Here is a 144,179-nt window from a genome sequence, read left to right on the forward strand (position 1 = left end):
GTAGTCATACTATAACGTCGCGTGTTGGAGTACTATCGGACCGATTATGTCGAATCGATCAATAATAAGTATACCTATAGGTAATAAGTAGGTACTAGGATAGTGCAATAAACGCACAAGTTCACGAAGTACGTCCATTATAATGTATTAGTTTATTACCACCATAAAACTTTCTATGGTAAAATCGAAATGCCCAGTATTATTCTATTGTCATATTGTATAATACATATTTATATCACACGTTAATTATTATAACACTAATGTTCGGATTTTAATGCAAATTAATTTTTTTTCTAGAAGCTCTGAAACAATGCTTTCCAAGCACAAAATTCGTGTCGTGATAATAGTTATCACTGTCGTTCAAGATCTATCGTGATAATGCGATAAATGATAATATTCATTTTTATTCCAAGGCGTGTATTTCTAATTTAACTTTTAAAGCAGGGCTTTGCACCGGAATGATTTAGTCGGGTTTTGGGTGCTACATTAATTCGGGTGTTCAAACACTATAGAATAAAAAAATTTAACAATCGTTTGGGTGTTAATAACCGTTATTATTCGGGTTTATATTGGTTAATACGGGTGTTTAGTAGTTTGGAAAAAATATAATTTTTATTTGATAGTTATTTTAGTTTTGTAATTTCCTTTTTTGGAATACACATAAGGCGTGCACAAGAATTTGGTATGTGGTGTGCCATGAAGAAAATTGGACGCTTTCCCTGAAATGGTCCTTAACAAACCTAGCCTAAGCCCCCCGAAAAAAAATTAAAAATAGTGTTTGGTCGGAGACAATACATAGTTTAGTGGTTAGGTTAGACACCAGACCAGACCCGGCCATCGGATAATATATGTCAACACTTAAATATTTTATATTGCTATTGGCTGTATTTAGATCTATTATGTACTAATGTCTAATAGTAATTAATTATAATTTAAATAATTCATTATCTGGAAATTTGGTTTAATCAGAACCAAACGATAGAATCGGATTTAATTTTCTAATTATTTAAAAAAAACTTACTGTTAAACAAATAATTAACTACAAAATCTAACTAACCACATAACATAAAATATATACGAAATTAGATATCACACGAATGAAGATTGTAAAATAAAATTTATAATAGTTTCGGGTTTTGGTTAATTCTGGTTATATGGGTTTCGGGGGTTTGATTTTTTAAGGGTTTTAATGGTGTTGCGTGTTCTGGTTAATTCGGGTGCAAGGCCCTGTTTTGAAATAATAAAACCTATGGTCATGAAATAATTATCGACGATAAAGCATTAAAGTATAAAGCGATAAAGTATTTGGCATGTATTTATTTAATATAAAATTGTAGAATTACTATATTTGAATAACAATTATGTTACAGCTATGTTCCTTATGGCTTAATTGCTTACGTACCTGGGCATTATGTAGCATATGTAAGACGAGTAGGAGGATACTGGGAAATACACAATGAATTACAGAAAAAAAGTACAAACTGTCGTAATCCAAAAAAATGTTACATAAAACATATGTTAATGTATGACATAAAATAAAATGTTTAAACTTAATGTAATTACACACTACACTTGGTATAATTACGTAGGTATATCAGAAAGATATAAAAAGTTTGAATTTTTTTTTTAATTTAAAAATTATCTACTTGTTATTAACACTGTTTTATAAATTTTTTAAATTTTTTAATTAATTTAATAAATGATTGTTACTAATTTTCCTCTTTTTTTTAATATTTCAAATTTTCAAATTTCAAATTTCAAAACTCTAATTGCAATTATTTACAATTGATTTGCTAAATATTGGCGGTAGTTTGGAACGGATCGGACAAAGATTTGATTTGATAAAAAGTGTTTAATAAAAAAAATCTATAGTTGATAAAACAATTTATAATAAAAAAAATCTTTTTCTTGAATTTTTTTATTAAAATTTGATGTATATAAAAATACATATTATGTATTAAAATCTGTGAAGAATAAAAAAATCTTGATGGAATAAATACGCCAAAATTACAATTTTGATTTGTAAATTCTAAAAACCAATTGCAATTATTTGCAAAATATTGACGTTGGTTTGGAACGGATTTGACAAAGTGGGGGGCTGCAAAAAGTTAGCCCCCCTAAATCTATTTTTAAATTTGTGACTTTTCACTTGATTTGCAAATTCTAAAAACCAATTTGCAATCATTTGCAATTAATTTTCTAAATATTGGCGGTGGTTTTAAGTGAATCGGCCAATGTGGGGGGGGGGGACGGACTAACTTCATGACCATCTAAAACCTTTAACATTCAACTATTCAAACATTTGATTTTAAGTTGAGTGATGTAATGATTTGATTTAATATTATAATATAGTATAGGTATATTAATATACTCTATTATACAAAGATATTTATAATTGTTTTTTTAATAACTATCTATTTTGTGAAACATGTAAAAACGTTTTCTTCTTTTTTTTGTTTGAGGAGATCGGGGACTAGGTTAGGTTTATTATTGCCCATTTCAGGGAAAGCGTCCAATTTTCTTCATGGCACACCATACATACCAAATTCCTGCGCACGGCGCACGCCTATATATGTGTCAACAACTTTGTGTAGTTCTTACATTGGTTTTTGGATGGAGAAAGTAGTGGGCATATCACACGTATATATATGCCATGCGTAGATGGAATATAGATGGTAAGTATAAAGGTAGTACGCAAAAGAAAAAAAATGAAGAGTTTAATTTCTAAGTAATTACTTGTCGATTGGGGTTTGTCATTTCTAAGAACTGTAAGCCCCGTTTCAAAAATCAATATTACTCATAGACCTAACAGGTTGATAATTAATGTGACGTATACATTAATTATTTTCCTATGTACACTAAAGTAGGTACTACGTCTTATTAACCTATCCGGTTAATCGAGTTTTCATATAAGTGGAGAATCTTTTTATTTGACATGCATCATAACTGCCGGGGCAACGGAGGCGGCGTTAAATATTTTATACCCAACAATTATAGGTTACAAAAAAAAAAAATTAAAAACATAAAACACTTAATATATAACATAATATGTCTGCTGAAGGTACTTATAATTCTATATCTGTAATATGTTATTGTGAACGGACCTTAATACGTGACGAGTGGACCCGTGAAAACGGTTTTATCGAAATTGAATTCGAAAAACAAACAAGCGGGCGTCGTTCTAATATGATACGCACCTCACTATAATCACTATATAATATTATATAATAATCGTCTGACAAGGTCGATCGATTATTATTATTATTATTATTATTATACGATTGTCGGAATACCTGCTGGGATTTCGGTCGTCGAGACGATTATTCACGGACCACGGGTGTCCGACCTTAAGACAACGCAGCGTCAGATTCATCTTTGGGTAAAGACACGTCGAGACGGCGCGGCGGTGGCGGCGATAAACATCCGACGGACTTGTCAACTTCCTAGGAGGTCGGACGTGTGAAACCTTGCGTCACTTGGCGGAGACGCGGATCGAAACGCGTAGGTGTCTACTAAATTTTAAAATATTTTGGTACCTACTGTAAAAATATTCGTATACAATTTTGTACAACTCACAAAAATTTTCATTCGTAACCCTCAAAATCAATATAACAGGTTTTTGCGAAAAAGGGCCATTCTCTCTGCGAACGGAGAAATAGTAGGTGATATAAATAAATGATAAAATATATCCATAGAAATAGAGACTGTAACACACCGACCAAAATACATAGAATGCGTGTACTAATCAAAATATGATCCTGAGAGGATCGACATAATTATGCATTCAGAGTCATGGAAAAAAATATGAAATGTTATGTTATCTAAGTAAATTATTGTAATCATCATAATATTATATGAAAATATTATTCATAGGTAGTACGCACTCCATGTATTTAGACATTTAGTTCAGTACTGTGAAATGGCATCTCCGATCAGAATCATTTTACGTAAGTATAATTGTATATTTGTTTTGCCGTACCTTAATCTTAAGCTTATGAAATCACGTCCTTAAACTTGTTTACTCGTCCGAGTACCTAATTAAAATTAATTAATCTATATAATAGCCATTAAAATAATAAATTAAAAATCGGTCAGCATGTATCTAATCCGTTTACAGTGCGATTTTTAATTTTGTAAAAAAGATATTAAAGTGTTTAATAAAAATTATTATAGACAATATGGGTATAGCATAATATTATGTTTACTGTATATTTTTTTTCTTTAAAATTGATCGATTTCATCGTCGAGTTGGAGTCCCCAGATCGCATGCATCACGCGCGAATCGATAAATGCTCTACAATTTTACATACCCGCTAATATCAAATTATGGGTTATGCGCGTTTATTATTTCCGTTATACACACGTTTATTATCAATTTACTACTTTTTTATTACTCGAAGTCCGTGAAATTTCTTAGTGTGGCTATTTATTTAACTATTATTGTACCGCACGCATGTAGACAGGTACTTATTATAGCCATTATAACATTCATACAATATTTTCTAGATGGATAGATATTTCCACTACGATATAAAATGAAGTCGTTTTTTTGTTCCGGATTTACTCCAAAACGACTTATTCTGCAATCGTCTTGCAGTTTTTTTAAAATTAAAGTTGACATAAATTTAGTCCGATAAAGTTATTAATTAATAAATAATTAAAACAAAATATGTGTTAATTATACATTTATATATTAGTATACATATTGTGCGGCACGGAAGCCCGCGGGTAACCTGACCTTTTTTCTTTTGTGTGTGTTTTATCGGTGTGTAGATATGAATTGTTCCGAGAAGTAAAATTCAACAATCTATCCTATCCTAGAGTCCATCCTTGATTTCTTGAACTTGTACTTATAAGTTATAATATTGCCAATGTATTTCACCCGACGTAACTTTTGCCACCTTGGGACAGCTAGTACATTATATTTATTAGTACGACTGTTGGGAAAATAAAAAATGTCATATTAATAATAACTTATTTATACCTAATTGCATACTGAAATATAATATAAAAATAGGTTTATCTATTTAATTTAAAAAAAATGTACAAGGAAGATAATTCAACAAAAAACATTATATTTTATTACAAAATTCTACAAGATATGTAATTAATTGATAAATTCAATTTAAATTTAAATTCAACAGGCATAACTAAACTTTAATGTTTAGACTGATGTATAACTATATATGAAACTAAGTTGACGAATTTGGATACTCTTTCTTAGTGCCCGAAATCCGAATCGTTCAATACTTTGTTGACTCTGAAAGAATTAACGAACATATAAAAAATTATTTTAATTACTTCTTACACTATTTACCCTGATTGAACTGAACATATTGATAACTTTATTTTCATTAAGATTATCTAAAAGTTTTCCATCCTGATTCCTTACATTTTGAATTTCTCCTAGAGCTACAACAATGCAAGAACTGACCAGTTATATCTGAAACTAAGTTGGATAAATTTGGATAGTCTTTCTTAGTGCCCAAATCGTTCAATACTTTGTTGACTCTGAAACAATTAACGAGCATAAAAAAAATTATTTTAATTACTTTCTTATACTATTTACCCGGATTGAATTGAACACGCTGATAACTTTGTTTTTCTATTAAGACTATCTAAAAGTTTTCCAGCGTGATTTCTTACATCTTTATTTTCTTCAAGAGCTACAAGAATTGTTGAGACAACGAACAATACTGGATCGTAGAAATTCCAAATATTACTAATTTTTAATAACTGTATAACTTCCTGTTAGTATAAAAATTATATATACATAACACCAGAAAATATTATACAGTAGGTGATATTGGAAGTTGGAACATACATCAATATTATTCTTGTTGATAAAATCGAAAAGAACATCATAACATACCCATTCGGCCATTATCATATCTGACTTTAATGTATACACACTTTTCATGTGTGTTGGTAAAGCAGAAAATTCAGTATGATTGTTTGCTACAAACTTGACAGGCTCTGTAAATACAATAAAAAAATTAAACGATAATATAGAAAAAACTTGTGTTGATAGTTGTTGTCGTGCTTTTTTTGCTTCTATGAAGTAAAAGCACTTAAAAGCACTTAAATTTAAGTGCTTTTTGATGATTGTATGTGCTCTAAATCCCGAACCCTGGTTATGACTGTTATGAGTGTACAAAATGTTACAATTTAAAATTGCACATATTTGGCATGTTTTTATAATAGGTCAAGTCAATTCACCCTAAAACTAAAGATAACAACACAAGATCGGTTCTGTTGAACTCATCATAGGCGCAAATAGCGTTTGGGATTTGGGGGAGGAGGGCTAAAGCCTTACTTTGGTAATATTGAATCAGGATAAAAAAAATTAAGGAAATGTTTGGGGGGGGCTTTGGATATTTTTGGGGGGTCTTATGCATTAACCCCACCCCCTATTTTCAATTAGTTCAACTAACATTTTCTATGTTGTCAGAGAGAGAAAAAAAATTAAAAAAAAAAAAAAAAAACTAACTTAGAATTAACTCTTAATAAAAACTGGAAAAATTACATGAAATAATAATATAATATTATTATATACAATTTGTTTTAACAACAAACTTATCGTATGACTAACAGAAAAAAAAATTACTAATAACAATATAAATATATTAAAAGATCCATACAAATTACTAAAAAAACATGTCCATCTCTTCTCAAAATTGTTTTTCATATGCAATGATTTATCATATAATTATTATATAAAAAAAAAAAATGATAATATATCCATTACAGTGACTCAATGATGAGGTACACTCAACACTTATACGGCAGTAGTTTTTTAAAATTATTATAAAACTAAAAACAATTACCCTCATTCTTCCAACCCTTGGAATGCATTCTTTTTACTTGATGTATTAAACATTTTAGTGTCGATGACATGCCATGGTCATTTATAGAGGATACAAGCTTATTAACTGGTTTGTTCAAATCATTTGTCTAGAAAAAAAATTGTATTTATATTAAACAATATTTCTTCATAGCAATTTTTTATTGTTACTTTTGATAATATTGGTCCTACTAATTGCAGTATTGTACATAAACAATGCATTTTTAGTTCATTGTTGTCATTATTTTCTTTACTTAAGTCTGTAATGCATGACAAAATAACTTTTTCTGGAAAAGCACCATTTCTAAAGAGTTCGCCAATGAATCTATCAAAAATAATAATTTATATAAAAAAAAAAATTAAGTAATAGTTAATTGAATAGTATTAATTCAAAACACACCTGCAATTGCACATGGATTTTTTATTAAAATCGAATTGAAAATTATTTAAAGTTGATATACACCTATTTGGTACCTGGTAAACTAATACTAGTATGTATATTGTTTAAGTATTATTAAACCAAACCTTTAAAAATAAGTAAGCTTATTTTGAATAATAATAATAATATATAATAATCATAAATCATAACAAAATATAATGACAACATAACTATTTACCATCTTATCATTTTTCATCTTTTCTTTTAATTTGTTTAATTCTTGTTGATACTTTGTTAAAGTATAAAATACATCTGAACATTTTTTTAATAGAACTTTTTGAAATGTAGTTTTACTATGTGTAGCAAGTTTATTAAACTTGGAGTCATTTACCATACATGCACACATCTGGGCGTATATATGTGTATAATTTTGTCTTTTTAAAGCCTAGATGGATATATAAACGATAATGCAATAAACAAAATAAAAAGTAATGATAATCTACAAGTTCAATTAGAAGTTAGAAACTATAATCATTATTAATATATACATACTCGATCAAATATTATATCTGTTATTTCTTTAAGTAGTTTAACATTGTTTATTGGCAAAGCAATAATTTTTTGCAGGCCTTATTCTAAAGCGCAGTTGGGCTTATTTTGCGTATTTGGAAAAGCTAGATGCGAACTTGATAATCAATTTTTGCGTAATTGATTTAAGTAAATTTATTGTTATATTAATAAGATAAGACAAGCAAAATAGTAGTTCTGTAGTAAGAAAGTAGAAACTTTGGCTATATTGATGAATATTTTGTTAGTACTATTAAACTTGTTGCTAACCGTGTTTGCAATGCTAACATCAGAAATATATTTGACGGTTTGGGTAAGGATTTAGATTTAGCTGATCTAAATATGGAGTATACAGATTTAATGGAACATAATAGATTAGAAGAGTTACGACAAATGCCATTGCCTAAATTATTGCAATATTTATCTGGGTCCAACGAGTTTAAAATATTAGTATTTTACTTGCTCGTGTTATAGCTGTGAAACCTCACAGCGCTGACGTTGAACGATTAATAAGTTAAAGACAATATTCTTAAATCAATAAATCGTCAATGTTTGCATGTTGAAAAAGAAAATGAATATCTTTTTGTTCATTTTATCATGCCTGCTCTTCAAAATTGGGACCCAAGATCAGCAATACAAATATGAAATATGGTTAAACTAAAATGAACGCCGCATTAAAGACACACCCAAAGCCAAAGAACAAGAATGGTTTAGTGGGATAATTATGGAAGCAACAAAGAGAAAATCTGAAGAGCAAACTGGACAAAAATTAAAAAAAGAAAGTTTTAATATTGTGTTATGTATATAAATATTATGAAAAAAGTAAAGAGTTAATTAAAATAAAATATTTTAAACGTGAATGTTTATTTTGTTTCTTTGTAATAGGTTAAGTCTTAAATTATTCCACCTTAAAGCTAAAAATGTTATCATTTTTAACTATAATTTGATATTATATTTAGAGATTATTATAGTTTTATTTTTATAGGCTTATTTAAAAAAAAATGCGCAGTTGATAAAAATCCTTAGAATAAGCCCTGATTTTTTGTGTCATCTTAGCCAAGTTGACATCATTTAAATGATAAACAATTGATCTTACAGTATTTAACACTTCCTAAAATAATACAAATTTTAAAAATTAATGGTTAAAATGTATACATATATAGAGACTAAATAACACTTATTATTGCATGGTTAATAAATAAAAACTATTCCATCTCTAATTTTTTACACAAGTGCAAGTGCAAGAAAAATGAAGAATAACTATTTTATCTCTATGTATTGTATAGTAATACACGATGCTCATGTTCATCCAGGCAGAATATAGTAGAAAATAGCAATCTCGAGACATTTAATTGTGGTGTTGATATTATTGTTTAGAATGTTGGATTAAATATGTAATTACAACAATGAACAATTTAACTTATTTAACATATTTTGATGATTATATATCAAAGAAGCGTTAAAATGTTATAAATAGGTGACATTGTGTGTAACATTGAATACTTACATCAGAGTTATTTTTTTGTTCCATAATGATTTTTTTTCAATTTTATCAACTGCAGTACAAACAATCAACTGTAAATAAAATAAAATAAATTATAAGAAAGAAACATATTTAAATTTAATAATAATAATAAATTAATACAACATTTCATTTAGAGACTGATTAGAATAAAACTCAAATAATTTGTTAAATCAAAAATTTACTTATTTACTACTTTGCATACGTATTATTATAGTTATAGTTATTATTATTATTATTATTATTATTATAGTTAACTTTACTTTTCATAATAGCTCGGATTTGTATTATTATTATAATAACCATTACAATATTACCGTTGAAAAAATTAGATTTTTTAAACATTGAATTGGATATCCGTTTTACTTAGTTAAAAACATAAAACAAAACTAATAAAATACATTTTGAACAGTACAGAACTGTTGAAGAATAGATATTTGTGTTAAACCATATTATGAATAATATTTTAACAAGGTTTTTAAACAAAATCAAAATTTTGTTTCATTCTTCAAAGTGTTAGGTATTTTCAAGTGCAATTTATCTAATTGTTCTTTTAGTAAACCAGGTACAAAAAAATCAAGAATGCTTATCTAACAATATAGTCAGACATACCTAGTTCTAACTCGAGATTTTTTTTTTTTCGGTAATATTATATTATAAATTGTAATCATAAGGTAAAATAAAAATACCTATTATTTACTACTAATTATTATCATAAAATATAAAATACGTCTAATATAAAACATAGTTATTAAGTATATTTTAATTGTATGGAAATATATGTTATACCTGCATTACTGCAAAGTTCTTTAATAATTAATATAAACAATATTATTATGCTAAACAGGACTAATTTTATATTATCTATACAGTTACAATTACCGTCACATAACATAAAAAAAATATACCTTACTTGTGGTTATTTGTGTATAGAGTATTAACTAGTTCTGCAAAATCTAGTCTTATAATCTTCAGTTGACACAAATAAATCAATGAAAACGGACTTCACAGACCTGAGATCAATGATGACAATTGGGAAATTATTATTTATGCAGGTATAATATATTTATACTATTATGTTGCCAAGTATTTGTTATTATACATACCCAACACACCAAGTAACCATTAAAATTACCTAGGTACTACTCAATAACAATATTATGCTAATGCAGGCCAAGTATTAAATTTTAAGTTATAACAATATCAACAATGGCCAAAATCACACTGGATAGGTGCACAACTTAAGTCACCTAAGCATCTACTATAGTTACTACTTACTATAGTTGGAACTAGGTACCTACCACAGAACAGTTTACTATAATATTATTTTCTCAATCAATATAGAACACTCGTGTCTCGATGCAGTGTAGTATTTACAGAAAACTACAAGTAGACCGATCTGATCAATGACAGTGTCTGATCAGCATTGTATGTCTGTATCAACTATCAAATTGTAATAAGTGCAATGCAGAAAATTCAATATAATAATATAATATAAATATTATAATTATAATATGTATTAGGTATTAGGTAAGTATATTAGGTCTATTATGTATGAAATGTTAACAGTTGTCAATTAAGTGATAGTTTAAAATTTGAATATGTAATACCGTGATGCAATTAATAATAAATAGTATTCAAATACAATATTATAGTACACAGATTTAAACATAATAGTATAGAAGTCTGTGTTATAATAGTATGGAATAATTATATTGTAGTATCAGTCTCACAGAAAAGAATATTTATGATTTAACTTGTGGTAGATAGTGTGATAAACTGATAAACTGATTAATTAAAGACCGTGCGTGTGATGCTATACAGTATACACCCCTTAATAGAATATCAATTATTATTATATTTATATTTTATAATATATTTATCAGCTGGCCGTGCGGGTAAACGCCGAAAACGGTATAACAAGTCTTATAAAAATCTGATAAAATAACCATAGACCTAGTATAACTGTATAAGGTCTATGAAAATAACATAATATCCATAGACTTATAGAAATCTATAATAATGTTCCTATGTCTATGGTAGTCTAGAAATTAGCTGGACTAAACCGGTGTGAAAAATAATGCACCGGGATGTTTGGACCATATCATTCACATGATTCACTACCCCGGTGCTGGATAATGTGGGATCATTTTAAACCCGTCAAGTTTAGCGTTTTTTTTTAGAATATCACAGAGTTCTATATACATATAGTACATAAGTAGTATCACAGAACAATAGTATAGACGTATAGTCTGTGCGTAATATTAATATATTTATATACTATATTATTATAGACACACAAGTAATAATTATAACTTATAAGTTTATAAGAAATGTATGGTTTAGCAGCTCAAGAATAGATATAAGATGCGTATAGATACCACGCGTCCACATCTACCAGCTATCACTTTCGTTGGCGTAGATGAGGCTATGCCCTTACAAAATATAACGTTTGTTGATTTGAATTACACATTTGTTGATGTAATAAATATATTTTTAAAAAATTTTTTATATTTTTTAACTTTTTTCAAATTCATAGTATAATATACAAATTTGGAATGACACCGAGTAAAATATACTTGGTGTACTGATGATGCATATCGTGTGACCAGTCAACGTGTTTTAAAAAGTAACTTTAAAAAAAAAATGCAACTTTTTTATTCTAGGCTCACGAGATTACCTACTGCTTAGTGCTTTTTGATAAAGTATTTGGTCATACTGCTTATTTGCTTCTGATCTTATTGAATTTATGTGCATAACGCCTTCTTTATATGAATTTCTAATGAGAAAACACTTAATTTGTATAATTATTGGAATCGACGCAGATAATTAAAATAGGTGTCCAAGATTTTCACAAAAATGGAGTTAGTGGCTTAATATGACGGCAGTAATGGGTTCGACCACCATTATTATTGTTCGACATTGTACAATAATATTATACGTAGCCACGTAGGTACCTATCTCGTGCGGCCACGTATATAATGCTATTCACTATATACATTCTAGACTCTGGGTCGAGTAGACTGGTGAGTGCTGCGAGGTAAAAATATAATATATTATTATTATTTATATACGCGTATTATAACGAACGGGCGGACGAACGGAGAGACTTGGCGCCAGGCGCCAAACGATGTCGTCGTCGGCGGTGGCGGCACTGGATCAAAGGGACCGGTGAGCCGTAACGGTTGGAAACGGTCCGTCCGCTGCACCGGTACGGTGGTATGGCGCATCGTAAACGGTCCGAAAAGGCGACGCGGCCGATTTACTCTCCGAACAGGATATGTGACGACAAATGCGATGTGCTCACTTCGGTGCAACAATAATAATATTATATCATATTATTATGTGATATTATTATAATATAATGACGATGCTGCTCTCCCCATCCGACTTATCTCTCCCCGCCATCACTTCCACAGAACGGCGTCGTCGACTGTATATAATAATAACATCGTACCTACTCCGCGGAAGACCTCCCCAGATGCGGTGAATATGAATATTTAATATAAAAATATTTTCTGTTTATAATAATATAACGATTGTATTATATTATTAATAAACCGGGATTACCTGGTACCCAATACCAACGTAATATTATGGTATAATGTACCGTGAAACCAATGTACCACGAACCATGATTTTGTTTGTTTTTTTTGGGCTGGGAGTTGTGGTTGACGAATTGGCGAGAGCTATAATATATTATATAGGAAGGACTCGAAATAGTGTTTATTTTATAATATTGCGCGTGATAAATCGATAGCACTCATCGACTAAATCTATATCAGCTGATTTTTTTTCTAAGGAAACTGGAATCTGATTTTAGACACGAATATTTCCGTCGATTGTTGAACCAATGTAAGTGCATTTCATCATAGTATATAAAATAATACTTATTCCATAACTGCGGAGGCATATAACTGAAAGTGTATACGTGTACACTCCTAACATTTATTTAAGTCACTCATTGTCAATATTTTAATGATAGTGGTTTTCCACGCATTACAATATTTTTGTCACTCGAACCCGAAGCCATATTTTGTCACATTAGATGGTACAATTATATAACGTAGTATTATTCGACGCGCTTAACAGCAGATATGTAATATTATTTCGATTAATATTATTTCCATCGCGTTTGATCGATATTATTATCAAATGTACCAAGTATTTAGTATACATTATATTCGATTAAACGCACATTTACGATATATGATGTATGTATGTACATAAATGTTTGCGAAAAAATATTTTTGTTATTCTACGTGAATGGCGTCAAAACACAATTTTCTTTTTAGATGGTAGTTTTTTTTGTTTGAATTACGCGATTGCCATTTGATGCGACATTGATTCAAGAACTCATATAATAATAATATGATGTATGGCGACTCTGATAATTAATATACTACATTTTTTTTTTTTTTATTCGTGCCGTTTGCGTAAATTGTTTTCATATAATATTTATTTCTTAGTAAATGAAAAAATTGTTGTTTTTTTTTATACATTTCGCTCTAAATCGTATTATGCAATATATAATTTTCAACTTGAAGTCTTGAACATTTAATTGAGTACCTAATTTAGCCTCTATGGATCTACATCTACGTCAGTAACTTTTTTTTTTTACGATTTATGATTTATGTCGCAAGCGATATTGATTGAATAGTTTATGAGTTAGAGATAGATTATAATACCATTATATACCCATAAGAAAAAATAGAACTGATTGTTAATACCTACTTGCTTGTATAAAAATATGTCGTAAAAAAATGAAATGAACGTCTATAATATTTAATAGAAATGTATATTATGTACAAACATAATACAATTTCTTTACTTATTATAATTGGCTAGTAAATATATAAGCAAGGGTTTTCGTTTTTTGTTTAGTTGTTTGGTATTTCATTGTAACCGAGCGCCAACCAGTTTATACCTCAACCACGTGTATCGATAACTTTTTTGTACATGACATTCAGATGCAATAATAATGATAATTAAATGAATTATAAAAATCGGCAAAAATGAATTTCCTAAATTCAAAGACGACAATTAATGACCGTGTAGCGTCTTCTTAAGTTATAACTTATATGTTATGCGCATTCAAATCATTCAAATCTATTCAAATAGGCACACGTAATTCAATTTTTACATCTTCTTTATACTTGATGAATAGGTACGTCATTATTGTCAACTTTTATTATTATTATACTACTTATTTAACATTTATCAAAATATATAATACGTATATATGTAGGCCACGTGGCACATACTAACACACACTCATATATAAGGAGATTTTTTAAGCATCCTCTCCCATATTTTTCCTTTTAATAGTACATTTTTTTTTTGATTTTAAGAATTTTTAAGTAAGTATATACCTAAAGACCATATTTTCAAGTTCTTAATACTTATAAGAGTGACCTGTGGGGGTATAAGCTTCTATTTTTAAATTGAGGACCCCTCCTGTTTTTACTACAAATTATTTAGCGGATGATTGTCTTGAAAATGTTGATGTACCTAAATCAACTTTTTAATGAATAGTTTCTGAGTTAGGTATTCAAATGTTTATACCGAGGATATTAATCCTTATAAAAATGAGTTTATTAGTCCATATATTATGTAACCTATTAAATGTAGTATATTTTATTATACTTAAAACATTTTTAAAAACTAATTTATATTGATAGATAAATATTAATTACTAACATTTTCAAATCATCAAAGCCACCATATATCTAATTAACCCTATGGCCATTACCACTTAGACATATTATCCTTAGTAGCTTAGTACCTACAAAAAAATGTATAACTCTCATGAGGATGCTTAAAAATATCTTGTGTACACACACACACACACACACACACACACACACACACACACACACATATATATATATAAGCGCACAAGATACAAAGATAATATAATTTAAGTTCACTGTGTACATCATGTTGACAAGAGTAATAACGATTTAAAGGAAAAATGTGTAAGTTGTATCAATATACATTATACATTTATATATATGTATCATATCATATATTATAATGATTGTAGTTCTTAAAAGGCCTAAATGCTGTTAGTCCGTATGCAATAAGCCTGAAAAACAGCAGGCCGTTTGGAAAAATAATAAGTACCTAGTTCTCAAACGAACTACCCCATTGCAAAGAGCCTAGTCTTTGTGCAAAAAGACTAATTTTCCATACGGCCTACGACATATAATACGTTATTATTATTTTTTTTTTTATGTTAGTAACGATATTATGTATTTATGTGTATTGTCTATATTATAATAGTGAACTTGCCGTGATCATTTCTTCATACAAGTTCAATACAAAATATATACAGACATACAGTATGAGAACCTAATATTATTTGTTTTCAACATCATCATCATCCACTTGATGTTGTCTACTTTTTCCATTTATATCACGTTAAGTAATAATATTAAATTTACCTATTCTAAACTCTAAAGTTCAAACTAAAAATAGGACATCGTTTTGGTACCAAGCCTATACGTTTTTTAATCAATATTTATAGAAAATAAAATTTTAAAATAAAAATTTCTTATGACAACATTTAGCGCAAAAAACAGCTATTATTTTAAAAATTAAATTAAATCCGTTTTTCAAATTTTTTTTTGGTTTTTCTAAATAATCCTGAAATTCAATGAGCATTTTTACTTTTGACCCCCCAAAGTACTAACCAAATCCAATTCTCAACCAAAAACTTTCCTCAACGTTGGATATTGATGCATTTTGTCTACTCCTAAAGTTGAAGTCAGACAAAAAATAAAAACACACACAAATCTTTGTATAACAACGAACATTAACTTTAAGAATAATTTACAACCGAGTAAAAATGATAGCATATAGGGGAGACCCGGGTAAGTTGACGAGCTGGGTAAGATGACGAATTTATAATAACTGATAGTAGATTATATTAACAGCTGATGTTTTACAACAAATGTAAGGAATAATGTTAGGAACAACTATTTTACCGATAAGAAATAATCACGATAAAGACCATGTGTTTTTATTTACGATTTTCTGTTATCACCGTACACATTTTAATTTTTTGTGTTTTGAAATAACGTTTTTCCGAAAAAAGGAAAGTGAAATCCATTATATATTATTTTTAATCAATAAAGTATAGTTTAAGCTTTATTTTTATGTATAATTAATGTTTATTACGTATGTTAAAATGACAAAAATATTATCATGATTAAAATATTATCGATCGGGGCAAGTTGACGTGGGTAAGATGACTATCGTCAACTTATCCCATTTGATTATATTTTATATTAAATATTTTTGTTAATTCGTGTTTATTCACGAACTTTGTGCAGGAGTTGAATGTTGGAAAACATTCACCTGCGAGTTTTGCAGAAAACATATTTTATAAGTTGATTTTCATATTACTTTCATATTTTATAGGTATGAAGACTGAATGTTTATTTTTAGACTGAAGGAATTTTATTGTTTTAGATATTTGATATTAAGGCTCTTAGAAGGTTACAATTTTATTTCATTGTTTTATATATTTTAATATATTTTATATTAAGACTGAAAACGTTACAATTTTATTTTATTGTTTTAAATAGGTATTTGATATTAAGACTGAACAAGGTTACAATTTAATTTTATGTTATTTTATTTGATTTTCAGACTGAAAGAAAAATGTTATTTTATTGTTATTTGTCTTTAAGTTTTTAAGACTCTTCGAATTTTTTAATTTTTAAATATATGCACTGAATTTTATAAAAAGTATATTTACTCATTAAAACATAATATAAATTATGCTTTGTCAACTTAACCCGGCAAAATGTCAACTTACCCCAGCACATGGGTAAGATGACGAATTCCAAATTATTTTTTATTTAATTTTTTTAACCCGTTAAAAAAAAAATTAAGTCTAACTTTTAATTTTAGAACATTTTTCAAAAGTACCTCTATCTATGTGTGTACAATTTACAAATATATATAAAGGTAGTATATTTTAAAAATACACCCAACCTTAGATTCGTCAACTTACCCAGGTCTCCTATTGTAGTGGTGAATAATAAAAAAACTTCAATAGCAGAACTTTCATAAGCAATAATTGCCGAGTTAAAAATAAAATAAATATATTTAAAGAGTATTTGTACAGTCTACACTCTTCCGACTGAAGTTGAAACAATGTAAAGACTGTGATCTAAACCAGTAAGGGCCAGTGTACCACTCCGATTGAAGTTAACCGAAGTTTAATTGGTCGAATTTGCCCGAATCTGTTATCAGCTGATTAAGCGTAATCGAAGTGTAACCGTAGACGGTACAATTGACCCTGAGAATGTCTACTGAACGATCATTTTTCAGATAAATCTCTATTATGTTAACCTTTTATCTATCAATATTTAATATGTATTCTGTATATAAAAAAAATAAACAATAAAATGAAAAACAATTTAAAAAATCACTCTTCTCATCAATAATGATAATATTATGTTAGCCATCATAAGATCGAATTCATTACTCGGTAAAAAAAGTATACAGTGATTTATAATATATAATTCAATATTCATATTACCAAAAATATAATTTTCGAAAGTTTATTCAGTTATCAGTTAGGTATAAAACAGTATGCGCTACTCGGAACATGTAAAAACCTTAAATTATCTATAACTTTTAAATTTTATTTTAATAAACTTTTATTTCAGACACAGATATTGTATTTTAGTTGACAGTAAAATATATTTATACGTTTAGACATCTTCATTTAGTGAACTTACATTTTGTAGATTTTTCAATGATAAATTATAATATTTTAGAAGATCACTAGGCCATAAACCAATTTAATATTTTTCTCGTTATAAATGTATTTTATCATCACTAAAAAGGGAGTGATCGCAGTCCTCACAACCAACCAGTCAAAATTTCTCCTGTGACTTTTGATTTACCGCCTGGTTTCTTTGGACTCGCTGACCGTTTCGGAGATTCTGGTTTCAAGAGTTTGCCACCTTTATCTTTTTCTTCTGATTTATCAGTGTCTTTTGATTTTCCAGTATCTTTTGATGTACCTGCGTCTTTCGATTGATCCGAGTCTTTTGATTTATCCGAGTCTTTTGATGTATCCATGTCCGTTGCTTTATCCGCATCCTTTGCTTTATCGGAGTCTTTTGAACTACCAGTGTTTTGTTTCTTAGATCCTTCGTGCTCCTTTTCTGCCTCTTTTTGACTTTTCCCTCCCGAACCAGAAGTAGATGGTTGAGATTGACCGTCAGTGTCCTTTACCGGTTCTCGAGATGTACCAGGTTCCGGTTTCGTTTGTACCGGTCCTTTTTTTAGAACTCCAGGGGGAACAACCTTGGTGGTGTCACCCGCGACGGACGCCGATGCACTGTCTTTGAGTTCTGTGGTCTTTGTTCGTTGGATCGTTTTGGTTTGCTGTTGACTAGCATCGGCCGACTTGGTCGACCCAGTATCGGAGGGCTGTTTGTCAGTACCGGTCGACGGATAGGGCAATGCACCGGCCACAGGCGAATGCCTAGCACTCTTCGGTCTCGGCCGGGCGATCGAACTTTTTTTCGTTTCGTCCACAATGTCCACGGTGGGAACGTTATCAAACACCTCGTCCTGTCCCATCGTGTTCTCCTCGTACTCCTGCTTGATCTTTGGTATCTTGAATTTGGCATACGCCACACGTGCCGCCGGCGCTATTTCGGCCAGCAGCGGATTGTACTCGACCAGCCGCTCGGCGTCCATCGACATTAGGCTGTCCTTCTGGTGGTCCAGGATATACCGGCGTACGCTCTGCCGGTGTCGCCGTTCCGTTCCCTCGGCCGTGCTACCGATCGGGTCCCTGGCCAGACTCTTCTGCCTCACCACCGCGTTCCAGTCCTTCTTCTTGCTGCCCTGGCTGGTCCGCCGGCCGATGGCCTTTGCGATCTTGCTGAATACGTCCTTTGGTCCCTTTTCGTTAGACGCCATAGCATCCTGTATCAATCCCTCGACCAAACCGATCTGGAAGTCTTTGAGCAATCGACGTTCCATCACCCGGCCTTTCTTTCCTTGGGCTGTACAACAAACAAATCACACTCGCATTAAATTTACGAACACAATTAATATATAGGTAAAGTTAATATTATAATAACACACTAATATACTTATACTTAAAACGTACACAGTAAGACCTAGTCTGTATGCATATTTTACCGGGTCAGGCCAAAAAATGTGTACTGCCCTTTTTTCGAACATAGCCTGGCTTTCAGAAAAAAGGAGAAACAAAATTTCTAACGCGTGAAAGTTTAAAAAAGTAACTAATAAAATCATCAATATAATATTATACCAGTTAATCTAATGATTAAAGTATGAATATGTTGTAAATGCATTTGTTATTTTTCTATTGGTTTAAGATAAAGCTATATCAGCTACGTATACATTTGATGCGTACTACGTAAGATAGTATAGCCGTACCCTAAATTTTATTTTTTTGTTTTTTAACCTTAACATTTATTTATATTATTTATGATTTTTTTTTTTAATTTGTCTATTTACATTGAATATACCTATACTATTGTTTATATTTTAATATTAATGTTTCTCATAATAATATTTTTATTTTTCTAGTTTAAATGATAAATATATAAGTTTTAAATAGACACCTAGGTATTTTAAATTAGAATTTTACTAGTCATTAAAGTTTCTGCTGTATTTTGGAAATATACGTCAAATAATGGATTCGAAAATAATTGTTAGAGCTATTTTTAGGATTTTTTTGATTTGCAATATCAGAACCTATCTTTTAATAATAAATTATAATATTTTATGTTTAATCATGACTCATACAAAATGAATATCTATATATATTATTCAACATTAAATTGTTCCCGTGTGTTATTAATAATTCCACAAATTTATTTAATGAAATAAATACATATAGTTGATTATACTACTATTTTTTTTAAATAACAACTATAGACTTCACCCGTTTGCAGTTTTTTAGTGTTATTTCTTTTTTTTATCAGTTTTTATTTTACATGTAAAAATTGCCTTTTGATCATTACCATTAATAATATTATAATTATTATTATTGTTATTTAGTGGCCTAGTGTGACGTGGTGTGGCCTCAGTCACTAACATGTTCTGAGATCAAGCATCGGCCGGTGTCGCTAGATTCTGGATGGGTGACCACTCGGGTTTTTAATGACAAAACCTGTCCACATATACACGTGTTCTAAACCATACCCTCCCCCACTGCAGTAAACCTGACTAAAAATAACCTTCAGACTAAAATGACCTTAGTTGTCAGAATAATTGTACCGATAAAATTACCAAGTAGATTTTTGTAATAGTACCTTCACCCTAACCTGTATGTTAAACCTTTCTGGCCTAGAATTAAATATTTCTAAGTTAGAATAAACGATTTATTCTTACCGACATTAGAATCGTGTTCTTTTTTGGGTGTTTTATACCCGTTTTGCTTGAATATATCGATCATCTCGAACTTCATGGACGATATGTCTTGTCGTATTTCCATCACGTCATCTTCAGTAATGCCAAATTCTTCGCTCTTGCGTTGTTCTGCAGTCACATAGCGTCTCACCAAAAGCCGCATAACAATATCATGCCGGGCTGACGCTTTTTCCCTGGACTTGAACTGCAATCGATCACAATCAAATCATTAAATTAATAATGTAACAACATTTTATTTGAGTATCATTACAATCATTGACCCGGATGTTCGCTTTGTCTTCTCGAGGCCTATCATACGTTTGACATTTTTAAGTGAAGGAAACAGATTGAAAGGAGCCGGTACGGTGTCTCCGTCCTCAAAATACGAAATCCACAACGAACTACGAGCAAACTTCCATTCCATGTCAGACCGTTCCTTCAAGATAAAAAAATAATATTATTTATATGAGTGCTAGTCAATTTAATTCCGAGACTTACCGAAATTATCTGATACGAATTGGACATCATAGCGATAAGCATGTTTAGCAAAACGATTATGTTGATTACCGAGTACGATCCGAACAGCAGTAGACCCCAAAATCTAGTGAAGCTCTTAATTCCGGTTAGATCAAACGCTGTCAAATCAACAAGTCCAAAACCAGCCCAAAATAGGGACTGAGATGTTTCGAATATACTGTAAAAAGCGACAGAGTTTCAAAATTGTGTGACGTTATAAAGATATTTTCACCATACAAAAAAATCGCAGAAAACAATATCTACCTATATAAAATTTGTATATAGGTACATAATTTGTATATACATACGTGCTGTTTGAATTTCATTTACGCATTTATAATAGATACAAAAAAAAGGGGGGGACGGAGTAGCCGAGCGGACTAAGGCGTCGGCTGCGACGCAGTCGACCCGAGTTCGATTCCTCTGCTATGGGTGGCATTTTTCTACGGACAAGTCACGGTGTCCGGAGAACAAATGTCGCCATCCCCCACCCGGGAATGGCAGATACCTACGGGTGCCCAATCAAAAATTCTGCCAAACTAAACACACATGAGTTCCTCCCCCTACCGACTTAATAACCTACAGTAAAAACTAAAAATAGCTAATGGCCTCTGCTTCCGGGCTCAAGATCAATAAAAAAAAAAAAAAAAGGACAGTAGAAAGGAACCTAATTTAATGTCCCCGTTAGACGCAATGATAAATAGTATGTTGGGATATCATTATAACATTTATAATCGTTAATCGATTCAAGTATAGGTATATTCAAATGTATCTATTTAAATATATATATTTTTAAGTATAGGTATTCAAGTGTAACTATGTATAGAGCCATAGAGATACATCACCTATCTAGGTGTGTATATAATATTATATAGGTACCTACATAACATACTAGGTGCAGTAGGTACCATCAGGTTTGTAACATACTACGTCATATTATCATATATGGTATAGATTTCTTTATCAATTCGATTGAAGTTGCATAGAATTATATATATATAATAAAATTATCACACAAATTCGTTAATATGAAATTTAACATCACTCGTTTTTATAAAATTCCAAGAAACATAACAGAGTACCCTAAACAATTTTTTTTTATCACTATTTTTATATTTTAGATTATGACCAGAACGATGAATGTATTATATGTATTTTACAATAATGATTTATTTTTGTATGTGTTTGTAGGACCTGCGTGCTTATATATATACTTATACACGATAATATATAGTAAAACAATTATTCGGTCTTCAACATTGGAAGAGATTACTGGTTGAAAATTGGATCAAATTGGATCAAGATGGTACTTTAGAGAGGTATTTTTTCGATTTCCTCAATAGTTAGTTAATGCCACGGGAAAAACCACCGACAAATTACGAAAAACCGCTTAAAACGGGATTTTAATTTCTAACGCTTCGTTTATCCATCATCAGATAACATTAGTTATACGTTATTCGGCATTAAAATAATTAACTTTGATAAGAAAAACCATTTTTTTCATCATTTTTGGTGACCCCTAAATCATCATTCGCAACCCTCAGGTTGAAAACCACTGATTTAAACAGCTACTATATTTAGTACCGTCCTATAAAATCAAACATTATAAAACTCATCAATAAAATCGTCTATTCGATTATACATAATACACAGTATCTATACCCACTGTCCACAGACTACATCATTATACTCATTTTAGTAGTAAAAAAGTTTCCAGACAACTTGAGAAATATTACAGATTTAAATTGGTTGATATCATTAGACCATTAGGGGATAGGTATAGTATATATTATACTATGGTATATGGGATATGGTATATATACCCTAATGATATCAACCAATTTAAATCTTATATAATATACCTACATTAATTTACGAGCGCTTGCCAAACAAAATAAAGTGTATACAAACTTGGCAAATCGCCTCCACGTCGAACAGGCCTTTTCTTCTTTTTCGAAATCAGCAATGTCACTGTTGTCGTGGTAACATTTTTTCGACTCCAAGTCCGCGTAATACCAAAGCAATTGATTTAAACCTATACACAAAAGAAGAAAAAAAAACAGAGTATTAGTTCTCTACGTGGGAAATCGATAAGACTAAAATATCATTACAGTCTGTATAAAATAATTCAATTATATTTTATAAAATATGTCGTCAATCAATAAATCACAATAATAAGGTAAATACTAAGAATAATATAATATAATATTACCGCATCCGAAAGCACAAAGCACCAGCGTGTAGATGAAAAAGAATTTTATGATGTCGATGATCATACGACCCAACGATATCTGAAGTGGTCCCAGGTGAGGGTTTACGCTGAATATATGCACGAGCTTTAAGAAACTATAAAACGTCAACGAAATATTAGTGTAATCTCAGAAGCCATATGGATTATGGCTAACCCATCTTTGGGGTACCTACATAATATAATATTGGCTTATTCATATTATTATTATTGTATACATAATATATAGGTACCTACCTAGATACGATTTTATGAGGGCTCACGCATCACGCGAACGCTTTTCGGTCTCTTCGGAACCTCTAACAATATCTACTAACTTTCGCTGTATTTTTAAAAACTATCTTAAAACTTTGAATTCCTACCCAATTATTGAATTGATTTTTATCCGAGAAAGGTAATTTAAATTTTTAAATTTTTTTGTCTGTTAAAATTGCCCAATAAGTTATTATTTTATCGAATCTTACCATACAAAAATATGTGATTAATTTAATTTTTGTTATGATTTCATAGTTCATTCAAACCTATGTATCGTTTTGACGTGTCGATCATCGATGTACGCACAAGTTGCTTTAGCATGTCCGCTGTCCTTATCCGTAAACTATATATTATATTACTATCGTCAATGATGTTCTTCGAATTTAGTGGCACACGTCATGAATAACCAGGGTCTTGCACCCGAATGACCAAAACCCCTAACACCCCTATAAAAACCCTTAGCGAGTATACTTATATATTAGAACTTGTAAGTTTTCAACATATACACCAACACAATACGCAATATACGTGACTGCGTAATTAGTTAACTTAAATATTATTATTGTGTATAAGTATCCTGCAAAAGATGTGAAAATAAACTATCAAATATTTTAAATTTTTACCTGAATATCATGGCAGCTGCGAACGCTCCCTCGGACACCAAATGGGGGTCGAATTTATCCCAGTCTTCTCGCGGCAACCAAGGATCATACCCTTCACTGTATTCTCTCTATACGACCAAACAACACGTTTAATAGGTAGGTATAAAATATATACAATTTACTGTTAAGAAACCCAAGTAAACAGGTAGTATAGGTACATGATATTAATTTGCTCGAAAAGGGAAGAGTGTGATTTTGGTCGAATCTGTGAGCAGTTTATATTTTACTTATATTTGGATTGTATATGTACTAGGTAATGGCCGATTTAGGGGGGGGGGTGCTTTGGGAGCTGAAGCTACCACACCGCTTAGCATATTGAACTTTTATTTTTATCATAAATTATTTAGGTATTAGGTATCACTTATAGCTAAACATATTAATATTGTAGACTGTACTACCACAGAATAGGTTAAATATGTTTTTGACCAAGATCGTGTATCATAAGTACCTCCATAAGGAGTGATACTATCAAAATAGCACCCACCGTAAAATAATTCTATAGATTCACCACTGGACTACATACTAGGCAATTTTTCTAGGTAATTCATAATCATCGTAGGTACCTACAACAAAAGAGTTACAAAAACTAATAAGTATCTCCAAAGTATGATATGAAGTACCTATAATTATTATAATACAGTATTATATTGTATTGTATATTTCTATATAATGACGTGATTAAGTCAAAAATTGTTCATCCGTAAAACTATAATAATATAATGTGTAGCTGAGTCGTGCCTATGCCTACCTATACTGCGTATTAGCAGTTAGCACTATTGTCTTGCGCAGTATATTTTTCATTTTATCTAGGTGTACTGTATTATGCGAAACGAGACGGACCTGCAAAAGTCACTCGAACGAGTTTTTGAACACTAACATACTGGACACAAATACACAAACCAATAGACAATGACGGCAGAAGCACGAGGGGGAGAGACTACATCACAGCAGTGGATGAAGAGGAGACGGGAAACGCGCAAAAACGGATGTATAAAAATATGTTATAAATCGCAGTTTTGCCTCGTCCGAAACGCCCCGAAGATAAGAAGTAGGGCATCAAAAAAAGCCCGACGAAGAATAATTCATACGCCGACGTTTCAGTCTAGGTATTTCGGAGGAATAATTTAAACTACCTATTACAATATTATAAAGGTGCGCAGTTATCATCGTTATGACATCTTCGTTATATAAACGAATGGCATATATTTGGATTTCTAATAAGTTGAGCGGGCTAAGCATGTCCCTCTCCGCTTTGAAATTCAGATAACTTAGAAAGGCGTTGAGCCCAAACGACGGGATTAAAATGTAAAAGCACAAACGAATGGAGTCAATACAGTTTTGAAAATCTAATGTGTAGAGGAGGGCAGCCGGGCAGGGTCATACTCATACACTCATATAATACTCATATGGAGCTAACCTATATAATATACGTCTGAAAACATATCGACGATACCTATATCTATATTATAAGTAATAGTTAAGTGTGTTTACTATATAATAATTATACATATTTTATACAATAGGTGCCTAGGTATAGTTTATTATGTATTATTTCACGTGAGTGGCGCTGGCAGTGTTTTGGGTGCGTAGGTATATATAGAAAGTAGAAACCCTGCACAGATTCCAGCGCGTCGTATTACGAAATTGTCATTCTTCTTTTTGGGATATTTCGAAATGCAACTGCGAATAAAAAAATGTTGATACCGCCGTTTTAGCGCGTTTTTGGTCCCCCGCGGAAATATCCCTTTTTTACCAGTGCTTCTGAAATCGTATATTGGTTCAGATTCTCTATAGTCAGTTTGAAATCTGAAAAATTTCGATTTATCGAATTCACTAAACCCGTTTAAGGGGCCTCGCTGCTGCCGTCAATAAATGTTAGCTCAAAACACCTTAAATTTTGACAAAATTAAAGTTGATCTACGTTGTCCGATTTTGATTCTAGAAAATTGTCTATAGAGCATACGGAACAATTTGTAAACAATAAATCATATATTATTCAATTCTATAATAGAAAAACTAAAAATAATTTTTTTCGAATCATAATAAAAAATTAAAAACGGAAAGTTTCCTTGCAATCTAGGTTTACAGACATTTTTCTGCTGAATTCAAATATTTTTTCAGAATTAAAATCAGACGTTTACCTATACCTATCACTCGTATAGTGAATGCACGTACGAGAATTATAGTACCCACATATAATTTCACCAATAATCATTTACAACTAACTTACTTACACATAGATTCCAATAAGCTATAAGTTTATAAATTGCCTAAATGTTGCCTCTTAAATGGTAGAGACCCATACCTATGTGCGCTAACCTACGAAATTACCTAAGTACATAAGTCGACCTGCATCCGTCAATTGACATTAACATACAAAAATTGTTAATTGTATTTTTGATAGAAATACCTACCTACATTTTGATGGTTAATATTAATTATTAGTAATCTATCAATATTTATAAATTATAAAAATGGTCCAAGTATAATGAATAGGTAGATCCAATATTACATATATTTTATACTATTCTAAAACCATTTTTAAAGACTATTATCGTTAGAATAAACATTTTTATAAATATTTATTAAAATGTTTTTAAATATTAAATAAGTATTTATTACTTTTAGTACAAGGGTCTACACCCAAAGGGTGATAAAATATTAAAATATAATAGTGATTAAATACCTATATTATTTCCAGATCATATTAAGTAGGTAGGTACTGTAATTATTAATATTATTTACTTCATAATATTAAACATTCTGTATTTTTTTTTTTAATGAATTAGGCGTATATTATGTTCTAGTTTAATACTTTACCTGCCACAGATTAAATACCCACATATTTAATCTATGACTATATTATGATAACTAATAACTAATAAGATTTAACCAAAGAATTCCCAGGAAGTGGCAGGAACGAGGAGAGGAACTATTGTAGGCCTTGTAGCATATTGTAGGTACATAAATATATCACATAATTTAATTATTTATACTATAGGTATTATTAAGTAGACACTCGTTGCCTCACTTGTCATTTCTCGTTCAGCAGACCTAATACATATCTTGTATAAGCTGTGAAGTAAGAAATATTCTTATTTTGTTAATTAACATTTAACTATAAAAAACCAAGTTTATACCAAGCAATGCAATATAGGTACCTTGTAGGTTATTATTACAATAAAATATTACCTACCTACTAATATTTATGATTTTCAAATCACTACTAAAATTAAAGTCTGGCAGGTCAATAGGTCATTGGATTACTTATTAAAGGCTCAAAAGTCTCTTAACACCCCTAAAAATTTGTTTCCCCTGAAACAGGTGAGCACTTTTAAATATTACAACACAGGGTATAGGTCTTCTATATGTAGGTATTAAATAAACTATATACTATAATCTTAAACGTACAATAATCAATAAAATAATAAATGTTTAACTGGTTACAAGAAATGGTTTCAAGACACAAGACAATCATTGACAAAATCTGCCTGTCTGCAAATAATACACAAGAAGGATTACAATTATTGAGTAGACAAAAATATATATACAAAGGTACTACATGCACAAATAGAAAATTTTATAAGTTTTTTTCTTTTATACAAAACTAGTCTTATACATAACAATATTTACACATAATAGTATATAAGTGATCTATTTCATGCCAGTGACAAAATACTTTTATATATAGGTATAGTATACCTATCGTAAAAATAAAAAAACAGTGATATAATTATTTTTCAAAAGACACCCTGATCTAAAACGCAAAGTTAATAGTCAACTTTGTCCACAACAAAATGTATTTATGCTGCAGTTAGACATTAGGAACGTATTTCCACACAAAAATTTAGACATTAAAAATGCCAAGTGGTCCGGTCTAGTTCATATATGTCTTGTAACAACTCTATTGTCTTTACACCGACTTTATTGGCAATTTCATTACGCTGTCTAGCATTCATACACGTCACATACATCCATACGAGCTCACCATCAATTACTCTCCTAGCTTGATTCATTCTCTCAGGAGCAGTTGCTTTAAAACTGCGATAAGCTTTTGGGTTTAATCCAGCTAGATGTGTTATATTCTTCACTAACATGTTTTGTAATGTTAAAAGTCTTCTATAATTTTTCTCATGTATCGGTACAATATATCCAATTGAACCATCCAAGGTGGTGTACATAGTCACATGTCGTTTATCAGATCCAATAGCCTCTCGCCGTTCAGATGCCACTGTCGATTGTTTACAGCGAAGTCTGAAGAATGAATTTACATTAGATCCTATATTAAAATCGCCACGGCGAACTAAATGTTGGCCACCATAGCTTTCACGAGCCATTGGCTGGTAAAGGTAGAGAAGCAAATTTTGATCTCTATCCGAAGCCATGAAACCAAGTTCAGCATTGTCAATAAGAAAATTAATATCAAATACCTCCAATGGTTTGGAATCACGACATACTAAAGACAATGTACGGTATTCTTCCTGAAATCGCAGGAGTGTAATGGACTTGAACAGATCAGCAACTAGTATTAAACTTTTAATGCTTAACATCTGATGAACATAGACTTCAGTGTCTATAAATGCTATACCAATTAAATCATTGTCTTTGAGCTGCCAAATATAAATTTTTTGGCCCACAGCAGTCACCAGAAATCCAACTACATGAGTAATAGCTGTTACAGGACCTTTTTGTTCTTTAGCATATATCATTTTTATTTTATTTTTAGTTAATGGTTTACCAGGCTCTGGGACGACATCAATAATATCAAATAAAAATATACGCCCTCTACTAGTGATGTCTTCTGAATAACTGTAATTTGTACCCATTGCTATATAACCTTTGAGACCACTACGAGCTCCCTCATATGCCAAAGCAACATTTTTCAAACAAGTAATATGCTCCCAATCTTCAGTCTCAATGCTTGTATCTGGTATTGGTTCCCAAGAGGCAGGGGAAAACAGCTCCAACGTAAACACTTCATGACTGGGTAGCGGAAACAGGGGATCACGTTCTTCTGTAGTCAGTTCTTTGTCTTCGCCATTGAATCGATAATATGCTGCAGAAAGTTCAGATGAAGAAGTAACCACACAATAAGTTTTTGTTTCCAAGTGGTAAGCTATAAAATGTGGTGTTTTACGAAGTGGAACCTAAACAAAAATAATTATCAGTAACAATCACAATGAATTTCAATACATAATTAAATTATCTTGCAAGCAATACACTGTACAGAGTTAACTTTATTTTTTCAAATTCTTAATCAACTTATAGATTATATGTGAATGTATAAATGGTAAAAGATTTTTTTTCATTACAAAATTAACAAAATTATTTAAATTTATTTTAAATTCTACCCTTTTATAGATTTTTTAACCAAGATTTTGTAATCAAATTATAAGAAGTTATTATTAAGTAGATTAATAAAGTATATAAATTGATGGTTCAAAAATGCGGTCAATGGACTCCATAGTTAATGAATGTTTTTTGCTGTCTTTTATACTGAAGTACTAAGACTAAATATTTATCATCATAAAATCACAACTAAGTGACTTATTTATATACAGATTTTTATAATTTTAAATTTCAAAAAATTATACATTTATATTAGAAATCATAATTTAGTGTAAATTTGTAATCATGGTTAATTTAATAAAATGAAAATCTAATTTAAATAAAATATTTTAATATACGACAGAAAAATATTATGTAAGTACTGCTTTAGAAACTGTCTATCATTTTTCCTATTTATTGGAAGTTATTAAAATATTCATATATCGTTAAGTTATTTAGACAAAAAATACACGTTTGTACACAGTGGTAATTATTTACATTGTATGTGTTAAGACAAGATCGATTACATTTTAATTTTAATATATTTCTTATATCATGAAATAATAGTTAAATGTGCAACTAAAAAGCAATAAATATCTACCACATTTCCTCTTGCAAAAACTTAGGGATTACAAACAAATATAAAATTATTAATGTTTAATAAATTTAAAGTGGTCAATGTAAGATATTATACATATTATATAATACATATTTAATGTATAACAAATAATAATGATGTTGTTTTGTAGTATTAAGAATCCAACATGAAAAACAATTCTTTTAACCATTTATATATTTACAGGTATGATAGATTCACATAAAATCTTCTTTTTTTTAAATTAAAAGACAAAATATACCTTTCTTAATGGCCAAGGTTCATCATATGATAAATGTGTAGGCAAAATAGAAATTCTTAACTTGTGATCAGAATTGAAGTACAGAAAACCTTGTGAACAATTAACATTATGAAAAGGAGCGAAACACATAATTGGTCCATCTATATGCAACGGATGACACCGTAGTTCGCCTCGTACAGTGAGTAAAATTAAATGAGGATTTTGTCCACAGATAAAAACACCGTTGTGACCAGCTACTTTACTGAAATAACGTAGCAATGAAGTTCCTTCCAGGGGGTTGCCTGATCTTGACTGAAATGTTAGCAATGAAGTCATTTTATGAAAACGCATCTTTAATGTACCTTCCGGGTGTCGATGTATACCATAAATAACCACCTATAAAAATTTTAAATTAATTTATAATAAAAAATAAATAAATATATTTAAAAATCGCATTACCTCATTATCTAATCTAACAAACATAATAGGTCGTTTGTCTTGATATCCTAATGGAACGATCAAAATTTCTTTTATTATTTCAGTTTTTTTAGGGAAATAACAACCTTCTTCCAAACTGTCTTTAAGAATCATGGGAGATTCATCTATGTTGGCTGCTCGATATTTTATTTTAAAATCAGGTAAGGTGTAAATTTCCATGTATCCATTGTCTCGGGTTAAAACAACCCAATATGTTGGTGTTGGTACTTCTAAAAACTTTAACCACCACATAGTGTTTTTGTTAGAAACTGAATTATGGGGTGTTTCTCTAGAGGAAGGATCTCTTGCATCACCATACAACATCTCTTCTTCGTCTTCCACAGAATCACTGACAAAATGATCATGCTGTAACTTTGGACCAACCAATGGGATCTCGGCTTGAGGCATAGTGCTTGAAAATAAGCCACTTACATCACGGTACACAGCCAGAGTCTTTGTCTGAGGTATTTGTTCAAAGTTAGTAGGTCGCATGAGTAAAATCCTTCCTGTTGATTTTACAGTTAGAATTATTACTTGTCCATCTTCAGTCAGCAATACAGCATAGGGATTACAGCTTGATCCGTGTATTATCGGAGAACCAAAATCCAAGGAAACACTTTGCAATTGTTCAGAACCATTAAGCAATCTTACAGAATACCTCAAAACTTGTATAACAAATTTATTCATGTTACATACAAAAACTGTATGCTCACGAGTAGCATAACCTGAAGAATCCAATTCATTGATTTCTTGTCCAGTTTGAAGAATTAAAGTTGAATCTACATTTGTTAATATCATAAATGTATGAAAATCATTTTCACCATGAACAGTCCACATATCTTTGTAACCATCTAAATGAAAAGTAGTGACTAATTGAGGTTTAATGGAACGATGAAGTACACTTAATGCTCCATTTTTTCCATGACCAGATGTACATAATAATTCTACATCGTGTTCATCACTACTAAATTCATCTGATATATAAGCCGGCTCTCCTATAGATGCTTGACTGCATGGTCCTATATTTATAATACTATCGCATACTTCAAAACTATAACTTTCTAAACAAATCGATGTCTGTACTTCACTGCCATATACTTCTAATTCAACGAGGTCTTCATCAGTTTCGTCAGTTTTTTTACGCTTTATGCTGGGTTCGTCATCATTGCTTTGAGACCGTGCATAATATCTCAAAAGTAATGAATTGCCAAGTCTAGACCCAAGAAACAAATAGGAATCTAAACATACCGTTATACATGTAGTTAAAACACTAGAAGCACATTTTTCAAAATGAAAACTTCTAACTGCACGCATGCTATCGGCATATAGTGTGATCACATAGAGATCACCGTTACATAGTGATGTCACAAGCTTATCGCTTGATATAAATGTGGCAGTAGCACGATCCAAAACAAGATTAATGTCTTCTTGCTGTCCCAAAGGAAAATTGGTTAATGTTTTGGCTATGGAATTAAGAGCAACACCGAACGGAGGTACACTTTGGTTGAGGTAAATTAGTGAATTAACAGCCATAATCAGAACACCGCCTATTGGACGAGATACAGCAATTACTTTTTGACAATCATATGGAAGTGAATCTAAAGACCAAATTACTGGATGGACATGCTGTTGAATATTAAGTGAAATAGCCACCTGTAAAATATTATTATTAATTTTATTAATTTTATAATTAGGTACATGTATTTTACAAAACTTACCATTGCACATGTATCTTTCCTTACTGCTATACGTCCAGCGAAAGTTTTAACTGGCTCATAGAGAATAAGTAAAGTTGGTTCATAATACCCATGTAAAAAATCAAAATCCATAATATTATTCATCTTGGGATCTATTTTAGATATCGGAATTGTATAGCTAGGCATAACTTGAGCACTTTTAGCATTGTCATCGATTGTACGGCCAAATGGTAGAACAACAAAATAACTTCCATAAACTAAACCAACTACACACCGACCATCTGGATCTACTCTAATCAATGGTGGACTCCAATGTTGAGTATGGCCATTTTTAAATTTATCGTCTTCAAAATAATGTAATGACAATGTACGTAGACTGTGCATGTCACGATCATACTCAACTAAACTGAACTTGGCCTCAGAGAAGCTAATTAATAAAGCATCTGGAGAACTCGGACACAATGTTACAGATTGCAGGCACATTATATTACCAAATAATGTGTATTGGGCCAGACATTCAAATTTGGTTTTAGGTGGCTGACAAGTCGTATCAGTTGGTACCAATCGGTAGACCCGTAGAATGTTAACACCGGCCACCACCAGACATTTTTCCACACGATTGAAGAAGTAACAATAAACAGCATGCTCCACGCAAGTTGGTATACGGGTTTGTTTGCACAGCGAAAACATTATGGTCAATGTAACGAAACTTCGATTACTGAGTGACTAGTGAATTACTAACATCGGTACAGACGTTTACGCACCTTACGCACCGAAATATAAAATATAACTTATAACACATACATATTATGATTTAAATTAATTGACTACACGATTATCAAAAAAAATTGAAATAATGAATTTTTTCTTTGAAATAATAAACAAATTAATTTATAAATTAAAAGTTGGAACTTACAACTCAATCGTGAATGGAAAAATAATATTGTTATTTTGTTAGCCGCTTCGTTGTTATCATTTATCAACGTAAACATAACCTTAAAATAATGATAACATGTAAAAATGATAACATTTTGTTTTATATCCATACAGCTTGTTTATATCCGATCATCATGATAAAAAAAAACTCTTGACCTGATACCTTATACTCTTTGTTTGTATGTGAGTTTTTTTACAATAATCCATTTTTCAATTGATATGTAAGTGATGGGCATTTTTAATTTACGCCATATTATATACGAAAAACTTGCTTAAAAATGGAACTATCGTAAAGAACTCACATACAAACACCATGTTCTTACCATCAAGTTTTATAAATTATTATAATAAGTCGATTAACTCTAATTTTTAAACTAACGGAGCTTAACGTTATCTGCTGAGCATAAATTCGCTATGTTTCATGCGCGTAGCCCGTGTAGCTCTTAATATTATTTTGACTCACGGCATTATGTCACGCACGACGCACCAACCGAAGGATCTGGCCATCAAAAAGTTACGATTATACAATATTGTGGTTAATACTATCATACCTTATACCTACATTCATGGTTAGGTAGGCACTTGGAGTGGTGGTTTTATTAGTTAAAATTAAAAATATATGGGGAAACCGTAAATGGTAAGTTATTATGTAATATATTGAGTAGCTATTTAGTCAATAGCTGTTATTTATTACTTATTACTTATTAGGTACCTTTCATCTAACAGCCGAGATATTATATATTGTACTATGTTGGTTTAATTACGTTTTTTTTTTTGATAATTATTCTCTTTTATGATGGATACCTAGTACCTACTACCTTCCTCGTTTTAATTTTATACTATATTCCCACTTCTTTAGCAATTATATATATTGTGACATTGTGTTATATTATATACCCCAGTGTCATAGTCAGAATTTTTTTTTTTTTGGGGGAGCAATTATTTTTTTAGTTTTTGCAATGTTAGAATATCTGAAAATGACCCCTTTGGCGGGCTTTGTTCATCTACTCTTTTTATGACTATATATTTATGTAAACAAGTAACAACTAATAAGTAATAACTATGATACCTACATTTAATATAACAATGTATTAACATTATTGTAAACCATAGGTTAATTATAACCTATTTAAACCCTAATTATACTCGTATTCATTAATATAAGTATAATAATATATCATTAATCATTATATCAATATATATGTAGTAAACAAAATATTTTATTTTTTGTTCAAATATGATGACAATTAATACAATTTACTGACAATAATACAAGACCATAATATTTTTAAGGCTGTTGAAAACTGGTCGTTTTTCGTGCATTTAAACCAATAAGTAGAAAAAAATATACCTGCTTCCAGAAGTCCAATTTTAATTTAAAAAAAAAATTTGAATTTCTTCGCTTTTTGTCTGTGTCTTTACTCTTTGATCTTTTGGTAGGAAATTATTTTTTTATTTTTTTTTAGTAATACTAAAGTAACGAATTCAAATATGTTTTCAAAATGAAAATAGGACTTTTGGTTTTGGGTGAATTTTATTTCCGCTTTTTGGGACTTTCGTGGTGCATGGGAGTTGAACATTTTTTATCGCAAAATATAGTAACGTGTGACTGCGCGTATGTATGTTTTGAATTTCCAAGAATTTTAGCTATAGTTTAACTTACATAAAGCGTTCAGGGAACTTACGCACACTAATAATCAGTTACTACACACACAGTCATACAGCCCTAATGACGGATATAGAATATTTCCTAAATCCAACACCTTAAAAATAGTTTTAACAGCCTTAACTTTACATTTTTATAAAACATATTTAATAACTTTTTTAAAAAACATTTCGGGGGGAGCACGTGCCCCCAGTAACCCCCTGGCTATATGGCACTGATTTACCCTAATAATATTATTTTGGTGTAATTATTGTCAGTCGATATAAAAAAAAAACAATATTCTAGTAGAATTCTAGTATCCTTGTAGTTAAGGAATAAAAGTATGACTACTGACCACTGAATATATTAAATTAAAATAAATTACAAATATAATACTTAGATAGGTATTGTATATTTGTATAAGTAAGGGATCTGTAAAAAGTGTGCTGAAAAGAACGATTAATTTACATAATTAGTGGCCATAGTATGTACATAAAGGTACTTAAACAAGTAGAAATAGCAATATTACCAACAATTTTATATAAATTACATAAAATTGAAAAAAATATTTATTATTAAAAATCAAACACTGGGCAACTTTTTTTTGACATTTTTTCCCCATTCATTGTCTCCAAGTCTACATATATTTTAATTTTTGTCAGCAAAATAAAATGGGTGAATATTGTTCAATTATCCCAAGTGATAAGTTTTAAAAAAAAACTAATTTATTTAAGTATCAAAAATTATACACTAAAAAAACATTTTTAAAAAGCCAAGAATTTTATTTTATTATTACTTAACCAACGGTGTGTTTCGTAATGATTGCAGATGAGGAAAGAAAGCTTTTTGTTTTCTGTTTTAGACATATTTATATATTACTCTAACACGTATTCCCAGGGTGGAATTTTTACGGATTCGTTATTTTATACTTCAAAAATATGAATTTATTCGTCGACGTTTTAAAAGTTTAATACGATTTGTATGACTGCTGTGATACTTGCATATGTTTAGCTTCAGGACAAATATATACATATAATGCCCTAATGGAATAACTAATAAGTATAAATATAGATAAACTTGAAATTCTATACACGTATAAAGTTTTTTTCTTTTTTTGCAAAAAAACGGGAAAACCACTATAGGTAGAAATGCATGACAACAATAATTTTCCGGGTCAAAGTATTTTGCACATATTAAATTTAAAAATCTATATACAATATACCTATACCCACCTAACTTTCCTTAAGCTCGTTTGTAGTAAATTAACTGACAAACTTACCTGAACAATGTACCAGGACGAAAACCGCAAACTTATCCACACCATATAGAATACGTTGGTTATGAAGTCTACTATGTTCCATAAGTCAGCTGCATAGTCCACCAGACCGTCCGCGTACAGCGAGTGCGCTTCTCGCCATATTAAACCTGCAGCAGACATTTTACACACACGTTATCGGTATATTTTGCACAGGTGTAACTTCACATTTACATCCATCCAAAATTCGAAAAGCTTTAACACTAAAATAATTTTCTTTATTCCTAGTATCTATATATACACGTCCTTGGATGATTATTGATATGTTTTAAATAGTAGGTATATAGGTATGTGTATCAAGCTTATATAAAACTGTACTATTATAATGTATTTAATATTTATCGTATATTCATGATAAACGATAATAAACTCACTTATGATGTACAATATGATACCACATTCTATAGGCCCGGGTATAGATCCTCTTTCTTTTCTTGTCATTTCCTCTAGTATCGATTTCGTCCAATCGGTGTCAATCCATTCTAGGGCTAAAAACTCGGCTCTTTGAGATGCTAATGCTAGTAACGCTATATTATAAAACAATATAAACATTATAAATATTAGTGCAAAATGGATGCAGTTTTACGGATAATGCCTGAATGCTTTATAATATATTTAAATACTATATATAATATAATATATATACAATGTATCCAAAGTTAAAGGCAACACTAAATAGACTTGTGGAACGACATTTTATTTTTATAATAACGGGAATTTTATGATGGTTAAAAGTACATTATATTTTGAGGAAAATATAAATTTGGATCAATTTAACTAATTGAAGTACCTGGTGTACCTACTTGATACAGTTCAATACAATTACAGAGATTTGTATATAGCAAAGCTAGTTTTTTATTATATATTTAAATGAGCAGTTTAATACATTTTTTTGTTTTTAGGGAGCTTAAAAAATTGCAGTATGTGTGTTTGGTAATTTTGACTGCACAGTAAGACAAACTTTTAACTTTTACTTAAACTTAACTTATTGTGTTCTACCACATAAAAGCCTAAACTGAATGTGTAAGAAAATTCTAATAGTTATTCCATAGAAATAACTTATACATAGTATTATCTCTAACTTTGGTAAGAAGTACATTTATATTTTACATACTCAAAAAAAATGCGTAAGAAGACGAATGGCAGACGAATTTTATAAACGGTTTCTTCATCAGCTGGCCCATTTTTGAATCTGGATTTAGCATGTACATCGAACCATACATCGCGAACATTGCACCAAGTTTCCCAACTTCGATCATTTGTCCGACCATACTTTTCCGACGAAAACCAGGTAAACCGTCGTACCAGATGGCGGCTAACAATTGTTGAACGTTTGGATGAGCTACAAACTATATTATATATTACAAATACAGACTTAATCGTAAAGTGTTTAGTACATTAGAATGCATTGCATTTGATTTATATTAAACCAGTTATAAAATTATATTAGGAAATATGATTTAAGTTCATATGTTGAAACTCGTAGATACTAGAATCTTTATATAGTGAATGGTAATGATAGGTACGCTGTAATAATAATATGTACATAATATTAAAATGTATTTTGTAAAATATTCACAAGCAAAAAGTTCTTTATGTTATTAAAACTAATACTTATTAGTTACCCATTAGGTACTTATTACTTTATAACCGAACGGCGAACATATTATGGATACGTAGCATGATACGTATAATACGTGCATGTTAACGTACATACTATATCCTTAGGAATTCTGACTATAGGCTAAAATAGGTACAGCCTATTTTTTTTATATATATTCAATAAAAAAAAGAATGTTTTTGTTAATAAACTGACAAGAATAAAATCTTAAGTTGATAGTTGATACCATTATTGATTATTTGATACAGATAAATACTAAATATTATCAATGAGCCAATATTTTTAAACAGCTACAATAACAACATATAAGACACTTTTTGAACAAGTAAAAACTTTTCAATCGATATTTATAAAACAAAAAAAAACTAAAAAATTAAAAGTTGAAAATTTCTATAAATACCTAGCACAAAGCCACAAAAAGCCATTAATTTTTTTTTGTCAAAGGCTGAAAAACTAATGAGAAATCTTTTATTACATTTTCAAATCTTATATATTAAAAGAACATTTTTTATGAATTTCTAACACAAATTTTACAAACAAAAAAACCTAGGAGGCCACACGTGCCGATAAAAACTTTGAAAAACCGTTTCTTGGGAGAAGAACCACTACAGTCGTAGTTTTGAGAAATGTAATACAGAGAGCCATTAATACTGAAATAATATTTCAATATTTGCTTTATCGTATCGTTTTAAAAATTTTATATCGTTAATATAAAAAAAATATAAGTTTCAAAAATATAAAAATAATAGGTTTTAAACAATAATAACTTTTTTAATAATAATAATATAAAAATTATAAAAATGAACTACGAGTCTACGACTTATAGCAAATTATGTCTTATTTATGTATAGGTACATTTGGTTTCTTAACTATGACAGTAGCTTATAATCAGTAGTTTTTTTTCATGCAAAACAGTTTTTATTTATAATCTTATAATTACGCAACAACACCAAAAACAATGACAATATAACTATAACATGGTTCCACTTGTATCTAAATTATTAATTAATTTTATTAAGAGGATGTCAGCGTACTATTTGTTTTCTCTCTCTAGTCCACGCGCAACATAGACAAAAAGCATTTGCGCAGAATCATTTTTTCTATGTTTTTAAGTAATCTTAGAGTAAAATCACTCATTACAAAAAAGATAGAGAATAATATTTTTGAGGGAATGACATATTGATTTCTCTTATTATTGTTTCAAACGATTTAAACATAAATTTACATTTTTTTGTTTATTTTGAAAGTCGAATACAAAGTTAAATAACAATAAAATATAAAACCGATACGTCATTCCCTCTAAAATATTATTCTCTATCTTTTTTGTAATGGGTGATTTTATTCTAAAATTACTTAAAAACAGAAAAAACGATTCTGCGCAAATCCGTTTTGTGTATGTTGCGCACTTGCGCGTGGGTAAGAGGGAGAAAACAAATAGTGCGCTGACATCCTCTTAAGCATTTACGTAATATATTTAAGATTTAAAATCTTATTATTTGTCAAAATGTCTATCAAATTGCCTATATCAAACCGCTAAAAAATCAGGTGAACATCATTTTAACTGTATCTTAGTAATGACTAATGATTGTTATTGTGATAGCTGATAACTATATTTTATATTTACATTTTAGATTCAGAGCGGAGCGATGAATGTATTGATTTTACAATCAATGTTTTTTTTTGTCTGTCATTACCGTTTGAATTTCTACAAAAGTTTCTTGTTCGATGAGAAAGTGAATCTAGTTAGTGCATTTGAAAGGTAAAAATTTAAAATTCTCAATAGTTTTTAAAAGCGCAGGGAAAAACAAAACATAATTAAGAAAAAAAGGGGAATTTTTACACAAAATCGATTTTGGTTTTTATTGTAACTCCAAAACAAATGACCGTAGACGCATTTTCACTGAATGTTTATATTTTAATTTTCTATACACGATAACATTTTCAAAATATTTTGACTGGTTTTGAGAGGACAGACATTTTCAGTTTCCAATTTTTTTATTTTTTTTTCTATAAATGTCAATAATATTTTATTCGTTGGGTTAAAATGCTTGAAAATGTAATACAATAGACTCCTAATATATTGTTACAATGACAATTTAAAAATATTAAAAATACATACTCACAATTTTTTTTATAAGCATTTAAAGTTTGAATTTTGATAAAATGCGTAAAAAACACAAAAAAGTGCAAATTATTTTGAGTTAGAAATTCATAAATTTTCTTTTTAAATCTAAAATTTGTACATTGAATTCAAGACTCGTAAGTTATCAACCTTTATCAAAAAAAAAAAATGTCCACATGACAGTCAAATTAAATTTTTATGAACGTTTGAAGTTAAAATGTTCACAAGATTTTCTAATTTTATTGTTATTAGAAATAACTGTAGTTACATAAAATTTACACCATATGTTTATTTTATCAATTTTTTAGCTTGAAACAATTTTCAAAATATTTTATGATTACATTTTCAGTTTAAAATTTTTTCTATAAATGTCAATAAAATGTTATTTGTTGGGTCAAAAAGCGTGAAAATACAAAGCTCCTGATATATTGTTACAGTAGCAGTTTAAAAATATTAAAAATACACAATTTTTTACTGAGCATTTTAAGTTCAAGTTTTGATAAAATTTATCAAATTTAAAATTTAAATTTGATTTTGTAGTTAAACTTTTTTTAAATGTTCAACTTTTATAGCTGAGGATTTATTTAAAACAAGGTTCCACGTAAATAGGTAAGCAAATTATTTTATTCACAATAATGTCATCAAATATACTTAGTAATATATCATAGGTTCCCTCAGAATCGTTTTTCGTTTGATATTATACCACTGAATTCAAATTTAACAACATCCGTTACAGTGACCCACTTGTAACCTAGTGTACAGCAGAGCAACACCCACTTGCCCACCTTTTTGTAAATAATGTTTTATGTCTTTTCTGTTTTTAAAGAAATAAACCCATAATTGTAGTTGATTTTTTTCGTTTCATTTTATTTAATATGTTTTAATTTAACGATAATAACTTGTTTTCTAAAATTGTATTGGTTTTTTTTTTTGTAAAATTTGTAATTTTTATTTAAAATTTTAGCATCAATAATATAATTAAATTATATTACAGCTAATTAATACAGTTATATTTAATAGTAAAAATTACCTACCAAATTATTATAATTTTTAAGTGCACTATAAATGTATTATTGTGCATGCAATTTGCATACCTAGTCTATTATTAGAGGAACCACTGTAACTTGCAATCGATATGTTATTGTGTTTTTAATGTCGGGTACATCAGTACCTATTTTAGATTAAATAACAAAAGAAAAATTTCCTTGTTCTAGCGCATAATAATAATAATATTAATTATTAGGTGATGTTGTTGAAATATACTTGTAATAAATTCTGCAGAAATGTACGCCATAATAATATTGTATAATACACAGTGGGTGATAATTATTATACATGTTTGTTATTTTTATTTTCAACCCAAGCTCTTAATAACATTTTTAATGCTTGCGGGGTGTGACGTGCTTACACGTTTTTCCAGGACGGTGTGTTTACTGTTTTTTACAAAAACTTAGAATCATATATGGAAACTAATTTTAATTTATATGGTTGTTAAAAGATATATCTAAAAATAACGAATAGTATTTATTATTATGTAATTATTATTGTTAAAATATTAATTCCCCGTCAATAATATTACCGCTTTCTGTTTGTATTTGATAGCCAATTTTAAACGTTCCAGGGTCAGTCTCTCTCCCGGTTCCCACGGATCACCTTTGGGATTATGATTCAACATAATCTCCAGTTCGTACGACGTCCTCACGTGATCCAACAGCGATGTAGCAAATGTCTGAACAGTATTCCTCATTTCCTGTAAGTACATACACATTGAATAACATAATAAGTAACGAGTAACAACACGCGTATATAAATTAACGTGTAATTTTATATATACCCCTTAACCTCTATTTATAACTAACTCACATTATATTCATTTCTGAATTCAGATTCCATGGTGCTTAGTCGGCGAAGCTCCCAGCTTAATTCGAAAGCGGTCAGTAGAGGATCTCTTGATGATAGAGCTATTAGGGATGGAGACGTAAGTGCTTTGTATGCGTTTATTCTTGAATGCGAGTGCCGAAGTGAATCATGTGTGTTTGACGTAATACACTCGTCACAGCCACACCTGAAATAATAAATTAATATAATTATAGATAAGTACTTAGATGTATGCAACTTTAAGTAAATCTAATGACAGCATAAAATAACAAAAATGTGATGCTTTACGTAGGTAATAGTTCGATGAACTTTTTGCCGACCACTAAATGGCAATTTATCAGTGTAATTCATTAAGATCGGCTTAAGAACATGCATTATATTTAAACCGTCTAAATTACATTTACATTACTTAACATCATTCTTAATATTTTGTTGTAACATTTTTTTTGGAAAATAAAAATATTTAAAAAAATTCAACCCATTAATGGGTAAACCCAGTTATGAATTTACGTCATTTATACCTATTGTATATTATTTTAGTATCAGTTTAAAATTCAGTACAGTAAAAGAGAATGATTTTTTTTCATTATTGCATTTTGTTCTCGCGCTACTTTTTACTCAACACTTTTTGTCGATACTATTTGTAGTGGCGATTGAAAGTGATAAGATGTAACGGAGACGCTGTGTATCATTTATATTTTATTTTACCAGTTCCCCGTTACAGATCCACCCCCGCCGGCCTAATAATTGATAAGCTTTCAATCGCCAATAGGTGATAATTTTTCCAACCGAAAGCTAGAAAATTATTTAGTTTTTTTAATCAGGTTGTCCCTCTCGATTTACTCGGCTTGTAAAATATACAATTAATACGGAGTGACCGAAATCTATGAACCCGTATGAGTGCACGTCACATTTAATCTAATATTGTATTCTCATTTTAAACTTCTCTACTATGGTTATAAGTTATAACTTATAAACTGCTATTATATAAATTACAATGATATAGTTTTTTAATGTATATAATTTATATTTTATATACTTCTTTTGTTTCTAAACATTTAATGTCAAAAATAACTATATATATCACAACCAACAAATTACTGTCTTTGGTTCAACATTATTTAACACTTTAATTAACTATACCATAGTTTTAATAAATATAAAATATTGTAACATTTTATGTATAAAAGTAGGTAGGTATCAAACATAAAAAAAAAACCTATTGCAAGTTATTTCGTAGAAGCGTAGGTGGCCGCCTTGTAGTAGTATAGTCGTTTCCATGTACTTACTATGCATCAACCCATTTGCATAATACTGCCCATTAATTAATTCTATTCTACGAGCGTTTTTTTGGCTTTCATGACTTGCGTCATATAATTTAATTTTAACTAATGAATATTAAACGTTTGCAAAAAACATGTATCATATTGTAATTTGTGTAGGACGAACCTGACGTCGTGGGGCATGGGCAATGTAGCACCTCTGTCCAAAAGGATCTTTAATATTTCATAGTTGTTCATGTGAGCTGCAAGTGTCAGTGGCGTTATGTCAGGCGTAAACGTCGAAGCCGACGATTCCACTGCTTCCCAAGACTGTAAACACATAATAATATAATATATTATGCATATTGCATATAGATAATATGTGTGTGTAACGTGCAGTATTTTAAAGACACTACTCGTCTTAAGTTGTACGCAAACTCACGTAAGGATCTCCAACGACGTGTATTTTTTCCTCCCATTCCAGTAAAAGTTCCACCGCTTCCACGTACTCTTCCTTGATAGCGTGCAACAAAGCATCTTTAACCTTGATCCCGGATTTGAGCAACAACTGTATCAAATCCATGTTTTCATTTTCGATGGCTGTTATCAATGCCGATCTGTTCAACGGGTCCGTGCAGTCGATGTTGAGTATATCCGGCTGACCTCTGTGTTCCTCCAATATCCTACATTAAAATAATATTATAATTTGTTTTAATCCGATTTCAGCACTCTCCGTGGTAAAACAATCAACACACCATATTAATGAATATGGTATAGAAATAATTTAATGTATCAAGGGTTTCAAGTTATCGACTATTTCACTGCCATTTATTACTTTGTACTCATAATACACGATATTAATTATAATTATTATTCCATCAATATCTATTATAATTTATAACTAAATATTATATTTTAAAACAACAAAATGAAAATAAAAAGTATATTTTTCAGAAATTTCTTATTAATTTCCATATAAATAGAACATATATAATAAATTTTTTCGAGATAAAATGCACCATTCCAAGGATCAGTTATCAGTGTAATGGTGAAGTTTTTTTAACAATTAATTAATATTATTAACGGAAAGAAAGAAAATATTCAAGTATTTATGGATAATTTCTTTGAATTAAAGTGTTTTCTTTTATATTCGGTATAATGCAAATTACAGGGCAAGTGTTTTCTTAGCATTCCAATAATTTCTATGACGTAATTTACATACCTCTGAACAGACGCGCAGTCTCCTCGCTCAGCGAGCAACAGAAACTTTTTTTCGGTGGGTGATAACACATAATCGGGTGGTAAGACGAATGATTTACGATCTCCACGCAGCTGCTCTTTGGAGCCAATAAGGTCTTCTTTTGACTGAGATTTCGTCATTATGAAAACCTGGAAATACACAACATCAGAATTGCGCAATGTGACATGTGACCTTAGACAACGCCATCAGCTGGTCTAATATTTTATTTTGTTTCATTTTTTACTCACGCAAACGGGGAGCAAGCTATAATATTCCCCAAGGAGAACCGCATAAACGATTACCTAAAATGAACTGTCCCATTAAAAAGCACCGAGCCCTGGACACCGGTGGAAACCTTACAGCTAGTTATATTTTCTATGCACTTTTGCAGCTACACAGGCTGTTTGTTGACCCGCGTTTGGATTAGTGTTATTGACATTTGAGCCAATTCATTCGCTGTCGTATATTATATCATACTAATGTGGTCCGTCGGTCGTCACAGAATGCTTGAATTTAACACAAAATCCATTTCAAATTTTAACGGTATGTACGTGGAAAAAAATACCCTAAGCACGACGTGAAAATAATAAATTACCCCAAAAGGATTTAAAGAGTATTACCGTTTCTTTCACTAAAAAGGATTTCCACCGCGTGTCATTATAATGACGGTAAAAAAAAATAATAATAATAATTCATATAATATATAATATTTACACCGTCATTAACAATGCCCGTTTGTACAATGAAGAAGCGTAAAAAAGTCAGTTCACGTACAGAAACGAGTCTAGAATATACCTACCTACGGACTCGTCGTCACGTCGCGTTAATAACACCGGATTTGGCGAGCGGGTGGTCATAGAATGGACGAGAGTATATTATAGTAACAATAATAATAATGGAGTGCATATACGGGACCAGCGTTTGAAGAAAGGACCGGGAAAAGAAACTATATTTTCTACTTACAAATTTTAAGCGAGATGGGTCTGACGCTAAAATTATGTACAACGGCGGCATAACCTGCCATTATATTATATCCAATTAGAGAGTATAAAATTCAAAGTCCATTAACAGTCGAAGTTTCGTTTAACTTAAGGGGCGTAGGGTTAAATATCCGTGTAATTGTCCAAGGATGTAAAAGGAACTGGTGTGCGCACGAATTATACCCGTAGCGCAAGCTTATCAAAAGAGGGAAAACCACGTGATCGCGTAGACAAAGCAAGACCCGGGCAGCGCCGGATAAAGAAAATTGCACGAGTGATGGTTCCAAAGTTAACGTAATTCATGCACTTTACGTCTTTACACACGGTTCTCCGGTTGATTACATAGATGATGAGATACAATTTTATAAGACCGCATACGCGTATAGACCAATATATCGAAAATTATACATACACTGCAGGAGATTCCAAATAATTATATAGGTACCTATTGGTGATACTACACTATTACACGTTTAAAAGAATCTTGTTCAGTTTTTCTTTTTTTTTTTCAAATACCTGTAATTATCTTTAATTTAATTAACTCAAACTAATAGTATACAAACAGTTAATTTTAATACCTACCGTTTTAAAATTTTAAGACTTAAATGTTTAACAAACACTATATTTAGCATCCTAAATAATGCTCATAGTTATTTTTCGCAGTCATTGTCCGTCTAAAGGATTTAGAGTCAATTCTAACACACTATACCGTATAGTTCATTGTATTCCATATAGTCAACTAGTATATAAATATACTATAAAATGTGTGATTTGTGATTCATTATAAATTATAATCATAGATAAAAAAGACATGGATAGGACATAACGTCTTATCGGTGAAGAATGAAATTATATGAATTGAGACCAAAAATGTATACCAGCTATATCGATATTCTGATTATCTATATAGATATACGTATAAAAATGTAAGCAAACGGCCTCAATTTCTTATCTATGTTGGACCGCAAAACTAACATAATATAATGAATACGTCATGTCCTATCCATGTCTTTATTATCTCTGTTATTTAACTACTTTTGGTATTTTTCAATTATAGAAATAATAATAGAAAAATAAAAATAAATAGTAAACATTTATGAAATCTAAGTGGTTTGCCGATAGATCAGGTAGGTAGTGCAATAAAAACCCAGACACTGCAGCTTATTACGATTCCAGAACATTGTAATGTTATATCCAGTATTACATTCAGTTTAAATTGTTTGATGGAATTGAATTTGGGAATAAACTTCTAAAAAATATCATTTATTTTGGTGATTGAAGAATCAAAAAATACATAAATTCCACAGGTTACGTTCCCGCAGTACTCCTATAGAAAATAATGCCATCAAAATGAATTTATATTAAACTATTATGCTTGTCGTTAGATGGTATCTAAAAGTTAAAACTACATAGTATAGCATTACATTATAATTGTTATTACAATGCTTAACGTTAAATGTTTATATTGTACCTATGTATAAATATCGTATACAGCCATGACAAGTTGGTCATCATATAAATATATTATGTAATATGTACTAATGTGTGCCATTTAAATTAGGAACCTATAGTTAAATAAAAACAATCTCAATATGTCTGGGAAAATCAATAGGTTTTCAAAACACAATTTACTCCAAAAAGTATTCATAGATAAAATGTGTAAAATTAATACAATTCTTGCATATCTAGAATATAAAATGTTAATAATAATATTATAATATACAGGACTTGATGTTGGGCAATTGACCCTAGAGTACGTGTCATCGAGTCACGTTATACTCGTAAAATCATAATAAAATCGTAATGTATAGTGTATTGTCTTATTATAATTAGACCTCGGAAGTTGATGACCAAAAAAATATTAAATAATGACCTAACAATATTTTTTTTTTAAAAAACACTTAAAAAAAATTAAAAGCTTAGAAATACTTTCCCTAATTAATTTCAATGTACCTATTTGATTTTATAAATAAAATAATTACGTTGAATAATAAAATACAATAAAATTAATAAGTAGTAGAATTATTATTTTTTTATAAAAACTTTTATTAATATGTATATTTTTAATTAACTCGATTAATTTATATATTGTTTAAAAAATACAAATAGTTTTAAAATGTAATTAAAATTACTTGATTTTGAAATTACATAATAATAACTTATAGTACAAATTAAGAGGGAAATATTAATCGCTTAGACAATCGTGGTAGTAAAGCCCTGTTGTTAAACACCTAAAATAGAACATTTTATTAAATATAAATCAATATTTATTTGCACTGAATATAATTTAATATATTTAACATTGGAATTGGACTCTAAGTAGTACTTATAGTGTGCTACTTACTGCTTACTCTTAAATTGAAAAATTAAAAGATATTTAATACCTATTCATATTTGTTTAATTTCGTCTATAAATTAAATAGCATTATAATATTATAATATTGTATTTAAGTCTATCGTCTATGGAAGAAACTACAAAATAATACACAATATACCTACTTAGTATAATTGTATAAGACAAGATTATACGAGAGTGAATGGTAAAATTAATATAATTAGAAATAATAAATCGTAAAAGAATAAATACTATTACATATGTTTAGTGTAAAATTAGTTAGTTGAGTTCATATAGACAAGATAATCCGCATTAATGAATAATGATTAAGCATAGCCAAGTCCCTGTAGGTGCATGATTTTCATGATTATAGTAGTGTAGTATTTTTTCGACACATGCTTATTACAGCTTAAGCTACTAATTCAATAATTTTTTACTGAACGAAAAATAATTAAAAGCAAATCACAAAAGACCTAGTAAGTTATTTTATAAAAGAGTTTAAGATACGAAATAGATAAATTCCAAATTAAAATGATTATTATATATTTTCCAGTTTCGCAGATCATGACAATCATATTTTATTATTATAATGTAATTATTAGTTTATACAATTATCTTATCGCACATAAAATAACTAAAATATTCCTTTCATATTCGTCCATACATTATCATTTGATAGTTTTACAAAAAAAAAAAAAAAATATAAATACATAATATAAGCACATTGTTAAATATGATTTATTGGAATACAAATATAATACGACAATGTTGTCTATACAATTTCCATTATGGGTAAAAGTTTTAAAACGTTTAAATTATATTGAACATCTTCCGATTTAGTTTGAAATGGTTTTTTTTTTTCTTAAAGTGACTTTACATACCTAGTTAAATTAATTGAAATACACACACAAACTATGAATAATTTACACGTTTTTGGAAAAAATAAAAAATTGTCTTTGGTACCTATGTTATTTTGGTAACGTATGTAATGTTCACCGGTATCCACGTGTAACTCCGTATGCCATATATTTAAATTTAATCATAGAGAGGAATAATTCAGAGCTTTCAAATTTAAAAAACTGACTTTACTTTTTGTAAATAAAAACTGAGTTGAAAGTGATTATCGTAATCTTTAGTATAGATACAACTCAACTAATTTAGACTCCGAGCGGAGCGATGTATATTGTATTGATTTTACAATGACGACGTATGTTTTGTTTTATGTATGTATACACGATTTATAGTAGAAAATATGCTTTGATATTCAACTTTGAATGTGAGTTCTTCTAAAAAATTGTATCTAGTTGGTATTTTTGGTAGGTAAAAATTACCAGTACTGTTTGAAATAATCGGGAAAAACAAAAATAAAAATTTAAGAAAGTATGAGCAAAACGAGTTTTTGATCAAATGAATTTCCTTATTTTGTTGTAATTCAGAAACGGATAACCGTAGGTCCTTGAAATTTTCACCAAATGATTACCTAAGTTAGCATTTATAATTGTAATATTATAGGTAGGTAGTATAATATAATTGTATAATTTTCAAAATATTTTCATCTTAAACTATTTATGAGCATGTGAAATTTTCAATTTTTTTTTAGTTTTTTTGCAATAAATATCGATAAAAATATTTTTACTCGGTCAAAGAAATTTAATGTAAATAATTTAATACAAGATTTCATATTGCTGTTATATTATGGCCATTATTTAATAAATTTTAAGTTTATATCTGTCAACAGTTATTTAACTTGTATATAATTATAAAATTATATACAAGAAAATTTTCAAAATATTTGAATTAATTTAATTATATTGACTATATGCCCTATTTATACCACGAACCTATTCACTATAAGTTATTCGGTAAGCCGGTATTGACTCAAAAGTTCATAACCATGATTATAATTTAAATATTTATTATTAATATTATATTATAATAAATGCAATGTTTTCGGTAAAAATTGTGGATATTCAACCTACCTTAATATTAATGGTAAACTAAATGACTTTAATACAGCAATATCAAAATATATATATGCTGACAGTCCATCTTATATCATATTAATATATTAATCGTTTTTCATTTGCAATAATTTATAACTAATACATTAAAGTGATTTACTAAATAAATTAAGAGGTACACTCGACACCTATAACTGTAAAGTAGAGCGGTCACCTATAATTTCGGTTTTAAATATCATAATATATTTTAATGGGTACCTTGTTAATATTTACATGAAAATCGTTAACTTGGGAATTTCTCCTTTATTATAACATAAAAGCCAGGGTTTAGTAGTAATCGGCTAGTTTTGTAGAACGTAAGTGTAAATAGAGAACGATATCATATGATGTTTTCTACCACAAAATTCTTTGACAGAGTATAAAGATATTGTATTGCACAAAAGTTGTTTGAAGTTTGGCAATCTGATTTAGTAGGTATTGAAGTGCTTTACAAAACACAACTGGACAAATCCGTGGACACACACGAGAGGTAAGGGATATACCATATCCGTACACCTACACTCAAATAATAGGCATTAACTTTTTAACTTAACTAATTACTTAATTCACTAATCAACTTATGAACTTACCAAGTTTAATAATTAAAAGTTGAAGTAACTTTGCTTTTCTCAGTTGATTAAAAAATAAGTTTAAACATTTTTTGAAATTTTTCGTTTTTATGGTTTTGTACGAAAATATTAATATATAAATAAAAATAAACAACCCAAAATATACTATAATAATACAAATATTTTTCTAGATAAAACAATTTTGTAAGTATATAGATATATTTTAGACTGTAATAGATTAGATAGGCATCATATTAAATGACTTTAAAGTTTAAATTGCTATTTGATATAAAAAAATTAATATTATTTAAATTATCAATTGAGATGTTTAAATATTTAATAATCATGTAAAGTAAAATATATAGATATAATATATATATACACAATACACAGTACGTTATAATAAAAGATCAATAAAATTGTTTATAATAATTTAGGTATTATTGTACATACTGTATAGATCGTAATTTTTCAAATAAAGTCAATTCTAAAAATAAAAAAAATAAAAAAAATATAGGAAATTAGAAAGAACGCAGTCACTCTGTATGTGATCCAGATACTAATTTAAAAAAGTATTATTTACCATATAAACTTTTAACTTATCGAGTTAAATTTATGAATTGTTAACTGTTTACTTCTAACTTATCGATCTTGTATTCTTTTAACTTAACTCAACTTGAGTAATAAGTTAATTTTTTTCATTGAGTTGCCCACCTTAGCAAATTATAATACTTTAAACTTGTTTTTCAACCATCATATTATTAGGTATTGTTAATAGATTTGAATTTAAATTATAATTTCACTATAAATGTCTGTCATTTTTATGTGAGTATATTGTAATTCAGTGCAATGATAATAATGACCAATATAATAAACTAATAATACTAGTAACTATAATTACTTTAAGTTGCGAGTGTGTGTGTGTGTGTGTGTGTGTGTAATACATCATTCATAATATTATGTATCTTTACATGAATGGTGGGAGTTATATTATTATGATCCAGTTACGAAGTCAACTTGCGTATGTACTATTTTGGTATAGTATCATAATTCACAGGGAAAAATATAGATAAGTAAAAAACTATATGAAACATAAACAGGATATGAATATGATTGATATGAATGCGTGTTATAAAAATATTAAAAATGAACGTAGGTTTTCTCCTAAAATAAATCAATGTTTGTCAATCTAAATTTATTATTATATAAAAATTTGTTTCAGTAAAGTATGTTACGTAAAGATAAGTCATTCAGTAAAGACACTAATTTGCTTTGAATTTTGAGTCAAATACAAATAGAAAATAAAAGACATGTTGTATGGAAAAAAATAATAACAGAAACTTTATTGAAAAAGTAATTTTTAAATTTCAAACAAAAAAACAGAATTAAAATGTATTCTGTACCCATTCCCCATAGGAACATAATATTTTACTCAATTTAAAGGTGTTGTACACCTTTATATTATTATGTCAAATACTAAAGTTTATATTATGAAAATATTTAAAACAATAATACTGAATTATTTTTATTTTAATACTTTTGAAATTCGTTACATTTATAATATTATACAATTATTATTATGACGTGGTTATAGACTGTATATTTTATATTATAGAGTTGATATTGTCATACACATTGATTCTACACACATATGTACCACATTTGCCTATTCCAAACGCCGTTTACTAACTTAATCATTGGTATACTAATCTATTTATTGACCGAAATGTTTGCGTATCTAATAAGTAATAACTAATAATCGATAAGCCCGATTTGTAAACAAAGTTTTACTATACTATTAATATGAACAAGAGCAAACGGACTTACACTGTTAGCTGAATGTCTGCCGTAAAAGTTGTAGCGCAGGTTTGTCGTATTAACAGACGTTTGGTACGAGTAATATGAAACGGTGTGTCCTTTCCTTATAATAATAGGTATACAATCTATAGACTAACAATTTCACGTCGCTGCCACAGAAGAAAAATTTACGTTTGTGCGAGCAAAAATCCGGTATGTTGATTATGCACAGTCGCCATTATAATTTACTAAATAAAATAATATATAATACCAACATTCGAGTTTTCTTTGTATTCCGACTCTGTGTTGCTATGGGCTTTTAGAATTTTTACACATTAAATCTATTGAATATGTAATGAAATTTGACACCTATGGCAAAACTGAGTGTCGAATCACCGCCACTGTGGACATGTAAATGAATAAACAAATTAGAAGTTGTATTTGAAGGATCGCGTGAAGTTCGACACAACAGTGACTGTCAATCGACCATCTCAATTTTAAAGTCCGCATGTGGAGATCACTCTATAAGTAAGGAGACCGGGGCTAATTGTCATAGTTTTGACTATTTAATTTTTTTTTTTTAATTGCAATTTTATTTTCTTGTCACATTTTTCAAAATATACTATCTTGAGAACTCACTAGAGAAAAAATCAAATAATTCTTCCTGGTTGGTTTTCACATATATCATTCATTAGTCATCACGGGTTTACTTTTCCCTGAAATTAAACTTTTAGATGTCCGAGTTAAAATTGTGTCAAATTTAGAATTACCTACTTGATACAAATCGACTAAATCCATCAATAAAAAACAACAAGTTATTAAAATGTAACACAATTAAACATATTTAGATTGAATCTTTTACAAACACGTGAAAACCAACCCCTCATATGTTGTGAAAACAAACCTCAATTTACTATTTGATAACAAATTTACGATTTATATCACTTATCAATACAGTCGAAAATAATTACACACCAAAATATACATACGTTAATACAATATTTATTTGTCAAGTTAACAATATAATATTATCACATATATAGCCAAAGTATATAAATAATTAATGTATTTACGGAAAAAAAAAATTACTCGCAGACTTAAATTTCATTTTTCGTCTTCAAATTCGTCATACGACAATCGGCCTTTAGTCGAGATAAAAATGACTAGCTATATCCATTATGATAATTTACAGTAAATATAACGAACACAAATACGTACATAACATCTATATTCTATATAGTTTTGGAATTGTTTTAACATTATGACAACCGACCAGTGTAACCTGTGTGACAACTAGACCCTGTCTCTAATACATATTATATACAAGAGTGAGAGAGAGAGGCAATCTATATTTTTGTATCCGTGATATTGTCGCTCGAAAACTAAGTAGGTATAATAGCATAATATCGAATTAAACCTTACGAACATTATAATACATGTGATGATAAAATAACCCGGTGGTCGTTAATTATAACCGCAACCAACGTATAATATGATTATCGACTATAGTCGTGTTGGTGTATATTATAATAATAATATTAATAATAATAATAATATACGTCCAATTAAAAGTGTTTCTCTTACGAATAAAACCGTATCCGTTTTCGGTAATGGGAAACCGAAAATATTATGCGCTGGAAACACATAATATTAGAACACGGCGAGCCTGCTGGCAGCCATATATTATTATTACGTATAATTTTATACCTATATTATATTAATAAATAATATTCCGCCACGTTACGAATCCGCGGGGGACGGGGGCGCGCTGTTTTCACTTATTATTTTTGGAAAACATTTTGGTACATTGGATGTGATTCTTGATTCTTCTCGGATTTCTTTTCGCGTACGAACGGTTTTTTTTTTTTACTGTCATCGTTCCGATACAGGTAGGTATTGCCTATTGCCATTTCTATTTCGTTTTGCCGACTATCTCGACTTTTATACAGCACCGCGGCGACGATTCGCAGATGCTCGGCAAAATTATTTTTGGCGAGGAGCCCGGCGATGGGTCCCCGCGGGGGGCATGCGTGCCGCCCAAAACTGAGAGAAAACGAACGTAAAAACGTGACACAAACCGCGCGCCGCGTATCCCAATAAAAGGCGCGCGCCGACCGGCCGACCGCCTCCGTAGCCGTTCCGCACGCGTCGCCCGCGGGACAACCGAGTCGTCCTGATCGTCGCCGTCGTATCGCTCCCGTTGCAGGCTGGAACACAGCCTTTTCGGCTTTTACGCGCCCGATCCGCACCGAAACGGACCTTTGAGTCTTTGCCCTGCGACCCGCTTGAGCGGTCACTCGAGTGCATTTTTTTTCCCATACGATCACATCGTGTGTTTTCTTCGACCGACCCACTCGTCGTACCAGCCTGTTGCTGTCCACGCGGACCTCCAACTATAATATTATATTATTATCACATAATATTCATATAATATATACGTAGTACAATATACCTGCACCGAGTCGTCGTCGTTCCTCGATCGCTACACTCGAATAATATTCTTCAGCAATCCCGCACACTCTACGCGTAATATATTATATATATTTCATTGTATAATATTATATATACGTGAAGATCATTCGCGGTAAGACATTAAAATATATATTATAATAATATAATATGATACTGTATATATTGTAGGTATATTATATACAGTGAAACTTCCATTTTTTCTGTTTAACGAAATATTTTTTAGGACCAAACACAATTAGAACCAAATCAATTTAATTATATTTAACGAAATTCTCTATGATAAGAATAGTTTTTGTTCCCCGTGAGATTTAGTAATAATATTATGGAAGTCTCACTGTATATATAGACATGCAAGTAAGTTTCAAGTATACCCATATATATTTTTACAGGGGCGCAATGGTTTTAAGGGGGGGGGGGGGCAAATTGCATATAGCATTTATTTTATACAAAATATTCCAAGCACGAAATTGCAGGGAGGCAAGTGACCCTCCTAGCCCCCCCCCCCCATGAATATACCTATGTGATGTGTGAGAGGAAGAGGTTGCGAGTAGAGAGCAGAAATTGGTTATACAGAAATGTATATTCAGAAATTCGAGGCCTAAGCGAATACCACTGCTTATTAAGTAGAAATAGTATACCACCTAGGTATACTTGAAAATTTAATCAAACATAATAATCATATATTATATGAAAAAAAAATTGCACCTACTAATCAGGCTACTATGGTAGCTGTAATAACCTCTGATAATGAAGTTATACGTATTAAAAACCGTAATTACCGTCAATATAATAATAAAGCGTATTTTATCGCATTTTCCGACGGTCCTATATAGACGTAGATAATACTATATATGCATATTATTTATTATTTTATTTAAGTGATTTACAATGTTTTGTTAAGTCTTCATTTTATCATTTTAGTTGCCAATTTATAAATGTTTTAAACTTATTAAGATGTTATTGGCAAAAATTAGTTCAACCTACTGCATAACTAGTTACTAACATTAATATAAATTACTAATATTAACAGAAATAAATTTTAAAATATCAACTATCATCATTAAGTTCAACACATCTATTATAGCAGGTAATTGACTTAATGATGACTTACGAGGTACACTAAAAACCTACTATACAGCAGAGTAACTTCTTGGTGTTAATTGTTAGGTAATTTTTAAGGATGAATCGAAGTTTTAAATTGAATGATGTTGAACAGTTTACAATTTGTATTTAATTTTATTCGAATCTGATATCCAAACCGAACCGAACTATTCTAATTTTATACCGAGACTATAGACTGAACTTATAAAAATCAAAATATTGATAAACTATGACGAAATTATCGAACAAAGATTTTATAATTGCCGGTGACACCAATGCCGGTAAATCAATCATTTTATTTATCATTTATTTATTTCAGTATGAATTTTGATTTTGATAATTATATTTTTGGATCTATTTTTTTGAAATAATTATTTAGTTTAAACTATTAGGTAATCGGTTATTGTTTCGAGTATTTGCAATATTCAATTTGTTTTTCATATAGTTTGTAACATCACTATACAATATTGTAATGTTTATCGTTTGTAATATCGTTTATATCACACAATTACCGTTTTTTTTTTTTGATAATTCTCAACAGTCATTACAACTCAATATTTTTGAGAAAATACCTATATTTTTTAACGTTTCAAGTTTTTATTTCATATTAAATTACAATATACAATTTTAACTTCACATACAGGGTGATTCATAAAGCGTAAAACACTGATAATCTCAAAAAGTATTAATGTTTTTGAAAATATTTTTTTACATAGTTTCAAGTTATTAAAAAACTATATTTTTAAATATTTTTTATCTATATAATTTTTTTAGTTTTATACTGTTTTGAATGACAGCATAGAGTTTTAATTTAATATTCCAGAGCAGAATATTTTTCTAAGTATTTTGATTCATAAAAATCTAATTTAGGGCGAGTAGTCTATGAGTTATAACTGTTATAAGCATTTAAAGTTCAGATGGGCTGAGTGGAGTGGTATGGGGTTACCCTACAAAATGTTTGTCCACTACTCCGCTTGTCTAAACCTTAAATACTTATAACTCATAAACTACTCGTCCTAAATTCGATATTTATGTATCAAAATACTTAGAAAAATGAAATTAAAACTCTATGCTGTGATTCAAAAAAGTAAAAACGTAAAAAATTATAAGGATCAAAAATATTTAAAAATATAATTTTTTAATAAAAAAGTAATTTTTTTTAACAACTTGAAACTATGTAAAAAAATATTTTTGAAAACATTAATACTTTTTGAGATAATGAGTGTTTTACGCTTAATGAATCACCCTGTATATATATATTTCAAAGTAAAATATTTTAATTGTTAAATAATTGTTGACATAAATATTGTAATTTAAAGAATATGAAAACTTCTGTTAAAACTCAATCCACGCGTACTGCAATTTAAACTTATTTATTAAATATTTATATAATTTTATTTATATATTTAATTTAATTTCTGTATAAAATATTATCCCTATTAATGCTAAACTGCGAAGTTATGTATAGGATCCATTTCAAGATTTCTTTGTTATTATTATTTATAGACATTTATCATACATTTTTGCAAGTTTACAATAAATTCCAGTATAATATTTTATGAGACGTGCTCAAATCCCGTCAAAGTTGGACTTGATTGGAAAATATGTTCTTTAATTAACTTATACAGTCTTAAATTGTTTTTAAACTTATGCATAGTTTTACGCTTTTCTTATATTTACATTTTAAATAACTATGTTATGTTTATTAATCATTTGAAATATTTGTTTTTATTTTTCAAACTATTTAGATGATGGCATAAGATTTAAGGCATTAACACTTTCTGTCAAACATAGTCGATTTAAAACGGCGTACAACTGTTTTCTAACTTGACTAAAAAAATAAAATATCTATATGAGACTAATATTGAAAAAAAAAGTTTAACTTAAATTCAAATAAAAATGAGACTGTTATATTGTAATTTTTCAAGTATTCTGCCAACTACCTTAACTACATAATATTACGTTTACTTATATAGAAGAAGTGATTTCAAATAATAAGAAGTCAAAATATTGTAGATTCCAAAAGAATTTTTTTAAATTCGCATATTATGTTAAGACGTTAACTGAAAGTTAGACAAAGATATTTATGTTTGTATTTACTGTTTTTGTTTATCTCAAGAAACTCGTGATCATGATTCCCTAAAATTGTCTTTTAATGTATAAAAGAATATAAAAGAAAACTGTTTATGCCTGGCCATCAAGATAATTGTAATACGAGTATTATTAAACAAACAACAGACCATAAGATTAGTTAATTACTAAAAATATAAATTGTGCTCATTAATTTGTTTTTTAAGTAAACAAGAATGCCTTAACGATCAAACATCAAAAATTGTAATTTCTTTAACCGTTATATTGAAAACATATTATAATATAATACATATATATATATAATATAATTTTTAGCATTATATTATAATATGTTATCTTAACAACAAATGATAAATAATTGAATGGGCATATTCAATTGGTTATTTTTTGTACCAATGAATCAAATCGTTCGGTTTACCACGGTAATGAAAGCTAACGATATAATTTGCTAACCTATATCCTAACCAGAAACGTCATACCTAATATAATACAATTTTTTATTTAACAATACTATATAATTTGTTTGACATATTGTGTAGCGCAGGTTCCAGGGCTGATTTTGATGGATACAATATTTATATATGTTTGTTATACAAGTACCTATAAATAGATTTGTTTTACAATTACGTATTGCAAACTCATATTTTAAACTTTGATTCAAAACAATTACCACGAGACAGGTTGGATATGCGTATACTGAGTGCTGACACATCCGCGGTATACGACCCACCTTATAAAGTTAGTAGGTATATATAACTTATAAAGCTATTTGTCTTAATTTTGATTTTATCGCTCTTCGCGAATATTACCAAGGGATAAAATAAAATATAACTTTACCAATAGTTTATTTCCATATTCTCTTTATCCAAAACCTTTCTTATCTCACAAAACACAATCCATATAGGATTCATACTTTTCACTATCTTCTCGTTTGACAACTAAAGCATTGTGTCAATAAAAAAGTGACGTTTCCACCGATTCATCGAAGTTTTGTTAATAAGAATAGTAAATAATTGTTTAAAGTTTTTTTATTAGAATATAACAGTATCTATAGGTATGCTATCAACAATGTACACCAACTTTTCAAAATTATTTTTTGTTTTACTTTCTTTAAAATGATATCAAGTGTAAGAAATAGTATAAAATATAAATTATAGGTGTCAGGCCGCAAAAAGTATAACATTTAAAATCATTATTTTATAAATAAAAAAGTTGCCGCTCATTGCAAACAATACGTCAACCAAATTATTATAATATTGAACAATTACAAATTGTAATAAGTTATGATATAATATTATAAAAAATATTTTAATTTTTACATATAATACGTTTTTAATTTATCATATGAAGATGTTATAATTAGGTAAGTAGCTTAAAAATATATGCTATGAAAATAATACTTATAAATAGATAGAACAAAATGTAATTTAAGTCCTATTCATTTCATACCTGTTATTTGAAAATCAGTTAAAAGTTACGTCGAGAAATAATTAATTTAAATATAATTTAAAATTTAGGTATAGTTGGTCTAGTTTGGTAGGTATGTATCAATGTATTATTGTATTATAATTTATAACCAGCGGCGTAATTCCACCTTGTTGAAAGGTTGCTAACAACTAAGAAGGCCAAAAAAATCAGGCCAATATATATTGTATTAATTTACCTACTACCTATTATACATTTATACTGCAGTTATTACAAACAATTACAAAACAATCTTCATATTTTCCATGTAACAATCTAATATATTATCAATATTGTAAATCTAATAAATAGTATTAATACTATAAGTTAGTACTACAATCATTTAAACTTAAATTTAAATATTTATAAACAGTATTGTACCTAAAAACATTTTATTTTTATTTTTTCAAAACACTGAGAGAATTCGTGTGGGAGCCCAGGAGCTCTAAATTACATTGTCAGTATACCTATATAAATAGTGTATATAAAACAAATCCTCAATCACACATAAAATATTTAATATAAACTGTACATTTTTATATTTCATTTAAATAAATTAATAATACATTAATAATAATATCACATAGCCATAATTTCCGATACTTAAGACCAATAAAAAAAGAAGATTATTTTTGCCTGGCGCAGAAAAATTATAGTCAGGCCAAAATACAATCTTGATCAATTTTAGGTATGCATACCCTACAACAACTCAAATGACGCCCCTGATTATAACCATAATAATATGTCATCATTGCATACAAAATTGAATGTGTGTATACCTAATATGCATAAATATATTTTTTTTTATATACCTACGGTCTACGAACAACATTTTATATGGAAATTTAACTTTGAAATATTCGTCTATACAAACAATAATACAATTTTAATACTACATATAATACTATTTTCAAATATTATATCTGACAAAATACAAATGATTGTTAATTGTACATACCATCTCGGTATACATACATAGTTAGAATATACATAATATAATATAATGGTTTCATATAAAACAACTTTTAGCCTGAGGTTATTAATGTTGTTCAATATATATATAAATATATTTACTTTCATTTTAATATCATTTATAAAAACTTTAAAGAACAAAATGTATGTAATGTATATTGTATAAAACATATTATATTTTATATCCATATATTATTCAAGTATAACATGTATATTGTATATAGGAAAGAATGAAAGATGATTTGATGTTTTATTATTCAAAAAATCATACTTTATACCTACTTTCTTAAAATTACTTGTCCAATGTACATTATGAACTCTAATTTAAACAAAATATTTCAAATAAAAAGAACTCAAATATCATCTCTTATTTTGTTTACGCATTTCGTATTAAAAATGTATAAAAGTAGCCACTACCCATAATAATACTTTGGTCTGGTTAAAAGTTTTAAAAAAACATTTTTCATCAATTTATTAAAAAAAAAAATTTAATAATAAATAATGTCTGTCAATTTTTTTCTTTGACGTATCTACAATTCTATAAACAAAACCCAAAAGATAATAGTATAAATAAGATATTAGGTATTTATATACATTAAGTACCTAGGTATGTTGTTAATTTATTTTTCATTTTAATTTCTAACTAACCAATATACAATATGTATAATAATTTGAACTGTACCTACATTTTATAATTAAAAAAAAATTGTTTATTGACCTAGTTAAACAATGTTTTGTATACGAATTACAAGTGTTTGTATATTAGGATCAAGGCCTAACATAGTATCACTAATTAACTTTCATACGAATTTTCAGGATTATGATTATCTCACGCTGCAGTACCCTGAGGTGCGGGGTATAGTCATCCTAATCTGGGTGGTATGAGTAAAAAACTGTTGACAGTGCCATCAAAATAATTACCGAACTACATGAACATCAAATAATAATAATTTTCATTAAATTACAAAATAATTTTATATCATAAAGTGACAATAATATTTTTTATTGTGGCTTAGATTTATTTTTAAAACTTGACGATAATCCTATTGTTTTCGTTTATTATTTTCTACTTCCGTCCGGACTGATCTAATACTCGTATATTAATTATAATATGTTATCATATCATAATATAAAGATAATTACATGAACGACACATATGTTGTTATTGGTTGTTGATCGTATGGGAATATTATACTTTATAGTATCTATTGGCTATTATGGTTGGCGATTACCTAAATATTTATCGTACAATATGTACTCATAAATTATGCATCATATATAGTTAAATTCCATATATGCCTTTAGCAAAATAAAATTGCTTCGCAGATTGCATGCACAATGCACATCTACATAGTTTCCAAATAGGTAACAAGCGTTACGATTATTGGGCAATATTAAAAGTTTGTCACTTGAACTTCAATTACCGCCATTGGGTTTTCGTTTTTGTGGGATAACATTTGCGGGGATGTGATAGAGAATTAACTATTCTGTTTCAGATTTTTTTTTTAAAAAAGCTTATTTATATGATAATATACACGCCACGCTGTGTTATAAGATTTCGATACATAATTGCGTTTACCGGAAAAGGAAAAAAATGCAAAACATTTAACGGAAAATGAAAAATGATGAACTCTATATAAATAACATGCGCGCCTATACTACCAACGCATCATTTTTCTTTGTCGTTGTTTTCTTAATTATAAAAAAATGAAACACCTCCGCCGGGATGGGTCGTTTTTCACGTTGCCGCGGCGGCGGTGGCGAATTCCTCGTCCGCGGCGGGCGAAGAGCGGGTAGTCAGTAATATAGGTACCTAACCCTATATATAGGTAGGTATGTATATATATATATAGGCAGATAGGTGCAGGCTGCAGGTAGAAGTATATCGGTGCGTGTTCTATACCTACGCAATAATGTAAACGCGCCGGTTTGTGTGCAGGCCGTTATTAATTCGTCGCATTACGGCGGTCATTATTCATTCGGTAATAATATTGCAACGGTAATTGCCCAAATAGACGCCACGGAACTAATAAGTTTTGACAGACCACGTATTCCGACCGTAGATGTGACCACGGGGGTGATTGAAATCTCGTAACCCTCAAACGACAATAATAAATGTGTCATCACTGCAGCGCGTAAAGGTACCCTGTAAATATATAGGTATGTGTGGGAGACCGGGTCGGCCATAGATATTATAATATTGTAGTTGTCGCAATGATGTTAATAACTCTGAAACTAGGAGACACTTATGTTCGCTATATGTGTGTACCATACATAATATTATATTATTAATGCATTGGTTTTAGATAAAATTATTTAAATTTATTACATTTTATTTAATGCTTGTTTTTTATTTATACGGATTTAATTTATTTTCATTGAGTAGTTTTTAAATTTGATACAAATTTAATATTGAAAACTAAGTTATATTTGTATGTTGTTTATCATTTAATTTACCTGTAACAACTAACCCCGAGATGGTATTACAACCAACCCCGATGGTTATCACAAATTCAATATTTATTTATTTTTAAATCGAAAAATTAATTTCGACCTCATATATTATGTTCAAGTATTTGATTTTTTTTTTATAAGTTGTTCTCAAGATTGTATTTAGAATATAATACATTTGACAAACGCCACTATAGATAAAAAAAACAACTGTGCTAGAAATACGAAATTAAATTGTGAAATCTATTACTTCTAGCCTTGGTCCCCCTATAGCTTAATATATTATTATTGTTGAGACGTATAAATAACAATACGCATAGCATCCATGCCGTAATGGGTATACTGTATAATATTAATGATATTATATTATTTTATTGTTGGCTGCCGTACTTACGTTTAGGTATAGGTGGTTTGTAACACGTTTACGGGCACTTGATCTGGTTATAAAAGTTTAAGGAGAGAGATTTGACACAATATCATATCCCGCTAAAACTGCTTAACATATATAAATATACCTATAATAATAATACAGCCTTCAAGTGCATGCCTAAGATATTTGTTCGATATTTTGCGGTGTATGCCAATATACTATGTATGAGTACTATTAAGATTAACACGTCTCTCGTTTTTTATAGCACTGCGCAGTGTTGTTGTTTTATGGTGTGTTATACTGCAGTTGATTCAAAAACCAAGTAAAACAATAACTATAGGCATTATAATAATTGTATCCCAGAGTATAATATACATAGTAACCAGAGAAAAAAAATTGTCAATAAATATACTGACTGAAAAGTGTAACGTAAAATCGATTCATAAAAAAAAAGCTAATCTGTAACATTATAGAAATTATTTTTCATAAGCTATGAAATTATGAATTATGAATCATTATAATAAATGTTGAACTATTTATATACAGCAATAAAGCATGATTTGTATTAGAGGAATAATATCTGTGCCATTCCTTACAATCTACCTAAATCTAACCATTTTTGTTGGGAACTGATTTAAAAAAAAAGCATAATGAATATGAATCTAAGTCATTTATTTTTCAGTATATAAATTATTTGGTAATTCTTTAAAATCATACATTTTTAATCTACCAATACTAAAAATTCCTAAATTAATCAAACAAAAAAAATCCATGTTTTTAATCTGATAAATATGTATCTAGGTATTGACCTTAATAAATTACATTTTACTATGTATTTTGTAATATAAAATTAATTATAATTTATAATATTTATTTTTGATAATAATTTACCAAGTAAAATTTTTAGTAGGTAGCACTGTTTTAATAAATTAATATACCAATGTACTTGATACAGGCGTCACACGTCACGTGTGAATTAAAAGTTTCTACTACCTATATTATGAATAATATTTACATTTTAAAAGTTGTGATAATCATGTGTGTTTGATTAACTTAATTTGTCTATATTTAATATATTGACTGGTATAATGTATAGAGATAATTTACATACACAAATCGTGTACGCTATTAGCCATAAGGGATATATAATATTATATTGTGTGTATTTTATGGATATAGCAAAGTATAAGTAGGTATACAATTGATTCAATTGAGATAATTAATATGTTAAAGTATGCTGTATGCCATTGGATTATTTGTAATTGACAACTATGACAACTTTAGCACTTTACTATGGCGTCTATATATGTCTATTTGTCTATAGCTGTATATTAAAAATATACAATTTACTTTTTAAACGGAAACGGCGTATTGGCACAATACTTCATAACAGGAAAAGGGTCTGTTTTTTTTACGAGTTTCAAGAATAAACTCGAATAAAAACTATAATTTAATGGTTAACACGTTACATGCTCAACATATTATTCCATTTAAAGGAAAACTATGTACTATTTATTTTATGCGTTTTTGGTAGTATAAAAAATTGTGACACTTTGGCTACACTAGCTGAACTCTGATACATTAAACAAAAATATTTGTGAACGAAATAGCCTGCAATTCAGGGTTAACCAAAAAAGAAAAAGGCAGAATACATGGTTTTACCTAACACTATTAATTGTTTTCTATTATTTTTATAAATAATTTATTAATATAACTAAACTGTAAAAATATTTTTTTTAATTTCGTATTTGTTTAAACTCTTTGCTTGATGCGTAGTATACAATGTAAAAAGATATAAATAAACTATTATTCAGTGTTTTATAATTAATATAAAACACTGAATACTGATACATTGTCATAGCAACCAAAATAATATTAATAGTAATAATTTTAAAAAAAACATTTACAATCATAAGTTATATAAGTATTGAAATATAAAAAGCATTTAAGGTAAAATATCCGTGAAGTTGTCCAAATGTAGGGTGGTTGGCGAGCGTAACGAGTTTTTTAATATGATACCTATATTTTTACCTTTTAAGCCTGTTTTAATATCAATAAATTTTATAAATTAGATATTTAGATCTATGAACAATTCAATGATGAATAAAAATAATAATAATATATTGAATGTTAGAACTATACAACAAATCTCTTGAAATTTAAACTACGCTATACTGTAAGTCATATTTTTACTAAAAAAAAATACTTTTGGTAGAGCAGAAATCAAGTCACCCCCCCACCACTATTTTTCTTTGATAACAGGAAAACCAATTTATATAAACTATACAATATAATTTATACTAAATATAAGTGAAGAAAATTTTCGAAAATCCAAGTAGGTGGGAGTGGGATGATGTACATATTATAGTGTAGAACATTTAAATTGTTTATAAACATATAACATATCATAGTTATACCAGTAAATATTAATTTCCCAATTTTGTTCTCACGTGAGTGCATATAACTTAACACGTTTCAGCTGTATAAGTGCATTTTCCAAGACATTCAAAAGTTACCTGATAGGTTCGGGCCAATATAATATATATTATAATTATTATTATAAGATATAGAACTGTTGTGGTAATATTCTGATTCACGCCAAAAGATGGGTTCTGAGACGAGCTTAGGCGAACCGCACCGCGATATACAGAGCCAGGCATAACCTTACTATAGGCATTCTCACGACACGTCCATATATGAACCAATAGTCCGGCTTAACACTGTAAGGGCCCGTTTTAATGCAACCAATCTCATCCCGATTCCCGAACATTGTTTGATACATTAGTTTGAAGTTTTGAACAAATGTCATCATTGGTTGGCTTCAAAAATGTGTGACACATTGTTATGAAGCAAATTTTGTTCGAAACTGATATCAATAAAAAAAAAAGTGGATGTCGCTCTGCTGTACAGTAGGTTACAAGTGGGTCACTGTAATGGATGGTGTTAAATTTGAATTCAATGATATAATATCATTGTATAAGAAAAACGATTCTGAGCGAAAACGGTCAGTCAGCCTATGATATTACCAAGTATATTTGATGATATTATTGTGAATAAAGTAATTTATATATAATCTATTTACGTGGAGCCTTGTTTTAAAATTTCAATCCTTAGCCATAAAAGTTAAATATTTTATAAATTTTTAACCACAAAATAATTAATAAATTATAAATTTGATAAATGTTGTCAAAATTTGAACTTTAAATGCTTATAAAAAAAAATTGTGCCTATGTATTTTTAATATTTTTCAACTGCTATTAGAACGTTATATCAGGAGCCTTATATTAAATTTTCACGCTTTTTTACCCAACAAATAAAAATTTATTGATATTTATAGAAAAAAAAACTAAAAAAATTGAAAACTGACAATGTCCGTAAACAGCTCAAAAAAGTTAAAATATTTTCAACATTTTATGCTGTATAGAAAACGCTAATATAAACATTCAGTGAAATTTTCAAGTATCTACAGTCATTCGTTTTTTCATTACAATAAAATAAGAAAATTTTTACATGAGAAATCGAGTGAATATCAAATGTTGTAAAAATATAAATTTCAGACGCTCATAAAAATTTAATTTAAGTTTCTTGTAGACATTTTTTTTTTGATAAAGGTAGACAAACTTATGAGTAATCTTATATTACATTTTCAAATCTTAGATTTAAAAAGAAAAATTTTTATGAATTCTCAACTCAAAATAATTTGCTAATTTTCGTGATTTTTCAGTATTTTGTCAAAATTTGAACTTTAAATGCTTATAAATGAAAACTGTGACTAAGGATTTTTAATTTTTTTCATCTGCCTTTGAAACAATAACCTAGGAGCCTTCTATTGAATTTTCAAACTTTTTTACTCAACAGATAAAATTTTATTGATATTTATAGAAAAAAAAACTAAAAAAATTGAAAACTGACAATGTCCGTAAACAGCTCAAAAAGAGTCAAAATATTTTCAAAATTTTATGGTGTATAGAAAATGCTAATATAAACATTCAGTCAAAATTTCATGTCCCTACGGTCATTTGTTTTAGAGTTACACCAAAAACCAAAATCGATTTTCTCGAAAACAGATTTTGCGTAAAAATTCCCGTTTTCCTTAATTTTTCTTTTGTTTTTCACGTCGCTTTTGAAAACTACTGGGAACTTTTTACTTTTGACCCCCCAAAGTACCAACTAGTTTCACTTTTCTATCAGAAAAGTTACTGTTGAAGAAAATCCAAGCACTTTTACTGTCCTAAAAGGTGATGACAGACACAAAAATAAAATAATATTAAAAAATATTTTTAAAAAAACACACATCATTGTAAAATCAATACATTCATCGTTTCGCTCAGAATCTAAAAGCCGTCAAGTATGTAACCGCGCTGTATAGGTGTCGAGTGTGTACATCGTCATTGAGTAAGTCGTTGTAATAATATATGTAGGTATTAAATTTGAATTCAATATAAATAATTAAATATTTGTATACGGTGAAAACGATTCCGAGCAGAAACAGTATAATATAGGTAACAATTATCAAAAAATCTATAGGTATTATTTTCCGATTATTTTAAAAAGTACTTAGAAAGTTCTTCTTTTGACCCACCAAAGTACAAATTAGATCAAATTTGCTAACTGAAGCCTCTCTCGGAACAGAGTTCAATTAGTTTGTTAGCTTGGGAACGAGCCTTATTGAAATAATCGATTCGGCTCGGCCGTTTTCTTATGTCTTACAGGTGCAATAATGCTTTTGTGTCTGTTGCCGGTGACGTTGACGTTGGCCGCGTTGGTCACCGACGGGACGGGCGACACGGCCGCCGCGGACAAGCGGTTCGCCCTGCGGCCGGTGGACCCGTTGACTCGGCGCAGCGCCATGGACAAGAATTTCATGCGGTTCGGGCGGGCGTTCGACTGCAGTTGGACGGCGCCATCTGCATCGGCGGTGGCCAAGCGCCGCGATCCGTCATCGGCCGTCGGCCGCCGCGTCGACTCCAACTTCATCCGGTTCGGCCGCCGGGACTCCAACTTCATCCGGTTCGGTCGTGGCGAAGTGTACACACCCGGCGACAACAAAATACCCAGGCGCCACTACGACGTGGACGTGGACGGGCTGGAAGTCCGGTTCGGCCGGTCCGCCGGGAACATCGACCGCAGCCCGTTCGCCGCAGCGCTACCACCGCCATACGACGATCGCCGCTGAACGACATGATATCATAATATTATTATATAATTATACCTAATACATAATATTAAATACTACTATACTATACTTACTATACTTAAAGTATTACTAAAAAAATTAATACGTTATGACATATATTATATTATATAATGTTCTATACAATTTTCCGTCAAAAATACACATAGCTACATAGCATATTGCATATACATACCTATATCAACACTGACGGTGCAGGTAGATACCTATTTATTGTCTCAAAAACAGCAAATATATGAAAAAAATTAATATATTTTCGCATTCATTAAACCTGTTAAAAGTACGCTGAATACTTGAGACTGTTAAATTTAAAGTGTGTGTTACTATTTCTAGTTTAAATGTTGATAGTATACACGTATGTAGTTATACATAGTTTTACCGATTAAAATACAAATTAAGGAATGCAATAAGTCGTTAGAATTATACCTATATATTTATTTATAATAATACATTATTTATGCAATATGTTATATAAGTTATGGTTATATCTTAAAGTGCCAAAAATATAAATTTATATACATAACATTAATAACACTAAAAAACATTAAAAATGCATTTAAATCTCAACATTATCTGAAAAAATGTATAAGATGAAAATCAAAAAATTATTTGAAATAAAAATACCATAAAAACCATAAAAATTTAAAAAAATCTAAAAACAACAACATAAAGGTTTTAAAATTGAAATCGTGGTACGTAATTCAATCTTTGTGTTCAAAAAGCTTTATACAAAAAAACTATACAATAAAGCTAAAAATAATGCAAAGTCAAAAACCTAATGATGTGGTGTTCACTGTTAAAATAAATGATTTTTGATAATTATGAATTTACACACACGTCAACACGGCATTTTAATTGGATGGCAGTGCCGTGGAAATGGTAATTCCAAAATTCCTTTTTTTTTTTATATAAATTACATATTTCAGTTTAAGTTGCGACTTGAATTTCCACAAATTACAAAAAAATAAATTGGAACAAAAATTTTGGTGGAGACGGAATTAGGTACACAAGCGACGGCTAACGTTGGAATTGATTCCAGCAGGCTTGCCACCGACACACTACGGTATTTGCACCCCGTTGAGCATCGCTGGCAGAACTAGCTTATAGGAACCAATTTTGCACACAACGCGACGTGTCTACTTCGTACAATGTAACACATCGCGAAGTCCTTTTTTTATAATTTTTCTGAAGATTCCTAATGTTGCCCACGCGCACGCAGGACGGTAATGGGGGGAGGTATCTCGTCCGAGCAGTACGTACATTCACGTTCTTTGGGAACACGAACCGTACCACACCGCCAGAGACAACGACCCCTTCCCCCCAGCACCATCGACGCGTCGGCACAAGAGCCATACGGCCGAACTGACGTTTCGCCGCCGCACCCAGTCCCCGAAGGCGGAACGTCGATCGCGATTATATATACGTGCGTTTGCCGGGAAACCGTAACACGTGAGAGTGCGACCTACTATTATTCTGTAAACACCGTTTTAACAACACCGTACAACGGTGCGCACTCTACCGGTGTAAACGTTGTTCCTCCACCGTCGGTTTTGCCCATAGACTTAAAATAAATAAAATATTATAGACTACCTATATTGATATAGTTATTATGCCTATAGTCCATGGTTTTGTAATTTGTAATCACCCTTAAGTCTGAATATAAACTATAAAAATAATAATATTATAAATATTATAGTACCATTAGTAAACTGTACAAGGTATAGGTAATATTATATTATATTTAAGGACTACCGAGTACCGACTAAGGTTCACATCAAGACAAACATTTTGGTACCAAACTCGACGCGATACAATAATTTATACTAGAAAAATGTTACTTTAAAAAGTATCATGGTTCAATATTAATCTTACATGTCTTCAATATGTTGCCCTTAGATGTTCATAACAGCTGGTGTGTCTACTTCTGGATGTTATGAATATTTCTTGACGAGGGCAGAATAATGGAGTGTTATATAAATCCAACGTTAAATCAGCTTGCATCTAAGCCAATATGCATCTTTAAAGTTTTATATGTCATATTTATAAATAGTAGTAAACTTGCTGTTGACTACCTAGTACCTACCTACTGCAGTCTGCAATCGTCTTTTCATATACCTACCTACCCAATATATACAAAATTTAAAAATAAAATAATATAATATAATTGTATTATTATTGAAAAAACTTACAATCTGTATATTAGCAGAATAAGTAAATAATAAAATAATACCTACCACAGTTAAATAATTTGTGCTGTGTCTATATTACAACTCGCCTGTGGGATATACATATACCTGAGATAATTTCTTGTTGTATTAGTAGTTCACTTAAGAGATAGGTATGGTTGCAAAGCCTAGATGTATAATGAAAGCATTTTGAAAATTTTCAATTCAAAATTTACAACAGCTCCTGCAATAAAAGAAATGTTAGTTTCAATAATTATGGATGAAATATACCTAATTGAAAAAAAAATGTGTATCATATTATAACTCTCAGAATGACCAATGACACATTTACTGGTTTTAAAAATTTTTGAAATCAGTCATCACAATAACATGGCATTCATAATGATTAAATTCCTCATTTTATTATGGAAACAAATATTAGATTATTTTATCTCCAGTGGTATACTGGTTTATCATCTAAAGTAAATTGTGATCAAAAACTAATAGAATGTAGTTTGATTCCAAATTGTATGATTTTTGACTAAGGATGAAATAATATTGTAAAGATGACAAAATGGTTTGGAATGACGATAGAAAATTCATAGTTACCAACTAGATACATACCTCTGACGCCAGCTGTCAATTCACATTCATGAGGTCACCCTCGGCAATTTTGTTTAGTATTTCCATGTTTGACCGAAATTGGGATTGGTGCCTGAAATGCGCTACTGCTAGTACCAAAATGGTAACTAAAACCCAAAAAAGTACAAGCAATGTGAGAAAAATATTTTCAAGAGTCTAAGGCTAATCATAAGATTGAAAGTAAACAAAACCATAATCTAGTATTTAAATATAATTTTAAAAAACTAATGATATCCCGACAAAAACACCCTGTTGTGTAAAAAAACATAAAAATAATTACTTTAAAATGTGTAATACAAGGTAGAATTTAAGTAAATGGTCTAATATGTAAAAAATATTATATAATATAATTAAATAATATAAATAATATATTATTAATATTTATAATGATTATTATACAATCCAAATTAAATATAAATTAATTACTTATATTTATTTAATAGATGAATTATTTTAAATTAAATTAATCCAAATTTAGATTTCTTGGCCGGAAGATTCAGCCTAAAATTGTGTAGTAAAGCGTTTTGTGGTATAATAGATACTGCATAGACATTGTTAAAATAAATAAATTTGTTTCCGGCCAAGAAATCGAAATTTAGATTAATTCCAGACTTCAGCTATAATAATAATAATAATTCATATTATAATAAACAAATATAGGTAAATAATTAATTTCTATCTAATTTGGATTAATCACCATGTATTAAATATATAAATTTACACGCACTACACCATTTAATTAGATTTTACATTATTCATATTTCACATTTTCAGCAATTATTTTAATGTTTTTTTTTTTTTTTAAGTTGACGGGGGGTTTTTTTTTGGGATCGATTCCGGTGGACAGTTTTTAAGAAATTCGAAATAGGCAATTATCGTGTTACAGCCCAAGAATGTGAGAAATATGCAAAAATATCAGCACGACAGTAGCTCGAAACGCTTTATACAATAATAATTTTTGTATAATTTATAAAAATTCAAATAGCTGTCTACACTCTGCCGGTCTCGCAGCCTTGGCAAATGGCATTGTTCATTGCATCTACCTATCTACCTACGTAGTGGAACATCGCTACTTGAACAGAGTACGTGGTACTCGTGGTAGTAGGGGTAACACATTAATAACGCCGTTGCGTTGCGATTTGCGTATAAACTGTTTGTGTCTAAATTTCAGTACTAAAAAATTGTGTCCACACCGTTTTTCGCACGATAAATACAAAAATATAGATCTACTACATTTCAGGATTTAAAAAAATCAATCTGTTGTATTATATTTCTGTATTCTATGGATATCCCAATTCCCAAGTTCCGAATCGCAAGAAAAACACTCTGCCAACTAGATATTGAAGTACCGTGTAAAAACATCAAATAAAGAGTCACTCGATTTAGAAAAGTTGTGACGTCAAAAAGGGGCTTAAAAATTTCATACATTTATTATAGTAGCTATTGAAGCAGTATTAATTATTTATGTTACCTATTTGGGCAATGAAGTATTGAAGTATGTTTATTTAATACCCACCTAAAAATACTCTAACTTGGCTTGGCGGCTAACAGCTACTATTATTTATGACTAAGTAGTTACAAGACGTATAAAACTAATAATAGCACATTAGTACTATACATAATTAATATACTTATATACTGCAATTAATGTCTGCAATGTCTCCCTTCGACTTGAGCATTCATGATATTCACATCTCCCATATTTGTATATATTATCCTTTTTTTTTTTATAGTAACCTGCAAGCTAAGATAAATAATTAATTATATTTATCAAACACGGTTCATTAAATATAAAAACTATAAATAGGTAGGTAACTACTTCCATAACACTCAACAGTATAATCTATAATAATGAATAATATTATGAAATCATGATTTGGTGCACTCGAACACCTTTTAGATATCACGTTTTTACACCAGTGATGTTATTACAAGTAGACGACGACATTTTTGTTTGGTCAAGTTACAGCACAGAGTAAGTATATAAAACGGATTTTCGGATACTGTGACCTGAGTAACTTGGCATATTTGATTGTAAATCCGATGGTCGGAGGTAAACCGCGAGATTCCCGCCAAAAAACGCTGCGCACAACAAGTGAACGCCGAAATCGCACGCACGCGCATCGGAGACGCTGTCGTCAGTGGAGCGCACTGCGCACGCGCGTCCGGCACGTCGTGTAATAGGCTACGCGAAATCCCGGCGATCGGTTTTCGTCGGCCATCTTTCGAAAACCGTTTTTTCCCCTTTTTTCGGTTAATTTTTTTTTGTAATTCTTTTTTCCATTACAATGCCCGTCTCGTAACGAACTGCCGTCTACCGCCGTGCGTATTACCCGCTTATTTTCTGTTGATCCCGTTCGCGCGTCGACAGCATCGCTGCTCTGCGCTCGCTCTGGATAGTCAGTGGCACGGTCTGCGGTCGTCTGTCACAGCATAGCGAAAGAAGATTCGTCGTCAATAAACTTGCATCAATCGGCCGTTTTGGAGGGAGGAAAGGTAAAAACTTAAAATAATTAAACCGCCGGGCAACGCGTAGTCTGCGGAACGCTTTTTTCGCTTATCGGTCTCGATCGGTTATTTTTTATTGTTTCGTCCGTTTTCCGCCGGTTTACGGTGCTCGCTGGCTGTCAGTTTACTCGCTCTGCAGACGCATTGGCAGCCACGGCCACCGGTCTACAGTGTCTGTCGTCAGGCCAATTACTGCGACCACTGAAACAACGCGCCGATAGGTAAACGTGAGAAACTTGCACGGTTTTAATTACAATAATAATTGCGACAACCGTCTCACTTCCGTTGTTCGCAACCGGCTAATAACGCGTCGGCGGCGTCTCGACGACGACCGTTTAGACCGTTATCTAGCGTCTCGGTCCGGCGGCACCGCCGGATACGACTCCGCGACGCGTATTTTCATTTCGTCGTCCGATCCGTTTTTCTTTTTTCGATCGATTGCTATTCGCGTTTCCAGAGATTTTCCTCGTCCGTCGACATTCACCTGTTGTTTCTCTCGCACTATTATAATCTACGCTTTTTGTAGACGCTTGATAATAATACGTAATTAAGTAGCCATCCATTCTATACCTGTGATTATTCCGTTTCGACAGGATAGCGTCCACTGAAAATACAGAAAACGTCCGAGTCTGTATGCCCATTTAATAGTTCTTGATTTTGTTTCTATTATTTTTTGACAAAAAATACCCAGGTATCTTATTTATTTTGTCATCTTTTCTCAGCACAGTCTTATTTGTTTGCCAACCACTTCATTGTCGCCGGTATGGCGTCTGTGGAAAATGGAACGCCTCCTGCGGCTTCAAAGTCGAAGAAGACTGCTGTTGAAGAAATCTATCAGAAGAAATCTCAACTTGAACACATATTGCTTAGACCTGACACATATATCGGTAAGAATTTTTAGTTTCAATTTGTGTTTCTACCATGTTAGTTAAGTTTTAAGTGTTAACCAAATGTTTTTTGTTATTTAGGCTCTGTCGAACCTGTCACTGAGTCTATGTGGGTCTATGATACCGAAGAAGATTCTATGGTTCAAAGAGAAATTACATATGTACCTGGACTTTACAAAATTTTTGATGAAATACTGGTGAATGCTGCTGATAATAAACAGAGAGATCAGTCTATGGATACAATTAAAATTGATATTAACAAGTAACTCAAGTCTCACTTTTTAGTGTTTTGAAATGTCATAAATATTTAAATACAATATAAGTACCTATATTATAGTACACATAAGTTACCAATTAGGTTATATACAACTTTTATTTACCGGTTTACATATTTTATATAATTTTACTACAAGCCTTCAAGCCCATCTCCACAAAATATTTTGTATTTTATGGCACCCACAATATTAAAATAGCATATAACATTCAATGATTACTTATCTGTGGGTTTATCTATATTATTTCTTTTCTTCTTATGTATGAAGTGATTTTAATATGAAGCTTGTTTTCATTTGATTTTTAAAATTAATTAATTTAATTGGAAATAGTTACTTATAAAACAGAATTTTTGCAAAATATATACTTAAGGGGATTCCTCCCTGTGTTTTTCTATCTTTGACTAACATAGGATTTTTGGCGTGTTCTTTACCCAACATACTAATTGATCTAATGATGTGATTAGAATTCTGAAAACACATTTGAATTTGTTGTCAAATCTACTTGAAATCAACGTTCCCAAATTTTTGATATTATCCCCCGAATTTCTAAAAACGTTATATTAAATAGTATTTTTGTAGGTCTTCAAATCAAAAAATCAGAAGTGTGGGAAAGTCGATTTTAAGTAGACTTGACAACAAATTCAAATCTGTTTTTAGAATTTTTATTGCTTCATTTGATCATTTGGTATGTTTGGCAAAGAGCATGTCCAAAATCCTATGTCACGCGTGTGTTAGACAAAATCAGAAAATCATGGTATCTAAACCCCTTAAATTGTATAAAACAATTATTATTTGATATGTGTTGTTGCATTAAAAAATAATCTTATTTATTATTAGGGAAGCCATTTTTTCTAAAACCAAAAACTTTGTATTGACTTTTCAATACTATGCTAAGTCAAATAGTTAAAATAAATTAGAAATATGCTTGAAAAGATAGCTAAAACATTTATTATATATTTTCATACATTATGAAAGAATTTATTTTATAATACAATAATATAAGACCATATCTAGAAATATTTATTCATCATATTTTTAAAACAATAAGTCACCAATAAATATTTTTGATGTGCCATATTATAAATCTTGAAATTGTGTTTGCATGCCATCAAAATTGCTTATGTCGGTAAAAACCAATAACAAAAAACATAAATTACAACACTAGAATGTATATTATTAGTGTTTAATTTTTTGATTTGTCAAGGTTAAATAAAATTTGTCCGCGGGCTGCCATTAGGTAACCCCTGAATTAGCCTGTATTATTATAAGTTATAACTTATCAAATACATTTTGCATTAACAAATATTTGAAAATGTTGGTTAGTGTTATAATAATAATAATAATAATAATTTTTATTAACGGAATAAAATTCTAATTTACAATAACATAACAATGGAAGTTGTAAGTACATGTGTGAGTTATACTAAAAATTAGTAGAAATAATAGAAAATAAATATATTTATATTTAATACTTATAAGAAATTAAAAATTTGACAATTTATTAAACAACTAATTGACTAAATTAAATGTAATAGTTAGGTAATAATCTAAAAATAGCAATTTAAAGATCTAAGAGTCATATTGAACAGGTCCAAGTTATTGAAAAAGTTTCCACATGACATTAATATTTTAGAAGGGTAGTAAGACATTAAGGGCCCGTATTACAATCGTTAAACTAAGGTTAAACCACCGAATTTGGCCAGTAAAATCAGTGAGTTAAGCGTAACCGAGGTTTAAACTATGGTTGTAAAACAGGCCCTTAGTAAGTTTTAATATGTTGATAAATAAAAAGGATATTTATTTCTTGAATTATTTACATTTACTTTGAAGTTAATACGTTCTAAAAAGTTCTTGGCGATCAATTAAATTATGTAGTACTTTAAAAAGAAATTTTAACATTTCAAATCTACTATTTAAGGGATGCAGTTTAAAAAAAAATACTAATATTAATATACCCTGATGACGACGTCTTTCAAAATTACATTTAAAAGATAAATATCTCAAAAAATGATTTTGTAATTAACTAGATAAGACACTGGTTTTAACAAATACTATCTAAGTGCCAAATTAAAGAGGCATAGTGAATATGGGAGTATACTAGGGAATAATATAATATTTTTAAAGCTGAACTATCGTTGAAATCGCTACACATACGTTTTAATAATCCCAGCTTCGTAAAAGATTTATTACGAATAAAATCTACATAATTGCTAAAATATAATTTTGTGTTAAATGAAACTCCTAGGTCTTTAATAATAATATATTTACATGTTAGATTTGTATTATGTAAAACATAATTAAGAAAGATAGTATTTTTTTTTTAAGAGTACGATATAACCGAGCATTTATCAATATTTAAAGATATTCCATTATTATGCACCATTTATATAAACTATCTGAGTCGGCTTGAAGTTCAAATGAATCATCAATACACTTGATTTTTTTTTAAATATTTTGGTGTCATCAGCAAATAATAGACATTTTGAGCAATTTAGAACTTAATTAATATCGCTAAAAAAAGAAAAAGATAATGGAGATAAGTGATCTCCTTGGGGGAACACCTGATAATACATTTATTGAATTAGATATAAAATTTTCGTATTCAAGAACTTGGATACAATTTGTTAGAAATGAGTTAAACCAAGAAAGTTTAGAGATCCTTTACCCATCTAATTTTAGTTTGTAAATTAATAATGAATAGTTAACCCTATTGAATGCCTTTTTAAAATCCGTATAAATTATGTCTATTTGAGCTTATCTACTTTATCTATTTAGTAATTAGTATAGATATAAATAATTAAGAGAATGTCAGCGCAATATTTGTTTTCTCAGACCAGCTAGCACCATAGATACAACACTTTCACCCAAAACAATTTTTTATTTGACTTTGTTTTTGATTTTCAAAAAAAGATTAAATTGTTTTGATATAATATTTAGACAAATCGATATGTCATACTCTCAAAAATATTTTTTATCGTTTTTTTAATGGGTGATTTTACTCAAAAAGCTGAAAATAAAAATGTTTCTGCTAAAATGCAATTTGTCTATGTTGTGCGTAGGCCAGAGATAGAAAACAAACAGTACGCTGACATCCTCTTTAAAAAATGCAATTTTGAAATTGTAAACATTCATTATAACAATACATTGAATCAATATTTTTCAGAGAGGAAAATATAATATCAGTTTGGAACAATGGTAAAGGTATTCCTGTTGTTGAACACAAAGATGAAAAAATGTATGTACCTACAATGATTTTCGGACACCTTTTAACTAGTTCTAATTATAATGATGAGGAAGCAAAGGTAACTGGAGGTAGAAATGGATTCGGTGCTAAGCTCTGCAATATATTTAGTAACAAATTTACTGTTGAGACGGCTAGTCGTGAATATCGCAAAGCATTTAAACAAGTAATATTTTTACTTTACATTTTAAGTAAGTTTTTATTAATTTTATATTACAATATTTAGACTTGGGCAGATAATATGGCCAAATCGTCAGATCCATCCATAAAAGAGGTGAAAACAACTGATTATACAAAAGTGTCTTTTAGCCCAGATTTAGCGAAATTCCGTATGACTTGTCTTGATAAAGATATTGTTGACTTAATGTCACGGCGAGCTTATGATGTTGCTGCATCATCTCGTGGTGTAAAAGTATACTTAAATGGCAAACTTCTTCCTGTGAGTTTTTTTTTCTTTAGTTTTTTTTTTTATATTAAATAAATTGAATATTCTTTAATTTTTGTTTTCAGATTAAAAATTTTCAGGATTACGTAAATTTGTATATCAAAGGAAAGGAAGATGAAATAGGAAATCCCTTAAAACTTGTATATGAAAATGCGGGACAACGGTGGGAAGTTGCAGTTACTATGTCAGATACTGGTTTTAAACAAGTGTCATTTGTCAATAGTATTGCTACAACTAAAGTAAATTCTTAAAAGTTAAACTATATATTTTTTTTTAATTTTATTATTTATGGCATACAATTATTTTTATAGGGAGGTAGACATGTCGATTATATTACTGATATGATTGTTAAACAACTAGTGGATATAGTAAAAAAACGTAATAAAGGTGGTATGGATTTGAAGAATCATCAAGTTAAAAATCATCTATGGGTGTTTGTCAATTGTCTCATTGTTAATCCCACATTTGATTCTCAAACCAAAGAGCATATGACTTTGCAAGTGAAGAATTTTGGGTCGAAATGCTCATTAAGCGAGAAGTTTGTTACTGGTGTAAGTTTCATACAATATTAATTTATAAGTGTTAAAGGATATTTATTATTAAGATCTGATATTAGAATTAAAATGAATTAATTAATATTTCAGGTATCTAAATGTGGTATTGTTGAAGCAGTACTGAGTTGGGCTAAATTTAAAGCTCAAACTCAACTACAGAAACAAAGTGGTAAAAAACAAAGTAAACTCAAGGGAGTGCCTAAACTTGAAGATGCTAATGATGCTGGTACTAGAAATTCGATAGATTGTACATTAATTTTAACTGAGGGAGATTCAGCTAAATCGTTGGCAGTTTCTGGATTAGGTGTGGTTGGTCGTGATAAATATGGAGTTTTCCCTCTTAGAGGTAAATTGTTAAATGTTCGCGAAGCTTCTCACAAACAAGTAAGTTTTTACAATATAATTACATTGTTTGCTGTATATTAAATTTAAAAAAAATATATAGATTATGGATAATGCAGAAATAAGCAATATTGTTAAAATTGTTGGATTACAATACAAGAAAAAGTATGAGACAATGGAAGATTTAAAGTCGTTGAGATATGGAAGATTAATGATAATGACTGATCAAGATCAGGTGAAAATCATTTAATTTTTAATAATGCATTTATATTAATGTAGAAATAATGCTGTTACTAACTATTAATCATGTTAGTATTAAATTATATGATGTGTAACATTCAAATATTTATTTTGATTTTTAGGATGGTTCTCATATTAAAGGATTGATAATTAACTTTATTCATCATAATTGGCCAACATTGTTAAAATTACCGTTTTTAGAAGAGTTTATAACGCCTATTGTAAAAGCCACTAAAGGCAAAGATGAAACATCATTTTATTCATTACCTGAATTTGAAGAGTGGAAAGATGCTACAAGAAATTGGAATAAATATAAGATAAAGTACTACAAAGGTTTGGGTACCTCAACTTCAAAAGAGGCTAAAGAATATTTTCAAAATATGAAACGGCATAGAATATTATTTAAATATGAGGATGCTGGTGATGATGAACATATTGAAATGGTATTTAATATTAATAAATATATATTGTCTACAGTTTGTTTGATTGCAAAAATTATTTTTAGGCTTTTAGCAAAAAAATGGTAGACTCTCGTAAAGAATGGTTAACCAATTGGATGGTTGAAAGTAAAAGACGTAAGGAAGCCGGTTTAGCTGAAGAATATTTATATGAAAAGAACACCAGGACTGTTACGTATAAAGATTTTGTGAACAAAGAATTAGTTTTATTCAGTAACATGGACAATGAACGATCTATAGCATCTGTTGTGGATGGATTAAAACCTGGATCCCGAAAAGTAATAAATAGATTTTTATATTTTATATTACACATAGATTAATAATGCACAACTACTAAATAGTATTAAATTTAATCTGTGGATTTTTATAGGTCTTGTTTACTTGTATTAAAAGGAATGATAAACGTGAAATTAAAGTTGCTCAATTAGCTGGTTCTGTAGCTGAGCATTCTGCATATCATCACGGCGAAGTGTCTTTGATGTCAACAATTGTTAACTTAGCACAAAATTATGTTGGAAGTAACAATATAAATTTGTTACAACCCATAGGTCAGTTTGGTACTAGACTTCAAGGTGGAAAAGATGCAGCTAGTCCTAGATATATTTTCACTATGCTTAGGTAATTATTTTTATTATTATTAATGTAAATATTTAAAAGTATTGAAAATAATTGTATTCAACTTTAGTCCCTTGACTCGGCTGATCTTTCATCCTCATGATGATCCATTGTTAAATTATCTTCGCGATGACAACCAAAAAATTGAACCCGTGTGGTACATGCCAATTATTCCTATGGTTTTGGTGAATGGTGCAGAAGGTATTGGAACAGGATGGATGACCAAAATACCTAATCATAATCCAAGAGAAGTTATTAGTAACATTAAACGAATGTTAAGAGGTGAAGATCCACTACCAATGGTAATTTAAAACTAAACAATAAATATAATATTTTATTTAATTTTGAATAAATTAAATTAATTTGTATTAACTGTAGAAACCTTGGTACAAAAACTTTGCTGGACATATTGAAAAACTTTCTGAGCAAAAATTTATCAGTAGCGGTGAATTAGGTATAATTGGACACAATAGAGTAGAGATTACAGAACTTCCTGTTGGGGTTTGGACTCAGAATTATAAGGAGAGTGTGTTAGAACCTATGCTTACTGATACTGAAAAATCTCCTGCTGTTATAACGTGAGTGAAAACAAAAAAATGTTCAGTTAAAAACTGTTAGGTCTAAATATATTTGGTTTTATTATTTTATACAAACAGTGATTATAAAGAATACAATACTGATACTACAATCAAATTTGTTATAACCATGAATCCAGAAAAACTTCAAAAAGCAGAAAAAGAGGGTATACATAAATTTTTCAAGTTACATGCATCTATTGGTTTAACTTCTATGGTAAAATTTATAAATATATATGATTATAGTTTATTAGTTGATAATTAATATTCAACATTTTGATTTTCAGTGTGCATTTGATAAAGATTGTGTCTTGAAAAAGTATGAAGCTACTCAACAGATATTGCGTGAATTTTATGCTGTTCGATTGGACTTTTATGGTAAACGTAAGGCCTATTTGGAAGGTATGTTAGGTGCTGAAGCTGCTAAATTAACCAACCAAGCTAGGTAAGTAAACAACAATAAATGTATTACTGAAATTGTATTTTCTATAATTCAATCTAAATTTTTCAACTTTGATTTAACAGGTTTTACCTTTGTTTTTATATTTTTTTTTGAAAATTGGATTTAGTTATTACTTAGGGGTGTAAACATTTTCCAGTACTTAATAAAATAATCATACGGGGAAAACATGGTAAATCAGAAATATTCAGTTCAAATTAAATTTTTTATCTTTGTGATTCAATTATATATAACCAAAAATACTAAAGTTTTAGTTTTGGCTAAACTATTTTATATTCAAACGTAAATTAATGATTTTAGTTTTTACGTTGTAAGTTAAAAAATATTCATTCTGAGAACTTTTTCAAAATTTTTGGACCAATTTTAAATTATTTATACCACAAACCTATTACAACATTTTATGGTATGTGGTACTGACTCATTAGTTATTTAAAGTTAATAACAATACTCATAGGCGCAAATAGATTTAGTCCCCCCAAATGTCGTTCAAGTCCTCCCAGTTCAAAATCTAGTAATTAGTATTAATTTTTTTATTCTGTGGTACTAAGCAATATGGCCTATGGCTTGAGTCCCTCAAAAAATTTAGTCAATTTGTGCTTATGACAACACTACATATTACTGTGTTTTTAGCAAAAATTAGCGCAATAACATACTACAATAATACAAATTATAATTGCTAATAATACTTGATAGGCTTCTTCTACAACAGCGGTTCTAAACCTGTAGTAAACGTACCCCTAGGGGTACGTGGCATGATCTCAAGGGGTACGCGAAAAAAAATTGAGTAATGGCGGAAAAAATGAAATTTAATGTAACTGAAATATTTAATAATTGTGTATTGATTACAATGTAGAGTCTGCGATTTAATGTTATTAATGCGATAACATTTTATTGTTATAATATGAACACTGTAGAAGTGTAGAATGTAGATAATTTAAGTAGATCAATTTTTGTAGATTATTTTTAGACAATTGTAGAGACTCGTTATATCGCTGTATTACAGATAAGCCATATAAGGTACCTACACATGTACGGTTAATAATCGTCAACTATTCAGTTGTTATATGATATTTGTCAGTGGTACATGTACATATATTTTAACTATTAGTCAGTCGCTTTATTTCGCGAATATTACATATATTATTTATATTCAAAATTGATATTTGGGGTACGTGAAATAGTGGTGAGTAGTAAAGGGGTACGTGAATGAAAAAACTTTGAGAACCACTGTTCTACAATATAGATATTTTAAACTTTTTTTTGGATATTTAGATATCATTAATCATAATACATTGTATGATACATCAATCATTGAAATATATTCATATTAATTAATGGTCATTGGGTATTCAGGTTACCAGAAACAACTAATTTTTTACACCAAAGAACTTGTTTAATGTAGTTAAAAACAATTTTTTTGAAGTATCGATATCACGATTCAATATTGCACAAAACAAAACAATATTGATATTCAAAAATATATCGTTGAAAAAGCCTAGTACTTGATATAATAAACAATAAATTATTCTTAGAAATAAAGGTTCATAATTACCAACTTAACTCAGAATCATTTTTTGTATGCAATGTGTATCAATTTATTTAAATTTAACATACTATTGCAGTGTTCCACTCAATGAACGGGTTGACTTAATACCTACCTTACAGCAGAATATGACTTCCCGGTTTTTCTTAGTTAATTTTCCATAGTCACACATTTTTATAATTTTAAATTAATTTGAAGTGGTAAAATGAATAATAAATCAGTACACTGAGATTTTGGTTTTAAATTATTACAACGTAACAGACTCTTGTATTCAAAATTTTGGATAGCCATTCTTAATTGTATACTTTTTGTTGTTTGTTCATTTATATATTTACTAACTGATCCCGTGCACTTTTTTGGGTGTAACTCGCTGCAGTAAGTGCAACTCAACCACCCTGGTAGGCAATGTTCAAAAATATTATTTGATGCAAGTTTGTACCTGATCTACTCGAATAACCAATGGCAACTAATAATAAATAAATACTAATTACTAACCTTTATCTACCCTCAAAATTCAAATTGATAGCTCAAATAGATTTCGACTCTGTATTGATTATGGGTCACTCATGATTGTCTCGTATATATATACAGATTTAATTTATATATAAATATGTATAAAATAGTTCTACATTTAAAAAAAAATAATTTTTTTTTTAAGATTCATTGTTGAAAAATGTGATGGAGATTTACGGATTGAGAATCGTAAGAAATCAGAAATGGTTAAAGAATTGGTAAGACGAGGTTATAACAGTGATCCTGTCAAGGCTTGGAAGTTAATTCAAGATAGAGAATCAGTATTGGTAATTTAATTATTTAATTTTTAAACAATATTTATAAAACAAATTATAATATCATAAATTATGTACATTTATTCTTGTTTTTTTCTTCTCTTCAGTTAGACGAAGCTCAAAGAATTGCTGAAGAAACAGAAGAAGATGAAGCTGCTCCGTCAACTAGTGCCGCATCATCTAAAGACGATGACAATTTAGACTATGATTATTTGCTTGGTATGTCCTTTTGGCATTTAACATTGGAGAAAAAGAATGATCTGTTAAGAAAGAAAGAAGAAAAATGTACTGAATTAGATATCTTAAAAAAAAAGTCACCTGCTGATTTATGGACCGAAGATTTAGATGCATTGTCGTTAAAAGTATGTACAAATTATTATGTGCATAAAGTTATATAAAGTAATTAACTTGTTGTATGGTTGCACTTTAAAACAAACAACTATTGAAACATGTTCTATACATTCACTAAATAATAATTTTTTGATTTTTGAAAATTTAAATAAATATTAAATAGTTTTAAAATAATCAAGTTGAGTATATTCATTTTGTAAGTTTTTTTATTATCAAATATTATTTTTAATAAAGCATTAAGTCCTATAAAAATGATATTCCACAATATACCAAATGTAATAAATATGCACAAAAAAAAAAATGGTTTAGTCCTAAATTTTCTTCAACTAAAAATATATTTATATTTTACTTAGTAATTTGTTTGACTTTTGAATAAAATATTATTTAAACTCAATAAGTTTCAATCCCTAGTTATTACTTATTAATTATTATAAAACTATTATTTTTATATTTTAGTTGGATGAAGTTGAAGAAAAAGAAAGACTCGATGAATTAGGTGATGAATCTGGAAAATCAAAAGCTGCTAAAGGTGCTAAATTAGCACTTGGTAAAAAAAAACCACTTATGGCAGCTGATTCATTGCCATCACCTGCTGCTAGACGTGTCATCCCTAAAATAGATGCTGAAATGTTAAAAAAAGAAGAAAAATTAATAGCTGCAAAAGAAAATAAAGGAAAACGTGCCGAAAAAAAGGTATGAACTCTAGTTTATTTTTCTTACATTTTTTTTTTATAAAATGTTCAACTTATTATGTATTTAGAAAAAAGGGGAAGGTGAAGAAGGAGGTGAAGATGAAGCAAAACCAGAAAAGAAAGCAGCTCCTAAGAAAAAAACTGATGGTTTAAAACAAACCAAACTGAAGTTTGAAAAAGTTTTTGATGACGATGATGATGACGGTGGTGGAAACTTGTCAGATTCTCCTCCGCCACCTCCTAGAACTGTTACGAAACGACAATCTGGTAAATATATATACCTAATATTTATATTTATTGATTAATAAAATGCCATTTTTTAAAAAATGAAAAACATCAACTAGCTGCCAACATATCATTTAAACTTGATGATGATGATGATGATGAAGATGATCCTGGACATAAATCTGACCAAAGTTTTAAAACTTCACCAATACGTGATGCATTTTCTGATGAGTAAGTTATGATTTCTAATAACTTATACCAACATTAAAGGCAAATTTCAAAGTTTATTTCCACGCAGACCAATTTAATATCTTATTCACTAATTGTCTGATGTATAGTTTGTACATCATTACTCCCCTTGTTTATTAACTATACAACAAATAATGCAGGTATCATTTAAATTTATTTTTAGTGTCATACCTACTTAAATCAACCATTAAACCTTTAAACTTAAATTTTAATTATTATACTTTTAAAAATAACTCAAAATGTATCATTTTTTATTTCACAAGAATATTAATGAGTGTTTGTCGGTTGGGGCAGTTAAAAATGCTTACATTCTCAACTTTAATACCTTTTCTGGTAGGAAATTTAATCTTGTTTGTACTGTGGGAGATAAACAATTCTCAGTGCTTTTTTTATAACTGAATATTAGGACTTAAGGCTAAATCAGTATTCTTATTTTGTTGTAATTTAAAACGAATAACTGTAAATATTCAAAATGTTTACCAAATGCTTGTATTATTTATGTTTTTTATATAATGTGTTCTCTTTTTTGAGCTATTTATAGAAATTTTAATTATTTTTTTTTCTTTATAAATCTCGATAAAAATAAAATACAAAGTCTTCACAAATAGTTGATTCTAAAACTAAATAACTTAAAGCTATTTCCTATTTATACCATAAACCTTATCATGCCATTTTACAATAAACATTGTATTGACTCGAAAGTTAATAAATTTTATGTTTCCGGTAAAAATTAAATCAACTTACCTAATACTAGTAGTTAAATAAATTACTTAAATAGAAATATCATGAAATATACTTATAGGCTGCAGACATTCCTTGCTCGGAATCATTTTTTTTTGCATGCAATAATTTATCATTGAACTTAAATTTAACACTTACTGAATAACGAGATACACTTGACACATGCTGTACATCAGAGCGGTTACCTACTTTTCTTCTTTTTTTTCAATTTTTAAATACTACATTAAGAAAAATTATGCCTTTATTTCAAAATGATGATTTTATCTTTTTTATAAGAACTAATTGTTATTATATTAAATTATAGGGCTACATCGGATGATGAGTTTGTACCGAAAAAGAAGAAAGAATCCCCTAAGAAGGCTCCTAAAAGAGCACCTGCCAAAAAAAACAATGGTACAGCTAGCACCAAGGTAACAACAGATGATGGACCTGTAGCAAAAAAACCTCCTGCAAAAAGAGCACCGGCTAAAAAAGCACCAGCACCAGCTAAAAAGAATACTGTGATCAGTATTAGTGATGAGGATGATGATTCACCTGTAGCTAAACCTACTAGAAAACCAAGAGCAGCTGCTTCTAAACCAAAACGTAAATACAGCTCCTCGGATTCAGATGATGTGTTCAAATCTCCATCTACTAGTAGTAAGTTGTTCATATACTAATTTTTACAAACTATTTAAATGTTTTATGTTCTTCCTATTTTATTTAGGTAAACCTCAAAAATCTTTTGACGATCTATTCGGAGAAAATACAAAGAAGAAGGTTATGTCTGACGACGACGATGATAGTTTTAAATTGTCTAATTCATCAGACGACGATTTTGTTCCAAAATCAGGTATTAAATTTTAATGATGATCACTATATTTTCTTCTTTATAAAAATCATATTGGTAGGGACATCAGATTATGCTTTAGAAACTTGTGGTTTTTTTTTTATACGGTACCAAATTTTATTTTTAGACAGTAACCCATGTTTAGTAATAGGTTCCTGTCGATCTCATTTATAAACCCGTTTATCATTGAATCGTTTTCTATAAAATTATCCATCTATAAAAACTAATTTCTGTGAAAAATTAAATTAGATATTTGTTTAATATATTTTATATTAAAAATATTAATATTAATCTTTAAAAACATCAACTGATGAAATATTTATTTTGTTTTATTAATTACTATGCAAGTATTTTTCTAGATTTATGATTTGTTCTCTTATATTCTATTATGTTACCAACACCAAATTCATGTTGATTATTTCATTCTTCTGTCCCAACATTATAGTCATCAGTTTCTTCTAACTTGGCTTTGTTCAATTCATCCCCATAGTTTTCTGATTCTTTAAATGTTTTTGCGAGTTGCATAATCTCTTCTTCCATTTCCTGATATAGTTGGCATTAAGTATTTTAAGTTCTTGTCTTTCATTATATTTTTTGACATATTCTGTCTTATGAGTGCGAATGTAATCCAACGGGGGATCTGTTCGTCTGATTACCAATCTATAAAGATTAGTTAATACATTGGTCAAAGCATCAATAACACGTAAATCATTAAAATATTTGTTAAAGTCTTTGCATTTGTTAACCGAATTCCCTCGATTGGTCATTTTTAAACAATATAATATTAAATACTTGTTCAAGTAATGATATTTTTATGTATATTATTTATTACAGTAACCAAGCATTTTTTATTTAGTATGATTATTTATTTGTTTTGTTGCAATTTTGTATAATAGTTATATAATTAATAAACATTTGTTTTGAATAGGAACTAAAAAGAAGGCTTCGGCAAGAAAACCTCCTGCAAAGAAGGTTAAAGCAAGATCCCCTTTTGATTCAAATTCTGAATAAAACCATTTATGTACTTCTATTATGCATGTTTAATTATGAATTCTCGTTGTATCATAAATTTATTCTTTTCTGTTATTTTCTTGAAGAACTTACTAAATTTATGTCTCTTTATAGAAGATTAATTTAAGTACCTAATTTATGTTAACCTAACTTATGTCCAGTTTAAACTATTGTTAAGAAATTTTAAAGAGCACTTGAAAATTTTCAGAAAAATGTACAAGTTTTTTTTACTTATTATAAATTATATTATGTATTTTTTTTATGTGTTTCTTTAAAAATGTATCTTCTCACTTCTGAAATGGTGTAGAAAATACTGATTTAAAAGAATTTTATTTTAGATAGTTTTAAAATCTTCAACAGACATTACTTGTACTTTGTAGTATTTAATTATTTTTTAGGTGTGATTGATGTACATTTATAATTAACATTGTATTATTCTAGAATAATAATGAACAATACATTTTTTATATACGTTTATTTATACTTTAATAAAATATTTACAAATTTGTATGAATGGTATATAATTAATATTAAATTATTTTCCAGAAATGTTAAAAATTTAAAAATAATATCAGTTTTTCTAGAATTTATAACAAATCAAAGAATAATACATATTAGGGATGTTTGGTGTTGTTAATTGTATTAATATTACTGAATTTTAGTTTGATAAAAAAAATGATATACATACATGAATAATTTCAAATATAATTGTTTTGGTACTATTATCAACCATACAACTTGTGGACAGAAATATTAGTTTTTTACATAAACTGAGGTAATAAACAGTTTCTTTATTACAACAATTGAAATAAATTATTATTATGTTTGTATGATTAGTAATAATCATTTATATTATACATTATTTTGATGTTATAAACATGGGTGTCAGATTAAAATGACCACTACTGTTAAATTAGGTTGACCAAAATTAACCGCATAAAAATATTTACAGTTTACAAAAAAAACATTACAACATTTATGTACATTAATTATGATTGATAATGCGATTAGTATCGGTGCCCGTGCATGTGCCTGTCCGACTGTTTGCCAATTGAAAATCGATCGCTGTACTCGTCGTGGTCCGAGTGGTGCACGGCCTGTGGCGGATACTTCTCGGTCTTGTAATGTATTTCTGGTGTGGCACCGAAGCTCTTTTGCCAATGATGCGTCCAGTAGTGATTTTGCATGGCCACCTCTTTAGGCGTCTTGGCGTCTCTGCACACCGTCACACAGTAGATCAGACTGCCCATGAGTGTCAAGAAGCCAAAAATGAGGAATATTATACCCAATACCCTGTGAGGAAAGAACAAAACAAAACGTACAGCATTTCAACATAATACACAATATGGATACGACTGGTACCTATATTTTATTATTTAGTTTGGTTAAGGCAACTTTTGATTTTTGTTCGGCAGTTCAATTTGATGACACCAATTCCTCTACTTTTTACAAGCATTTGCATTATCAAATTTATGTAGTATTTCCGTTTTATTCTACCCGTAGACTATAGAGTAGATAATAAAATAAATCAGTTTCATTCTGAATCTAACTTTAAAAATTGTTTACACGTCGTTATAAAATACTGAAATTACGCAACTGTCATCGCACAACTCGTGTCGCAAAATCTCTAAATTATGACCCTCTCAGATTAGACACTTATGGATGGGATTTTTCCTCTAACGAATAATCGGGGCATGATATAAAATATAAATTAATATTTTCTAATTGCAAAAAGTTGGCGAGATTTGTGCGGTGAACTTTTTATTTTTAATTATCTATGATTAGGTATAATTTTAAGTATAATATTATAGTAACTTACAGCCACATCGCCTAGAGTTATACAAATTTGAGGTAACCGGTAAACAGGTAATTAGTTAGTAGTCAGTTGGTACTCACCACACGAACAGAGGTTCAAAAAATTGTATGACGATGACGAAACCCAACGTGACCAATATGAGTCCCAGGTTGAGCAGCAGCATGAGGCAGCACATACCCTTGGTGTTCGGGCAAAACGGATTTGGCGCCGACATGGTCTCAATGGTGACGCCTGGTTTACGCGTGATTTTGGACTTGACCGTCGACACTTCGGAGGGGGCAAGACCGTTGCTCCGGTACGAGTAGTGGCTGGGAGCCGGCCCCCTGCTCCGGTTGCTCCTGCTGGTGTAATGAGATCCTCGACTGAAAAGTAAAACGAACGTGATTATTGTCGTCATTAAAACATTGCTTCTTACCCATCTGAGTTGACGTCAGATCGATCGCCATATATTATAAAATATTATAAGCGGACTTAGGGACTTTAACACCTATAATGGGTGCACTATAGAGATGGCACATTATTCCCTTCGCCCCTCCCTTGCGCGATCAGTAAATGTCGAGTCCCGTCTAAAGGATTTCTACTCTCCGATACTAAAAAGAAGCACAATATTAAATATTATATTCGTTTGACAAAAATGTTGAATTATTTACGTGCCACCTATCTCCATGTATAACACGGCAGTCACTTGCGCGTGGTCGCTATAATTTCCTGTGTACTGGACCTACACAAATTAACGAATTGTGTGTATCCATCTGTAGCTAAACGGAAAATAATTTGTTTTAAATTTATTTAGTAGATAGCCACACGGCTACACCTACCCATTTCAATATAGGTAGGTTTACGTTACCCAAGCCCCTCCAAATTTCACCTATACTGACTATATCTATACTACATGTCTAAATAGGGCAAACGCACAGGTTTTATTACTATGATAGTATGATGTCTAAAAAGCAGTCAAAACTGTACGAAACTACAGCCTAACCAAAAATCAAATTCGATGACCGACCCAAGTCCACCTAATAATTGTCTCAAATTCCAGATCTATTTCTCCTCACCTCATTTCGGACGGCGGCCTGTATGCGGCACTAGTCACGTAAACGTCCGAATCATGGTGGCTGGCCGCCGACCTAGCTCGGGAGCTGCTAGACGGCCTCTCCAGGCTCCGGGACCGCTTCGACCTGGGTGGCGTCCGTTGACCACGAGACGATGGTCTGTCCGTGGCGATCGTGTACTCGGACAAAGTTCTTTGGCTGTCTTCACCTACGTATGTATGTAAATCTTTAGGTTTATAAGGTATATTATACACTGCACGAATTGTTGGGCGGCGCAGCGGGATGATAGAGATAGAGGTTGGATCTTATAGAGTTCTAATACTATTATAGTTTTAAAAAATATAAATATATGTGTACCTCAAAATAATTGATTACAATAATTATTTTTATAGTAAATAAATGACTCCGAAAATATTAATTTTAAACGCTCATAACTGATAACTCATAAGTAGATCCCTACTCGTGAGTCCTAGCCTGTATGACTAGTGTAAATTATATGTATACTTTAATTATTTTTTGGAAAATTGTCGACTGGGGCGTATGGGGGATCTCGCACAGTCGCCCTCCTTACCAAGTCAGGTCGAGTTCAATCATTTTAATAGAAACATTTATTTTTTCAAGTCTCAATTCTTTTATTTTTCGAATTGAAGCATTAGCTGTATGTACGCATATAAAATTGGATGGCAAAGAAGCCAAAAATCGTGTGTCCATTTTTTCTCAAAATTGTTTGATATAGATACCAGGTACATTGCGTAAACCAGGGTAGATTTTATCAATTCACAAAAACTAATGTGAAAAACGTAAAACAATTTTAAAACAAAAACACAATTCAAAAAATGACAATTAGTAAACGATTAAAAACAAATTGTATAAATATTAGCTATATAGCTCAAAATTAAAATGAATTAGTATTTTTTTCATATTTCTCACAATTATGTACAAAATATTCCAAGATAAGCTAAAGAAACTAAATGTTCCATAACCCCTGAATTATTCTCAAATATGCAATAAAAATATTTTTCTTATGAACTGTTTAATAGACCATCTTCATTTGTCATTCATCCACTCCCATTAAACTTCATACTCAGTACCTATTTGGCTACTCAATAAAAATAATATTATGTAAAAAAAATCCCTACAATAATTATTAAAAGACTTATTAGCTATTATCTATAAAACCACTATTTTCTACTTTAGGATTTATAGAAATGTCATTTTAGTGCACAGATAATAACATGCCCTGAACACATAGGACATATTTAATTTATAAAATGGAACAACTAATTTTGGAATTGTTATGTTTAAGAGATTTAAAATGATTGTTAATGTATTATAAGATAATTAGAACCTAATATTCTAATGTATGATCTTATTTTAATAGGTACAATAATAAGTTGCAGAGTGCAGACGTCCATCGTTTATATTTTATTAGGTAGATTTAGGTATAAATGTTGAATAACATAATAATCTCAATAAGACTATGTATTTTTTTTAATTTAAATAACAATTTTATAATAGTTAATATCCATTTGTTTTACGATCTTACCATCGGTGGAATATCCTCTGTGCACATATGGTAGCGTTTCCGTAGATCTATGGTGGTGTTTACTACTGCCAGGTGTGGCCACGTAATGATGTTTACTGATACGTTTCACCATTTTGTTAAGTTGAAAATGACGGGCTGTTCAAGATGACGTGTTGGACCTTTAAAATACAAGAAATAAGAACAATAAGTTTTAGTACCTATAACGACGAAAGGTAATTTTATTAAATCCATCAATATTGTGTATCTGCATACAGATGGAAATTTGGTACTTGAGGGGCCAAGCTTATTCCAGCCAATGTTGTGTATACATAGGTATCATACTTTACACTGTTCTTAATTTGTTATAGTATTACAGCTTAAATATATTTTAATAATGTAATGTGCGAGTGGTGGCTCCCTTGAAAAATGCATCACTGGATAAACATTATTTTTTTTAAAATTTAAATTGCCTATGTCAAACCCCTTAAAAAGTGAATGCCAGGTGTCTGCTTATACATTTAATTCATACAAACCAATATTACGTGCTATATATTATAATATCGTATGTAATATTTTGGGGCCCATTTGAACAAATGGTATATAATATATTCAACACATGATATATATATTTTCTATAAAATATAAATATAAGAAATTAAAATTGGAACTAGGTATATAATTGTAAGAGTGATAAATAAAAGATATATCTCAACACAAGTGAACAATTGATTTGTCATATACGAAAACAAATTGTAAAATAACAGTTATAACTTATAATTAAAGACATTCCCAAACGTTCTTCGCGTTAAGAAAGAATTAATATAACTTTAAAACAATGGCTAATTATATAGTCCTATACTTGGTGAGTGTCGCAGATATTATATATTAATATATTAAATAGTGACGTGAACTGAATAATTATATGTTCGTTTTCCGTAGTATAATTAAAAACGGTAAATCTCATCAGGATCATTTTTACTGTTAAGAGACGTTAAGTTTTATCAAAAAATACAAAAATACTACTAATCACAAATTCAAAACATAAAATTAATTACCACAATATTTAATTAAACATAAGTTATATACTGTTACAATTAAAACGTAATTGTACAAAATTATTCAATCACATATAAGATCGAAAACCATTATTAAGATACCCATATAAAGTATAATATCGCCGTCTACAGGATGCACAATAATATAATACATAGTAGGTTTTTCATTGTAAACATTATTTTGTTCAAAAATTAAATTCTAGTATTTTGAGTGGCTACAATATACGGACATACGGTCAACTATATTATATGATTTCGGTGTTTTGTAACTTATAATAAAAGAGATTAAAATAATGGATTTCGCATTACCAGCTGCAGTGTTCTTAGTCGTAGGGTGGGTCATACACATTTTCCAAATAAAATAATTGAACAACTTAAACATTTTTGATTTTTTTTTTTACCTACTCTTGTTGATATATAAGTTCATAGGTAACAATAATTGCAGCCATAATTTTCTTATTGTTGTTACAATTAATAAAACCTTAAACCCCGCGAAAAACTATATCTAGAATTGTTCTGCAGTGTAATATTATTATATTATATTTTATGAACACTTATCCGTCGTTGTTGCGCATGTATATTACACATACCTATCCCTTCCGGGCCTCCCCAGAAAATTAAACCAAATTAAATCACTGCGCGTGTACATATTATATTTTTTCTAAAGAAAATATTCCAAATAACACTGGCCAGGATTTTACAGGTCGTCGAAAATATTCATTATTGTCACAATAATTTGTCGTGGATTGTTCCGTACAGTACGATTCTTGAGACACACGCGCAGATGACTACGATCGATAGATACCTATAATTTATAGTAAAAAGGATAGTTTTCATTTAAAAAAACAGGAGTTTTTACCGTCACAGGATACTCCTTAGTCCTTAAGTAGTATAAAAATATCAAGAATCTAAAAATACTAGTATAATATTATGGTATTTAAGTACCTATATAAAATAATTCTAAAAATCTGAATTTGAATAAATTCATTATTAAATGTAAAAAATGAGAGCGAGTATAATTGGTGAATCACCCTGTATGATAATTATAAATAATATTATATACCATAACGATAACTCAAATCTCCATCTCTTTTCTCCTCTATACCGGTCCGGTTGGTCGCACCTGTTGACGCGGAGATTCCGTTATGTAAATGTCACGCAGTTAGTATATAGTTAGTATAGTTTAGTACGTATAATATAACCTATCTCTGCGTATAGTTTATGAACAATGCCTAAAACGGTGTCTACGATGTACCGGTGTGGGGAGGGTATAGGTGACGGGGGAGGACGATCGGTGCACCATGGAGAAAGAATCAAAACTGTTGAATAATATTTTAATGCAGGAGCGGCTATATTATTGTAGGCCATGGATAGGTACCGAAATCATTGTTATCACGACATTATTTTATGGTCACGTATTATAATGTCATCATTTTGGTCATTATTGGTCATACATTTTATTTAAAAATAATTTAACATATGTTGAAATAAAATGCGCAAGTCAATATAGATTATTTTTTCCAATTAGACGGTGGATTATGAAAAATTTATTATTTTAAATGCATAAAAAAAATTGCATTCTGCTGCATTTAAAGTAGAAAAAATAGTAGCAAAAAATTTTTGAACTTATTAGTTATTATGATGAGTTACCCATGTCCGAAATGAATCACATAATATGCTAAAATCATTGATAGTTATACAGTTATTATTTATTTTCCATACATGTTTCACTATAGTGAATTATACTTAAAAATGTTATGTTTTACAAAAGGTAAATGTAAAAATAGGTTAATAAGAAAGAACGAGTATATTCATCAAGATCGTTTGAGAAATGAATAAGTAGGTATTTACAGACTTATAGCAATGAAATAGACGATTGGTTTTAAAAACAATTAAGATAACATCACACATTCGTTCTTTAAGGTGTTTGACATAGGGCAATTTTAAATAATACCATAATCTAATATATAAAAATCTCGCGTCACAGTGTTTGTCGTCGCATTTCTCCAAAACGGTTCGGCCGATTTTAATGACATTTTTTTTTGTATATTTGGTAAGTCATAAGTATAATAATATAGATTGTAAAGTATTTTTCACCCTCCTAGGTCCAACCCGGGGAGGTGCTCAAACGGGGATTTTGAGATTTACGGTGGACATTTTTGTTTATAAATGGTTGCTATTGGTCATTGGAGAAATAATTAGTAGAAATTAGTATTTATTATTTGGTTGCCATTTGTTAATCGGGCAGATCAGGTGAAATCATGCATAAAATGTCATACGTTGCCTACTTGGTATGCTGCCACACATTGTCCACGATCCGACGTAGTCGAATTACCTACCAGAGAGGCTGAGTTGCACCCAAAAGGAGTTGAACAATCACAATTTTTTTTAAGTTGTAATTTTTTACAGGCAATGAAGTGAGCGGGATCAGTTAGTTTTATATATTACTAGTTGATCCCGCACTTTGTCGCCCGTAGAAAATGACAACTCTTAAAAAATTGTGATTGTTCAACATCTTTTGGGTGTAATTCACTGCAGTAAGTGCAATTCAGCCACATTGGTAGGCAACGTGTGAAAATTCGATTTTATGCAATCTTGTAACCTGATCTGCCCGATTAACCAATGGCAGCCAATAAAATAACAAATGCTAATTTGAACTAATTATTTCTTCTATAGGCTATAACCAATATCAACCATTTATAAACAAAAATGAAAAATTACCATAGTAGATTTCAAAATCCCTGTTTGAGCACCTCCCCGGGTTGGACCTACCGGGTCCAATTTTGAATCTAAATCATCCCGGGAACCACTCAAATACACACAAAAAATTTCATCAAAATCGGTTCAGCCGTTTAGGAATGCATTAAGGACACATAGACAGACAGACAAACATTAACTTTTATATATTTATATATTAAATAGGTACTAATTCAAGTAATTTAAAGTGGTCCCCGTATAGATGTTGCGTAATTATGAAATTATATAGAAAACCAGTTAAAACTGATACATAATAAAACAATATTTTCATCACAAAAATAAGAGTATTTTTGCTGTGAAATGTTGTTTATTTTTGTTGATATAATATTTGCAAAAAAAGTTACATAGTTTGATAAACATAAAAAATATAACGGATTTTAAAACAATAATAATTTTTTTCGTTATTAGTGATATAGAAAAAAACAAAAACGTTATTGCACGGTATATAAGTGCTTTCAAATGCATTATTTGCTGTGAGGCTCGAGTGAGTAATATAAACCTAATTATATATACTACCAATATTATAATATTTGTAGCTTTCGCTTCTAATGTCCATCGATGTATACGAATATAAATAATAATAAAGCTAGGGGTGTCGTTTGTTGTATGCAGGGTAAGTACACATTTGCAAAGGTACCTAAAATTCCATATTATGATTTTTGGCCCACTATGAACTACTGAATTTATAAGACTTAAGGAAGTGTTGCAATGGTTTAGAGCTAAAAAAAAATAAATAAACTAAGCCGTGAATGCAAGGATGGCTTTTTGAATAATTATTAATATACTATTATAAGACTTCTACCTCTCCTCTTCAAGGGTAACTTGAATCTATAAGTGTTACGTTGTCTAAATTCCTATTAATTGTATTAATTATAGACATTACTTATGTAAAACATCTTGAAAAAAATAGTGGCTTGCTCAATATTGTATATGTACAGAAAAAAAATTTAATTGACGCTCCTGAATAAAGCTCCGCCGTAGTTGGCTGATTTTGCGTATATTACACATACGAATCTACATAGAAAATGCAGTTTAGTTCCCAAAAGATTTTTGTACATTTTTTTTACGAGTTAAGTATAATGGTGCAATAAGAATTTGTTGGTCGGACTTAGTTTCAAGGTTATAATCTTTTGATGATTACAATTTTGAGTATTCAAATTTAAATGTTCAATCCCACCCCACAAACAAGATAAAATTACGCTACTGAAACACTTAATATTATTATTATTATTATTATTATAAGGTCAATGAAGAAAATTACACTCACGAAGACACTGTGAGATGCGTCATGCGTGTATTTTATTCTCAGCTCGTGCCGGACTAGATATAATAGATCAATATAAGTTTGTGTTGGGCAGTATAAATGCAGCCGAGAGAAACCTATAGAAACAGAAATATTAAATAATTTATAGTTATTATAATATTATATCGCGATGTTGTATAGCTTCAAAGTTCAAATTAGAACTGAACATGATTATGTTTATGTGCAGGGAGTGTGGGACACACTGGCCACTGGGACCCATAGAGAACATTAACTAACAATTTTTTTGTTACGTACAAAATCTCAATAAAATAGTATAAGGTAGGTGGTCGGTATAATATTTTATTTTCAAATTACTAAAAAAAATTATACATTACGATACCCACGAACAAAATAATATCTAAATACAAGATACAATTTGTAAAAGCAATCAGGTAATAAAATAATATAATATAATATTCAAAAGACAATAATTTGATATTATAATTATTTACAACATAATAATCGAATTTCATTAAAAATATATTTTAATATGTACCTTTCTTTTTCGTGATTTCATTATCAGCAGACATTAAACGTTTTGATTAATGATCTTTCGTAATAATTATAAGAACGAAAAAAATCGTTGAATTTTACGTAGGTAGATAACCCATAATAATATAGTAATACATAATTTTCATACATTTTTTTTCTTAGACGAGATGATTGAACATGTTTTTACACGTGTGTGAGTGTGACCTATGATCGCTGTAACAGAGTTATTTGATATATTGAAATACCCGCTCGCGCTATATTGGTTCATAAATCTTTGTATCCCAACTAAGTATCAGTGTGGTTAGGTTATAAGAACCGGTACAAAATGTTACATTGGGAACAAACACGTGCCAAACAACAATATTACAAGAAATCCAAACACGTACACGTCAACGCCTCCCATTACATCTGAATAATAATAATAATAATACCATCGACCATCGTCTGTAAACTTATCCGTTCGACTAACATAACCGGACCCTAGTTAGACGATCATCAACATTATAAACGAAGTAGCGGTTATCTGAACACACATATTTCCATAGTATACTATTCCTACATATATATCGACCCATTATTCGATATCCGTTATTATCGAATATTTACGACGGCCGGTGAGAAGTCGAACAATTTTAATCGTGCAGAAATTTGAAATTTCCCGATACACAGATGCACTGAACAGCAATATCGTCGGGTTGGATTGAAATAATATTAATGGATATTATATTATTAGGTATAGCAAATCGAAGTAACATCAAGATAACCATTACACCAACAAATGATTTAAATCCTTGACAGTTCGGCCCGCAGTAAAGTACTCATAGCTTAGTTTATAGGGTTAAAAACCCATCAGCGGTGCTTGACGGTCGTGTTTAAACGCGCAACACGGATGGCTAATCATAGAGAGAGAAAGAGACAGACATGGACAGAAACAGAGAGATAGACAGACAAAGATTGCAGCGGTGGGTTTTAAAACGAGCTTCTAAAAAGGATTATTCGTCTGGAGAAAACTACTGTACCGAACGTCGTAAAATAATAATAATAATAAAAAATACAGGAAAATACGGTTAGAATAAAGAACGGCGCGCGTTATCAAGGATAACAAATCATACATTTGTGTTGTTTATTGTGTACTATTATACTATTTATTATACTATTTATACTACCATATTATACTTTCACTACGGTCGTCACCGGTTACAGAGTATATACGCAGCCATCAGGTACATGGGGTAGACAATAGGTTCGAACAAGAAAGCGTTACTTGTGTCGCGATGACGGATGTATAGTGGCTGCGGGTCGAAACGGAGGAGGAGCGAGAACAAAAAATTACTGTTATTATTATTCGTACGCAATGGTTTTCGTATAAATAATGTAACATTATACCTATAGGTATTCTTCCGGAAGGAAACTGCTGCAGCGGCTGCACTTTTGTTTTACATTTTAGTCGATTGTAATTATTAATAATTATTGTTACGCGCGGTAGCCGCTGTTCATCTCGCGACGACTGAACAACTGTATATAGCGACACATCACATAATCATAATATAATATTATAATTTTTTCGATCGATTGCCGTTCGACGGTGATCACAGCCGGCAGCTGCAGCAGCAGCAGCAGAAGCAGAATATATTGTTTCCATGACACGCGACACGGCCAATTAATGTCACTGCCGCCGTCGCCGCCACTTGCCGCACGTTTTTTTTACGAACACAAAAAGAAAATTACATCGGAAGAAGAAGAAGAATATATTTTTTATCACGAGCGTGTTAAACGCGCGGCGTTTCATGGTCACGGGACGTCTGCTCACCGCCAACACGGTCGGACGACGACCGATATCAAACAGAGGGTGCGCGAAACGCGATTATTTAATAATTTATACGACGACGACTACGCGAAATTAATCCGAACCAGAGTCGTCGCTCACGACGTGTAGACCAACACAATGTGTGCAGACCATAGTCCATAATATTATAAAATAATGTGATGTGCGGTTCTCATGTGCAGATCGTCTGCGTATACCCAATTACCTGCCTGGTTATATTGTAGTGAAAATGATGATTGATGAATAATGAAATTAATGACGCGAACAGTATATTACGAGCACAATTTTCAGTGTTTCGAAAACTAACTTTGAAACAAATCTACTCAGATGTTTTGTCGGTATTAGACAGATAGCCGTGTTGTAATGATATTATTTTAAAAAAGAAAATCCAACCAGATACAAAAACATGTACCTAGCATACTACATAGTACATATTATATATATAATATAGTTGCATGTGCACTTTGCAGTTCAAAAATGTCTTTGACGGATGCTCTGAATTCCAGACGAAAGTAAAACCGACAATAAACAGAGTACAATGCGCGAGACGACAGTATAATATATATTCACATAATACTATATAATATGTAACCACCGACCAGGTACATATATAATAGTATACACAACAATATAATACTATACACAGGTACAACGTATACCGTGTACGATGTTTCCTCGAGACTTTTCCCAAAAAGCGCACGAACACTGCGCGGAAATACGTGTACGCACATATAGGTATAAGCTTATTATACCATACAATATGTCAATACATATTGTAATAATACCTATATGTACGTATATAAGAAATATATTATTATATTGTATTATATATATGCACCGAGATGAGAGGCATTGTACGCGCGGGATGAATGCATAACGGGAAATTACAAAATCTTTTCATCACGGACCGCGGTGTTCACAATAATAACATATATATTTATATATATGTACATTATAAATTATAATATTATTAAGTATATGTATATTATGCTGCCCGTTGCCTGACGACAATAACGAGTGAAAGTAGGTGTGCTCCGTGGGCCACATAACCGCCTACAACCGGTCGTACAGCTGTGGGTAGACCGCACGGATGATGTCATTGCACATGCCGGCTTGACATGTACGCGGGTGTAGTGTGCGTAGGTAATGTGCAGTGTACAAGTTGCACACACACACACACACACACACACTCTCGCCTCGGAAACGGCAAGGTCGTCGCCGCATCCGGACCCGAAGGTCCTTCGTCGCCGTCGTGAGTTGCGCGGTGTTTATTAATTTATTATACGGTAATATAAAATATTACGAATTTTGTTTATATTTATATAGTTTTGTCGACTTCGCGTAGGAATATGTAACGCGAACCGCAAACCACGCGAACGTTTTGTCCCGCGAGAGGTTGACGAACACGACGGCGGCGGCGGAAAGTCGTGACGGGAGCGAAAATACGAAAATCGTAATCATACGCCGCCGCCGTCAACTATCCGACCTTACTCAACCGACCCAGCAGAAACCGTAAAACAATAAAATAAAATCGAGGATAAAATTATTAATAATATGCGACGCGATGTTGTACAAGCTTTATAATAGCGATCGGTCGACACGACGGCCGTTTTTGTCGAAACTGCCAAACTATAGATAAATACAAAATGTGTGGTCAATACCAATACTTTGGCTGTGAGCTTGTTTTCGATTTGTGCGCAATATATTATATTAATATTATAATGACCATCACAAGAATTTCGGTAAAAATTCCGGTATATACAATATAATATAATATTAAATAGTAATATTTAAAATTATTTATTGAAAAAAAAATTCAATAATTTTAATCGTGTTCGGGGCGTATATTGTAGGTATATAAAAAAAATAGAATTAGTTATTTATATAAAAGCAATACATATACGTGTAGTAATAATTTCAATCGAAGTCTAAAGTGTGCAGATATTACCGATATCATATTTGTAGGTTAGGTTACCTATTTGTTAATTTTGTCAGGTAAATAATTTAATTAAATGATTATTAATATTAATTTGAAAATTAATTGCGCATCACATCGTATTTTTCCTTTTACATAATTACGCACATACCGGACTTTTTCACCTCGGACTTTTTGGTAACTAGTCTTCCCCATCATATATAGATCATAAGCGCAGCTGGTGCATATCACATAATATGCCATACGATACTCTGGGCCCGTAGTCGGCAGTGATCGTGTTTCTGGTTACGTATATATATACCTAGTACTCGATCAAAATGTAATATCGACACGCGTGTGTGCTGCACGGAGGACTTAACTCGACGCGTCCATATACATACATATACATTATATCATGTTTATATACACTGTATAATAGTGTATACAGGTATTGATGGTATTACATTATTTTATAGACTCGTCGAATTCCACTGAGGCGAAAGCGAATTTTTACGGTATACACAGCCATACTGGTACACAGGCGCATGTCCATTTTGTTATAGGTATTTCGACTGAGGGACAACTTTATTATACAATTTAGGTGTACAAAGTATTCTATAAGAGATTTTTTTTATCTACAAAAGTATTTATATTATTGCCAGTAGTTAATAACAATTACTGATTAGAAGCAGCGCAATGAAAGCTGCAGTGCCTGTTTATGCATAATATGTATATACATAGAACTGGCGTAGAGGATATTATTATTTATTATATTTACGAGCCGCGATATCATCGGCACACACAATAATATATGAGTTATATTGTTTGCAACACATAATTTTAGAGAGTCGATAAAGCGATTTGTTGTCTTAAAGGCGCGTTCGTTAAAGTCGAACGTGCGGCAATGCCGTAGAGTGTGTATATTATTCACGATGACAGACGGCAGGAAACCAACACCCGCCCAATGAACCGATAACGGCGGCGGTGACTTAACGGTAACGAATCGAGTTCCGGGTTCTGTATAATATTATATACTACATACACGCACATAAAATATAATAATATATTAGATACTATATAATATGCATTATTGTTTATCATTATTGTATTATAGTCGTCACATTGGTAGGTTAACGTTGGCTCTGTCCGTGTCAGCAGCAGTAGTGATTTTCAACTCGTTTGGAATCGTATTACGGGAGAAATTAGAAGATTGTATATTATAACATTGGTGTATACATGCAACAGCGATTATTTAGTTTTTGTGGCATGCTCAGCGGTTTTAAACAGCCATAAATCACGACGACGTTTACAAAAGAAATGACGTCATTATAATACTGTGATTATTAAACACCAATTTGTCCTGCATACATATTGTACTACAGTCACCTCTATAGTTACAGCGTATTTACTGTGGGCCTATGTAGCTGTGTTTTGTACAGTTTATAATATATATATATATACAATAATATACATCTGCAGCGACGGAGGAGTGTTTATTGCATTTGAGGACGTTATTGTCTATATAGAACTCCAAAACGGTCAGTGAACTCGTTTACCGCGGTAATAACAACACGCCAAACAAACACACACCCATTTAATGAGAGATAGTGTACCTACCGGGCGACTGATTAAAAAATAAGAACATATATTCATAAAAAAAAAAATTATTATTATAACAATATCCCGTGGCCGCCACGACTGCTTGCAATCGCATACAAGTATCTCTATATACGATACATTTTTAATAATATATTATATCGTATTCGTATATTATGCAAAACGTTTATAGGGTGGTATGTGTGTGTGTGCTTGCTACGCGTAGCAACTATTAACTATAATGCGATTTAGCGGTGCGCACAGAGGATATAATAAAAATATATTATAATACACCTATATATACGCACCAACTATATATAGTCATTACTGTGCGCCGGGTCCAATTAAGGATTAAAATAAAAATGATACTATATGTGCATAATATGTATATAATATAATATACGTATTATATGTATATTTATATTACGCATCGGGACGACGGCGGCGGAAAACTTATAGTTCAACAACCGCAAATCGATCCGGGCGCTGCGAGAGTCTTAAACGTTCGCTGTGTAACGCGTAGGTACTTTACCTACCTATGGGCTATATTGTGTATAATGCATACTATGCGTTATATAAATATATATATAAATTATATATTGATACGGATATGATATTATTATGTACACTTAACAGTTAACGACACCGTGGTTCCTTATCTTCGTTCGGATTCGAGCGCGTAGGTCGAAACACGTAATTCGCGCGCGTGTCGATGAGAAATAATATAATAATATATCATTACGGCCCACGACTGCAGACGTGTTTGCGTGTGTGGTTTGCAACCCGTTATTCGCCGAGTCGCAGGAAGTTGCAGGGATCACACAAAAATCCGAGGATTAAAAAGGAAAACGGCGAGGAAAGGATGCGCTGCGCTGTACGGGAAAAATATATTGAGTTTTTCAAATGACCAAAAACTGTTGCCCGGGAAGAAAAATCCAGCGTTCCATATTTCCACATAATTATATTACGGGATATTGGGAGATTTGGTGTAACTTAAAAAAATATCCATTACAACAATTATTTAAGTACCTATACTAGGGTGATGCTTATATAGGCAAACAAATATTTTTCTTCAATTTGTTTTAGGGCACCTCGTAATTATTTTATACCTAACAAGGAGATACTATTATACGTGAATTTTTTTTTTAAAAAATTATTTTAAAGGTCGCTACCAGGAATTGAAAATTGATAAATTTCGAAAAAAAATAATTGTATGTATATTTTATTATCTAGTATATTTTTCACATATAAGGTAGGTATTATTATTTGAATTAGGTATACTATTTAATTACATTCTATAAGTATTTACATTATTATAATATTAAACCTTGCTAATGACACCGGCGATATTCTTATCCAATTTTCAGGAGGTAAAATATTTAAAAAAATAAATGTAATATTATATTATGTTTAATGTTTAAATATAATTGATGTTAAAATACAGCTACTGCAATAGTTTAGGGGTGTAATAATCACTGTGTACCTACTTTCAATGAGGCTATCATGCCCCATCTACTTATGTTATACAACTAATGTAAGGACAATCAAGTCTCCACAGGCACCTTTCTCACAAGATGTTCTCCTATAATAATAACGATGTCGCATGCGAATTGCTTCGAATGAATAGTGCCGATTTAGCTGCAGTGTTATCAAGAGGACGTCGTTATCAAATATGTTGTCTTACTAACAGGCTGCAACATAAGTACCAACATTTTGCGTTAAGCAGTTCCAATTTCGTGTATGGTTTAGGGTTAGCTTAAATTAAATTGACGTATTATATCATAAACTATTCAAATTCAAACACAAGAACAATATCTATGTTATCCCCTCGGTTTTTTACGTAAGGTATATACGTAAGTCAGTTATGAGTACGTAAAATATTAATATTTATAATAACGCTTATAACCCTATTAAAAATTAAAATATCTCAAAACCCGAAGAGAGGACACGGATAATGTACTCGTCTTCAAAATTTGATTATCATTTAATTCACTCTAATATTAAAAAGCTATCCGAACAAAATTGAAACTGTCGCTGTACCTATACATACGTATACATCTTTGTTTGTTATACGCTTGTAAGACGGAGACAACGCATGCGGATACGATGCGTAAATATATAGGGACTGCCGTCGTTGTGTAAATGTCATTACTCATTATTGATATTCACGTTTAACCGGGTCAAAATATATTGTAGATAGTAATTTATGATGTCGGGATGACATACAGCTCGGTGGGAGGATACGCGTTGCTATAAGTGACTTCAATATATATATATAGGTAGGTAGGTACATCATTTATTATTATACAATAATAAATTATTATGTTTTCGTCTCGGCGGAGCGTTTCTCCGTTATAATAATAATAATAATAATATACAGCGATGTATACATCGTATTATGGGATAAAGTCATCGAGGGTATAGGCGTTACATTACGACGATGATAATATTAATAATAATAATAATATATAGTTCCACAACACTACGACTCGGTGGTGACGTTGACGGCGTTCCGCGGGCGCTGGGAAAAACGAGTTTAGCGCCCTCGGCCGCCCGCCGGAGTCTTTTGATGTTTCCCGCCAGCGGTAGGTTGACACACGGACGGACATTACGGCGGCGACGACCACGCCGTCAATATAATTTGCCACTCTTTCGCGCGTGTGTGTTGGTGTGTCGCATTGTACATCGAGAGTCCGCATTCTCGTCGTCAGCAATAATACTATAACGCCAGTATTCAATGTTTTTGCTTTTGTCAGTAATCCTTTGTGCGTCATCGGAAGTGAGAATAAACATAATAATAATACGCCGACACCGCGGTCTGTCTGTGAGTCGTTAATCGTTATGCCCGCGATGTCCAATAGAGACGGCTGTCGGCGGTGGTGGTGGTTTGGTCTGCACTTTTCGTGAGACCACTTGCAAAACGTGACTGTATATAATAATACTTTTGAAAAAAAGCTAATAAAGGTCCGTTATTAATCATAAAATCGTCATTGCCCTTATGCGCAGCTGACAAAAGCTAATATCATACAATGCCTATTACAGTCGATATATGAGTACCTGAAACGTGTGAAACGCACTCGCACGAGATGGAAAATAATGGGGGAAGTATTATAGGTATAACGGAGTGAGCCACTGTATAGTATGTGTTAAATTTGAGTATTAAGTGATGAATCATGGCGCATACGAACAGAGATTCTGAGCGAAGACGGCTGTCAGCCTACATCACCAAGTATATATTATTATTATTTAGTTTATATTATTTTATTATTATAATAGAATCTACATTATATTATAATATATTATTGTTATTAACTTTTGAGTCAATACCGCGACTTACCGTAAAATGCTGTGAAAAAGTTCGTGTCTTCCTGATGTAGGAAATGGTTTACAATTAATCTAAATGTTTAGGAAAAAGTCATTATGTAACTAAAATATAATGGTATCAGAACGTACAATTTTCAATTCACCCCAAAAAAATATTTTTGAATCACAACAAAATAACTAAAATCGATATTCATTGTTTAAATATATATAACTATATCCAAATGACCAAATTTAAACTTAAATAATATGGTAAAATTTTGTTTACATATTCTTTTAGATTTTTTGATTCCAGTATGAACTAGTTATGAGAAACCTATTGTTTTAAAGTTTCAAGTTTTTTGGCTGAGTGATAATTGTTTTGCCTACAAATAGTTCAAAAATAATTACAGTATTTTCAAAATTTTACCATGCATACAGAAATACGTAATATAAATATTTGTTTTGAATATTTTTTTTTACGGTTGTATCTTTTTTTGATTTATAAAAAAATAGATCTTGTCAAAAACTAGTTGTGTAATAACCTGCAGATAACAATTTCCCCTTTTCCCTAATTGTTGTTTGATTTTCTGGATTTTTATATTAAAAAGTACTGGGAATTTTCATTTTGACTACCAACTAGAAAAGATATCAAAGATGAAAATCAGAGAATTTTTTCTACTTTGAAATGTACCTACACTTGCACAAAAAAAATCACACAATATCATCGTGTAAGATTAATATTCATTCATCTCTTCGATTAAAATTAAAAATATATAATCATATAATCCTGCAGTGTTCGGCAACTTTTGTGTCGGGCAAAATATAAAATCTTTTAGTCTTATTTAAAAAAAAAAATAATGGCTGTATGGAATAGTCGCGGGGGCAGGATGCGGACGCCGGTCGCCGACCACTGATTAAATCGATAGTGAAATAAGGCACTTCAAAGTAATCGCATTTACTTGGATTTCATTTATTTGGGTCCATCGAACTATATAGTCAGGCGCTTAGTTATATATTATGTGTTGGTGTGACGAACTTCGTGATTGTGTAGTACAATTATTATACTATAACTTCACAAATCGAAAATATCTCACATTTAAATTATACGTACGCGTATTAGGCCAATGTTTTTCAAGTTTATTTCGGTTAAGTGTATATTAGTATATTATGTAATAAGAATAATAACTAATAAGATTAGAAAACGGTTCACTATGAGTACTTGTTTTTATCAAACGCGCAATTCCCAAACGATAAATTCGATTTTTTTTTCCTACCAAGTACCAAGTCGTATATTATAGCTGTTTTCTCTCAATACTCTGTTTCGAGTTCTTTTTGCGTCATCGCGGGAGGAAAAAAAACTAAGCCGCCGCCGTCACGTTGCAGCGTGCCTATACGCGTCGATAATGATCGACACACGTTTCTGCTTGATAGGTTTTTGGTTGTATGCTGCTAATTATTATTATTATTATTATTACTATTTAGGTGTTATACCTAATAGTCTTATTATGGTAGGTATACGTCGTTTATACAAACGAGATCGTTCACGCGTGCCCCATAACGTTTTTCACGTGTTTTGGACGGAGCCACCGTGCCCGGAGTCGGTGAAAAGCCATACATTACGAAATAATAATATGTATTACTTGTTTCAATGGTTCCCCGGTTATGATTTGTTTCTCTTAACAATTGATGCAAATCGCTTGGTGGTTTAACTTTGTCTTTGTCATCGTCGATCGCGCGTGTGGTTCGTTGGTCGTATGACCAAAGAAAATCGGTAAATACTGTGGCGACGACCACGTTGTGGACTATATATATGTATATTATATATATATATATATATATTATATTATAGTATAAATAAGTGTGTACGTACAAACGATTTCTCGCGGAAGTAGTCGTATGCGCCCGGAATTTCAAACCTCTGGATTTCGGATTTAAAACCATAAGCTGATGATATTACTGTTGATAATATAGTGCCATAGCTTATGATATTATTGTTGATAATATAGTGCAGGTATAGGTAACTCGATCATGAGTATAATATGAATAATACGATTGTGTAAGTTTCAAACTTTAAATTGGTGTGTAACACAATATCATACAATTTTGAAGTAGGTATGTAGGCTTGTAATCAACTATATTATAATCATGGTTATTGGGTTTCTATAATATTATATAGGTATACATGCAAAGACCGGGAGTTTCTTGGATATTTCAATAAGTATTTTTCTGATCGATTTAAATATTTAATGGAAGAAAATATTTTCACCGAGCATAATATGGTTATGACCGATACAATGAATGAATATTTCAGAGCATGGATATCTGTCTTACTAATTACTTTGGAAATCAAATTAAACTTGTTTTTTAGAAGCAGACCACAATATAATTCTACAGGTTTATTATTGAACGCAGTCGTGGTCCACATGTAGTTTTTTTTAATCATATAACTCAATATCATTGTATTATATAATTTCTATACGTGAATGTGAATTGCATAATATAATGTGCAATGGAATAAATAATGTCTTAAAATGGTTTTGTCGGGTTGTCGTCCAAACCGCTGTAAATGTTTTGAAAATATAATTATCTATTACAGTCGAACAGTACATCGAAAAACGAAAATAACCACAACCTTGACGAAGTGATATCAGCCGTTCGGTGACAGATTCTCAGACTTGACAGTTTATTATGGTGTCATAAAAGTATAAGTAGCAAAGACGTATCAACTGAAGCTCAATCAATATGGAGTGGTATTAAAAAGTACCTAGTAATTCACCTCTAAATATCGCAAGGGACCCTCACACCTCCACCCCAACCACTCACAAAAAGTCAACTGTCATTTTTTCAACGATAGACTTATCATTATTTTAATTATTTTATTTTATTATAATAGGTAACCAAAAAAGTAAAAAAAGTTATAAAAAAATAATTCATGTGATTTATTATAATTTATATTTAATAACCTTCCACGCCCGTGCAGGTGTACACGCAATCGCTATTGTTTCTATCGTGTATGTATACAGTGCTGCATTAGCCGACTAAGGAGTTTATTAATTTGGTGGGGGGGGGGGGTCCAATTCTCAGTAGTTATATTTTTTTATTTGTTCTCCACATACAAGTATAGTTTACTTCATAAGTCATAACTCAAAACTAACAGAAGACTTATGATTCATATAAGTCAAGGTTGCATGTTTTATGTATCCAAGAAGTTAAATGTATGTATAATGCTAACTTAGCAGGTATTTTGGTAATGTTTGAGTAGATAAGTAGTATTAAAATTATGTTTAATTAAATTATGAAGTTACTATTACTCAAATAATAATTGTTAAGAGTATTACAACACTGATGTCTGATAATATAATATTTTAGGAGTTGGGACCTAGATAAATATTATTTTATTTTAATATTAGGTATAAGTTAATTGTATTAATATATTCATTTTAAGCAATAGTTTTAAGCAATTTAAAATTGTAATTTTCTAATATTTTATCAGTATATATCTATATAATTTTTTTATCAGACTAAATTTGAATGATATGAAATAATGAAAACATTTTTTTGACGTTGAAATTGGGTGAGAAAAAAAAGATTGTATGTACCTATGTATAATAATATATCACACAAATCGTTGTGAAAAATACAAAAATAAAATAAAATATAAAATCCGATGCCTGAGGGAGAATTATAATATAGTCATTATTTAATTTGTGTTCGTATTATTACGAAATTGGCGGAATCCTCGCCGGACAATTCAAACGGTCATTATTCACAACAGTACAATATACCGCTAGAAGTACACGCACTGCACCAATATACCAATTTATTACCAACTGAAAATCTGAACAAGGTATAGTAACTAGTAAGGTACCCGATTTTGATAGCCAAATTCATTTTGTATCAGATAAATTACACCTTAATTTTATATAATTGAGTTAAGTTAAAATTCCGATGGTGAATAATAAATAATTGGTACATAACTCACAGTTATGTATAGTAATCGTTTAAGTCAGAGTTAGGTATAATTAGGTAAGTATACCTAACTTCACATCTGTATTCATATCGTCACGAATTTTTTTCTATTTAAAAATACTTAAATACGCGATATTATAGTTAAGTCAGGTATGAGGTATGTAAAGAGAGTATACTAGTATGTATAATATACCTTTATACCTGTAACGTAGGAATACGAGTACAATATATGAGTTATACGTGGGTAGGTAATATAATGAAATATTTTTCGAAAACACGCTGTGATTTAATTTTATCTTTCTTATTCGAACACACCTCACCGGTTATGTACTTACAAAGCGATATCGGGTATGGTCGTAGAATTTCGGTTATATGCACATTTATTGTACAGCTATACCTATTATATTGTATTGTATATACGAACCAATGAACGGGGCTTATTATATTTCGTTCGTGAATTCGTGATAGATTGGATATTGGAATGTGCGCAGGTATATATAGGGTAGGTATATAATATATATATACTCTTATATCGGTACAGGTATATACCGCGAGCGTGGTATAATAATATGTATAATATACATACACGTATTACATATTATATATATTATATAGGTACGTATTTGGTATACGCGCGGTACACACCTAATACCTATATCGTGCGATTAACGAAAATTTATCGCCATAAACGTTTAGAAATGAGATTCGTGACTACGGCTACGCATTAGGGTTTAGAGTGCACATTATATTATGTTAACGGCGCGCTGGTATCTAATGTAAAAATATTATATTATCATTATTTTTTATTATTAGGTAGGTACGACCATTATTACACGCGGGCGTTTCGTCGCGCGGGATCGAATCGCTGGCCGCGGCTGCAGCGTGTGCGTGTGGTGTCCTGCGTCCTCCGAGGCTCGTGTGACTAGGCGAAAAATTAAGGAACAAAACGATTTTCAGATCCATTAAGGTTAGTCGTCGTCCCGTCCGTCGATTATTTTTGGTCGGAGACGCGGTAAATTACCCGCCGCAGCGGGCAAAGCAATATAATATTTTTCTCATCACCGTTTTGAGTCTGTCGATCGTGAGAGTGTCGTCACGTAGGTATACTACCTATTTATATGTCCTCCCTCTCTCCCTCTCCCTCTTTCTCTCTCCCTCTCTCTCTCTTTCTCTCTCTCTCTCTCTCTCTCTCTCTCTCTCTCTTCATCTCTATATCTATCTGTATATTATATATAATGTATGGACTATTATGTTGTAGAGATGACGAAGTTTTTCCACACCGAGTCGAATCGCTCTTCGCGTGTGGCTATGCGGCTATCGGCTATTGGGTATCGGTTATCTGCAGCTTCTTCTGCTGCCGATGTTATATAATATGAGGTACATGACTTTTGTGGTCGGCCAAAACGATCACGTAGGCGCGCGATCAGACGAACTAGGTATATAGCATTTTATACGCGTCGCATTTTTGTGTTGCGACGCACATTTTTCTCGTCCAGTTAGGTTATATACAGCAACGGTATAATACACTTGTCTTGTAGTCTTTAGATGTAATGCGCTATTATATCATGGATGGCGAATGCTTAAGGAACGTTAGCAGTGGCATCTCATTGGGTATTTATTATATAGGTACAATATATATAATATTATAGAAACGACGGACGATTGTCCAGCTCTTCGTGGGAGGTGCTATACCGCTACGGACGGTGTAGATAAGAAGAATTTCAAAGTTGCGATTTCCTAGAGCAGTCAATATACATTATCTCATCTATAATTATACATAGCAGGTATATAAAATATAATATACCTAATATATTATATTCTGTAAACAAAGAAAACCAGACGACGCATAGACGAATAATTATTAGACTATGAACACAAAGAAAAAAATCACGGTTCGATGAGAAACTTATATAGACAACCAGGGTTTTGAGGGTATGAAAATTATTATTTTTTTATTACATACGTGCATATAGGAGGTATATATAATGGAGATTCAGATACTTTACATAATTTAATGGTATATATATATTTTATATACATTTAAGTATACCTATATTTTTAATTAAATCAGTGAAAGATTTAAACTATTTTCGTATTAAAATTCTATAATCGTTACGTAGACATAGACAGGTAGGTACTTAGTACTTTCGTCCAATTACATTAATAAGCGTTTTAGTTTCTTTTTACTATATTATAAATTTAAATTGCATACGTTAAAATTAAAAATATTCTAAAATCTGTCATGCGATATTTCGATTTCAAAATGATTGTGTAATTAAGCAAAATATGCATTATAATTTATAACTGTAAAGCACTACCTATATAGTCTATAATAGAAGTGAAATATTTTATTACAAAATAATCTCTCTGATGTGCAACATAATATTTATGGATGCAATAATAATAACGGCAAATTTGCATACTTAATAAGTACGTACTTATACATAATTATTAATTTCTGAGTATATAAATTATTAAAATATATTTATATTTATGTTGTACAACATTTATTCAAAGCAGGTAATAATTACGATGTACTCCTTTGTTAATTAATTATTTGGACAATGTGCAATTAATATCCAGCAAAATATTCGTTTTAATATTTTATCATGCCTTAAATAAAATAAAATAAGCAACACTTGTTATTTTTTAATTTTTTTGTACCTAACATTTTAGTCTGCGCACATAGTACGACTAATAAAATATGTACTATGTTTGTATTCGGCAAACGGATACCTAGTAAAACATGTTTAACGCGACAAACTACGAGTTTAAACAGTCGTTAATAATCGTAAGAAAAAATAAAATGCCGAACAGATCGTAGACAAACCTATGCTAATGCGCATCTATTGACTGTTTGCAGCGCCATGTCGTATTATACACAAACATATTATTTCGTTACACGTTTCAGAGGACGCATCGCAGCGAATCGTTGTCATTCTCGTGTGCAAGTTGCACAGCTGGGTGCATATAATAATATATATATATACAAACATTCACGATGTTACGACATTTATAACGATGACCAGTCTTTCGGAAGGTGTATATAGAAGTTAAGTCACGTGAAAGCATGCGGCCCCTCGGGCTGTATATACGGCAATATACTAGAATGTTGGAGGAAAAAAATTGTTATTATGTAAACGGCCGATCGAGAAATGACTTACGTTATTCGCAAGCGCAGCGTGGAAGACATACACACGGCGGTATTAATAATAATAATAATAATAATAATAATAATAAATCAAGGTACACGCGGTGTACTAAAATAATACACTATTATGTTATTATAGGCGGTATATATTATTATTTTGTGTATAGCTGCGAAAATTGCACCATTGAAAACGAATTAAATAAATAAATAACAACAATAATAGGTATACGAACTGAATAGTGTGACTGCAACAGTGCCGCGCGTTAACGATGTCCCTATGTAATATATTATTATGTTTAGTAGGTACTTACATATTATTATTATTTTGTTTGTTATTGCAGTGTACCTATATAGGTTCGAAAACCTGACGGTTTTAATTCTCTCGGCCGTTCTATATCACAAAATATACACACGCGTGGTGTCCTTGGACTACCATAATCGGTATGCAACTGTCTGTATATGCCACAAGTATATACCTATGTATAAATAATAATATTATGTACAATATATTTAGCCTTAATTCGGCCTTCTTTTCAAAACGTATTCAAATAGGTTTAGTGTTTTATCTCAATTTGTAAATATAAATTGTCCGACTCATTTGTTATACCATCAAAACGATATATAGGTGTATAATATTTTTGATATAATAGGTATGTTATTGTTATGGATATTATTATTATTTCGTTTCAAACTTACGTCATTTTGTTTTTATTTATCAATATGTACTACGATTATTCCATTGGTACTATATAGGTACGCGAACGACGCCGGACACGAATCGAACGCGTTACTCGTAACGTAGTGTCATCATTTTCGTACACGCGTATATTTTGCGATGTGTTTTTTTGTTTAAAAACGGTGTGAGATAAAAAATTTGATAAAAAAAAAAAATATAACAACAATAATGTTAATTGGTAAACGCAACCGGAGAGACTATTGTACAGGTCGACCGGCGATATTAGCGCGAAGCTCGTTACTGCGGCTGTTCGGCACAAACCGGTCCGCGGTCTCGTGAACGGAGGAGCGCCCTACCTGTTCGTCCTTCCTGGTCCATTACTTCATTCACCATGTTTGCGACGCCTACGATACGACGTCGAAGTCTCCGAGCGACGTATACACGCATTCTAGAGTTCTAGACCATAGAGACACACGTCATATTCATTATAATTATTATTTATTTCTGATTTCGTTATTTAAATTTGTCTAAATTATATGGGTACACCGTACACGGCATATGATATGAAGTACCCATACTCGTTCAAGAAAATTATTAATGTAAATTTAATATCAGCTGTGGTGGATTTATATCGCTGTGATAATATTGTTATTATTTAGTTGTTTTTTTTTTGGGCCCCTCGTGACAATTCTTATTAGTTGTTTTATGTTATAAATTCCGAACAGAGCAATCATGGTTGTATCGATTTTAGTGTTTTACAATGATGTGTGTTTTTTGTGTGTGAAGATAAAAAAAATAGTATCTTCAATGTTGCAGATGGCTCTGGCAGAAAAGTTAATCAAATTTGTATGCTTTATTGTGGTCTTTTTGTTTTTTTTTTAAATTTAACAGTCAATTCCTAAATATTTGAAAATGTCTAATGATTATAATTATTTACTTTTGATTTATGTTGAAACAATTTTCGTTCTAAGTAAAAGAGCTTGAAATTGTAGTACAAAGTTCCTTATATACTATTCTTACACCAACCAAAAAATATTGAGAAGACATGGAGATCATTTTTTGGAACTCGCGTCGTATGTTATCTACATGAAAAATGTATCTAAACTGCAACTGTTTGTTGGCGTTATATGTTATCTACAATCTTTCACCTTGCAATATGTAGGTGTTTGTCATCTGAGCATTTCTACATCAAAGAAGTGCTTTTCATGTTTCGAAAGACTATCTCTTTTAAAGTTCAAATTTTGACAAAATTCTACAAAATAACAAAAATATATGTAAATTATTTTGTAATTACAATTACATGAAATTTTTAATTTTAGGACTTCTAAATTTGATAAAAGATTTTTCATCAGTTATTTTTTCAGAAATTTAAAAAAATACTAAATATGTACGTGTAAACATTTTTTTAGTTATAGAAATTTCAAGTTCAAAGTCTTATGACTTTGAACTTTTAAACAAAAACTTGGTTTTTGTTCTTGTTTTAATTTTAAAAATATTAAGCGTGAACAGTAAAAATAACATTTCACTATTACTTAATTTTTACTTTTTTATATACACTAAAAGTTTTTAAATATTTTGACTAATTTTAAGCAATTAATATTTAATATTATGATTCATAAACCTATATTCACATTTCACGCCAATACATCGTTATTCGAATTATGTGTGTATTGACTTATAAGTTAATAGCGATAATATAATACCTAATATAGTATAATATATGATTGTTTGTCAAAGTTAGTTTTTACTAAGAAAAACATAAACAACTATACAGTGATAGTATTATAAATTATGTGTCGATGTAATGCAGTTCAGTCAACGTCGTCGATACCACAAAAAAAAAAATTAATATGAATTATAAAATATTCTTAGAAATAAAGGCTGACACACTTCTCTGCTCAGAGTCGTTTTTCGTAACCAGCGATTTAACATTGAATATTTGAATTCAAATTGAACACAGCCGTAGTGACTTATTCAATGATTAGGTACCTATACATACATTCATTATCCATACGGACATACTATACAGCAACGAGATACTACTATTTTTTTTAAAAAAAAAACTTAACCGAGTAGCGTCTGAAAGTTATACATCGTACAATGTAGTGTGCACATTTATTATACGTGAGTATTTATTATAAAACTTTCTTGTATTTCTGGTGAGCAATCGCGTGCGTGCAACCAACAAACGTATTCGGCAATATAATTATAATTTGGATTTTGGTATTGTATAATCATTAATCACTAACCAGCTTGCCTAAAAATCCGTTGGGATTAAGCATATTATATACCTAATACGGCAATGTAGATAGTGAAATACGCTGTACCTATATTATTACGACAAGATTGATATTTCCCATTGCAAAACACCATACATATTGTGTGAAAATTAAAATAATCATCACATTGTTGTTGTTGTTTTTTTTCTGTACCCAACGCGCATTTATATTTCACAAAACACGCGTTCGTACCGTTCTCCTCAGGTGTGCAGGTTACTGATTATAATAATAGTGTATTATGCATAATGATGTGCCCACATAATAAAAAGTGGGTTATGTACAGACTCATACCGGACATTTTAGTGGACACTAAAATATTAACAATAAGCTGATATAATAATATTATATTATACCTACTATAGAGTTTGGACGTGTCACATCGGGAATCAATCTTTATCAGTCCGATTTCGACTATATTATTATAATATGAGCCGACTGCACACGGACGTCTTGACGCTAATGCATATTTTCGTGGCAGGTATCTCTCTCTTTATGCCACTCTATAGTAATTACTCGTACAATAATAAAATCGACTTGGTTTAAACGTCTCGATTTTACGGTCGAACGACCGCGGCTGTGGCATGCCGGTCGGTTTCCGTTTTCGTCCGCGTTAAGTCTTAACACAATATATAATATTATATGATATATAATATGTTATGTGTAACACTGGCGCAGCAGCTGTCCAAAGGTAGGTGACAAAAACGTGAAATGACATTTGGTATGTAAGCATATTAAACACGTGGCGCGCGCGCGAGTATATTGCATGGGCAGACACACACACTATACGAACGCACCGACATTATTGTGGGGCGCGTGTTTAATCGGAACGGAAAGCAGTCAAAAGTAATACAATATGTTATATTGTTATAATTACCACTAACGTGAAAAATATATATTTTATATAGAGGCACCTGTATAGAATAATAATAATAATAATAATAGTATGAGAAATGAAAAGAAAAAAAAAATTGTTAAAAAACCGTATGTAACGAAATACCTGTCCTATAATACCCACCTACCCATACACGTTTACCTGAAAATAACATATTATCGTTGTATTACGCCCTTTGGATTGGATGTAATAATGTTATGTTTGATGTTTAATTGTTTGTAGTTCTTCTTCTCTGTTACACGGTCTAAAAATTCCATTGCTTTCGTGTGTGCAGTGTATTCGTTTTTTTACCAAATACGATCTCGACCGATACGGCGATATAGTAGTAATAACAATGTATACGATAGTCGACCATACAGATGATCATATTTAACGTGCGTTTAATATGTCTGTCCGGGCACGGTGCGTGTGCAGTATCTCGAAAATACCTACTGAAATACTGACCTTTCTGTCACGGTCGTTTGATCTAGATTTTTTCCGTTTCCCTGCATCGTCTTCGTTGCCCCATCGTCGCATCGTTTTCGTTTTGTGGATATTCATCGCGGTCTGTAGAACAACTATACACGCACGCACGTGAATGGTTTTGTTGTTTCCTAAATCGTGCATTTTTATATTATAGGTATTAGGTGCCCAGGTACATATTATTATTATACGAATCGGGATCAACAGTATTATATCAACGAGATTGCTCGAATTAGACTCTTCGACTCTTATTAGAATATTTTATTATTTATGTAATAAAATACAAACGCTTTCGACATTATTTACTATGATTGCAGTGTTACTTTTTCTTAAAATCAAACATACAACTATACACGTCCGTGCTTATAAAATATTATATCAATAAATAAATAATACAATAGTTATACCCTTATCTGGGCTATTTGAAACTAATTAAAATTTTAAATAATTTAAAATTGTCAACTTTTTGCATCATTTTTTTCAAACATAAAAATCTGTCAATTTAATACCATTAACATATGGATATATTATGTAAGAAACATTGAATATAATATAATAGACTTATCTATTATAATATAATAAACGGAAACAGATATAATTGCAGCTTAAAATTCGTTCTCGACTAATAAGATTTAATGCTTAGGAAAACATATTGCAAACTTAACCCCAATACAAGTGACAGCGTGACCCTGTGATTCCTTTATCATCTATTTTTAGTTCGTTTTTACTGTGATGTTAATCTACAACAAAAATAGTAACTGATATCGTTACAAGTATGTTAAACACTAAAAACTAAATACTATATAGTTTGCACATTTGGAAAAGCGTGTGATATTTGAATATATCCTATATATACTTTATTTAATTTAGGTTCATTTAGAACTCTTGTAGAGTCGTTAGAATATAATATATAATACATTTATGATGTATTCATCTATTATTCTGATCGAAATTAATAAATATTAGTTGCATTCAAAATGAGATAGGTACCTATCCTAACCTACCTACCTATAATTTGATGAAAATATGACATATGTATACATATATATCATCGTATATACGTATATATCATCTATAACTCCATATTATATATTAAAAATAGTGGGCAAGTGGGTATCGCTCTTCTGTACTGCAGTAGGTTACATTGTTACAAGTGTACAGTGGGTCACTGTAATGGATGATGTTAAATTTGAATTCAATGGTATAATATCGTTGTATAAGAAAAACGATTCTGAGCGAAGACGGTCAGTGAGCCCACGATATTACTAAGTATATTTGATGATACTATTGTGAATAATGTAATTTATAAAAAACCTATTTACATGGAACCTTGTTATAAATTTTCAATTCTTAGCTATAAAAGTTGAACATTTTATAAATATTTAACTACAAAATAATCCTTTCTATTGAACAGGATAATGTTGAAGAAAATCGAAGCAGTTTCACTGCTTCAAACGGTAATGACACAAAAATAAAAAATAAAAAAAGACACATTGTAAAATCAATACATTCATCGCTCCAATCAAAATCTACAATAGGAATAATGTAAGCTATACGTCATATGAAAATAAGAAACAATATTGTGTTTGTTTAAAATGCATCTCAAATTGAAATTGGCCTTGGGGAAAAGGCCTGTATGGCTGTATATACTATTGTACCTATATCTACTTGTTATAACTATTTATTAACATGGTAGATACGAGTTACCCAAATATAATGCTAGGTGTATAACGTCGGCGAGGAAAATAATTATACCTATACTCTGTAGAAAAATATTATTTGAAATTAATTTTCATGCACCGATCAGCCGCATCGGAATAAAAATGTTATACATTTATCCTGACGTATTGACGTATACCAACAAAAAAATATATGTATATCGAATCTTTTGGAGACTATAATTCGGTTCGAAACTCCGGAAATGTGTGAAACCATTTTTGTTCTTTTCTTTCTCGTACCTACGTATATTATTATTATTATTTTTATTATTATTATTGTTGTTGTTATATTTTTTTTTTCTTTTCTTTACAGCACGTTAAGCGTGCGGTCGGATGAACATGGCAGTGGATCCGTCTAAAAAAAAAATCCTGTAATAACAGCTACAACTGTCTCGCGGCCATCGGTGATTTATATGCGAACGGGAAGCAATAATAATAAATAATAATAATATACACAACATTATATACCTGCCCATGACTATTTCACTAGTATACATCAGCCCATGACTACTTAAACGTGCGCACGGGGTAGTCACAATGGTAGGAACTTGACTAATCTGCGAACTCCCCCCGGCCCCCCAGTCCCCCTCAATATTCAATATTATTATTATGATAATATTGATAGTCAATCATGAAATACTTTTTGACTATGGTAAATGTAGTTAAATGAGGTTACCCCATCCAAATTAGTTTTTATAACTTAGGTGTGAATATGAATATATATATACGTAATATGTGCGTGCGTGTGTTAACGTGTTATGTACTTATGTGACTACCCTGCCAGAAATTCTGCGCACGCTTATGCAAAACCATCTCACTACCTAGTACCTTTGTATTATCATATTATAATATCGTTATGACCGTGTGCTCCAAACTCGCACCAAGGGCTACTATACTAGCTGCCTAACTGCCTAAGGACGGGTTGCTTGCCCACCGTGTGCATTCACGTGACGATTTTCAACCGAGCTCATAACAGTTAAATAATTATTATTATTATTATTCTGATATCCGTGGTAGAAGTCACGTGCAATAATTTAGATCCGGACGGCAGTCACACGGCCTAACCTATGTAATTCGTGAATCGTGTTATACTAACGTGCTATAAGGGGGGCAGGGTACCGTTTGTTTACTGTGCCTACCATAATATTATAGTATAGGCATTAGACATTAGGTATATTATTATGCTCTGCGATGAAAAGTCGTCATGATTGACGGAGAACTGAGAAGTCATAACGAATTGTAATAATTGACCGGTAACGAGTACAAATTGTGTGTTTTGAGGTTAACACTGAAAACTGAAAATCACTTAAATCGTTCCACAAAAAATTTCTCACGACGGCGACGAGTGATCTTTTTTGTGAAATTTATTATATTTATTTATATAACATTTTATTTGGTAGTGGATCGATAAACTATATGGTCACCTCTAATACGTAGGTACAATTTATTCAATTTTTTTGGAATTTACGAAAATCTTATTCCGATTATGTGAAACAAAACTTATACCAACGCGAAAAATTATAATATTATAATAATATTATACTCGGATAATACACAGTGCAAAACATATTCAAGTTGAAACAGTTTCTATAATAGTCAACAATTGTCTTGTTATAATTATTATAATTATTGGTAGCATATTATATATTATCAAACTGCCCGTTTTTGTTTTTGAAATTAATTACGTATAGACAACTTAAATACATTTTCTTCATTTAATGTGGCATTTTCAATTCAATTCAATTCAATCTTAAGTTGCGAATTATTTCACTGTATTTACTTTGCGGCTATTCGGTTTTTTTTTTAAAGCATAATATTCTGTGACACGTACGATTAACGACTATTGTAGAAGTGTAGAACACCTGCTATTATTGTACGGCATCAGTGTCTCGGTAGATTACAATGAGTAAGTATAATTTATATTATATATAGTCTAAATAGACTATACATACAGGTTTCCTATTCAGCATTGTTCGATTTATATTCCATTCAAATACAAAGTGGATGGAATTTATTTTCCCGTAGGTACCTATAATAGTGTTTTATTTTTAATGAACCGAATAATGTATCGCACTAATAAATAGTAATAATTAGGTACTGGTGTACGGATTAGATTTTTTAGAGTAGTTAAGCAGAGTGCATTTTTAAGTAACGACAACAATGTTTGGCTAAATATAAAAATATAACCATGTAATAATATATGGTTTGGGATATTATGTACGTGCATTATATTTATATATCAGTATTTAATATAATAATGTCGTTGGATTTTATTCATCTGATTTTTTTTCGAGGTTTCTTTAAAACTATTGTATTTTCTGTTCTGCACGTTGTTTTATGATTGTTTCGAATAGAAACGATTTGGGTTCAAAAAAATCGATTAAAAATAATCCACGTATTCGTTAAGACGAACGGTAATTGCACATTTCTAGGGCATGTGATATTAAACAATCGGACCGGCCAAAAGTATTGTTAAAAGCCTTTGGTGTTCTGACGAGACAACTCTTCATCAGCCGTATTCACAGAGCACATATTTTATATTAAGGGGATTCCATACCGTGATTTTCTGTTTTTGTCTAACACACGCGCAACATAGGATTTTTGACGGATTATTTGCCAAACACATCAATTGATTTAATGAAGTGATGAAAATTCTGAAAACAGATTTGAATTCGTCATCAAGTCTACTTGAAATCGACTTTCCCACCTTCCCATTTTGATTTTTTGATTTTAGCTTCTCCAAAAATTGAAATACAAAAATGTTTAAATACTCTTTTATAATATGACGTTTTCTGGAATTTGGGGGGATAATATCAAAAATGTGAGAAAGTCGATTTCAAGTAGACTTGACGACAAATTCAAATCTGTTTTCAGAATTCTTATCGCTTCAATAGATCAATTGGAATGTTTGGCAAAAAACACGTCTAAAATACTATGTCGCGCGTGTGTTAGACAAAAACAGAAAATCACGGTATCGAATCCCCGTAGTTCAACATTCCTGTGTATATGTGAATGGGTAAGACTGAAATCACTATGATTTAATACATGTAATTAAGTACCTATACCTAACTATTAAAATTTTAATTTATAAGACAATATGGTTTTAAATAATTCATCAAGTTGTCAAGTATGATTAAAAAGTGTATTTTAAACGAACCAATAGGTATTAATTATTTAATTAATATGATAGATGAGATGTATAATTATTCAACATTTTGACGATGAATGATGATAATAATATTGATGAACGATAATATTGAACAATGCTTTTAATCTCAATTGATGAGTATAATACAGTGGACGGATATTTATTTATCTTAATCACCAAACAAAGATTAAAGGTCAAACAATAAATATAAAAAATAAATTAAACAGAGAAAAAATTGTCATTAACAATAAAAAAAATTCTTGATTGAAAACATAATAATTGTAAAAATATAAAATAATAATGTAAACATATTATATTAGTCAACGAAGCAACTTGAAATAGTTATCTTCATTCCGCCTGTATAATGACTAACGAGTATCCAAGTTTCCTGATTGGAATGAACGGAATGTCTTATTCATATATTATCTGAAACTGTCTTTTCCTTGACATATTATCAATAAAAACAATATTACAAGTTTCAATACATTTATGATTTAACTATTTAAGTCTGCAGAAGATCATTGTTTTGCTCATACGTAATACACATATAGAAAATAGATAAAATGCATAACACGCTGTTCTCGTTAACAATAGTATTTCCTCATTTGCAGCAGTGCATCATTAATTTTTTTTTTTTATTTATACCTAGAAGTGTTAGTTGTATGATATTAGCCAATTTAGGGTCATTGTAAAATATTAAAATTATCGATCATTCATTATATTGGTTCGCTCAGTTCAGTTCTCCAATTGATAGTGGTGTAAGGTGTTTTATATAATTGTACGCTTATATACATATAGAATGCGACAATAATTGATGTATTAAAATTAAAATAATGACCGGTGCTTGGTAAAATATAATTTTCGTTTATTCGCTAGTATCGGAGTATCGACAATAAATCACATTATTTTCCGACATATTTGTACACAAAAATCGAAGACGTCCATAATAGGTCGAAATACTATTATTTCAATACTACCTGCCTAGGAATACGCTGCATCTGCTGCAAACGACATATTTTTTGGAACATAATTTCTTAACAGGTCAAAAAAGTGTTTTGGTAAAAACACTCAAATGATGAATCGATAGCTATAATAAATTGTCCATTATTATTGATTCAATCAAGCATCTAAAATTGTAAATATTATTATTCCATTTAAATTTTAAACACGTTTTTCATCGTTCCACTGCGATGCACTGCAGCGTGCATACCTATATATGTATATGTATGTGCCTCTCCCCTCGATCATCACACACACAAACATACACAACTCACGCATTGCCTGCCATTGCGTGGTAATTCATATTATATTATACGTGTAGGCATGTATCCAAATGTTATGTTTATTGTATTTATATGTTATTGTTTGTATGGTATTCTAATCCAAACAGTATTGTGCAACGGTGGCAATTGAGATCGCGCTTGAGACGCTATCCTCTCGTATGTTATAATAATAAATTAATAATAGGTGTATAATATTATTCTGACCAAAAAATATTACGGCGGCGGCGCTATTTCAGTCAAGGCGAACGTGTTTCCCACGTATTGCACACAATTCGGCGGCCGCGTGCCTGTATATAATAACTTATTATTATTATATTATATACATGCAGTACCTAATATACCATATGATATTATATAATACATGTACATACGTCCGGAGACCGTTATGGCGACTTGGGGAAAAATGACGTTTAATTTGCGCACGCAGGATAGGACTACAATGCATTTAATTTGTTTTTCATGAGTTTCGCTTACCTATACTTATTATAACTTTAAAATTATATATTCTAAGATTATACGAACACTTGTCGGCCGCCGTGACGCTATGATTATGACGTATAGGTACACGTGCTGCTGTACACGCGCGTCGTGTGTGTGTGTGTGTGTGTGTGTGTGTGTGTGTGTGTGTGTGAGTATTTTGGAGGAAAAACCAAGCAGGTTTGCGTGTGGGTTGCCATCGTATGGGGTCAAATGGCAATTGGCCCGAAACGAAATAACAAAAACAAAACAAAACCGTTGTACTGTTTTTTGTTTTTATCTTTTACGCAATTTTGCCCGGACATACCGCGTATGAGAAAATCGGAGTAAAAAAAACTTCCACAACTGCTCCAGTTATCGTGTTTCACGTCTGATTTCGTCAAAAAAAAAAAAAAAATAGTACCGTGTAGTCTGAACTGTATAACGTGTGTATTATATTATAAATAGTATATATCAGATCGTGCGAAGAACGAAATAGCTGGGTGTGGTCGGATATCTTACACCAACTTGCGCGAGCCTCTCGGTTTTACGATTTTTAGTGTTTTTACTAGGTAATAATAAACTCTTGTTAACGTAAAACTGCGGACTAAGATAGAATGGACTGGAAACGAAAGCCTAATCACCGGGCCGCTTAAAGTTAGGAGTAGGCTTGGCAGGCTTGCGCCATTTCACCCCCCCCCCCCCCCACACACACACACACAACACACAAGACTATATACTCAATACCTTAAGCGGCCCGATTCTCCGTCACCCGCCCGTCTATTCGTTTCCAGTCCACTCTAAGTCCATTCTAGTCCGTCCGTAAAACGCATAATAAATTATAACCAAACTTTTAAAATGTCTCGTAATTAGAAAAATATGAAAAGAAGAACTGTGTATCTTTATCTAGAATTCTGCAGGTGTAGCAAAAAATTCCATAAATTATGATCCTATATAATATAATAATAAATTATAGTCTCTAATTCAGCAATACATTTATTAACAATATTTATTTAAAAAATATTTATTAATGTGAATAAAATACAAACACAAATCACAATGAGACATCTATAAACTATAGAAGTATTGAAGTATTGCACTATTTATGTTGTATTATTTTCATTAATCGTTTTCATTTCTTATTATTTTAGTTGGTATCGTGGTAACGCTTCCTGCAGTATGAATATTGAACACTGAATACACAATTTTTCTACTCCTAACTCATTATAATTTAGTATTCTAAAAATTGGAAAATTGAGTATTATGTTTATTCTGTGTGCCACCCCATGCGTAAAAACTTAAATAAAACAACATCCTGCAGTAGTTGCCGTTATAACAAAATAGTTAATGTTTTCTTGCATTGTACTCGAAGCTAACATGAATAAACTAGAATAAAAGTGATTTAGAGGTTATAATGAAATAGATTTCAAACAGTTTGAAGTATATATACCTACAACGGTACAACCTATACACTAGTTATTATAAGTATAGATTTATTAACATAATATCATGAATACATCTTATTATTAGGTAGTTAGATAGTGGTATATAATAGATAGTTATAGATAGGTATAGATACATATTATAATATTATATTAGGTATAGTAGAACTACATCACAACTCGTTAGTTTTCACTAAATATTACTGTTTTATTTAACAAACAATAACCAAGTTCTTTTGAAACAATTTTTTTCTTTACAATAAACATGCCTTATAAGACGCGGAATCAGTCAAATGTTTTCCTACGTTTAATAAGATAACTATTGTATATTAAAGAATCGTCTTCGTGTTCACCTTGGATTGCATAACGCAAATGCAAAACTTATAGCGTTATTAGTTAATAATCAACCCACAAATTTAGTACCTATATTTATTACTTATTAGTTATTATAGTGGCACACCCAAAAGCACATTCTGCTTGTGTTTCTGTGTCGACCAGCTGGTTGAATCTTTGTTTCAAACGTACCAATTTATATACATATTCCAAAACAGCGCAAAAGGAAATGATAGGTATTACGTAAAATAGACCTGGGCATAAAAAATGCGTGAGATGTGAGAACTCGCTACTAATAGAACGCTGAACATGTGCGTATACTGTTTGTGCATCGAAACATTGATATTATAGATTTCAGAGACTTTAATATGGCACGGCGTAACGCTGTAATATCGTGTGTGATTTATATGTTAGTTTTAATTTTCAATGTTGGAAAAGTTGGATTTTAGAACAAGTTATAGGAATAAAGCTCACTCCGCAGACGGCGAGCGTGATAATAATTTCCGGTTTTTAAACGCGTATTTTAATTAAACGCGTTTAATCAACGTTTAATCGAAGTTTAATTCCGTGCAATCAACTATAATTCCATATAAATCATACAATTTAAAATAGAATTCGGCACTTAATCTTTATATTTTGATATATGATTTTTTTTAGTATTGGCTAGTATATGAATCTATATAAATACTCATAATTTAATATTTTAGATTCTAAGCGTAGCGATGAATGTATTATTGGTTGTAGGTAAATACCTGTCCTGTTTCCCTACTGGGAAGGTGCTCAAACAGGAATTTTTAATTTTACGGTGGAAATGTTTATTTATAAATGGTTGCTATTGGTTATTGGAGAAATAATTAGTAGAAATAAGTATTTGTTTCCCATCTAGCTACGCCACTGGGCCAGAGCCACCCACGGGTCTGTTTCAGTTAAATATGTAAAGCCCCTTCAAGTCCAAAAACTGAAATAGCACCTATGAATAGGTATACCTACGGTAACTTGAATTATTAATTTATCGAGATCTGAAAATTAAGTTGCAAAAAAATAACAAAATTGTAGGTTTTGAATTCTTGGAAAGTATTTATGTTCAAATTATGTAGGTATGTATTGATTTCAATTGGATGACCACTTTGTGAAAAACTGGTTTCATTTGATTTGTTTTTCTTACTGTGTTCGTGCTATTGAGCATTTGATTGTATTTGATTTTATGTCATTAAAAATAAAATAAATTCTCCAAGTACCTAAATAGATATAATTTTCCTATGAGTTCAATATTTTACCTACATATTGGCTATTTATTTTGTAAATTAATTTATTATTTAGTTTTAAATTTAAATTTACAAAATAATGAATTGTAGCTTTAAAATGTTGTAAGTAGAGTGTAGAATATTGTAATAGTCCAAATATGGATAAAACTATAAAAGGATAATGAATTATTTATGAATACATTGACTATTTCTATGTAAACATAACGAAACAAATAGCGATTTAATTCTGGTGGACAGTTTGACATCATATACTAATCAATAATCATGATAAAAGAATTGTCACCAAACTCATTTTCTTTAGACACTCATGACAATGATTTGGCTAGAAGAATTTGAAACAGTAAATGAATCATTTGATGATTTGGAAATACAATGTGTATTTAGTATTGTACTATTGTATATAACTGCAGGGTACCTGATAAATCGATTTTCACATAAATATCCTTGTTTAATAGATTCAGACATATCAGACCAAAATAAAGCATCCAAGTTAGCAACCATACTATCTTAAATCGTGATTACACCCAAAAGGAGTTGAACAATCACAATTTTTTTTCGGGCAACGGCGGATAATTCACGAGTGCTTCACGCCAGTGAATGCGGTTGGCATTGCGCATGCGCTGGGACTTGTGATTATCCGCGACTCGGCACCGTCAGAGCGCGCGCAATCATTATCATTATCACATAATCTCATAAATGATAAATAATAAAAGATTCCTCATAAGTAAACATTTAATTTAAATGTTTAATTTTTACATAATTTAATATTATATTACACAAAGTGCAAGAACACCACAAAAATAGTTTTTAAAATAGGTAGTTTTAAATTCTAACAAATTTTTATTTTTGTAAACTCTTATTTATATTCAAGAAAAACCAAATTTAATTCCATTCAACATTTTTCTTATACATAATTAGAAACTACATAACAAAAACAATAAACTTGCCATGATTGACACTAGAAAAAAAAACAATAACCCTTATACATAAATTTACCTACATACATATTAATCAAAAAGATGAACAAATTTTCTTTTTTTTTACAATTTATTATCTATATATTGTGTGAACAATTAGTATAATAATTTTATTACTTAAATTAATATATTTTATTTAAATTTTAAATACAATTTACAAGTTACAATAAGTATTGAATTATTTTAATTTGTGGGTTTCAAACACTTCTTCCGTCATATTACTCATGTTTTTTTTATTACTCTTATCTAATTTGCTTATTATTCTATGAATAGATTGTAAATATCTTGTAAAAATAAAAAAAAAAAAAATATTGTAATTTAATTAGGTACCAAAAAAATATAACTTATCAAACACTGTGTCTAGAGGAACTGGTGGGATAATGCATTCGAATAATAAAATGTCTATACACTTGCGGACCAGTTTCGCATAGTTAAATTTGGCATGCGAACTATAACTGAAGTGGATAACCAGAATAGATACATTGCTGAACACAAAGTACTTTCTGTAAAAGTACATACGATTTAATATTTATCAATAGACAGTATACAATATACATAGATACTTAGTATAATATAAAGTTCTATGGATTTATCATAGTAAATAATATATTTTATAATATCTATGGCAATCGTCAATTGTCGACATTCGTCGGCGACGATAAACAATTTTAATTTTCAGTGAACAAATAAGTAATAATAGCCATCAATATAGATCGACAGTTATGAGCCGTATACATTATAATGTAAGTTTTAACACAAACTCACACATTTCGTTATGATCAGGTATTCAGGTTATTTTCATAAAATATTTTGATACTTTCAAGTATCAGTTCAGAGTGAGATGAAGATGGATAAAGATGGTTTCTTCGGCGACGGCGGCACTCTAGCTAGGTTTCACCGGAAGAGTCGATGCTTACGCGTAAGTTTGTTTTCATATTATTACTATTTTACATTCACTTTTTAGGCTTCAATTAAATATTTATTGCCACGGACAATCTGTCAACTGGGTTACGTAAAAGCATTTATAAGTTTAATCCCAAAAGCGCAATGTATAAAATACGTGAGACCGTCTTCGTTTCACCACGTCAAGTTTAATACGCACCTTTTTGCATGTTATACTATACGCCGGGTATCACCTTAGGTTTGCGCGAAGTATTTAAAACAATATAATGTTATTAATCTTTATATTTTATATTTTTATATACATAAATACATTATACACCTCATATATTTTATTAGCATACTTACACTTTTTTTAGTGTAGTTTATACCCTAGATGGCTATAGATATAGGTATTACATGTCTTGCAATTATATATTTTACTATAATTATTAATTTCGTTATAATATAATATAAAAATACACTTTAAATTAAATTAGTTGTTACCAAGACAGACAGTCTTAAAACAAACTCTTTTCTGGACGTTATTCAGAGATTACTTTGGGATAAATGCCAAACGTATAAATGTAAATTAAATTAAAAACAATTAAAAAACATTTTGTGAAAGGAACAAGATTACTGCTAATATTTAAGTTTTAATTATTATTAACAAATACATACAAATAATAGATATTTTAATAGCTTTTTACTATTAACATATTCAGTGTAATATAGTTTCTGATCGACTTACCTATAAATAAGTACCTTCTATAAAATAATTATTCATTTCAAATAATCCTAACAATTTAATGCAAGGATTCTCATAAATTGATCTTACAGCAGCCTTAAAACACCAAAAATACATTTACATAGACCACAAGAAAAAATAATTAAAAATATTAAAAAAATAAGGAACACATCATTATAAAATTAATACAGTCATCGATCCGCTCAGAATCTAAAATTATAGACGTAGAGTTTTAGAAATCTAGTTGGTATTATGGTATTTGATGAATTTACTGTATACGTTTATGGCTTTATGTTAACTCTAAAATCCAGTAATCACATTTTTATTTAATAATTCATAAAATACAATATACTCTTATAAAAAAATTCTTGTGCTTCTGATATCTATTCACCACCTTAATCAATAATTAAATTGATAAACTAAAATAATAATTTAAATAATACCTATATCATATTATTATAATTAAAATTCAAAATTATAAACTATTTTGGTTTTATTGTCATATCAAATTTCAATAAACAAATTGTTCCTTAACACGGAACTCTTTGATATAAAAAGTTGCATTATATTATATCCGTGGATTCATCATACTGACGTACCTAGTATAATATCTATCATTTATTTATTTAATCTATGGCAAATCTCAAAGTCGTTGCAGAAGACACAGTCAATTAATAATTCTAAAATTTCAATAAGCAAAGAAGATAATATGAGCAAAAAACTTACTGCGTTTCGTACAATTTTATTTTTCATAAATTACAATATTCTAAGTTCTGTAATCTGGAACGTTTCCTCATGGGCGTCGCAGTTCACGCACGGATTCCGCCGAAAGAGTCGATACTTAAAGTAAGTTTGTTTTTATATTCTTTTGGGGCTTAAATTTACTTTTAAGACTTAAAATAAATATTTAATGTTACGAAAAATGTGCTATCCAAGTGTTGTATGCGCATATTTTAGTTCCGAACCAGAAATTTATAAAATACGCGAGATATAAACGCCGTCGTTGTTTTTCCAGTCCCTGTTTGTAGAATAATTATAATTAATAGGAGCTTACCTATATAAGGTACTTAATATATATATGTTTTGGTTTAATTTATAGAAATATATGTTTATAGCTTATAACTAATAATAGTCATAAGATACAATTTTAATTAATAACTGGTAATTTTTTTTCCAAATACAACGTTATAAGTTTATAGGTAACTATTAATTTAGTGTCACATACTTAACTTCTATTGTTCACCTAATATCTATATTCTATATAATAGGGATTAAGGATGTATAACCAAGTACACATAAAAGTAATATTCACGGAATGGTCAACTACCTACCCTGACGTGTGCGCACTTATGAATAATATACCTACTCCTATACTCGTATAGGTATATAAATATAAACGTATAAATTATTAAAATACAAAACGAACAAACGAAAAACGATTCTGAGCAACATCGTTAACTAATAAATAATATTGAGATTAAAGTAATTTATTTTACTATTAGGCATTAGTACCTTCAATAGTAGGTTAAAGTCATTTTTGCCCAAAAAGCTTCATTTGAAAGTATCATCGTGTATATAAATTATAATAATATACTCTAAAAGTTTCATAAATCCGCGAACTTTTTTTAAATTACAACAAAATAACTAAAATCGTTATTCTTGGTTTTAATAAGTAATTTCGTCCAAATTTTTAACTTATAATATCTTTAAAAAGTACCTGTGTTTATAATAGATTTTTTAGATTTTTTTGGTTAGAATATGAACCAGGGGCGGTCCGGGTCGGCGGGATACTGGGAACTTTCCCGGTTGGCCGCTACTCAAAAATGATTTGTTATTGCTATTTATTATTTATAATTATTATTAATATAGAAGATCGGTATAAATCGGTAGAAAATCGGTATAAATATTTTTTATTTTCATACCATGACGCGTGTGTGAAAAATTGTTTATATTATGTGTTTAAGATGTTAAATTTCGGTACGGCTGATTGTCCACCCCCTCACTCTTCAGCATCAATGCATCACAATTTATTATTTATAAAAACTGCATTTACTGAATTTTCTAAAACATTGCTTTCCAAGCAAAGAATTCGTTTCATATATTATCAACGAACTGAAAAATGAAATTAGAACATTTATATGGGATAAAGTCAATTTTATAAAAACTTATTAGAAAAAAATTAAATACAATTAAATAAAGGTAATTTTTTTTCTTATATTTCTATTTTTTTACGTACCCATTATGTTCGATACTATAACTTCAGTCTTCAGTTATAGAAAACAACACTTGCCAATATGGAATTACTGTTGAAGTTTTTTATTTTAAAATATTAAATAGCATCTGATTGACTGATGTGCTATAATGAAACTCAAAATATTACGAATACACTACCTATACACCTATCTAAATTCTATTTTATATTCGTTTAAATTGGACTTAATTTTTCTGGCCAATTTATTAAGCTTTGTAATATTAGTGCATTAAATTGTATTTTTAAGGTATTTTTCTCATTATTAATGCATTTTTAATCCACGTCCTATCTATAACTTAACGTTATTTTGTATATACCAATCGATTAGAGTACACAATAAAAAATATAATATTATTGATGGGTTAATAGGTTGATAACTATTATGTAGGTAGGTACAGTTTTGTACGTTCAATGTAACGTTCTTAATTCAAAAAGTAGCTAAATGAGTCAAATGAGAGGGGGGAGGATATGGCTGATTTTTTAACATGCACTATTTCAAGGGTTTTTAATCTGAGGGGCGCACCACTCTAAGGAGGAGTGACACAATTTTGTAAGGGGGGGGGGGGGGCGTTAAAATGTTTAAAAAAACACGAATTTATTTAGTTATTTTGTTATTTAGGTAATACATATTAATTAATGGGTAATTCTCAATTTTTTTTATTATTTTTTTTCGAAACATAAAAATTAATATTAGGTATTTATTATTGGTAGGTTTATATAATATCTGTAGACTGTAACGCATAGGTCATTAGAATATTGTAGAACATTTTACTGCATAAGATGAGGGTTATTTCAGAAATGGTATTCGTCAGTGAAAATTTGCAAACTGGGAATAATATATCATAAGCAGATTGAAATGTGTGAACGTTTCAGAGCTTCGAAGACTAAGTTTCGTAGCAGATTTTGATTCCGTCACGGGGTATGTATTTTCTTATTTCTCAGTAGGTTTTTTTTATTATTGTTAATTGATCAAAGGATGTATTGTCCGAAATTTTTCAATATTTGTATTGTAATTATACTGGTATAACACTATTCCGGCTATCAATAAAGTCGTGTTAAAAATTAGAAAATTGGCGAGGTTTGTTATTTTTTTAAGTAATTCTTTCGAGTAGGGAATTCGCTCAATGATATTTAAATATTTTCACCGATAATCAAGTACGATGACTTGTAGGTAACTAGAGACTGAGTGAATAGGAATTAGGAAATGTGTGATATGGCAAAGATAAGGAAATGGGTCAACAGGGTTTCAGAAAGTTTGGTGTATGAAAGGGAAAGATGAAAAAAAAATGTAAGGTTAGGGTAGGTAAGTGGAGTGAGGGTAGCAGATATGAGAATAATAAGTTAGGTGTTAAGGTACAAAAGAGGATAGAATAAGAATAGTTATGTTAACAATGCCGAATACGTAGGAAAAGATCTTGAATTGCAAAGGCCCTATTGACTCTTTGGCTTCAACTAACCATAGGTTTACCTAACTATTCTTCTTATGACTCATTAGGACACTTTGAATAAAAAGATCCCGAGTTGCAGGTTGCCGAACTTAAGTGTTTGATTATCATGTTGATCCTTTAAATTGTTGACACCTTAATCCATGCTATGGATGAAGCCCATAGATAATAAAGATATGGATAATTGTTCCCCTCGAAGACCGCTGATAAGACCATTATGTCCTATCCATATCTTTATTATCAATGATGGAGCCATACCCAGCTCACTCGTGTAAACTTGTTGCTGGTTGGGATGTCAGCGCACTATTTGTTTTCCATCTTTGACCCACGCGTAGCATACCAAATGTACGTTTAAAAAAACACTAAAATGATTGTGCGTGGGTCAGAGAGAGAAATAAATGGTGCGCTAAAAACTGACATCCTCATTAGCAGGGCTGTGAATTTAATGCAATGAAAAAGTGTTAAATATTTGTCTGCATGAATGCAGTAAAAACAGGCAAATATATGCACTGAAATATTCAAAAATATGTACTTAAAATTCAAAAAAATACCGAATGAAAACGTTTTCATTAAAACTTTTTTAAATTAATAAATAATAATTCAAATTGGTATACAAAAAAAATTCTTTATTTATACACTTGGTAGGTGGGTATGTAGGTAGGTAACGTATGAACCGAAAATATAAAAACATTTTAAGAAAATAAGCATAAATACAAAGAAATCATGAAAACATGAAATTAAATTAACCAATAAAAAAAAAACGCATATTGGTAACGGTGTTGTAATAATAGGGATCTCCCCAATAAAATACGTACTAATAGTTCAAACAAATCATAAAAGCCAACTGTAATAAATATTAATTATTGTAAATGAAATAAAACTATGAACTATGGACCGTGACATAATATAGGTATTTCTATATTTGTAGCTCCATAATTTCTGTTAAAATATTAGGAAAATGTATTAAGTACCGTAAAAGTGCTAAATTTGAGCTATTACTTAAAATATTATATTCATAACAAATTATCATAGAAGGTTAGGTACTGTTATTCCACATACCTATTATAGTTTAATTTAACTACAACATTCTAGTAGAGTCTAATAAAATTTGGTTCCACGACTTTGATCATGCAAACTTTAAATACTAAACTATGGGTCTGAAATTTAGTTTAAATAGATCTACATAATCCAAAACATATTTTTGCTTCAAAATATAAAAATAAAGTGTCTTGTAAATCACACAGTCTCTCTTCAACTTTAAATTTTTCTTCAAATTATCTGCAAAATATAAATGTTTAGTAAATTGGAAGACTTTATTAAGTATTTAATTAATTATCTAAAAGAGATGTGCCGGGTCGCCACATTACTATATCGAGGGGCCATGGTGCAAGTGTCGTCCATAAATATCATAACATATATTATATTAGAAATACAAACTTAATATTTCACTAACAGTAAATATTATAAAAAAATATTACGAAATGTACTATACTCATATTATATTATGATTGTATTAGTACTAACTCTTGAATTAAGAGTTATGTGTGAGGATTTAATTGATTTCCTAAAAGGAAATGCCTCAAGGTTGCCTCAGTAAGTTGAGGGACCGTAGTGCTGTCCACCAATAAAGTCCCCGAAAAAAAAAAACGATTAATTCAAATATAGAAGGTACTTATATCATAAACTTTTATCAAAGTACGATTGTGTTAGCCACAGTCTTGTGTAAATGATATTGTCTTATGTGTTCCCAATCTAATTATACAAAATACTGAAAATTAATGAAATCACGAATATTAGTACAATAGGGAGACTGTACATTGATTTACAAATGTGTCTTAAATTTACTTTTTGCATAGAGAATAATATGAAGGTGGGCTGGGCTTTTAATATCAGAGTATGGGGGACAGGGCTGGGAATTCATATTATGAATTGAAATATTTAAATAATAATAGAGATTCGTTGATCGCTTTTATGTGCTTCAAATTGTTTACACGAGTGAGTATGGCTCCATCATAGATAATAAAGATATAACATAATGGATAGGACATAATAGTCTTATCAGCGGTCTGATCTTCGAGGGGAACAATTGAGGCCAACTCGAGTATCGACTATCAATATAAAGGAGCCTCAATTTCCTTCCCCTCCGGGAACGCGGCCTCAAATGTATTTAACATAGGCGTGGACTATCCATATTTTTATTATCTATGGGCTTCAACCATAGCATGGATTAAGGTGTCAACAATCGAAGGATCAACTTGATAATCAAACACTTAAGTTACAGGTTGCCGCACTCGGGATCTTTTTATTCAAAGTGTCCTAATGAGTCATAAGAAGGTTAGTTAGGTAAACCTATGGTTAGTTGAAGCTATGGTGATGATAGACGACTACCATCACTGGTCGTGAGCTTTGCGATGATTTTTTCCTACTAACCATCAAGGTGTTCGATATTGTAAACATAACAATGAAAGAAAATATTTAAATATTATTAATTTGGTTATGTTAGGTTAGGTTAGGATAGGACAGGAAATTAGACGTTAACTAATTATCATGGTTTTTAACACGGTCTTAAAGACTGCCAGCTAGAGTTGTACCAGTATAGTTATTAAAAACTTAAATACAGCCTACATTAAATAATGATTTTTTTACCACAAAAAATTATAAAATGTATTTTAAAATATAACAAAATATTATTTTATTAGGATTTTATAAGGTTTTCAATACTTATGAGTTTTTGTAAATATAAAATGTATAAAATCAATAGTTTTAATTTAATATATGGTTTTGTGTTTTAATATCCTATAGTCAAAGAATTCTCAGGGTTTTCTTTCCACATTTTTTTACATTGTACTCAATCTAATTTTTTCCGCGCATATTTACAAAGACTAAAACAGATATCTGACTATGTTTTTATTTGCATTTAGACTTTATAGTTTGTAATTTAATATTGACTGTAGACCCAGCCAAACACAATATTATTTTATATTTAACATTATTTTATGTCCTTCATAAATTACAACCACATACTAAAGCCCGTGAAGGACCTTTTTCTCATTTAATTTTTTTGCATCCTTTATAAATGACATTTTCTAATACATATATTACGGTGATACACCTCTGATCATAATAACTATTCGTTTATTTTAATGTAAACAATACACACAAATGTTTTCTGTTTAAGATTCTGGAGATATTAGTTTGAACTTTGTAATGTGTATTCCTAAAAAAAAATTTTTTCAAAATTTTTATTTTGTCTCCTAAAATGCATTTGCCTGCGGGCGCCAACACCTCCCTTCAATTTTTTTTTATGATTTCATTTCTAGCCAAATTTTTTAAACATTGACAATCTGGTACCCTCTGAAGAATTCTTCTTCAATGAAATAAATATTTTAATTAATTTTTTCTGTTTAGGATTTTGGAAATTTTAGTTAGAAGTTTTTAATGTGTATTACCACAATATAATTTATTTAAATTTTTTTTTGTTTTCTAAAATGCATTTGCCTGCGGGCGCCAACACCTCCCTTCAATTTTTTTTTATGATTTTCATTGTAGACCAATTTTTTAAACATTGACAATCTGGTACCCTTTGAATAATCCTTCTTTAATGAACTAATTATTTTGAATAGTTTTTCTGTTTAAGAGTCTGGGCATTTTAGTTTGAACTTTGTTATGTGTATTCCTACACTAAAATTTTTTCAAAATTTTATTTTTTTCTGAATTGCATTTGCCTGCGGGTGCCAACACCTCCCTTCAATTTTTTTTTATGATTTTCATTGAAGACAAATTCTTTAAACATTGACAATCTGGAACCCTTTGAATAATTCTTCTTTAATGAAATAAATATTTTAAATAGTTTTTTTTGTTATAGTTTGTTTTTTGTTATGTGTATTCCTACACTAAAATTTTTTCAAAATTTTTTTTGTTTTCTGAAATGCATTTGCCTGCGGGCGCCAACACCTCCCTTCAATTTTTTTTTTTAATTATCATTGTAGACAAATTTTTTAAACATTGACAATCTGGTACCCTTTGAATAATCCTTCTTTAATGAACTAATTATTTTGAATAGTTTTTTCTGTATATGAGTCTGGGCATTTTAGTTTGAACTTTGTAATGTGTGTTCCTACACTAAAATTTTTTCAAAATTTTTTTTTGTTTTCTGAAATGCATTTTCCTGCGGGCGCCAACACCTCCCTTCAATTTTTTTTATGATTTTCATTGTAGACAAATTTTTTAAACATTGATAATCTGGTACCCTTTGAATAATCCTTCTTTAGTGAACTTATTATTTTGAATAGTTTTTTCTGTTTAAGATTTTGGAAATTTTAGTTAGAAGTTTTTAATGTGTATTACCACAATATAATTTATTTAAATCCAAACAGAATAATCTCCTACATGGCTTGGATACATGCATATACCAGTTACTGTATCTTGTAGCTTACTTAAATTGGAAAAAAAAACAACTATATTTATTAAATTATTTTGAAAATTGTATTCAATTAATGGCTCTATATCATATAAAAAATCAATGAAAGTAAAATAGTAACCAATCAACATTATGTATAGTCCCAACACATAGTTTATCCCAATATATAATATAGCAAACATCGTTGTGTTATAGTTGTGAACCTATAGCGTATAGTTGTATTATTTATTATTATCCTATGCCTTATGGAGAAAAATAAAATATAGGTAATCATGTAAACTTTTTAATATTATGAATAATTAGTAACTCCATCATCATTAACCATTACTATAAAATTTAACACTAAGGACCATAGTCAATGCTTATAAATAAGTACTGCTTAAGTAAATTTTGGTAATTTAAAAACTAAAAAAATTGTGATAGTAACTAAAAGCAATGCTTGATGTAGGTCTCGATGATCCTTAGTTTAAGTAACACTATTTCCTTTCTTAGTCTAAAGTCTCGTGTATGAATCTCGTTGGAGTCATAAGTAGGTATAGCTTAAGCAATACTTATTTTTAAGCATCAGCTATGATAATGGCCCTAAACATAAAATATCAGATATTAAATCCACATCTGACTGCAACTTTGTAAGATAAATAATTATCGTTTTAATGTATCTGTTAAGTTGTTTCAGATGTATCACAACCAATAAGTAATACATTATAGGAATTTTAATACTATACAGAACATACATGATTTGAGTTATGAAGGTTTGAATGTGATTTTTGTAACTTGTAAATGGCATATTAAGTTTAACTTGGATTTGCAATGATTTTAATTCTTTGTAGATACATTTGACTTAGAAATAATACACTGTTGTACAAACATTAGATTTCACCATTTCTCGTTCTCCTATGTGGGATTAATCTCATCCACAAACAGACGACCACAATAGTTCTGAGTTGAGTACATACCTAATGGCTAATATTATATTATATATCTGTCATTTACTAATTCACAATACGTTTATACCTATTGTCCTGCGTTAGTAAATTTCAGGACATGTCATATTACAGTATTATAATTTATGACAAAATACATTTAGTTATAATCATTTTCGAGACGTATAATACGTCATAAACTTTGATGATTGAGTTCATCAATTATATAAACAATTGTTCATATTTAACACTAAATAGATTTATTATCGATGTGATTTTATGAATAGGTAACTATTTCTAGGAAAATTACTGACATAGAAAGTTGTATGTTACTGGCGTAATTAACAAATGCGAATTAACGTATAAATATGTAATAGTTTTTAAAGTTCAATAAATCTATAAGTTGTAGCTGATAACGTTTTCATAAGATAATATTATACTTTTTATATTTTTTTTCTCCGTCTTGTGGGGCTTCAGAAATTTAAAATTTGCGTTTTTTCGGGGTTTCCGGTACGGACACTTAGATTTTGGGAGCGGCGAGCCGTTTTTTGTAGTCGGACGTTATAGAAGACTTTGCGCTGTATCGATGGATACCAAGATCGAGGTTATCCCACTTTTGGTTCGGGAGTTATGATTTTTCAAGTGTTTTTTGTACTTAAAAATTACGTAGTTACGTGTATTTTGGATTTTAGGTTTTCGTTTGATCAGTACGAAAATCGAGATTCCTGTCTTTTGGTGTACGAGGATTTAAAAAGGCTCTATGGTTGAAGTACGTGCGACCATTATTTCGCCCGTAATCGGAGTAGCAAAAAGTTGAAAAACGCAATATGTGATTATTCGTATAGCCAAACATTTCCTTATGGTATACGTATGTATGACGTTTTAAGTAATAATTGTTTTGAACTTTTTTTTCATACTTATTCTGGTAGGCGTGTTGCTCATTATTTATTAATGTAAATCGATAGGCATATAAGAATAAAATATTAAAACCTATAAAATAATAGGTCAATTAACTCTAATATAATATTTGAGCTAACAAGTAACAACACAAAATTGGATGTACATTTTCAAAAATTAGCTCCTTTAATATGGGTCGTATCGTATTGAAATCTTTGAGGTTCAATGCAGTGACACCTCTAGATCAAATTTCTGTTCTCAAAAAAGCCGCGTCTCGTATTTAAGTTTGAGAAATTGGTAAAACTAAATTTCCCGCTAATTTTTTTTTTTTAAAAAATTCAAATTTTGATCACAACATTTACCCCTTAATAGTAGAGTTAATAAACTTTTAAAAACTGGTAACTGGTCTAGAGACGTTTCTGCTTTGATCCTTGAAAGTTTTAAAAAGATAGTACTTTTTTTGAAGGATTTGGTTTTTTCAAAATCGTAATATATTGAACTTATTAACAAATCTTCGAGGTTCAATGCAGTGACCCCTCTAGATCCAATATCTGTTCTTAAAAAAATCACGTATCGACCTTAAGGCTGGATAATTTACAAAAGAAAATTTCCCGCCAATTTTTTTTTTTGAACAATTCAAAATTTTGAACTTTAATTTACCCCCTTAATATTTGAGTTTAAAAAACTTTTACCAGATGACAAATGATCTACGCACGCTTCTGCTTCGATCCTCGAAGGTTTCATTAAGATAGGACTTTTATTGAAGGATTTAGGTTTTTAGATAGGTTTTTCAAATTCGTATTTTATTGAAAACCTAAATCATTCAATATAAGTGCTATCGTTATGAAACCTTCAAGGATCGAAGCAGTCAACCCTCGAGATCAAATTTCTATTCTCAAAAAAGTCGCGTACCGACCTTAAGTTTGAAAAATTAACAAAAGAAAATTTCCCGCCAATTTCATTTTTGAATAATTCAAATTTTGAACACGTAATTTACCCCCTTAATAATTGAGTTAATAACCTTTTAAAAACTGGAAACTGGTCTAAGATCGTTTCTGCTTCGAACCTTGAAGGTTTCATAAACATAGGACTTTTATTGAAGGATTTGGTTTTTTCAAAATCGTAATATATCAAGAAAACCTAAAAACTTCAATATCGATCGTATCGTCTTGAAATCTCCGAGGTTAGGTTAGGTTAGGTACTTATATACATTGTCCCTTAATATGGACTATATTGTATATGTGTTATACAGCATTATTTTTATAAGGAGAAAAGAATACCCATTGTATTATGTACTAGAAAATCCCTATGTAGTACCTTCTATTAATTGTGTATTTATTTGAGTGAATAAAGTAGTCTGTTTGGTCTGTTGATAGTCACCAAACGTGGAAGTGTGTTTAAATAGTATAATCTGGAGTACATGTTTAAATCCAATAAAGGTATCAAAATTATAGGGTTAAATATTTTATACACTAATCTTTCTTTATGTTATAACACCTAATTATTGCAAATTGCATTAAACTTAAATTTATTTTTTCTAAATATACCAATAAATTATAATTACTGATTAGATTGATACAGTTAATACATTTTAAAAACGAGAAATTGTCACACAACAAAATTAAACCTTAAACAACTAAAAACTATGAATAATTTGAAAGGTTAGGAATTAAAATAAATTTAAAGTACTTATTTTATTTTATTAGTACAAAAAAAAACCAAAATTAAAAACATTCATTGCCATTTAAATCATTTTAATAATGTAAAGAAAAATATCTTGTTGAAATAATACTGTTGATTTTGTACTACAATCCAGGCTGAAACAGAAATAAAATTGAATGATTCGGTGGCCTAATATGTTTAATCATATATTTAATACAGTAAGAATATGTACATAAATATAATTAGAATGAAGATTTAATAAAACTGTGAAGAAACTGCCTATTGCATGTAGCGATCTGCCATTTAGTTACATAATACCTATTACAAGTTTAGTTTATCTTCAATAAAAACAGAAGTGTTAGTAATAATCATTGAATATACCTATTACCTACTGAAATATTTGTCCCAAAAAATAATTATGTTTACAAAGTATTTAAAAAACTATAAACATATAGATATAAGTAATAACTAATAAGTAACAACAAATATGAATTTTTATTTTTGTTTCTAAATATTATATAAATAAATAGATTAGTTTCTTGCGCCAATATGAATTGTGGAATTTTAAAGTTAAAAATAATCAAATTAAATTTATTTTATGAATATCTACTAAAAATTTACTACAAAAATATCCAAAGTAGTATTTAAATCTGAGAATAATGGCATCATACATTCATACCTTTTCAATAAATATAGTTAGGTTTGTTTGGCACATTTAACATATTATTATATATTAAATGTATTTCTTATAGCACAGTAAGTATACTTTAATTAATATTAAAGCTGCATTTAACTCCAAAAATTTTAATAATAATACTAGTAATCGTGAGTATGTACCTACTGTGAAAGTGTGAAGTATAAAGCATAGAATAGAGATTAAAGTATTGGTATAAAGTATAAAGTTAAAAGTATTAAAATTAAAATTTAAAATATGATTATTTTATATTATGATTAATGATCATTGATCAATAAATGATAAAAACCTAACTTCACTGATTAAAAGCTAAATAAACAGGGTTTTATTTTATAGAAGGCAAAATTTCTCGCTATACATTTTTTCAATCATATGAAACAGATTTTTTTATTTTTGATTTATTCGCTGGTCAACGCCACGGGAATTGGGATTTTTTCTAACTTTTGTAGGTTGGCATAAGCATTATTTTTTTTTTCTTATCAAGTTCGCTGTTATCAATTGTTATCAAAATCGGGAAAACTGTACCCGTCCCATTATTTAATACAATAATATAAAATATAATATTAATATTGTGTCGTTGTAATACATTTACCAACACAAATAATATAATATATGTATATAATATTATATATATATATTATGTGCTTACCAAAGTCCCAAATGGCAAATAGACGATATTAAATAATAACAACTCTTGAGATTTGTAAACTTGTAACTTTTAATGAAGTATACTCAATAGTCAGTATCTGCTTCAATATGAATGGTTTGAATAGGGAGTTAATTTATTTTTATGAATCAGACATAGAATAAGCTAACATTTATTCGTATATTTCATAGGTACATATTGAAATATAATTACTAATATCCCACATAACATGCCAATTTTTAATTAACTTTAAATTAATGTCGTTATTTAAATGTTTATAGTTAAATGAATGTTAAGTTTTGATTGAGTAGTGATCGTTTTAAGATGAAATAAAGCTCGCATAAATCTTATTTGGACCAAAAAAATAGATCGAATGAACACTTTATCTACAATGTTGGTTGAGTGTCATAAAATAAATATTTATTTAACCTGTTAAAACCATTTCTTCAAGATTTATTTGACCTCGATATGATCATTTCTTAATTGGTATTGAACTTTGTATAATTGAATAAATATTATGTTAA

General features: G+C 30.1%; 6 protein-coding genes and 1 long non-coding RNA gene across 9 annotated transcripts; 3 read left to right on the forward strand and 4 right to left on the reverse strand.

Annotated features, from left to right (window-relative positions):
- Positions 1 to 4,310: 4,310 nt before the first annotated feature.
- Positions 4,311 to 10,155, reverse strand: LOC132943137 (uncharacterized). The gene is made up of 8 exons (XM_061011974.1): positions 10,102 to 10,155; positions 9,298 to 9,365; positions 7,016 to 7,169; positions 6,828 to 6,954; positions 5,873 to 5,976; positions 5,570 to 5,748; positions 5,318 to 5,511; positions 4,311 to 5,260 (listed from the first exon to the last, which is right to left on the reverse strand). Exons 1-7 carry the CDS (start codon positions 10,105 to 10,107, stop codon positions 5,361 to 5,363), a joined length of 789 nt encoding a protein of 262 aa, XP_060867957.1. The 5' UTR covers positions 10,108 to 10,155; the 3' UTR covers positions 4,311 to 5,260; positions 5,318 to 5,360.
- Positions 10,156 to 18,005: 7,850 nt separating this feature from the next.
- On the reverse strand, positions 18,006 to 45,096 carry LOC132942483 (transient receptor potential protein-like). The gene is made up of 16 exons (XM_061010902.1): positions 45,017 to 45,096; positions 44,751 to 44,917; positions 43,971 to 44,211; positions 43,716 to 43,858; positions 42,252 to 42,453; positions 41,968 to 42,138; positions 37,760 to 37,994; positions 37,020 to 37,172; positions 36,610 to 36,755; positions 24,373 to 24,479; positions 23,459 to 23,592; positions 23,158 to 23,281; positions 21,229 to 21,424; positions 21,002 to 21,166; positions 20,713 to 20,935; positions 18,006 to 19,352 (listed from the first exon to the last, which is right to left on the reverse strand). Exons 2-16 carry the CDS (start codon positions 44,906 to 44,908, stop codon positions 18,193 to 18,195), a joined length of 3,558 nt encoding a protein of 1,185 aa, XP_060866885.1. The 5' UTR covers positions 44,909 to 44,917; positions 45,017 to 45,096; the 3' UTR covers positions 18,006 to 18,192.
- Positions 27,062 to 33,679, reverse strand: LOC132942482 (cleavage and polyadenylation specificity factor subunit 1). Its single transcript, XM_061010901.1, has 4 exons — positions 32,771 to 33,679; positions 31,035 to 32,705; positions 30,597 to 30,971; positions 27,062 to 29,558 (listed from the first exon to the last, which is right to left on the reverse strand). The coding sequence occupies exons 1-4, from the start codon at positions 33,437 to 33,439 to the stop codon at positions 28,266 to 28,268; spliced, it is 4,008 nt and encodes a 1,335-aa protein (XP_060866884.1). The 5' UTR covers positions 33,440 to 33,679; the 3' UTR covers positions 27,062 to 28,265.
- On the forward strand, positions 34,047 to 42,632 carry LOC132942484 (uncharacterized). Its single transcript, XR_009664288.1, has 3 exons — positions 34,047 to 34,322; positions 42,010 to 42,140; positions 42,275 to 42,632. It is a non-coding gene; the product is annotated as an uncharacterized LOC132942484 (long non-coding RNA).
- Positions 45,097 to 54,535: 9,439 nt separating the features above from the next.
- On the forward strand, positions 54,536 to 68,615 carry LOC132943089 (FMRFamide-like neuropeptides 1). Of its 2 annotated transcripts, none has more exons than XM_061011891.1 (2): positions 54,536 to 55,033; positions 68,083 to 68,615. In XM_061011891.1, the coding sequence occupies exon 2, from the start codon at positions 68,091 to 68,093 to the stop codon at positions 68,544 to 68,546; it is 456 nt and encodes a 151-aa protein (XP_060867874.1). In that variant the 5' UTR covers positions 54,536 to 55,033; positions 68,083 to 68,090; the 3' UTR covers positions 68,547 to 68,615. The 2 variants fall into 2 exon arrangements, with proteins under 2 accessions (XP_060867874.1, XP_060867875.1); XM_061011892.1 differs by lacking the exon at positions 54,536 to 55,033 and adding an exon at positions 55,915 to 56,008.
- A 4,941-nt stretch (positions 68,616 to 73,556) lies between these two features.
- Positions 73,557 to 89,179, forward strand: LOC132943909 (DNA topoisomerase 2). Its single transcript, XM_061013055.1, has 24 exons — positions 73,557 to 73,867; positions 74,602 to 74,766; positions 74,848 to 75,028; positions 78,205 to 78,448; positions 78,509 to 78,721; positions 78,793 to 78,966; positions 79,039 to 79,278; positions 79,372 to 79,665; positions 79,727 to 79,858; positions 79,986 to 80,306; positions 80,369 to 80,599; positions 80,692 to 80,939; positions 81,007 to 81,238; positions 81,315 to 81,514; positions 81,593 to 81,728; positions 81,799 to 81,956; positions 84,173 to 84,314; positions 84,410 to 84,664; positions 85,110 to 85,346; positions 85,414 to 85,612; positions 85,690 to 85,801; positions 86,865 to 87,199; positions 87,267 to 87,392; positions 88,318 to 89,179. Exons 2-24 carry the CDS (start codon positions 74,643 to 74,645, stop codon positions 88,398 to 88,400), a joined length of 4,617 nt encoding a protein of 1,538 aa, XP_060869038.1. The 5' UTR covers positions 73,557 to 73,867; positions 74,602 to 74,642; the 3' UTR covers positions 88,401 to 89,179.
- On the reverse strand, positions 89,168 to 115,148 carry LOC132943910 (uncharacterized). 2 transcript variants are annotated; one of them, XM_061013057.1, is made up of 6 exons: positions 114,856 to 115,148; positions 97,873 to 97,985; positions 92,815 to 92,972; positions 91,272 to 91,476; positions 90,297 to 90,578; positions 89,168 to 89,693 (listed from the first exon to the last, which is right to left on the reverse strand). In XM_061013057.1, exons 3-6 carry the CDS (start codon positions 92,924 to 92,926, stop codon positions 89,408 to 89,410), a joined length of 885 nt encoding a protein of 294 aa, XP_060869040.1. In that variant the 5' UTR covers positions 92,927 to 92,972; positions 97,873 to 97,985; positions 114,856 to 115,148; the 3' UTR covers positions 89,168 to 89,407. The 2 variants fall into 2 exon arrangements, with proteins under 2 accessions (XP_060869040.1, XP_060869039.1); XM_061013056.1 differs by lacking the exon at positions 97,873 to 97,985.
- Between the last annotated feature and the right edge of the window lie 29,031 nt (positions 115,149 to 144,179).

The sequence above is a fragment of the Metopolophium dirhodum genome, chromosome 4 (assembly GCF_019925205.1).
Source record: "Metopolophium dirhodum isolate CAU chromosome 4, ASM1992520v1, whole genome shotgun sequence".
In the NCBI taxonomy this organism is placed as follows: Eukaryota; Metazoa; Arthropoda; class Insecta; order Hemiptera; family Aphididae; genus Metopolophium; species Metopolophium dirhodum.

Excerpts from the sequence above, each read along its gene's own strand:
- LOC132943137 (XM_061011974.1), bottom strand. Across the intron at positions 5,977-6,827 it reads CAAGGGTTGGAAGAATGAGG|AGCCTGTCAAGTTTGTAGCA; the intron begins GTAATTGTTTTT and ends TTGTATTTACAG. Across the intron at positions 5,749-5,872 it reads ATATGATAATGGCCGAATGG|GAAGTTATACAGTTATTAAA; the intron begins GTATGTTATGAT and ends TTATACTAACAG.
- LOC132942482 (XM_061010901.1), bottom strand. The coding sequence starts at position 33,439 with ATGTTTTCGCTGTGCAAACAAACCCGTATACCAACTTGCGTGGAGCAT. Across the intron at positions 32,706-32,770 it reads GGAAAGATACATGTGCAATG|GTGGCTATTTCACTTAATAT; the intron begins GTAAGTTTTGTA and ends AATATTTTACAG. Across the intron at positions 29,559-30,596 it reads AACCTTGGCCATTAAGAAAG|GTTCCACTTCGTAAAACACC; the intron begins GTATATTTTGTC and ends ATTTTTGTTTAG.
- LOC132942483 (XM_061010902.1), bottom strand. The coding sequence starts at position 44,908 with ATGACGAAATCTCAGTCAAAAGAAGACCTTATTGGCTCCAAAGAGCAG. Across the intron at positions 37,995-41,967 it reads TCAAATACAAACAGAAAGCG|TTTGTAGCTCATCCAAACGT; the intron begins GTAATATTATTG and ends TATATAATATAG. Across the intron at positions 19,353-20,712 it reads AGAACACGATTCTAATGTCG|CCCAAGGAAAGAAAGGCCGG; the intron begins GTAAGAATAAAT and ends TTTGTTGTACAG.
- LOC132943089 (XM_061011891.1), top strand. The coding sequence starts at position 68,091 with ATGCTTTTGTGTCTGTTGCCGGTGACGTTGACGTTGGCCGCGTTGGTC.
- LOC132943909 (XM_061013055.1), top strand. The coding sequence starts at position 74,643 with ATGGCGTCTGTGGAAAATGGAACGCCTCCTGCGGCTTCAAAGTCGAAG. Across the intron at positions 79,859-79,985 it reads TAATGACTGATCAAGATCAG|GATGGTTCTCATATTAAAGG; the intron begins GTGAAAATCATT and ends TTTGATTTTTAG. Across the intron at positions 85,347-85,413 it reads GAAAACGTGCCGAAAAAAAG|AAAAAAGGGGAAGGTGAAGA; the intron begins GTATGAACTCTA and ends TTATGTATTTAG.
- LOC132943910 (XM_061013056.1), bottom strand. The coding sequence starts at position 92,926 with ATGGTGAAACGTATCAGTAAACATCATTACGTGGCCACACCTGGCAGT. Across the intron at positions 91,477-92,814 it reads CAGAGGATATTCCACCGATG|GTGAAGACAGCCAAAGAACT; the intron begins GTAAGATCGTAA and ends ATACATACGTAG. Across the intron at positions 89,694-90,296 it reads TTTGAACCTCTGTTCGTGTG|GGTATTGGGTATAATATTCC; the intron begins GTGAGTACCAAC and ends CTTTCCTCACAG.